Here is a 118,808-nt window from a genome sequence, read left to right as displayed (position 1 = left end):
AGGCCTGGCTTGTGAAGTTCCAGAGGGAAGTTTGAACTCTATCTGGGCCATTGCATACTTTGCTTTAAGAATCTGTGGTTCGGGGGTTGGGGATTTAGCTCAGTGGTAGAGTGCTTGAGATCCTGGGTTCGGTCCTCGGCTCCAGAAAAAAAAAAAAAAAAAAAAAAAAGAATCTGTGGTTCTTGTTATCTGTGGCTGAAGAGTGGCTATGATTATAAGATATCAGAAACACTAAAGTGAAACATTTGGTTTGCTGGGATACTTGATGCTGGTTAGCTGGATCTGAGAAATCAGCAGTGATTAAGAAGAGACCATTGAGGGCTGGAGAGATGGCTCAGTGGTTAAGAGCACCTGACTGCTCTTCCAGAGGTTATGAGTTCAATTCCCAGCAACCACATGGTGGCTCACAACCATCTGTAAAGAGATCTGATGCCCTCTTCTGGTGTATCTGAAGACAGCTACAGTGTACTTATATATAATAAATAAATAAATCTTAAAAAAAAAAAAAAAGAGATCATTGAAGTGAAACCAGCATCACTGAAGTGAAATCTGGGAAGTGTTTTATCAGTCAGTACACAGAAGTGTTCCAGAGATGGCCGAGAGATTGTACTTCATGCTGGCAGCTGGAAGAGTCACCCAGGTGGTAGTGGTTTTGAATGCATGGAGGGTGTCTAAGTTAGGGTTTTACTACTGTGAACAGAAACTACGACTGACCAAGGCAACTCTCCTAAGGACAACATTTAATTGGGATTGGCTTAAGTTCAGAGGTTCAGTCCATTATTATGGCAGAAGCATGGCAGCATCCAGGCAGGCTTGGTGCAGGAGGAGCTGAAAATTCTACATTTTCATCTGAAGGCTGTTAGCAGAATACTGACTTCCAGGCAGCTAGGGTGACTCCAAACAAGTCTATAACTTCAAATGGTGCCATTTTCTAGGCCAAGCATATACAAAACTATCACAGAAGGTCATGGAGAGCAGCTGAGTGTTGACACTGTGGTAGGGCAGAATTCCTTGAAGAGAGCCCTGGAGAGGTTGTTGGTGAAAGTGCAGCTCAGTTGCAAGAGACCCCAGCACCTTTGAAGATACCAGTGCCATGGGACAACCAAAAACAACAGCAGCAGTAGTAGGGTCAGCCTGCCGTTTAGAAGATAATCAGTGTGGGCTGCAGTGGGCGGAGCCAGAGAAGTGACCTAGGCCCCTTAGAAGAGCCAAGTGGACCTCAGACATTGGAAACTGAGTTATTTACAGAGTTTAGTTTTACATTATTCATACTATGGTTCTTCCCTCTTGAGTTGTCCTTTTGATTTCATAGGAGCCCACAGTTACAGACCTTGGATTTTTTTGTTTTAAAAGACTGACTTTTAAAGAGAATTTGTAAGACTGTGGGATGTTTTGTTTTTTGAGATAGTGGTTTCTCTGTATAACAATCCTGGCTGACTGTCCTGGAATTCACTTTGAAGACCAGGCTGCTTCGAACTCAGAGATGCCTGCCTCTCTCTCGAGTTATGGGATTAAAGGCATGCACCACCACATCCATCCAACATCCAGCTTGACTGAACTGTCACATTTGTAAAATGCTTTATACTATGATGTCAAAATTAATGTGTGATGTTGGGTATGAAAAGAAAGCTTAATAGTAATGTGTTTTTATGTCATGTTGACAAGAGCCAAGTTGTACTGGCTACATAGGGAAATCTTGTCTTCAGAAGCCAAAACAGAACACACACATACACACACACACACACACACACACACACACACACACACACACACACACACACAGAGAGAGGGAGGGAGAGAGAGAGAGAGAGAGAGAGAGAGAGAGAGGAAAATGTAACAAAAAGTTGTTACAGAATATTGCAGTATATAAGTATACATATTAATAGTTAACATGTCAATGCTCCAGGCATGAAAGTTATACATTGTAGAGTAATTCTTCGAAGCTTTATGTTTCATGGGTGACTTATTCAGTGTTCTGTTGCTTGTTAAGAGACACCATGAACATGGAAATTCTTAAAAAGTATTTGACTGGCGCTTGCTTACAGTTTCTCACTAAAGGGGTTTAGTTCATTATTATTAGGGTGGGAAGCATGGTGGTACACAGGCAGACATGGTGCTGGAGTAGCTGAGAGCCCTAAATCTGGAACCACAGGCAGCAGGAAGAGAGGCAATGGGACTGGGTTGGGCTTTTGACACATTTCTTCCAAGGTCACCCCAACAACTCCTACTGCCATTCCTTAAGCATTCAAACATGTAAGCCTATGGGAGCCATTCTTTTTTTTGTTTGTTTTTCAGAGCTGGGGACTGAACCCAGGGCCTTGCACTTGCTAGGCAAGCGCTCTACCACTGAGCTAAATCCCCAACCCTACGGGAGCCATTCTTATTCAAACCTGTGCAGTGGACTATTAATTACCTCCACAGTAAATGCTTTTCTGTTGCTCTGAGAAGCTGGAAGCTGGACAAGAACAGTTATCGAGTCCTGAGGAAATCAACAAGGCTACTGTGCAAAAGCCTTGTGGTTCTAATTGTTTATTTCTATTTATCTCCAATACCCAAATATCATTATTTGGTCTATAGCATACCAAATTAAAACACATAATGGTTTCTCATTTCTGTTCAAAATCCTCTAGGTAGACCAGATATGGTGGCTCCAAATTAAATCATAGAAATGACTTCTTGTAGGGATAATCTCTTGTGTACTCTGTGAAGTATCACATGTCAATAAATATCTGATGGCTAATAAACTGAGGCAGGATTAGAAGGTAGGTCATATGGCAGAGAGGGGCAGGGTGAGGTGGGGTGGGGCAGGGGTGGGAAAGCTCTGGGAAAAAGGTGAGAATTTTTGCCACCAGGTTTTGGAGAAAGATGAAACTGAGGCGAGATAACTAGCCATGCCGCAGACCCTGACTAGTATAAACAGGTTAAATAAGTTATTATCTAGTGGGAACAAGCTTAGCTTATTTAAGGCCTAGTCACTTTTGAGTTGTTGAGAACACCTAGGGCTTGGGTGGAAAAGCCTGTGTTTCTCACTTCTGTTCACAATCCTCTAGCTAACTCAGGTAACACAGACTGTTGGTGTAGCATTTGGGAAACTGAAGCATGGATTCATTCAAGTTTGAGGCCGTCTTGGGATACAGAGTTCCAGGCAATGCTGGGCTACAGAATACCATACTATCCCAGCAGCAATAAAAATCCTTTAGTTTGCTAGTAGAGATGGAACTGCACTAAGATAATATTTTTGTACCTTAGACTTGCATAAGCAAAACTGCTTTTTAAAATATTATCCGCTCAGGAATTTTACTGAGTAGCATATCTAACTTTGTGCTCGTCTTCTAGCTGTGGAAATAACCAAAGACACCCAGTCACTGATAGTTTACCAGTCTCCATTACATCCTCCTCTCCAAACAAATCAGCAAAACCATGAAGCTTTGAAGCCAGTTGTGGTCTATGCTCTTGTTTTTAGATGTTAACTTGAAGATTTGTTTATTTTTATGTATACATGCCTGACATCAGAAGACAGAAGATGTCAGCTTCTCTGGAACTGGTGTCTCAGATGGTTACCAGTTGCTTTATAGGTGTGCGGATTGAACCCAAGTCCTCTCAAGAGCAGCAAGTGCTCTTGACTGCAGTTCCACCTTGATTTTTGAGGAAGAGTCTTATTATGTATCCCAAGCTAGCTTAGGACCTTAAAATGCTGGGATCCCAAGTGTGTACTGCCATGTATAGCTTATTAGGACATTACTGAAAATGATTTGTTAGAAAAGGTTTTGGTGGGCTGGAGAGATGGCTCAGTGGTTGAGAGCGCCGACTGCTCTTCCAGAGGTCCTGAGTTCAATTCCCAGCAACCACATGGTGGCTCACAACCATCCGTAATGGGATCTGATGTCCCCTTCTGGTGTGTCTGAAGACAGCTACAGTGTACTCATATACAAAATAAATAAATAAATCTTTAGAAAAGGTTTTGGTGGTGTAATTAAACTAAGACTATTGAGTTTAAACATGAACACTGGATTACTTTTGTTAACTATGAATAGATTTGCCATTTCATCTGTATGAATTGCAACTCTAAGGACATCCATTGTCTTTTATTTTGTTTGAGTCAAGTAAAATTTGAGTAGTCAAAATACATTTCAACATAAATATATATGTATATTGTAAAAAACCAATGAAGCAGCACCAGGGGACTGTATAAAATGTCAGCAGTTTTTATGCAAGCCGCTTAAGTACTAAGTCCCACGTGGCCTATTTTCAATGCATGCAACTGAGGAAAACTGTTCCAACTGCTCATCAGATGCCAGGTGGGCTTTCCGTAGACATTTCAGACACTTAAACCAATCAAGTCTATATTTTGAATATCAACTTGAATTGCAGATTAAGATGAAACCCTTCACACAACTTGAAGAAGTGATGCACTCTGTCCTCAGGTTGGAATTATGCTTCCTCAGACTTAGGCTCCCTTCACAGAACTCTCTTCCATCCCCAGGAGGTAAGCTCTATCAAGATGGCTCATCAGCTAAATCACGTTGATCAAAATACCTAGTAAGAAAAAGAAGTCAGAGTATGCATACATATCAAGGACACCACTGACTGTGGCAGCAAAAGAGGGCTCCGACTCAAGAGAGACTAAACTACAGCACATTTACCCAGCGGGGAAACACTCAGACACATTAACAAAGGGGGTGGGGGCATGCAGACACCAAACCCAGACACTATTGCTGAAGCCAAGAAGTGCTTGCTGACAGGAGCCTGATACAGCTGTCTCCTGAGAGGCTCTGCCAGATCCTGACCAATACAGACACGGATGCTCGAAGCCAACGATCAGACTGATCCATGGACCCCAATTGAGGAGTTAGGGAAAGGACAAGGAGCTGAAGAGGCCTTATCTGGCATCAATGGGAGGGGAGGCCCTTGGTCCTGTGAAGGCTTGATGCCCCAGTGTAGAGGGATGCTAGGGCCAGGCAGGAGTGGGTGGGTGGGAGGGGGAGCACCCTCATAGAAGCAGGGTAACGTGGGATGGGATAGGGAGTTTGCAGAGGGGTAACTGGGAAAGGGGATAACATTCGAAATGTAAATAAAATACCTTATTTAAAAAAATAAAGAAAGAAATCCAACTAAAAAAAAGAAAGTAGCCACTTCCCCAAGGAGAAGGCAGTGGCAGGAACTCCCCTCGCCCCTCCAAAAAGGAGGTGGGGGAACGCTGAGTTCTTCAGTAAAGTTGCCTGGGTTTGGGTCCTATCTCTGCCATCCACTAGCAGGCAGGAAGTAGCAAAGTTACATCTTTCTGCCACAGTTTCCTCATCTCTAAACTGGAGGTATAGGATTAAATGAGTTCCTATTATTATGCACTAAGAAAACTGCTTGGTATAAAGTACCAGGAAAATTAAACATAGTTATTGTAGATCAAGAAACTAGATGTTTTGTATGTGTGTATTTTCTTCTTCTTTTTAAAGATTTATTTATTTATTATATATAGCACTCTGTCTGCAGGTATGCTTGCATGTCAGAAGAGAGCATCAGATCCCATTACAGATGGTTGTGAGCCACCATGTGGTTGCTGGGAATTGAACTCAGGACCTCTGGAAGAACGGTCAGTGCTCTTAACCCCTGAGCCATCTCTGCAGCCCTTGTGTGTGTTTTCACAAAGCATGCTGTATTTAGTTATACATATTAGGAAGCTTTAGAGCAAGACAAAACCAAACCGAAATAACCCCCAAACAAAGCTCATTAGAGCAAAGCCTGTCCAGGAAGAGATAAAATAAATGTGTGCCTCTGCTTAGAGAATCTATTTTCAAATAAATTAAAATTCAGCAGGAACTCTGATATAATGGAATGGAGATACAGTTTAGTTGGAGACTCCCTGCCTGACATGTTCCTTTCATCCAGTACAGATTAAAAGAAAAAAAGGAAGTGAAATCAAACATATTAGGTAAAAATGTACAGCAAATGAAAATGAATACAGCATTAAATATGATCTGCCTTTAACTGAGAACAAGGAACATGAAGTGGAATTTCTTAATTCACCTGCTAACTAAGCAGATCAGCAGATTCAAAGCTGGAACTCTTTCATCGTCTTTACTGCCCTGAAAAAGAGAAAAAGGCTAGTTTTACTTTCTTCTTAACCATTTTCACAAGTTTCCTCTTAAAGAAAATTCGAAACTTGTATTAGGTAACAGTCATCATCACATGGAGATAACCCACCAAGGTGATTCATGTCTTAGATTAGAGATTGGGAAGCAGAGGCAAGTGGATCTCTGTGAGTTTAAAGTCAGCCTTCTCCCCGAAATGGACAGACAGAACATGAGAACATTAGGTTATTTATTTATTTACTTACTTTTGAGACAAAGTCTCACTGTTGACTACTGGCTGGCCAGGAACTTCCTATGTAGACTGGACTGTCCTAATATTCACACATCTGCCTGCTTTACCTCCTGACTGCTGGGATTAAAGGCATGTGCCACTACCCCTGGCCCATCTTTTATTTATAAAATTAAAAATATAAATACATCACTTTCCCAGGTCCCGAATTTCCTCCCTCCAATCTAGCTCTCTCAAAATCATGGCCCCCTTTCCGTTTTACAGACACACACTCTCACACACTCTTAAATATATAATCTGTTCAGTCCATATTTGATTACTTGTACGCATATGATTTTAGGGCTGACCACTTAGTGTTAGATAACCAATTTGGAGGGCTCCAGATAGCAGGGTTTATTAGTTACTTATAGGAGACCCCTTGTTTTGTTCTGGGGCAAGGTTTCATGTAGCCCAGCTGGGCCTTAAAATTCCAAAGTAGTCCACAGGCTGTCCTTGATCCTCCTGCCTCCGCCTTCTGACAGGTTTGGGGTCCCAAGCTTGAAATAAGCAGCACTGTGTTTAGAACCTTGGGCTTCATGCATGCCAGGTGAGCACTGTAATTAACATGCTACAGCCCCAGCTGCAATCTCTTTTTTAATTATGTGTGTGTGTGTGTGTGTGTGTGTGTGTGTGTGTGTGTGTGTGTATCAAACTCAGATCACCAGCATCAGGTCATTATTTAAAGAACGATGCTGTTCGGAAGGGGTAATAATTAATGCTTTTATGGGCCCTACAACAGAGAGAGGGCTGATATAAAGTGAGTTTGTCACTTCCCTCCCGACACCAGCCAGGAATTGCTGTTGACTTACTCCTGGCAGGTCATTTTCCCTCATATATTATATAATGGGAAGGTAGAGCAGATGGGGCCTTTGAGCTTGGATTTTGAGCTCTGAACACTGAACTAAAATCAATTTTTTTATAGGCTGGACAGAGTGCTTTCCTAGCATATTTGAGGTCCTGATTTAATTCCTCTGTGCTTATAAACAGCAGCTTCAGGTATTTTGCTACAACAACACAAAATAAACCTAGAGAAGGATGGAAATCATAAGTATCAGAACCAATGAGAGGGATCTAGTCGTGTTAGATCTTGTCTGCACCTTCAGACTTCCTTTGCCTGAGGGAACGAAATTCATTATACTCCCCCCCACCCCATATTATTTTCTTGAGATAAGGTTCTTATTATGTAGTCTTGGTTGGCCTTACAGAGACGTCTCTGCCTTCTAAGTGCCAGGATTAAAGGTGCACACCACCATGCTTGGCCTCCCACAACCCTTTTTTTTTTTTTTTTTTTTTTTACAGAGGGTCTTTTATATATAGCCCAGGTTGGGCTTGAACTGCAATACTCCTTTTTCTACCTCCTAGATGCTGGGATTACAGTCGTGTGTCACTATATCTGGTTTCACTATTTAATGTACTCTCAGTTTTTTTGTTTCTGTAGACTCTTTAATCCCAATTAATAACATATTCCACATTTTTCTATCTCATATGTTTTCTTTTCTACCATAGTAGGCAGACTCTGAAATAGTACAAGAACTCACCACCAGGAGCCTCACTTCAGAACACCTTCTGGCAAGCTGTCGAATCAGTGAGTGAGCCTCAGGTAGCAAAGGTTTCTCAAGACAAGCCAACAAAGCATAGAACCATCTTCCCTGAGTAAAAATGTAGGACGTAATGAACAGACAAATAATGAAGCACCCATTTATTTTGTTTTTCTAAATGCCGATGCTGTTGCCTGCTCACATGCTATGAATGAATCAAGACAGTGTGCAGAGAGGCAAATGCTCTTCTGTTTCTAACCACAGACCCAGGCCACTACAGTCTTCACAATATTTCCTGATTCCCAATGAACTCATTTCTGATATTTGTACTACAGTTGAGCTCCTCCCACCCCCTTTTTGAGATGGGGTCTTACTGTGTGGCCCTGGCTGGCCTGAAACTCACAGAAATGTATTTGTTCTGTCTCATGAATGTTGGGAGTAAAGGGGTGCACATCATGCCTTGTCCTGAGGTTCTCACTTATAAACAAAAATCTTTTTTGTTTTTTGAGACAGAGTTTCATTATGTATCTCTGGCTGGCCTCCAGCTCAGAGAGATGCTTGTCCCTGTCTCTAGCGTGCTATGATTAAAGATGTATAAAGCCAAAGGTATATAAGCAAATGCTCAACTGCTAGATTTGGTAGATTTGTAGTGCTAGTCATTTGGGAGGTTGAGACAGGAGGTCTACAAGTTCAAGGCCAGCCTGACCAACTTAATGAGACTGTGTCTCAAAATAAAATAGTAAACAGAGGGCTGAGGGTACAACTCATTGTAAAGCACTTGCTACTCCCTTCATGATGCTCTGTCTAATCAAAGTCCAAGAACAGTGGAGCCAGGCAGCATAGGAATAAGGACCCCAAAACTGGGCCAAAGTGAATGCCCCTTTCCCTAATAACAGTTTACACAGAAAAATGTTAAGAATATTAAGACAACAGAAAGAAACATATCTTCAGTCTTTGTCATTTAGATAAAATTTCTGATTTTTGAAATGTTTGGAATTCAGGATGTTACAATATATATAAAACAATTAAACTATGTGAAAGACAGGTCTGACCCTAGAGGGCAAAATCAATAACATTGATTTTAATGTGTATTATCTCATGAAAAAACATATGCTTAAAACTTGTTTTTACTGAGTCTGGGCCTACTTTGTAGCCTTAGCTGGCCTTACGCTTGCTATGTAGCCCAGGCTGGCCTTGAACTCACAAGTGATGTGCCTGCCTTTGCCGACCCAGTCCTAGGATTGGAGGTAAGTGCTACTATGCCTGACTGATGTAAGAGTCTCTCAAAAAAGACCACACCCAGGTTCCTGGTATGCCTTAATTTTCTTTAGAAAGTTTTTTCCCTTAATCCCTGTGCTTAAATTTTCTATTAAATTGTCCTTAACAAACTCCAACGACACTTTATTTTTAAAAAATGGCTCAAAGGAATGAAAAATCCCCAAATGAAGATATAGTGTTAAAGTGTGAGCTCTGTCTCTGACAGACTGACTGTGACTATAAACAATGTAAACTCAGCTGTATTTTAACTCTCTTACTGTAAAATGGAGCCGACAGCTCATACACTCTTAGAGTTAGTGAGGAAGTGTCTAACATGGTGGCAGAATGATGCACGCAGGGCAGGGCTTGCTACCGTTGTTTGTACCTGATTATCCTTTGAGACAGCATCTTTGTCTGCAGCCTCGGATGAGCTGCAGTTCACTGTGTAGCTGAGGCTGCACTTACACTCTTGTGTCTGACTCTTGAGAACTCCAGTTTACAGAGAGATACCATTGCACTCCCAGGCTCAAGAGGAAAGTATATTGATTTATCTTCTGGTGTAAGGTCCTTATTTATAGATAATATTTGGATTTTTTTATGCAGAACACACGAATATTTATATGTGTGTGCACATGCACATATGTAAGCATAAAAACTGCAGCCACACCTCACATAAATAAACATAATTTTGCCTGCATAAATGAAAAGAAGATGTAATCTTACCAATTCTGGAGTAAAATCTCTTTCTCCAAACCAATTACTTAGATATTCCAAGACACTAGTAATGGTTGCCTTAAAAAAGAGAAGGGGGGAGAGGGTAGAGTGGGTAGAGCAGGGCAGGAAACAGTGACATTAGAGGTAAACACTGAGGCGTTCAACATGAGTTCCATCGTCTGTGGTTGAAAAGCAGCTCTTAGGGTTAGCACAGCTTTGTTCTCGACACCAAGCAATGAGTAATCTCATTACATGGCTCGCAGCTTGCACATGGCCTTTTGTTTTGTTTCTTGAAACAGTGTCTCACTATGTAGCCCTGGCCTGCTTGAACTCATCATGTGGAGCAGGCTGGCCTTCCTGTGGCTATCCTTCTGCCTCTGCTTCCTGAGGGCCACCATTTATAGGCATGAATCTGCATACATGGCTAGAAAGTCTTTTTCCTTTTCTTTTTTTAAGTTTTTTTTTTTTTTAATTTACTTTATGTATGAGTATACTGTTGCTGTCTTCAGACACACCAGAAGAGGGCATCAGATCCCATTACAGATAGTTGTGAGCCACCATGTGGTTGCTGGGAATTGAACTCAGGACCTCTGGAAAAGCAGCCAGTGCTCTTAACCTCTGAGCCATCTCTCCAGCCCTAGAAAGTCTTTTACGAGAACTATTTTTATACTCTTAAGTATCAACTTAAACTTTAAATCTTAGGCTTAAAAATTAGTTTGAAACTAATGAAAAATTTCAAATATTCCTACAAAAAGAGCCTTGTTTACTTGCCAATTCATATTAAGTTGAAAACCAAATCTAAAGAGAAGCAAACTTGGCTAGAGAAGGATGTTTTAAACTACAGAAATGAAACTATCAATGTAACAGGGCGCTTTAGACTTTGGCTGTAACTACCAGCTTCTTTCCTTTCGTTCTCTCTACAGAGCCCTTGCTATGTTGGAGACTGATATGTAGATCAGGTTGGCCTCAAAGTCAAGAGATCCACATGCCTTTGACTCTTGTGTGGTGGGATTAAAGACATGCACTGACTGGCGGTTTCTTTGCTCCACAATAAAAAGTCTCTTTTCCTAAAAGACTAAAGAATGAAATCCCACTTGTTTTCCCCCTTTGGTCCAATAAGTTCTGTATTTCAGTCTCCACAAACTACAAGCTGAGGCAGGCCCTTTACAACTAGAACGGTGTCCTGGCCTTAACTATTACATTTTAGATGCAGACTTAGCACTTAGAACTGAAATGCACACAAATGAATACTTAGCACCATGCCAGCACCACAAACTCCACTGTCAGGGGATCCTGCTACTCGATAAAATTCTGTTTCCTCAGCTATAAAACACAGCTATTAACACTAATTTCCTACACTGGATTGTAATCATAATCACTGCAGGCCTAGGACAAGGCTGTAAACACTGGGTAAATAGATTCGACCTTTCATATACACTGTAAGCAAAAGACTGTATTATTTGATGACATTTACCTGATTCATTCTGCTTACAATACTCAGCAAGGGAGGAAAACCAACCTGAAAGAAGAAAAAAAAAAAAAAGATAGATTTACTAAATGACAACACGAGCAGGGCTTCATTTGCTTCTGTGCAAACTGGTACATTTCTTGCCAGATAGGGAAGTCCAAGGGCTAGGGATCTAGCTCTTCGATAGAGCACTCGGTGAGTGTGTGTTAGGAACCCAGCTTAAGTCTCGGTACTGTGGGGAAAGGGAAAACAAACAAACAAACAAACAAACAAACAAGAGGAAGAGTGGCTGGAGAGTGGCTCAGCAGTGAATGGTATTTGCTGACCCAAGTTCAGTTCCCTGCACCCATACAGGTAGCTCTCCATCACCTGAAACACCAGTTCCTCGATCTGATGCCCATCTAGCTTCTATGGACACCAGGCGTGTGCGCTTGTGTCCTCACTCACTGACCTCACTCCTTGTAGAACTGGTACTGACTTGGCTTGCTACTGTAGAATATATAAAACTCCCTCAAGTGAAAAAAGTTAATGTTTTCAAGTAGCATTTTTTAAAATTTTACTTTATTAAAATCATATCCTTAGCAGGCATAGTGGTACACATTTGTAATCTTAGCACTCAGTACTTGTGAGACTGAGGCAGGAGGATCACTGAGTGATTTTTTAAGTTTTCTGTACATCTGTGAGTGTGTGTGTGTGTGTGTGTGTGTGTGTGTGTGTGTGTCCTTCCACCAAGTGGGTTCTGGTGATTGAACTCAAGTTGTCAGGCTTGAAGGCACTGAGCCATCTGCTGGCAGTTACAATGGGTTTGATGGGAACACCGTCAAACTTACAGGCAGGCAACTGTGAAGAACAAGAAGTCAGCCACGAAGTGTATGACTATAGGAGCTATGCACATGGTTTGGGTGTAGTATCATGAGGATTTGAACTTGGGTCATCCTGGGCTACACAGTGACTTCCAGGCCAGCCTGGGTAAGACTGTCTCAATGTCCTTCACAAAGTCACTAAAAACTTAAATGTACTCTCAAGATTTCATGTGAAAAACAAGTATTAGCTACTCTAAAAACCTCCTAGTTGGGCCAGGTATGGCGGTGCACTCCTTTACTTCCAGCACTCAGGAAACAGAGGCAGGAGGATCTCTGTGAGTTGGAGGCCAGCCTGGGTTACACAAGGAGTTCTAGGCCAGCTAGGGTTACACAGTGAGTCCCTATCTGACAATAAGCCAGCAAAACACAAAACAAAACAAAAACAAGAGTTTTCTAATTATCATGCGTACTTTTGCTTCTGACTACTTATAACTTAATAGTTAATCCATGCTCAATAATTTTAACAACAAAGCAAAACAAAACCCTAAAGTGACTCTTGAGAAGTTCACACCCATGTTCTAGCGTGTGTATTCTGAGTGCCTCTTTCTCCACTAGCCTTTGCTCTTCGAATTCATATTAAAATGTTACTAATTCCCAACCCTGCTAATTCCCAAATCAAAATAAACAAAGCGGCAAGCCCTGATCCTAGGTAGACAGGACAATAGACACTCGTGACCCCAGCTACGCAAATGACTCCGGTGGGAAGAAGGGGGTGGCAAGGCCATCCCAGGCAAGGAGACCCTGTCCCAAAATAATGCAAACAAACAAACAAACAAACAAACAAACAAAAAAACCCTTCACTAATGGAATATCTTTTAATTCATAAGATTATTATGACCTAAGTGAGAGCTTGGCAGGCATTCCCTATACAGAACTGGACAGTATTTAATCTTGCCAGTCACACATCATCGCAGTCATACTTGGCTTGCTTTCTCTTCCTAGACAGGGTTTCTCTGTGGATCAGGCTATGTCGCAACTCACAGAGATCTACCTGCCTCTGACTCCCAAGTGCTGGGGTTCGGCTTTGTTTCTCACGACCTGTGAAAGAGCAAGGGACTCTCAGGTCGTGAGGTGCGCACAGCAGGTTGTGGTCTGAATTAGGAAGAGGCTGTGAACTGATCGTTCCAATATCCTAATACATGTCTGCATGTCTGTGTCACTTCATGTGTTTACCTATGTCATCACCTACTTGTACATAATCAACCCCAGGGCTTTCGTCTGTAGATGGTCCAGTAGCCCCTTCAGCACATAATCTTTCACCCAGACAAAATTTTTTCCAGCCTTCTTCATCTTCAGATTTTGGCTGAAAGAAAAAAAAAACCTTATTTCTATTTAGTTATTTTTATATTTAACAGTAAAAAACACAAAACAAAACAAAAAACAAACACACAAACAAAATCACAAGGCCAAAGATGTCACTGAAGGGTACTTCAAATGCAAGAAATAAACAAATAAAAATTTTGGCTCATTTAAAAAGAAAAAAGTGAAGGTTTCATATATCCTGACTATCCCAATACAAAGACATGGTGCTAGGGAAGGATATAAGTGTGTATGCTGCACTCCCAATTCCTATGCTGAAGCTCTCATCGCCAGAACTGTAGGCTGTGACTGTCTCTGGAGACATGACCTTTTAAAAGTGAAGTCTAATCCAATTTGATGGCCTCTTTCCAAAGACCAAAAGTCATTTCTATTATTCTATTTATTTCTATTATTCATTTGTGCATGTATATGGAGAATAACTATTACGAGGCAATAATACCCAGGAATACTTTCTAACTTCTTAGCCTTATTTAATCATTTTGCTATTACTGATAAAACAGTTAATACTCTATTTTGATCCTGACAACTTTCATATACTACAAATCTCTCAGGATAAGTTGGATTAAAACAGTCATGGGCCAGGCTTGGTGGTGCATGCCTTTAATCCCAGCACTCCAGAGGCAAAGCAGGTGGATCCCCGTGTCTGATTAGCCTGGCTACAAAATCAGTTTCTATATCACCAGCTAGGGTGATATAGAGAAAAGCCAAAACCATGAAACTGGCTCAGAGTACTACTGTATCAAACTGATAAATTCACATAACGGAATATGAAGGAAAATTAAAAACAACAGGAACTAAGCAATTAACCCTTTAATGATTGGACTATGGATGATTTCACACAAGTACACACTGGCCAATGTAAGCCAAGAAAATCACATACCATTGTCACATTACTATCCAACTGTTGAGATTTCCAGTGATTTCTATGCTTGTGCACACTCTAAAGGAAAAAAAATGAATGATCTTCAAAGAATGAAAAACTAAAAAGTTTTTGTATAAAATTTTAAACATCCATAGAAAATATATAGCAATATATAAGGATGAGAACAATTTGGTAACTCATTCATAAATCTTTGTGTATTTATAATTTTCCTAATCAGTCTAAGAACAGACATTAAGGAGATTAATTTCACCGAGAGGGGCACTTGCCTGTCGAACACTCGAAAACTGTATCACTTGTTGCTGCTGCCACTGCAGTGTTGGGGAATAACCTTCAGGGGCAGGGTGGCATCCCGAAAGCTGGAAGTCAGCCCACAAACATAGAGTCAATGTTAGTGTTGTAACTAGAATCTATGCCTCTGCAGAAGTAGAGTAAAAATGCTTCAGTGAATGAGAAGATTATTTTAGAAAATAAAGGTACATTGTATCAGAGCTGAAAAGTTCACTTTACAGTCTATGGAACAGTTAATAAAAGAGACCCTTTGTCATTTTATAAAAAAAAGACTAGATGATTATGGGTAATGTTCCTATGAAATCTAAGTGCTATGAACCTGAAGAATTTAACTGTTTTGTTTTTTTTTCTGAGACAGTGTTTCTCTGTGGAGCCTTGGATAGCTGGATCTCACTCAGATCACTTGATGAGGATGGCCTCAAACTAACAGAGATCAACCTACCTTGGTCTCCCAAATGCTGGGATTAAAGGTATGTGCCACGAAGGATAGAACCTAATTCTGTTATTCTATAATAGTGAAGAGAAATAAAAACAGAGATATGCCCTAAATACAGAATTTGGGGATGGGCAAAACATACCCAGTAACTTAAAGACGAGTGAAAAGGTGAACTTGATTTCTTTTACTTTGTTGAGGGGTGACTGGCATGGTAACCACTGCAAACAAGGTGCTAAATACTCTACATGCCTAGTCTTATTTTTATTTTCTAAAACAGCACACAGTTAACAAACGATCAGGTGTTGAGCTGGAGAGATGGCTCAGCAGTTAAGAGCACTGGTTATTCTTCCAGAGGTCCTTAGTTCAAATCCCAGCAACCACATGGTGGTTCATGACCATCTATAAAGGTATCCGATGCCCTCTTCTGGCATGCAGGTTTACATGCAGTAGAGCACTTATACACAAAATAAAGAAGAAAATAGAAATAAGTCTAAAAAAAGTTTTTTTTTTTTTTTTTTTTTTTTACTTAAGCAGTCTTTAATGAAAACTGGGCATGACATTTCTACTCCTGCATCTTCTCGATAGTTTCTTCCTTGTATTTGCCCTTCTCCTTTCCTACTTGCCGGGACTTGGCTTTCCTCTCCAGGATCTTCTTGCGGTCCTTGTCCAGCTTTAGCCTGGTGATAACCACCTTGCTGGGGTGGATGCCCACATGGACAGTTGTGCCGTTAGCCTTCTCTCGCTGGACTCGCTCAATGTAGATGACGTATTTCTTCCTGTACACTTGGACCACTTTGCCAATCTGCTGGCCTTTGTAGTGTCCTCGAACAACCTGAACTTCGTCGTCCTTTCGAATGGGCATAGACCGAACATTATACTTCTGTCTCAGTTCTTTGGAAAGCGGAGAAGACATGATCTTCCTCCGAATGTGAGATGGTGCATTGAAATGCCGTTTGCGGTTCTTGCTTCGGTCAGAAGTCACGAAGGGATTGAACTTCATTTTGGCGGCTGCAATCCAGCGATGGCCGCAAAAGGAAAGAGATCTACCAAAAGTTTTTTTTTTTTTTTTTAAATAACACAAATAATCAGGTATTACCTTCTAACAAAACTCAGTGGGGTAAATTTGAAAAGAACCAAGTATGCATGAAATCATGAGCCATCTAGTAAAAGGTGTAATGTTATATAAAACCTTATAGTGCATGAGTTAAAAATATCCTAATTATAAACATTAATTATTAAAACCCTTCGGGAACAAGAAAAACGTGACTGCAGGTTAAATTAATCTTCTCTGAGGAAATACACTCACATTCATGAAATTTTTTTTTCCTAAGATAGGGTCTCCTGGAAATCACTATTTAGACTGAGCTATCCTTGAACTTACAGAGACCTGCCAGTCTCGGATTCACCAGTGCTGGTGTTAAAAACATGAACTACCATCAATGGATGAGATTTTTTTTTTTACTAATAAGTTTTATTTACTCTATCTGTATGAATGTTTTGTCTGTATGCATGTCTGTGCATTATGTGCATGCCTGGTACCTAATAAGGTGTAAAGAGAGCATCAGATCCCTTGGAACTAGAGCTAGAGATGGTTGTGAGCCACCATCTGGTGCTCGGAATTGAACCTGCATCGTCTGGAAGAACACCCAGTGCTCTTAACCACTGGGCCATCTCTCTAGTCCTGTAGTTTTGACTACTGAGTGCCACTTATTTTTCTCATGCGATGAGCAAATGATGTAATTATTTGGTTATTTTTGTGCACTTCAGGAAACTGATACTGTATAAACAAAGGGAACTTTCCCTTTTTCTTTGAGATGAGGATCTTATATATTCTGGGGGAGCCTGGAACCTTCTATATAGTTAAGAATGATCTGGACCTCCTGACCCTTTTTTCTCTACCTCCAAGTGCTAGGATTACAGGCGTGCTTACCAACATGTCTGGTCTGTAGGGACCTTTTCTTTATTGTTCTGTTGTGTTCCTAGTGCCCAGCACAACCTAACTACTTAATAAAAGTGTGCTGCATATGCAAATGACTAAAGAGCATGGACAGAAAGGATAGAAAAATGCTAAGACATTTGTGCTTCCATTCTGAGACAACAATACCAGGTCAAATTGAGAAAGTGCACAATGCACCAGCTTGAAAATAACTATAAAGGTCAATCCAGAAAAAAAATTATTTATTGATTTATAAAGGTCAATATTAGTACGCAATTGAAGTACTTTTTTTGCGGTGGGGGAGGTAATCTTTTAAATGATACACACATTTTTCAATGCAGGCTGGCCTCCAAACCAAAATGCTCCTGCATTAACTTCCAAGTAGTGTCTAACTTTGTAAGGAGCAATTTAATCTTACACACACACTGATATTCTTGATATGATAGGAAAAGTCTTGTGTATGTGTGTTTGTGTGGTTAAAAGATTCCCAGGTGGTTAGTAAAACTCACAGAAACATTCACACTTTGCTTCCTTTTCAACTTCTTTGGGTCAATCTGGGCTACCACAACATCTGGACACTGGGCTGCTTCGATCCTACAAGTAAGTAATACATATATGATACTTATTATTTCGCTTTATAGAATAGATGCATTTTACCTCATTATTAAATGGGAAATAAAGTTCAAGCTTCCAATGAAAGAACAAAACGCCTGACACCTGGATTAAAAGCAAAGAAATTTAAGAGCACACGTCTTAACGTGCAATCAAGTTCAAAAAATATTTGCCAACCGTAGGGTGTAATACAGGGATCTTAAATTTCCCGGACCTCCCGCAAGATAGGAACCCAAACAGAGGAGGGACTGTCACACACCGAGAGTCAAGCGAGGCACCAGGGTTATACCCAGGGGCACCACAACAACCAGCTCACTCGCACAGGGCAAAATCACTCACTGCACCCTCCTCAGGTATTCCTGAGGCGTCCTGGGGGGTACCGAGGGATCGAAACCTTCCGTCAAGTCACAGGGCTCCACAGGTAACAACCGTGGCATCAACTCTTCCACCGCAGACTCGGCTGGAACCCACGCCATGGTATTTACTCCCGCCAGTCTCTATTGGCGCCTGTACCCAAGGTAGGTACCGCGCAGGCGCTCAAGCGCCCTCCGTCGCGGCCACCCGCCACAGGCGTAAGGAGTCGGAGCAACATGCTAGTTGCGTCAAGCTTATGGCTCCGGTGGTAGAATGTAGCGCGCGAGAATAATTCCTGGCAGAAGTGGTTCCTAGTTTCTGGTCGTTTTACCTAACTCCATTTTCTCTTCTAAAGCTTGGATAGGGGGCAGGGACTTGGGATGAACTTTGTAACCTTTAATATTTTCTACATTAATGAGCAATATTGCTATAATCACCATTTTTAGAGTTCTAAAGTCTTTAACCATTTGTAAACACATTATTACATTCATCTAAATCTTACAATACCTTTAAGGGGGTGTCTTTCGGATTTCACGGGGGAACAAAGTGGATGAGTGCTGAGCTTTTGTTTTGTTTTGTTTTTTTACTTTTTCGGATAACATCTTAATGTTTAGCTGAGGCTATGCTGGAACACATAAGGTAGCTCCAGGAGCCTCAAACTTGTAGTGATCCTCTGGCTTCAGTTTTCGAGTGTCACACCTGGATAAAATTTAGGTTTTGAGACTATGTCTCTTCTGTGGCTTAGAAGCATCTAGTTTCTATGTTTGCAATGTAACTTAAGCTGGGCTACCTTTTTTTGTTTTGTTTTGAACCTTGATTATTGCGATTACAGGCATGAGCTATCACTAGCCTAGAGAGATACTTACAAACTTTGAAATTACTATTTAGTGATTGCATGTAGGTAGGTGAGTGCATGCCGCAGCAGGTGCGGAGGTCAGAATACAACTGTCGGGAATAAATTCTTTTTCTGCCTTGTGAATTCTAGGCAAGTTAGGTTACTTAGCTGAGCCTTCTCATTGGCTCTTGACGCAGACGAAAATTCAAAATTAGGATAATCTGAGCATCTTTTTTTCTAGCGAATACTTCAAGTATTTTTAACTAGTGGTTCGTTCTTTTTCCGCTTGAACACACGGATAAAATATCAGGAAAAACATAAAAAGAGATTTTTATATATCCTAGAAAACAGAAAAACAATCATTCAAACAAACGGTGGACGCGAAAGCTACATCAGGTGGTTAACAAATCTTTTTTTCGTTGCTACCAATGTCCCAGTCAGGTATCTTAACCTTAATATTAAGCATAGACCCCAGACCCGTGAAGCTTCTCAGCAGAAGCTTCTGCCACATTCCACCTTTTATTACTCCGGTTACATCCCTCCGGCCACCCGCCCCGCCTATTGCTTCCTGCTCGCCCCGCCCCTTCCTGAATTGTCCCCGCCCTCTGCTTTGCTTTGCTTGGACTTCCTTCACGCTCGCCCCACCCCCTTTATTACTCCGGTTCATCTTTTCCGCCACTCATCCCTCCCATTACCTCCTGCGCGCCCCACCCCTTCCGGGACTGTTCCCACCTCTCACCTCCCTCTTGCCCCGCCCCTCCGTTAGTCGCATCCCCGCCTCCTCCCATTTGACGTGGCAGAGGCGGCACCAGCCATGTTGTCCTGGAAGAGGCTCTCCTAGAGGCCGGGGGCGGGGCGGCGCCGCCCCTGATTGCGGTGCCACGGCTGCTCCAGGGCTTTGGAGCGGACTGACTGCAAGGCGGAGGCTGTGGCCGTCACGGAGCTCCTAGGAAGGTACTGTGGTAAGGACTGGTGTCGAAACCACCTCTGCTCTACCGGGGTCTGAATCGGAGCTGGGAGGCGGGCAGTGGGCCGGAGTCTTAGGACTGTGTTGGCTCTGTCCTGGTTGTGCCTAAGCAGCGAGGTGTGCGGGAGACTGTGGCCCAGCGCCGAACCAAGAGTGCCGAGCCCTGTGCTTGTCATGGCGACAGAGCGCTCTCATCTCTAGTTCTCCTAGTTTAGGTAGAAAGACAGGAGCGGGATGGAGAACGACGGTCTGAGCATCTAGCCCTGCACCCACCCCCACCTCCTGGGTGACACCTTTCCCATCCCTGCCCAGGGCTCCTGTGCCCTAGGGCCTCTAGGTTTGTTTCTTGACTGCTCAGGAGTGCCCTAGACTTTGAACCCAGGTGACAACATCATCCTTAATTCGGCCTTGGGCCTTATAAAGGTTAAAGAGAAAAATACCAGGTATTAGCTAGTGCCTTAGGCCTTGATTACTAATGATCAGCTTTCAGAACTATACCTTGCACTGGGGCATTTATTCTGACTGTAGAGCTTTACTTTTTGTGGGAAAGGAAGAGTAAGAGTCACAATAAATCCATAGGTAGACAAGAGTGGAGACGTTTAATTCATCTTGTCAGCTAAACTTCTGTCGTGTCTTAACACAACCCCACCCTAAGCCATGGATAACTCGGCATACTTGCTGAAAGAAATTTAAATTTAAATGCATATTAAATCTTCTTTCTTTCCAGTATCTTCAGAAATCCTTCGTTTTTAATTGTTTCAACGACCTATAGTATTATTGCCCCAAATTTCTCATAGAACTAATGTAAAATTTGAAAGTCAGAGAAGTTATTGTCCAAGAGCAAAACATTTGTTATTCAGTTCATTTCATTGGAAATTTTACAACTGGGGCTGGGAAGATGGCTCAGGAGAGCACTGGTTGCCATCGGTACACACACACACACACACACACACACACACACACACACACACACACACAGAGCTCACTACTTACTGGCTTATAATCATTTGTAATACATATACACACACAGTGGCTCATTACTGACTTACAATCATTTGTAACCCCCCCCCCACACCTTTCCTGTCCCTCCCCCTCCCCCCAGGCTCACTACTGGTTTACAAGCATCTGTAACTCCATTCCTAGAGTATCCACCGCCCTCTTCTGGCTTCCACAGGTACCACACACACATAGTATACAGACAAATACAGGCAAAACACAGATACACAAAAGCGAAATAAATATATATAAAAGAAAATTTGCAACCGAAACATAGAGAGGTAAAATGGTAACGGATATCTAAGCTACTCAAAATTTGTATGTTTTCCAGTTAGGAATGCATAAGGAGGCTAAAGTGGAATAGAGAAAAACAATACTATGGAAAGCCTTTCAGGATATGGGAAAGTATTTGCTCTGTTATGTTAAAGTGATATAATTAATGCATTGGTTCTATCAGGAGAAATTATTTAATTAAAATAGTTCTCACTGCTATAAATTATTGAAAAACTGACTTTTAAAAGAATGACCTTTTGTATCTTATATCACTTTTTTTTTTTTTAAGATTATTTTTTTTAAAGATTTATTTATTTATTTTGTATATGAGTACACTGTAGCTGTCTTCAGACACACCAGAAGAGGGCATCGGATTCCATTACGGGTGGTTGTGAGCCACCATGTGGTTGCTGGGATTTGAACTCAGGACCTTTGGAAGAGCAGTCGGTGCTCTTAACCACTGAGCCACCTCTCCAGCCCTTATATCACTTTTTAAAAAGACAGTTGGTTAAATCTGCATTCTAACGATATTTCAGGGTGTGTGTGTGTGTGTGTGTGTGTGTGTGTGTGTGTGTGTGTGTTTTAAACAGGGTCTCATTATGGCTGGTCTGGAACTGACAAGAGAAGAGATCCACCTGCCTCTGCCTCCTGAGTGCTAGGATTAAAGTCCTGTTCCAACAAGCCTGGCTCTATTTTTAGGCTAATGTTCATATTAGGTGATAAAGTGCTTGCCAGATACATCATCGCATTAAAGAAGTTTGTGAAAGGACTGTAGAGATGGGCTCTGATTTGAAGCATGAACAGTTACTGCTTTGGAAAGAGAAGTAAGGAAATGTTGTGCATGGCCATGTAACTGGACAGAGTAAGAACAGTAAAGTGAGAGTGTGAAGAAGTTCAGAGAACAGCAGTGAGCAGAGAGAGAAGCTGAGAGAAAAGACTGAGCAAGAGGGAAACTGTGCTCACATATCACTCAGGTGCACCTTGTATGTGCCAATGAAATAGAAGGATGTGGAGTAGAGTTCAGTCAGGGGCTGGAGCTGGCTCAGCCTTCAAGAGCATTGGCTGCTCTTCCAAGCCCCCACATGGCCTCCCACAACTGTCTGTAACTCCAGTTCTAGGGAATCTGATACCCTCACACATACATATATGTACCCTCATACATATATGCAGGCCAAACACCAATGCACACACAATACAAATAAATCAATCATTTAAAGAAGCATTCTAGATATGAATCCAGTCCACTGCCTGTTGTGAATGAAGGCAGTGGTTCACAGAACCTCTTTTAAATACTTTTAAACAGTATTGAGGATCCAAAGAAAGACATGTTTATTTTTATATCCTAAAAACAAAACAAAACAAAACAAAAACAAAACCAGTATGTGAAGTCTGCATTCTGCATGGGAAGGGGAAGCAAAGAAAGATCATTTTTGTTCATGCAGTCATTTTCTTCTGTGTGATCTCTGCCCCCCTTTTCTTTGCCCATTACTTTTAGTTTTGTTTCTTTGAGACAGGGTCTCATTCTGTCAACTGGTAGCCCAGGTTACAGCAATCCTTCTGGCTTAGTTTCCCCTAGTGCTGGGCTTGCAAGCATGTACCACCATGCCTTTTCTGCTGGTTATACCCCATGGGCTTGCTGCTGCTTTTTCCAAGTACAGCCTAGTAAACAGGCCAGCAACAGCTGGAAAGTCGTTCAGGCCTGCTGCTTTCTATCAGCCTCATCCATCAGTGTGGGTGGCTCACAGAATTAATCCTAGATACGACAACATTTAAGTTCCTTCCCAACTTGGTCTTAGCAGCATTTTTATTGACTAGAAACATGTTTCTCAGTTTTGGAAGAAATCCAAATCGATGCTATATTGGGTATCTGGTGAGGGCCTGTTCTGGTGCATACGTGGCACTTTGTAGTTTATTTTTACATGGCAGAAAAGACAGCAGAGTTTTCTGGAGTCTTAAAAATGAGGCCACATGAATCCTATTCATTTAAGATCAGTTTCTTTCCCTGCCATTTCTCTTAGCAAACTTAATATCCATATTTATTCTTCTGACAATGTAGGTTTACGATTTTAAACTTAATTAAAACTTAATTGAAAAACATTTGTTTTATTTTTATGGATGTTTTGCCTGCATAAATGTCTGTGTACCATGTGGGTGCATGTTGCCTCAGATTCTAGAGGGTGCTAGATCTCCTGGAGCAGAGTCATAGAATCTGCTTGTAAGCTGTCACATGGGCATTAGGAATTGAACCTAACAGCCATGCTCCTAATCACAGAGCCATCTCTCTGTCCCTGCCTACTCCCCTTTTAAGGTTTTTTTTTTTTTAAATAATGCATACAGGTACTTTGCTTGCCTGTATGTCTGTATACCACTTGTATGCCTAGTACCTTTGGGGAAGAAGAAAGAATCGGAGCACACAGAACCTGAGTTACACATTGTTGTTAGCTGGCAGGTGGGTGCTGGAAACCGAAGCCAGTTCTCTGCAAAGAACTATGAGTATTCATAACTATTGCCATGTCTCCAGCTTCATTATTTTAGCCTGATTGCCTTAATTTTGTGCATTAGTATTTGGAATTCTACACTTTTGTGCATTTCGGTTCTTCAGTTTTCGTTCATGACTAACCATTTATTCCAGCTTAAGAGCCAGAGAGGGGCGGGATTGTGCTCTAGATGGGGAAGCCAGCAGCCTAGCCAGCCAGTTAGAAGGTAATAAGATACCCGGTTGTGGTAATACATGTTTATAATCCCAGCACTCGGTGGGCTGCAGCTGGAGGATGGAGGTTTTCAGGATCACCTGGTTTATATAGTAAGACTCTTTTAAAACAGTGACAATGACAAACCATAACCAGGACACCTAAACCCACCTATGAACTTAAAATACAATTATATATATGTTACAATTATATATATATATATATATATATATATATATATATATATATATATATATATATATATATCTCAAATGCTTTGGTAAGTTAGGATTCAGTTCCTGTGGGGGGCTCTGTGGAATGTAAACCCTGGAGATGCCACTCAATAGGGATTTTGTTTATCATGCTGCTAATGCTCTCTGCCTAGCTCCAGGAATAGCAGAAACACTATTGACTAACGGTCTCCTAGAAAGTCTGGTGAGAGCCTGTCATTTTATAATTAAAAACCATGTATATTTTATAATTTCATGATTTTTATATCTGTTTATTTGGAGGTCAGAGGGCACCTTGGTTCTCTCCTTCTACCGTGTGGGTTCCAGGGATCAAACTCTGTTCATCAGACCCTCCAGCAAGTGCTTTTAACCCTGTCTCACTGGTCCTTGTGAACAGTTTTAAAAGAGTGAAAATCCCTTTCTTGTGAGCATTAGGCTCTGTAGAGGCATTACAGATTATGAGTGGAGTTGCTATACGTTCATTTAGTCATAATTTTTAATGTTAATATAAGAGATGGGAAAACATAATCACTTTTAATTTCTCTTGAGGCTTTTGGACTTTTATAAATATCTTCTGACTTATGTTTCAGACAGAAATAAGAATCAAGTGCTACAATGACAACCTATTTGGAATTTATCCAACAAAATGAAGAACGAGACGGGGTCAGGTTCAGTTGGAATGTTTGGCCATCTAGTCGTCTGGAAGCTACAAGAATGGTTGTTCCAGTGGCAGCCCTGTTTACACCTTTGAAGGAGAGACCTGACTTACCACCCATTCAGTACGAGCCTGTCCTGTGCAGTAGGACGACTTGCCGTGCAGTTTTGAATCCTTTATGGTAATTAAAATACATGGAAAAATTAATGTGATAATACCATTCAGAACTACAATTTGTGCTGGGGGTTTTCGCTGAGCCATTCAATAAAGTGCACATCCAGCATACACAGGGCCCTGGGTTCAATCCCTAGCTTCACAGAAACCAGCACAGATTGATCTCAGTACTCAGAAAGTGGAGGCAGGGAAAATCTGTTAAGGTTATCTTTGACTACATAGCAAATTCAAAGCCAATCTGGACTACATGAGATCATCTCAACAAAGAGAAAAAAATAGATTGTTTTTTGTTCATTTATGTAAGAAATCCATTTTTTTTTCTGTTTAGAGTTATAGTCAAGTACAAAGAATCTTAATTTTGGTATTCTAGTTATAGTGAATTGGGAATGTGAAGAGACCAGATACTGGTGTGATATTCAAAAGGTGCTAATATATATTGAGACAGAGTTTCTTTCTGTAGACCTTGGCAGGCGTGGATCTCAGATTTGCCTGCCTCTGTCTCCTGAGTGCTCAGATGAAAGGTGTGTGCTGCCACCACCAACCAAAAGGTGCTGTCATTCCTAAGGCAAAATTTCAGAAAACATTTTTAAAATTTCTCTTTCTTCTACCTCTTCTCCTATCTAGTCTGCTAGTGAGTGGTGAGTTCTACCTCCAAAACATGGATTCTTTGTTTTTTTACTTGGTGTTTGCTAGTGCTGGACTATAGGTGTGTGCTACTCTGCCTGGCTCAATCTGTCTTTCTGATCGATGTGCTATCATACATCTTTTTTCTTTCTGAGCCTTGGGCACACCAACTTTACCTACAGCCTGAAACCTTGCAACCTTTTCCTGGGGTTGGCTGCTTTCCCTTCAGGCTGTTCTTCAAGTTCTGAAGTCCTTCCCTTGTTTTTTATTTGCCATTATCTTTGTTGTTCATTTATTTGTTTTTGAGGCAGTCTTACTCTGTGGCTGGCCTGGAACGGGCTTTGTAGCCAAACAAGCCTTGAACTTGCAGTGGTCTTGAGGTTGGATTGCAAGTGTGTACCAAAGGCACTCCCTTCAAGTAGCTGTTCAACATAGTCTCTAGAGATATCTGTGCTTTCTTTATCTGTTTAATTAAAATGTGTGTGTGTGTGTGTGTGTGTGTGTGTGTGTGTGTGTGTGTGTGTGTGTACATTGCTCATGAGTGGTACTGTGTGTGTGTAGGTCACTGGACAAGGGTTTTGGAGTTGAACCTCTTCTGCCATGGTTCTGGGTGTTGAATTTAGGTTGTTCGGTTTTCTTGGAAAGCACTTTGACCCAGTGAGACGTCTTACTGGCCCTTTAATCTTTATTATCGCTACTTAAGTAGTATTTTCAGCTGGGTGTGATAGTACAGGTCACTCCAGAAACTCAGCCTATTCTCAGGGTACAGTTTAGTTTAGTGATAAATGATTGCCTAATATATGAGGCTTTGAGTTCAATCCCTCATGCCCCAATAAAAACCAGTCACTTTGATGATCAATTTTAATCCATTTGTGAATTTGAATGAAATTAATTTTATTTCAATTAAAGTCCTTGTAAAATTAAACTGAAATGTTACCTAACTAATCTGTCTTTTCTTACAACAGTCAAGTTGATTATCGAGCAAAACTCTGGGCTTGCAACTTTTGTTACCAAAGGAATCAGGTAAGGACATAACTTACAGATGCTAATGCTGTAGTGATGTGTTGATGCTCATATAGGGAAATGCTTGTTTAAAAAAGGATAAAAGGTTGTGTGTGGGTGGGTGAGCATAGGCAATGCTGCACATGTAGAGGGCAGAGGACAGAGGAGGGATTTGGTTCTTTTATACCTCATGGGCCAGGGATCAAGGTAGTGAGTGTTAGAAGCAAGACCTTTATCTACTGTCGTCTCACCAGCCTAGAAATACCTTCTTAGTAATTAAATGAAACTAGACTGGTCTACACAGTGAGTTTCAAGGACAGCCAGGGGTGCATAGAAATACCCCATCTCAGAAATAAAGACAAAAACAAAAGCAAAAAGCAAAGAATAACAACAACAAAAGGGCAAAAATTAAGAGATAAGGAAATTTTGAATTTAAAACTGCATTTCTGGTTCTGATAAATAATTTGGTAATTTTTTTATTTTCCTGTTTGTAGTTTCCACCTACATATGCTGGGATATCTGAATTGAACCAGCCTGCCGAGCTTTTACCCCAGTTTTCAAGCATTGAATATGTAGTTCTGGTAAGAACAGAAAAGTAGGTATTTAAGAAAGCTGTAAGTAGACAAGGGCTTATGTCAGAGTAATTGTCAAAGTGGAGATGACTTTAAGGGCATGCCAGCAAATCAGACTGAGGAGTTTAAAGGTAAGGACTGTCAAGGTCAAACGATGAAGGTCATTTGTGACTGAAGTTATCTGATGATTGGTCAGATACTAGGCAGGATGGTGTAACTTGATCAGTAAGCATTGAATATGAGTTTTGTTTTATAATTGGAAGTTCTCTTGTCGCACACTTAGTCAATAAAGAGCTAAGTCTGCTGATGTGACCCTGAGTTTATGAATGAACATGTCCTTGAATTGGGAAAATATTTTTCCTAGTGTGAACAGTTTTACAAAGTTGCTTATAGATTTAATCGTGGAGAGCTGGGCATATTAGGTTATGCCTGTAGTCATAGAACTGGCTGTGGAAACAGGAGGACAGGAGTTCAAGGTTATCTTGATCTGTAAGTTTGAGGCCTACCTGGACTTTATGAAACTCTGTCTCTAAGCAATAAAAAAAAAAGTATAGAAATTTAAAACTGTAAATATATTTTTGAGACACTGTCTGTCTCTGAAGCCCTGGATAGCTTCCAACTTCCTGTGGAGAGCAGGTTGCTACTGTCTGCCTCCCGAGTGCTGGGATTAAAGGTATGCACCATTATGCCTGGCCAATAAAAAAAAATACTGAATGTGGTATAGGAACAGAGTTATGGTTTACTTGAACTAGTCACTATGTTTATCAAACCTGGCTAGTTTTGATTTTTTGAAAAGCCATCTCAGTCTTAGATAATTATTTTATAAATATCATCTCATTATTTTTAGTTTAAAATGATTTAAATAAAACTGCTGATCTGGCTCAGTGTTAAGAATACTTGATGCTCTTGCAGAGGACCTGAGTTCAGTTCCCAGCACCCATGTCTTTTGTTCAAAACTGCCTGGAATCATAACTCCAGTGGATCTGATGCTCTGCTCTGGACTCGAGGGCATCTGCATTAACATATCCACCAACACGTGGAAACCCACACATATTTACTTAGACAGTGAAATAAACCCCGACACAAATAATTTTTAAAAATGACAATACTTACAGAAATATAATCATGTTAATTGGTAGAATGCTATTTAACTTACTCTATACAGTTTGACCACAAACTCAGTACATGGTTTATATTGTTTGCTTTATTTTTTTGTATAGCTTTGTTATTAAACCAGGGTAATCTTGAATATATTGTTCTAAGTGATCCCTCCCTGAGTAGTTAAGACTAAAGGTGTGCCCATACCTGGTCTGAATTTTATAGTTGTTAAAATATTATTTGAAAAATACTTTAAAAGTTATATTAATTATTATTATCATTATTAACAGCCTAGTCTCATGTATGTCAGGCTGGCCTCAAGCTTTCTTTTTTTTTTTATTAACTTGAGTATTTCTTATTTACATTTCGAGTGTTATTCCCTTTCCCGGTTTCTGGGCAAACATCCCCCTAATCCCTCCCCCTCCCTTTCTTTTTGGGTGTTCCCCTCCCCATCCTCCCCCCATTGCCGCCTTCCCCACAACAATCTAGTTCACTAGGGGTTCAGTCTTAGCAGGACCCAGGGCTTCCCCTTCCACTGGTGCTCTTACTAGGATATTCATTGCTACCTATGAGGTCAGAGTCCAGGGTCAGTCCATGTATAGTCTTTAGGTAGTGGCTTAGTCTCTGGAAGCTCTGGTTGCTTGGCATTGTTGTTCATATGGGGTCTCGAGCCCCTTCAAGCTCTTCCAGTTCTTTCTCTGATTCTTTCAACGGGGGTCCTATTCTCAGTTCAGTGGTTTGCTGCTGGCATTCGCCTCTGTATTTGCTGTATTCTGGCTGTGTCTCTCAGGAGCGATCTACATCCGGCTCCTGTCGGCCTGCACTTCTTTGCTTCATCCATCTTGTCTAATTGGATGGCTGTATATGTAGGCCTCAAGCTTTCTATATAGATGAAGACGGCCTTCAATTCTTATTCCTCCTGCTTCTGTCTCCCCAGTGCTTGGTCACAGGTGTGCACATCTAGTTTGAAAAGTTATAAATGCTTATGAGAATTAAACTGCATGTAACTAAATAGAAATCCAAAGATCTCCCTCTGTCTCTCTCTGTCACTATCTCTCTCTGTCTCTGTCTCTCTGTCTCTGTCTCTCTCCCTCTGTCTCTGTCTCTCTGTCTCTCTGTCTCTGTCTCTCTGTCTTTTTGTCTCTGTCTCTCTCTGTCTCTGTCTCTCTCCCTCTGTCTCTCTGTCTTTTTGTCTCTTTCTCTGTCTCTGTCTCTCTCCCTCTGTCTCTGTCTCTCTCTCTGTCTCTCTCTGTGTTTCTTGAGAGAGGATCTCACTGTATATAGCCTTGACTGCCTGGAACTCACAGATTTCTGCCTGCCTCTTGCCTCACAAGTGCTAGGATTTAAGTGTGTGTTAGCATACCCAGATAAATGTGTGTGTGTGTGTGTGTGTGTGTGTGTGTGTGTGTGTGTGTGTGTGTGTGTGTGTATGTATGTATGTATGTATGTTTGGTAGGGGTCAACACAATTTTCAGAAGTAGGCACTGTCCTTCTATTGTGGGCCCTGGGGATGAACTCAGGTCGTCAGGCTTGTGCCATCGTGCTTTTACCGCTGAGTCATCTTGTCAGCCCTTTAAACTTGTTTTTTTCTCAGTGCTGTGTCTTGTGTCTGTCTCCAGGACCACACATGACATGTTTCCCTTCTGTATGGCTTTGTTAGGACTCCATTGTATACACATATTAATATATTTCACTGTTGGCATTTTTAACTAGTTCCTGATTGCCTTGAATATTGTGCTAAAATGTTAATACCCTTATAAATGCTTTTCTTCCTGTATTTTCTTTTTAAAGCGTGGTCCCCAGATGCCTTTGATATTTCTCTATGTGGTTGATACTTGCATAGAGGATGAAGATTTACAGGCTCTGAAGGAATCCATGCAGATGTCGTTGAGCCTTTTGCCACCTACAGCTTTGGTTGGCCTTATTACTTTTGGGAGAATGGTGCAGGTTCATGAGCTTGGATGTGAAGGCATTTCAAAAAGCTATGTCTTCAGAGGAACAAAGGATCTGTCTGCCAAACAACTGCAGGTGAGTAAGATTGGGAGTGTTGACCCTGTTTATTTGTGAACTACATATGTTAGTGAATTTTTCTAGATGCATGTATTTTTAAAAATAGGATGGCTCACTCTGTTATAATTGCATTATGACAAGGCTTTAACTTTAGTGTTGGCATCAGTTTTATTTCTTGTGAAATTTAACTGTCATCCGAATGAAAGACTTTTCCATTTTACATAGTGTGTCTTGGATCTCTCTCGATGACCACATATATAGCCTGATTCATTTCTGTGATGGCTTAATTAGAATTTCATTCTATACGTGTACTCAGATCTCACTGTGGGCATTGTTTAGATACTAACTGTTTGTGTATAGATGCATGTGTGCGAGTGGAGGCCTTAGGACAACCTAAGGCATTGTTAGTCATCAGGCATCCTCTACTTCTTTTTTGTCTTTTGTTTATTTTTTGAGACAGGGTCTTTTGTTGACCCAGAACTTAATGGTTAGGCTAGGCTGGCTGGCTCCGAAGCCTCAGGGATCTGCTCACCAGTCTCTACCACTCTAGTGGATTACAGATTTGCACCATTACACTCAGATTTTTTTTAATGCATTGTGGGAGTGAACCCAGGTCTTCATGCTTTTGGGGCAAACACTTTACTGACTATACTATAGCTAGCCCAAGACTATTTCCTTTTAACTGTATCTTTAAAATTTGAAGCGATTTGAAGGTATGTCACTGGTCTGTACCTTAGCCTCTTGAGTGCAGGACACAGGTTTGTATCACTGTGCCTGTCTCTAAAGCCTGTTCTTTTTGTAGGTTTGTTGAAGATAAGGAAAGAGACAGTTTGAGAATTTGTTAAAGATACCTTGAGAGATGGTTGAGTGTGTTTATGTAGAAGAGAAGGAGACTAAAGACGACGAGTGAAAGTAAGAGATGAGCCTAGGGAAGCTTCAGAGGAGGTGTGGGATTCTGTTCAGAGGACAGGAGGCAGAGGACCCGAAAAAGGAGGACTGTTTTGGGGAGGCTGGAGAAGTGGGTACAGGTTGAAGATCTAAAGTTCTTTGAAACAAAAGTGTTTGGGAGTTTTGGAACTCTGTACACAAGGTTGGTCTTCAATTCACAGAGATAGGCCTGCTTCATGTTACGGTACTAGGTTTTTTGGAATATTTTTATACATAGGTATAGGAAAGGTGAGATGAAATCTCAGAAATGTGTCACTCGGCAGTTTCATCATGGTGTGACCATAGAGTACTTCTGTCAACTAAGAAGTTATGACATGATAGCTGACGTACTCTCAGGGGCCCACCATTGTGTGTGGTCCATTATTGTCATGACATTGTGCAGAGAGATGATAACCAAGTATAAGCTAAAATAATTGATATTTAATATGTATGCTTATAGACACAACCTGAATGTAGCTTTATGGAGTTCAGTACTCTGTACTTTGACTATGGGGTATCATGTAAAGTTATGTGTGGAATTTTCCATTGTGGTATTCTGGTGACACTTCGAAACACTTAGGTTTTGGAGCATTTCAGGGTTTGAGTTTTTGGATTAGGCATACAAGCTATGTTATAAGGATGACTGCTTTTCAGGATGGTCATGAGAGTAAAACATGCCTTTGAATGTTTGCTTTTATTAATAGTAAATTATACATTTTTAAAGAGTAGTTTAATTCTCACTGTGGTCACTTAAATTATATAATACAAATGTGGCATTAAGAACAGACAAGTAATTGTCAATACAAGAAAAGTATTTTACTATAACATTTTTATCTTTCTGTGTTCAGCTAAAAAGAATCTGGCCTTTCTGCACAAATTGTCTAAGATTCCAATGTTAAAGTCTCTAGGGTTGGGGATTTGGCTCAGTGGTAGAGCGCTTGCCTAGCAAGCGCAAGGCCCTGGGTTCGGTCCCCAGCTCCGAAAAAAAAAAAAGAACCAAAAAAATTAAAGCAAAAGTCTTCTAGTTGTTTAACTGTAAATTTCTCTTCATGATGATATTCAGTGTAGTGTAAACTCTGAGATTTGTAGCAAGATTTGGATTAAAATCCCGTGCTATTTATGTTAAGTAACTTCAGACAAATTTTATTACTGTGTGTTTTTTGTCTTTTATTTACATTTCTTTATTCTCCCTCCCTCCCCCCGTGTGTCTGCATGTACATGCCACTGTGCACATGCTGAAATCAAAGGACAGCGTACGGTATTGCTTCTCTCTTACATGTGGCATCCAAGTCCTGGGAATTGAGTTAGGTTGCCATGTTTGACAGCAAGCATCTTCGCCTGTCAGTCATCTCTTTCCTCCCTTTTGAAATAGTGCCTTTTTATGTATCCCAGAGTGGCTTTGAATCATTAATTCTCTTGTTTCCTGAGTAGCCCATGCATCACTGGACCTAGCTTGTCATTATTATTTTTTATGAGAATAGTATTTTCGAAGGGTTTAGCTCAGAATTTTGTACATAGTGAAAAGTTGCTGCTTCTGATGGCAGTCCAGAGCGCTGCGGAACTAGGTTATTTTCCTTTGTAGATATGTAGATTTTCGGCTGGGGATTTAGCTCAGTGGTAGAGCGCTTACCTAGGAAGCGCAAGGCCCTGGGTTCGGTCCCCAGCTCTGAAAAAAAGAACCAAAAAAAAAAAAAAAGATATGTAGATTTTCAGATTGATAAATACTTTTGCCACAATACTAAATAATGCTAAGCATTTCTAGATTAAGAAAATCGCAGTAACGTAACATTTTTATGTATAGAAAAGGATTATGGGGGATGAGGGGAGAAGAAAAGGATTATGTATATCGGTGAAATCCAAAACAAAAGAGGTATTTTTATAAGACATTTAGCTTGAAAATCATGAATTAATTTATATCCCCAATGTGAGTCTATGTTCTTTTTTTTTTTTTTTCTAATATTGTTATTTAAAAAAGTGCACATGCATGCATGTGAGCACAGTTGCCTGCAGAGGTAGAAGAAAGGGTTGGCTTCCCGAGAGCTGGGGTTATATGTGGTTGTGGGCCACTTGATTCAGGTGCTGGATAAAACCCTGGTCTTCCGTAAGAGCTGCAGGGCTCTCAACTGCTAAGCCATCTCTCCTGTTCTTTATGTGCTTTCTCATAATGATGCAGGTACACTTTTATACTGCTTATAGATAACTTCATTCCTTCTAGATTTTTAACTACCCTGAGAGTAGAGAGTATTTTTTTTTTTTAAGACCACTGTATTCCTGCTACAGAGTAGGTATTTAAGTTAATAGTTGCTGAAAGGGCTGAATGCATTTAAGCTAAGAAGAAAGACATTTATGTTAATCATTAATGTATTGTGACTTCATTAGATAAGAAGTACTTCTAAATTAACATCCTTTTCACTCCATCATACCTTGTATGCTGCTCTTTTCTGGTGAATTGCTATGGAGGGAGTTCAGTCTCCACAGCTAGACTGTTTGCCTTCTGTGAAAAGCAACCTTACGTTTATTTTGTGTTTCTAATTTGTAGCACCTTTACCATCTTAAGAAGCTGATAAATAATGTGGAACTAAATAAAGTGATCTGACCAAAATTGTGTCTTTACAGGAAATGCTGGGGCTCTCTAAAGTACCTGTTACTCAGGCCACCCGTGGTCCTCAGGTACAGCAACCACCTCCTTCCAATAGGTAATTAATATAGCAAACAGAACCCTGTAGTTCACGCAGGTACTTGAAACATATCATGCCCTCAACTTGGACAAAGATATGTAATATTAAGTGTTGTTAAGAATATAAATAGATTGCAGTAGTATATAGTTTTAAAAAACAAACTATAACTTTTGGTGGAAGTTTCTTTTTTACTGAAGTGGTTCATTTTTTATCATTATGATGTTAGGAGTTTAGTTTTGATAGGTTTGTTTTTATTTTTAACTTCATACAATCTTTATGTGGTTGTGAGGAACTATGCAAAAATAGGGCCTCAAAAGCTTTTAATTTGTCTTTACTGGTAGCTTTTTCTTCTAATCAGAAGTGCTATTACTAAAATTGAGTTAATTGATCTATCTTCTAATTATTTTGGTCATCTTAGAACTTTAAAATAAATTGGTAGCAATTGTATAAGTTCTTGGCCAGTAGCAGCACAGCAACACCACTGGGAATGGTACACAGACTGTAGAATGGGGCCCAGTAACAGCAACCGCCCATTTTCTGGGGAAATAGTCTCATCTCATGTAACCAGGTTGGACTTAGACTCTGTGTATGGTCCATGATAACCTTGATCTCCTCATCCTCCTGTCTCTCCCTTCCTGGTGTTGAGACCACCATGGTGCATGACCACCATGTCTGACTCATTTCTTTCTCCTTCCTCCTCCTGCTCCTTCTTTCCCTCTGCCTCCTCTGTTTTCCCCACCCACTGGAGCATGTATGTGTGTGTCGCTGGGGAGCCAGCCTCGGGTCTTACATCTGCTAACTAGGGTCCTGCTGACTGAGCTACATCTCCAGTCATAACCAGTTTTCAAAGAAACACTCCAGCACACTCTGCTGCACACAGAAAGTTGTGGATTTTTGGTCTGCTGTGTATCACATATTTTTTTTCTAACTTAAGAGAAGTTTGTAAAATATCGCAATTTAAATGGCTTTTCTTTACTGTTGTTTTGCAGATTCTTACAGCCAGTACAGAAAATAGACATGAATCTCACAGATCTTCTGGGGGAACTTCAGCGAGACCCTTGGCCTGTACCACAAGGAAAGAGACCTTTGCGTTCCTCAGGAGTGGCGCTTTCTATAGCTGTAGGACTGCTTGAGGTAGTTATGGAGAAAACTTAATTTTGAAACATAAGATATTGTGTGTGTGTACACATGTGCGCACGCAGAAAGATGTGAGCAAACCCCGTGGTCGTGCTTGGTGGGCAGCCTTTCCTCTTCCTGTCCTCCTTTTCCTTCCTCCTGACCCCCCCTTCATCTTTGCTTTCCTTCTGTTTTACTGTACAGTCAGTTAGTGCGGAGCTTAACTGACAGCAGTCAGTGCAGGAGAGCTTAGCCTTCTGAACTGCACCGCCGTGCATGGATCTTTCCTTCTCTCTCTCTGTAATCGGTGTCCAGGACTGTTTTTAAAAGCTCCACACAAACAGTAGGTTGTGCCCAGTACTTCTCTCTGTGAGTGGGGTATTTCTTCAGACTCCATTAAGTCCCTGGAGTGGCTGGCTCCAGCATCTTCGGGAGCCCTGTACTTATGCAGCCCTTCTCGGAGAGGTAGCAGTGGCCACCTGATAGAAGAGATGTGTATAGTCGAGACGTGAGACAGGGCATGTCCTCTCTCCTCACCACACGCTAGAAAGCAGCATGGTCAGCTATTCAAAAACTCCCCAGATCCTGTTTGATGATTTTATAAAAGGATTTATCCTTATTACTTTAAATTCTGTCTCAGTGTGTTCATGTGAGGAGAGTGCTCTCAGAGCTCTGAGGCAAGGCTAGAGTTACGTCTGGTACACTCGCTGGAAACTGAACTTGGTTCTACTGGTTGGAGAGACCTGTAGCTCCTGTTTGTTTTTTTTTTTTAAGATTTGTTTTTATTTTGTATTTATGAGTATTTTGTATGCATGCATGTCTGTATACCACATGCATGCCTGGCTGCCCCTGGAAGCCAGAAAAGGCATTGGTTCCCCTGGCACTGGGGTTAGAGATGATTGTGAACTGCTGTGTGGATGCTGAGGACCAAGTTTGGGTCTTCTGTTGCTCAGACTAGTAGACTTATCCTGTACTTGCCTCAGCTTCCCCAGTAGCTGTGATTATAGGTGGATGACACTTTTTCTTTTATCTTTCTAAAGTTTTATTTCAATTTTTTGATATATAATCACATAATTTCTCCTTTATCTTTCTTCCCTCTAAATTATACCATATACTTGTCTTTTTTTCTCTTTTAAATTCATGGCCTCCATTTCTTGTTATATACATATATGTACATATATATTTTTTTTTCTTTTTTTTTTGTTCTTTTTTTTTTGTAGCTGGGGACTGAACCCAGGGCCTTGTGCTTCCTAGGCAAGCGCTCTACCACTGAGCTAAATCCCCAACCCCATGTATTTCTAAGTAGGTAAATACATCCTGCTCAGTCCATGTAGTGTTATTTGTGTGTATGTTTTCTGAGCTGCAGTTACACACAAGCTGAAACGTCATTGCTTGTTCTCTCTCTTACTGCCTTCCACTGAGTGTGGTAGTTTCATTTGAGTGTGGTAGTTCTGAGCCTGCCTGCCAGCTTCTCTTTTCCTTCCATTTATTTTACCTCCCAGTTATCCCATTCTGTGTGAAGGCTTTCAGTGAATATAAGAGACAGATAGCTTCAATTTAATGCTTTAAAATTTTCTTTTTCAGTAAGAAATTTGATGTGTAGGTTGTTTTCTACTCTTATGCAAAATACTTGTTCTTCTTTGTTGATTTGTTTTTACCCAACCTCAGATAACCAGAAGAAAAAATATATATATTTTCATTTTTCTCTGGCTATCCATAAACTCATGGAAATCCACCTACCTCTACTTCCCAAGTGCTGGGATAAAAGTAAAGTGCTTTACTACCATACCTGGCTGAATTTTTTTGTTTATTAAACTAATTTTAAGAAAGTTACAGAATAGGTATACTTTGTAAAGACTTTGAAACAGAATGCAAAGTTTTATTTAAAAAAAAAAAACAAAACCCTAAAGGCAGAGTTTTGGTTTCTTCCCAGTCTTTTTTTCTCTTAAATCTCTCAAGTGTTGGGATTTCAGGCATGTTCTCTTTACTCTTGGTATAGAATTAAAAAAAATATTGACAAAGTTTATCTTATTTATAATTTGAAAATATAATTTGTTGATATATATATATATTTTAATAAAATTGTATTTACTTAGAAGCATTCAGAATGTCAAAAAACAACTGCCATCTTTTTGCAATTACAGAGTGGTATTCAGTTAACAGAACAACAATTACCTTTGTATAAGCTGCATCAGAGACAACTGAAGATGGAAAAAAAAAACAAAACAAAAGAAAACCAAAAGAAAAAAAAAACAAAAACAAAAACAAAGAAACTAAAAACCAAACTACTGTCCCCATATATAACTAATGTGTGCTGTGCACCAACAAGAACCTGCTTTAATTTCCATGCCAATTTACAACCCCAGACTATACCAGGCAAGGCTAGTGGATATTGAAAATACCACCAGGACAGGGCTAGCTAAAGACACATTCGGTAGTGTGTTAACTATACAAAAAAGACACTGTGCAGTTTAAAAACAAATCTTACACAACCTTACATTTCAATTTTTTTCTTTTAAAGGAGTGAGTTGTATACAGGGGAGTTAAATGCTTTATAGACAAGAAAAAAAAACTGCTAGAACCAACTTATTCATCATCATCTTCTTCATCTTCATCTTCCTCTTCCTCTTCATCCTTTTCTTCATCCTCTTTTTTGTCTTCCTCTTCCTTTCTTTTTCTTGCTCTTCTCAGCCTTGACCACCCCCTTTTTCGCTGCATCAGGTTTTCCTTTAGCTCTGTAGGCAGCGATATCCTTCTCATACTTCTCCTTCAGCTTGGCGGCCTTCTTCTCAGAGGACTGCTTATCATCATGGCAGTGTTGTTCCACATCTCTCCTAGTTTCTTTGCGACATCACCAATGGATAGGCCAGGATGCTCACCTTTGATTTTTGGGCGGTACTCAGAACAGAACAAGAAGAGGCTGAAGGAGGCCTCTGGGGGCATTGGGGTCCTTGAACTTCTTTTTGGTCTCCCCTTTTGGGGGATGTAGGTTTTCGTTTCTCTTTCATAACAAGCCTTGTCAGCCTTTGCCATATCTTCAAATTTCCCCTTTTCTTTAGCAGACATGGTCTCTAGCTCTCTGAGCACTTCTTGGAGAACTCTGAGAAGTTGACAGAAGCATCCGGGTGCTTCTTCTTGTGCTCCTCCCGGCAGGTTTGCACAAAGAATGCATATGAGGACATTTTGCCTCTGGGCTTCTTAGGATCTCCTTTGCCCATGTTTAGTTGATTTACCCCAGTGCCCGTCCGGCTCTTGCTTGCCCCAGCACTGTCTCTATGGAGCTCAATGTACTGCAATGGCTGTGAGAGCAGGAGCCAGACGCAGCCTCCAAAATTTTTTTTTTTTGAGGTAGGATTTCTGTAGCCCAGGTTGGCCTAAACTCATATAGGTCTAGCTGACTCCTCCTGCCTCAGCCTTTAAAGTACTTCAATTACAGGTATGAGCTACTACTCACAGCATTAAGACAGTGCCATTTTTTTATTTTAAAGGTTTATTTATTTATTAAGAATACAGCGTTCTGTCTACATGTCTGCCTGCAGGTCAGAAGATAGCCTAGATCTTATTACAGATGGTTATGAGCCACCATGTGGTTGCTGGGAATTGAACTCAGGACCTCTGGAAGAGCAGCCAGGGCCCTTAACCTCCGAGTCATCCCGCTAGCCCTACAGTGCCATTTTTCAATGTCCTCACATAAATACTAACTATAGAGTTGCGTACCTTGCAAATAGCATGTAGAGAAAAAGACACTGCCCTTTGTCATTGTAGCCTGCTGCTTGATGAGCATCTTTGATGTCTCAGAGTTCAAGGACCCCTTTTCAGTGTTTCTCTAGATGGCCCATTTTTCCGCTTATCTTCAGTTCCTTTGTTTCTAAGAAGTGTTGAGAGTTATTTCCTGTTAAATGTTTACTTTTGCCTTTCAGGGTGGCTGTAACTGTATGTACAGAATGAGCTTCACCCAGGGTTTGAGTTGGTCCCCTCCAGGAGAGTGATTATAGTCTTGTTCTTCTAAGGAGCCTTAGTTTCCTAGTAGGTACACTTAGACCTTTAGAGTTCTGAATATTGTAAGATGTTTAGGCTTGACTCTTTCTAACAATTCCGTTTGTTTTATTTCTTGATTACTCCTTCGCTCTGAAGACTTCCGTTGTTCTTCACCTTTGCTGTTTTGTTTTATTTTCCACAGTAGACTGACAGACTTCTGGAGATTGCATACCTTCATGTTCCTCAAATTCCCTTTTCTGTTCCTGTTTCTGGGCCGGTCTTTTCTCAGTTGTGTGTTCCTTGTCTCTAACTCAGTTGTCAGGCATGTTTCTTCAGCCCCTTCATTCTTTTAAGCTTTCTCAATTCTCTTAATCCCAGCATTTAGACAGTTACTGTGTTCTCTGTGATGCTAACATGACGTGCTCGTCGGTATTCTCAGCTCTCCGTGTGCATGCCACCCTCCCGCAGGAGCTGATGTGCTTTCGGCAGAGAAAGTTGACGTGCCTTAGCCGCAACCGTTGTTTCTGCGCACTGTATCTTCTTTCCCCTTTGCTGCTGTGTTTAATACGGAGGCACATTCACAAACATTATCATGTATTAATACACGCGTGTATATGTATTTGTGATTTTAACTTTTTCCTTTTAAGGAAAATTTCCATCTAGACTAGTCTGAAGTCCTCAGAGTTTCTTGTGTGTCAATAGCGTTCTTTTTATGCTTCCATTTTATTTACGTATTTGAAGTTGTGTGTGGTGCTGGGTTCACCCGGGGCCGTGAGAGTCCTGGGAAAGAGCTTCCCTCTGAGCTTTGCTTGCAGCCCTGTTTCTCTATTTTTTAAAGGGGCAGGTACCCTTTCTCTATTCCATGGGCATCAGGTGGTAAACAGAAAGTAGATTGGAATAGTTAATCCATTCGTTTCAATTAGAAATATAAATAATGCTTATGTTTTATTTATATTTTTTAATACAGATTCTCATAGCCAAGGCTAGACTCAAACTTGCCATGTAGCCAAAGCTGATTTTGAACTTCTGATCTTCCTTTCACTTCCTAAGTGCTGGATTACAGGCATGGAGACTGTCTGGTTTCACGTGATGCTAGGGATCCAAGCCAGGGCTTTGTGAATACTAGGCGAACATTCTAGCAACTGCGCTGTTACCTAAGCCCCAGCAACACTTCCAGTTTACATACAGAAAACAAGAATGAAACCCAGAAGACTGTCTTCCCTTTTACCTGCTTCTACAGCTACAAAGCAGGAAACATAACCTTGGCTGTAGGGTGTAAGTTTAGAGATTGCTTTAAAATTAAGAATGTAGCCCTGTTTAGGATTTAAAAAGAAATCTATCCAAACAAATGTCTTCTTTTTAGCATTTAATTTTTTCTTATCAAGTACATGTTGCTTTCTAGGAGCAATGCATTAAAGTGTGTTGTCAGAAATGCATATACCTGCATTTTGCTCTCTTTTCCACTTTTGAGTGAGTGCCTTCTTTCCAACAGTGTACGTTCCCAAACACTGGCGCGCGGATCATGATGTTCATTGGTGGCCCTGCTACCCAGGGGCCTGGGATGGTGGTTGGAGATGAGCTAAAGACACCTATAAGATCCTGGCACGACATTGAAAAGGACAATGCCAAATATGTTAAAAAGGGAACCAAGGTAATTCTTCATTCATGTTTTCTCATGAGTGTTTTCTGTTTGTATAACTTCACATTTTTGGGGGTGTTTTGCAAAAGTATTTATTGGTGATTCTTGAATCCTTGGTGTTGTTACTGCTTGTTGATGCTCTTGCTGTTAGTAGATTTTTTTATTTTTAATGTTTTTAGTTCAGGCTTTTAGTTTAATTCTCTATACTGTTTGATATTTTTGATGGTCATTGTTTACATTTTAATAGTAATTGCCATAATTTTCAACACTGAGTGCTTTTTGTCTGCTGATTAGTTTTCTTTTTGAACTTCTGAGTTTTGTTAAAGCTGTAAAAACTGCTTTAGATTTGCTTATCTTCTGGTTTTATTTTGTTTTTTTCTTTTCAGATGTTTTTGTTTCTTGACTGTAGATTTAGCTAGAAAAAGAGCTCTATTTTGTTCTCTTGTGTTTATATTGAAGTAGAGAATGTTTTCTATACCACTGTTTAGTTTTGCTTCACTTAGGGACATGTCTAAAAATAATGGCTTTTACATCAAAGAATATTAAAATATGAGACTTTATTTATTATGAGACAGTACAACTCATGATCCTCCTGTTGTAACCTCCCCATGCCTTTCGCATGCTTGTCTGGAAGTCAGATTTCTAGAAGTTATGTTATCAATTTTATCAAACTATAGAAAATTAAATGTGACTAGATGATATATAAATTATGATGAATTATTCTTTTACTCTTAAATTACTTTGACATGTTAAAAGGAAAAAGATTTATAGGATGGCTAGGTTATATATTTGATTAAGTTTTATATATATATTTCGATATTAATTAAAATCTTTTGTAGCATTTTGAAGCACTGGCTAATCGAGCTGCTACGACAGGGCATGTCATTGATATCTACGCCTGTGCACTAGATCAGACAGGTCTCTTGGAGATGAAGTGCTGCCCTAACCTTACTGGGTATGTATGTGTGTATCTAATAATGACTGCTTACCAGTATGAGGCAGCACTGACAGCAGCTTAGGAAATGGAAAGGTCTTTGTCTTACAGCTTTTTGTCAATGTTGGCTAACAGCACTGCTGTGTCTTCTTTGGAGCTCATCTTTCTTCCTCTCTCTCTCTCTTTCTTTCTTTCTTTCTTTCTTTCTTTCTTTCTTTCTTTCTTTCTTTCTTGTGAAAAGACAGGATTATAAAGGTACAAGTTCTTTTGAAAACGTTTATTATAAAGTTACTAGGTTGTTTTAGTAGTGTTTTGAGATGGCAAACCATGAAATTTATCCATTTAAAATGTTTGATGAGTTTGTAGTATGTTCGCAAGGCCATTATTATGATTGAATTAGAACATTTGTGTGACTGAGAGTAAATTAGATAGGCCACAGGAAGAGAGACTTGGAAGCAGCTGATATGGACAAGAGCTTCTCAGGTATTAACTTGCACAGTAACTTGGGTTTCTTGTTTGACTCATATTTAAGAAGCAGAAATATAGACAGCTTTTATAAACACTAACTATGAAAAGGAGCAGTCTTGAATGAATGATGCATCATCAATTATAAAATTAATATTCTCAGATGATGCATATGAAAGGAGAAAATCTGGACTGGTTAGGCAGCTCAGTGGGTAAAGGCTCTGAAGGCATGGCTGGAGTTTGGGACACACAAGGTGGACGGAGAGAGCTGATACTTGAAAGTTGTTTTCACACCTTCAGATAAACACTGTGTCATGTGTACACCCATATGCACAGTGGGTAAGAGTAATTAAAAATTGTTAATAGAAATAATATTAATAACATTTATTTTGGGGAATGTCTTTACTATTTGTTCATAGTCTAAGTAATTTATTTTTTCTGGTAACACAGAGCCCAGTTAATTTGTTTTGTATGTCATGTTTGCCTTTTCTGTGCAGAGGATACATGGTAATGGGTGACTCTTTCAATACCTCCTTATTCAAGCAAACTTTTCAAAGAGTCTTCACCAAAGATATACATGGCCAGTTTAAAATGGGCTTTGGTGGCACATTAGAGATAAAGGTAAGAACCCAGACTGGACATGTGTGATATGATTATCAACCGAGAACCTCATAGGTTGAGTTTTACTCAAACTCAGAGGAACTTTAGAAAGTAATGGTTACTTTAGAACTTTGAGTTAGAGACTTTGTTTCCCAGAAAGAGGTGTTGTCATAAAATGTACAAGAGTTCTGAATGACGGTAAAGTAATTTAAGTAAAGTTTCTTCTATTGGATGTTTTGCTCTTAGGGATAAGTCTCATTCGGTCTGCCTTCTAACTCTTGACCCTCCTACTTCAGCTCTCCAGTTGCTTTGATGCACCATGGTCTCCCTGGCTGGCACTAGACATTATACATTTTTATATTAAATGTATATGTTAGCTTTCTTTGTTTATCTGTTTGTATTGTTTTTGAGGCAGGGTTTCTCTGTGTAGCTCTGGCTGTCTTGGAACTTACTCTGTAGATCAGACTTGCCTTAAACATAGATATTCATCTGCCTTTGTCTCCCAAGTGTCTGAGATTAAAGGCGTGCTTTACCATGTCCAGCATAAGTTAGATTGTTTTTTAGACAGGGTTTCTCAATGTAGCTTTGACTGTCCTGGAACTCACTCTGTAGGTCTTGTAACTTACAGAGATCCTCCTGCTTGGGATCAAAGATGTTGCACCACCACTGCCTGGCTATGTTAATTTTTTATAATGGTGGAAATTATCTAACTTGAGAGGAAATTATTTCTTTGTTTTGTGATTAGTGTTTGGTGTACAGTTCCATTATAAATTTCAAATTTTGACTTAAAATACTTGGAAGGCCTATTGTTAATTACATGTATATTACAAAACCATTGATTTTGAATTTCCATTAGACATTTTTTATTGATATTTTATTGACGGCTTACCATGTAGTCAGCATGAAGGTAGGAAATTGTAGAGATGTGCTTGGATTTCTAAGGTCCTGTTATAGGGAAACTTTGTTTTGAGAGATTAAGTCATATATATTATTTAATAAAGTAACAGTCGAAAACAAAGTGATGGAGAAGTTTAAGAAGAAAATTGACACCCCCATTGATTCTTGGGTGCCTCCCTTATCCTAGGTCTCTGTCTCTTCCTGGAGATGCTCTTACCTTCCCACCCCTATCCTGTCCCTCCCCACACCTGATTCTGAACTCCCCAACCACACCTCTCCCCATTCCCTCTCCTGCCTGCTTCTCACAGCTGGAGGTGGGAACTATCCTAAAAGCTGTTGCCTGCATGTGGGATACATTCTAGATGGCCTACCTTGTCTGGCCTCAGTGGGAGAGGATGCACCTAGCCTCAGAGACTTGATGTGCCAAGGGTGGGGGATACCGAGGTGGGGATACCGAGGGGGGATACTCACCCACTCAGAGGAGGAGGGGAGGAGGAGTGGGGAAAGTATTGTGGGAGAGGGTGACAGGGGGAGCAGTGACCGTGATGTAAAGTGAATAAGAAAAAAATACAAAAAAAATTAAAAAAAAGAAGGGAATTGAGAGACATGCACAGTGGTTCATGTCTCTAATCCCGGCATTCAGGAGGCAGAAACAGGTAGTTCTCTTGAATTCGAAGCCAGCCTAGTCTACAGAGTAAGTTCTAGGACAGCCAGGGCTACACAGAGGAACCTTGTCTCCAAAAATAAGACAAACAAACAAACCCCTCACAAACAAAAAAGAGAAATGAGTATATCCAGGATATAGTTTGTTCCAGGGGAGTGTGGCTTATTGTATTTTCTGAAAGATGAGAGGAAATGAATTTTATTCAGGAGGCCGACAAAATGTTGACAGTTGAGAAGAATGCCTGTGAGAGTGAATAGTTGAAATATAAGAGCCATAGTATTAATTATGTGAGCTGTTGTAGGTTGGAGATACATAGATCTGTCATTTTAGGTTAAGGAAGAATCAGATTTCTCTGTATAACCTGGCTGGCCTGGAACTTGCTATGTAGATGAAGCTGACCTCAGCCTCACACAGATCCACCTGCCTGCCTTTGGCTTTAGGTGCTGGAATTAAAGGTTTCTACCACTACACCTGACTTTTCATGGACTTAATAATTTTAAATATTAAGAATGTCTTATGTTTTAAAATTCTTATAAACATTTGAACTTATTAACATTTTTATTACATTTATGTGTATATGTGTGCACACATGCGTACCCTCGCCCACGTACCATGTTACAATGCTTGTGTGGAGATGTGAGGACACTTAGAGGAGTCCGCTCTTTCCTCCTACTGTATAGCTCCTGGGACTCAAACTCAGGCTTGGTGGCAAGTATTTTATTCACTCAGCCATCTTGCCAACCCTGACTTCATCTTTGAGGGAACCAAATATGTCATGTTCTTATTTTCAGACCTCAAGGGAAATAAAGATTTCAGGAGCTATCGGTCCCTGTGTGTCTCTTAATTCTAAAGGACCTTGCGTGTCTGAAAATGTAAGTAATGTTTGTTCTAAAAAATGTAGTTAATTTCTAGGCTAGCCCAAAGACAGAGCTGTCATGGAAGCCTCTGCCATTCTTTGAATTGTGTGGTTGATCTTCCGTTGGTGCGCTTCCGTCTGCACCTCTTCCCACACTCACCCCCAGTGCTCCATTCCACATGGCTGAGGGAGTCTTTGTCCTAGTGTGCTTTGACATACATTCAGACATTTTTAGGTTTCTTTTTTTTTCAAAGATTTATTTATTTATTTATGAGTACACTGTCGCTGTCTTCAGACACACCAGAAGAGGGCATCAGATCTCTTTACAGATGGTTGTGAGCCACCATGTGGTTGCTGGGATTTGAACTCAGGACCTCTGGAAGAGCAGTCAGTGCTCTTAACCTCTGAGCCATCTCTCCAGCCTAATTTTTCGGTTTCCGAAAGGCAAAATTAATTCCAAGTGCTTTTTGTCACCAGAATTAGCAACAGAACAACCAAGTCAGAGGGATTTAAGTTTCAACTCCTTTCTTTTCTCTGCCTGTGAGAGATATAATACATTCCAGAGTCACTGTCATGGGGCTGGAGACCAGAGGAAAGGATAGTACAAAGCAGATAGCCAGCTCCCAGAAGTGACAGAGACACAGAACCAACCAATTCCATCTGTATCGTAAAGACCCGTGTCTACCTTTCCTTGGTGCTTAGAATACCTAGAATGCAGAGTGCCTGTTCATATGCACACATGTAGAGTCCTTTATCCAGACAGCACAGTGGGTTGGAAAGCTAAGGATGTTGGTTGGTTGATCCTTCATTAAATAGTGCTTCCTTCAAAGGACCTTGTATTCTTTTAATTTACTTAGTGAACCTTTTAATAATCTTAATATTTTACCATGTAAAATCACTTAAATTTACTTAATCATGTGTTTGTGATATGGTATTAAAATTTCAAGCTTTTAACATTTACTGAATAAATATGAAAGCTGTGTGTTTTTTCTTACCCCTGCTTTTCTTCTTATATATTAATCAATAAGGTTCTTTAGGTTTCAAGCAGCCTGTCTTTTATTTTTATAGGAGATTGGAACAGGTGGCACTTGTCAGTGGAAGATATGTGGACTTAGTCCCACTACAACCTTAGCCATATATTTTGAAGTTGTTAATCAGGTATGACTGCCTATCTTTGAAAAAATTTATTTATTTATTTATTTTAAAACAATGTATATAGTTCTGGCTGTCTATGTAGCTAGGAAGTAAGTCTATGTAGTTCAGGCTGGCCTCGAACTCACAGAGATGTCTCTGCCTCCAAAATCCTGGGATTAAAGGTACTACCTTGTCTGGCTGACTGCATTTTAATACTGGAAGGTAAACAAATGCTTAATTTAGACGCTAAGTCTTTCATTTATTTACTACTTTGCAGGATTTATTTTCTAGTTCTGTGAGCCATGTCATTGGTATTTTAATAGGTTGGCAATGAATTGTGAGATTGTATTGGGTAGTATGGACATTTTTTTTTTGGAGCTGGGGACTAAACCCAGAGCCCTGCGCTTGCTAGGCAAGCACTCTACCACTGAGCTAAATCCCCAACCCCTAGTATGGACATTTTAACAATACTGATTTTTTTCCTGTCCATGAACAAAGATATCTTTTCATTTGTTTATATCTTTGTTTAATTTCTTTCACCTTTGTTTGGATTTATTTATATTTGTTTTGTTTTATTGATATTATAAATGGGATCCATTATGAATTTTACCAAAAGCCTTTTCTGCATCCATTGAGATGATATAAGGTTTTTGTTTTTCATTTTAATGATATTGTGCTATCATATCATTTATTCATTCGCATATTCATTCATTCCAATCCATAGGAAGAATCCACACTGAAAGGATTAATATTAGTTCTTTGTTGCCACTCTACTTGGTGATGTAAGCATGGGAGGAAGGGGTCCTAAAAATGAGGTAGAATAAAGTCTCATGGAGTAACCAACATTATTCAGAGCATCGGTTTATACTCTGAGGGTTTAGAAGAGTCACCTGAGTAAAGTGTCAATGATAGGGACAAGCTTCGTGTGGTGAAACATGTTTCCCATAGAGGCATGTAAACAGTAGCCAGCTGTAATCCGCTTGTCTAGGGCACGCATGAAAACCCATTCTAAGAACAACTGGTGATGGAGGAACAGAGATTATAAGACTCAGGTCTTGTTTGCTCAGTTTTCTCATAAGGGCTCAGAAATTTCCTCACATGGCTTTGCGAGACTGTGAGACTGTGGACTATGTTCTGATAGTTCTTCAAATATTTACTGGGCTCGGTCGGTAGAGAAGGCATCTGACACTGGGCCTTTAGTTTGTTTTTATATTTATTTTATATGTGTGAATGTTTTGCTTGCATGTATGCTTGTGCACCGTATGTGTGTCTGGTGCCTACAGAGGTCAGATGAGTGTTAGACGGCTGAGGGTTGTGAGCCACTGTGTGGGTGCTGGAGACTGAACCTGCATCCTCTGGAAGAGCAGCCAGTGCTCTTAACTGCAGAGTTATCTCCAGCCCTGGGCTTTTCCCTGCCCTGCAGTGATTTTCTTAGTGGTAGAGTATGTTACTTTTGATACAGTGACATCACCATAGTAGAGTTTGCTTAGTTCTTACTTCTTTCTTTCTATACATGCAGCATAATGCTCCAATTCCCCAAGGAGGGCGAGGTGCAGTCCAGTTCGTGACCCAGTATCAGCACTCAAGTGGGCAGAGACGCATCCGAGTGACCACGATTGCTAGGAAGTAAGCCTTTTCTTTTATTATTATCAGAGATGTAATTTATATATTAAAACTATTTTGGTTATACTCACAAGCTGGGTTTACATTTATGACTAGAAAATAAACATTTGTGATCAAGGGCGTTTTATGTCTTTTAAACCTAGCTTGTTTTGTAAAATAGTCAGTGAGAAATCCTGTCTTCAAAAAACAATATTTTACCAGACTAAGATATCTTTTTTTTAAAAAAAGATTTATTTATTTATTATTTATATATTTATTATATATGAGTACACTGTAGCTGTCGTAAGACACACGAAAAGAGGGCATTGGATCCCATTACAGATGGTTGTGAGCCACCATGTGGTTGCTGGGAATTGAACTCAGGACCTCTGGAAGAGCAATCAGTGCTCTTAACCACTGAGCCATCTCTCTAGCCCCCAGACGAAGATATTTTACTCTTACTATCTGGAAGCATTTTAAAATTGTTGAGTGAAAGAAAATTAAAAATAGAGTAAGGGGCTTAGTCATTGTTTTATTGCTGTGAAGAGACACCATGACCATTTAATTGGGGCTTACTACAGTTCAGAGGTGTAGTCCACTGTCAGCATGGCAGGGAACATGGCAGCACACAGGCAGACATGGTGCTGGGGAAGTGACTGAGAGTTCTAGATCCAGATCCACAGGCAACAGGAAGTGAAAGCCACTGGTTTGACTTACAGCAGCCACCCCTATTGATACACTTCTTCCAACCAAGCCACACAGGAGAGTGTGGGTGGGAGAGCACTCTCAAACAGGCAAAGGGGAGGGAGAGGGCAGACGTGGGATGGGGGTTTGGTGGAGGGTTAACTGGGAAGTGGGTTATCATTTGAGTTGTAAATGAATGGAATGATTAATAAAAAATGACTTATCTTAAATAATATGTACTTTTAGAGTTATTTTAGAAAATGTTTTAAGGTTTGGTTTTGTTTTTAGGAAAATCATTGTAATAAACAACTATTTGTGGTATTTTGGTAATGCTAATTAATGCGTGTGGTATTAGAATCTTGAAGTACTGAGGTGACGTTCTATAGTCTCTAAGTGTAGCTGTGTGTGGAAGCTAACTGTGGTATTATGATATAATTCAATTTTGTTTCTGTGCTTCCTTATTTAGCTGGGCAGATGCTCAAACTCAGATCCAGAACATTGCTGCATCTTTTGACCAGGAAGCAGCTGCCATTCTCATGGCTAGGTTGGCAATATACAGAGCGGAGACAGAGGAAGGGCCAGACGTGCTTAGGTGGTTGGACAGACAGCTCATTCGACTGGTAAGAGCTGACATTGTGCTTTCCTCAGCTTGTCTGTTACAGAACTCACAGTGGGTGGGGAGAGCTGTAGAAGACCTCATTCCGAGTACTGGACTAGCAATGAATAGCAGCCTCCACTCACTTCCGATGTATTAGAAAGCCCTTCCTTAAAATGAATGGTAAATATGCAATTTACTATGTTGGCTTGGATGAAGTTAGTGTGGAAATTAAGTCTATATTGTTGATTCCATGAGTTTTTTTGTTTTGAGACAGGGTCTTTGTATGTAGCCTTGGCTCATCTGGAACTTGCTATTACTGCTTGGCATGTGTTTAGTCTTTACTCAGGCTTTTATTTTCTGTTTTAATTTCAGTGGAATATAACAGCATAGCCTAGGCTGGTCTTAAATTTACTCCCATGTCTTGGGACTCAAGGCTTAAGCAGCTCTTAACACTTCATTTTTTCTTTGTAAACTCCGTCCTGTATGTTTTCATTTACTCTTCAACTTAAATACCTTGTTGAGAATTCTCTGTTAAGCTACTAAACTCTAGAGAGGTGCCTTTACCCTGCCTGTCAGGTGACACGAGTGAACCTGTTTAAAGTTAGCTACTTTTGTAGTACTGTCTAGATTCTTCCCTTGTAAGAGCACTCCCTTTCCCCAACACGTCTTTGTAAAGGAATCAGAGTTGTGGTATTAAGTGAGCTTTAACTTGTATAGCCCATCAGTAATGGGACACTGTCAATACAAATGCTGGCACAGCTCCTCCATGGGTTGTTTGATTCTAGATGGGGATAAATATTTATCTCACCAGAGCTACTTCAAAATAACAGGAGAATCTCTTGTAGCCAAAAAGTTTTCTTAACTATTACCACTATCAATAGAAGACTGACACAATCTCAACTTCCCACCCAGCAAAGAAGCTATTTCCAGTTTATTGCACAGACCTCTTAACGTCAGGTGGCATGTACCCAGTGCTTTGATTCAGTGCTCTGCTTGTTTAGTTTTTAAGTTTATTTACGGTTTTTTTTTTTTTTTTAACGTGTGTGCTTTATCTGCATGTACACATACATGCCAGAAGAGGGCATCAGATCCCTTTATATATGGTTGTGAGCCACCATGTGATGTTGCTGGGAATTGAATTCTAGAAGAACAGCTAGTGTTCCTAACCACTGAGGCATCTCTCTAGCCCCAGTACTTTGTTTTAAATTTAACTTTAAAAAACCTTTTCCTTAGTAAGGGTACCAGTGGAAGGGGAAGCCCTTGGTCCTGCCAAGGCTGGACCCCCAGTGAACGGGATTCTTGGGGGGAGGGTGGTAATGGGGGGAGGATGGGGAGGGGAACACCCATATAGAAGGGGAGGGGAGGGGTTAGGGGGATGTTGGCATGGAAACTGGGAAAGGGAATAACATTTGAAATGTAAATAAGAAATACCCAATTTAATAAAGATGAAAAAAAACCCTTTCTTGTGTTGGGAATTGTACTCAAGGCTCTATCCAGCCAGCACGCTGACTCCTTCGCTCTCCTACTGTGCTCTAAAATAGAAGTGCTTCTATTTCCTGGGTTGCATTTTGCCATAGCATTTTACTGACTGCAGTTTTACATGTTAGTGTTTTCTAGGATGTCAGCAACCATGTGAGCTTTCCATGTGATTAACAAGTTGTGCTCTGAAATAGCTTGCTTCTTGAGCATTTTCATAGAAAATACTTTGTCTTTATAACTGTTCTATTGTTTTGAGGGTCTAAAAGCTGAAGTGTCCAGTGTGTGCACTTGGGCAGTAGCTTTACCTGTAGTACAGTGCTCTTCACATCTTGCTGGAGCGCTTGCATACATAGGTTGTCATGTATGATGCTACAATTTTATAGTGCATGCTGGACCATCAACTGGCATAGAGCCCACTGAACACCTTCTATGGAAAAAAGATTTTTTGTTCTTTGCCCCATGTATTGTGAGAATGAAGACCATTCCCAGCAATCAGACTGTTGACATTCCAGAAAATGTCGACGTCACTCTGAAGGGGCGAACAGTCATTGAAGGGCCCCAGGGGAGCTCTGGGGAGGGACTTCAGTCACATCAGTGTAGAGCTGAGTCTTCTTGGGAAGAAAAAGAAAAGGCTCCATGTTGACAAGTGGTGGGGTAACGGAAAGGAACTGGCCACTGTCAGAACCGTCTGCAGTCATGTTCAGAACATGTCAAGGGTGTTAGGCTGGGTTCCGTTACAAGATGAGGTCTGTGTGTACACACTTCTCTATCAACATTGTTATTCAGGAGAACGGGGCTGTGGTTGAAACCTGAAATTTCTTGGGTGAAAAATGCATCTGCAGGATCGGATGAGGAGAGGTGCTGCTTGTTCTGTCTCTCAGGCCCAGGAGGATGAATTAGTCCTTGAAGGAAATGATACTGATCTTGCTTCAAATTTAGCTGCTCTGATTCAGCCACAACAGTTAAAAACAGGATATCCAGAAGTTTCTGGATGGCATCTATGTGTCTGAGAAGGGAACAGTGCAGCAGGCTGAAGAGTGAGACTCAGTTTCCTGGCTCCAGAAACAAGGACAATGTGGGCTCTTTGGGGACAATAAAAGACTTATATATTGAAAAACAGAAAGAAAAGGAAAAAAGATTTTTTTCTTTTTTCTTTGCAAAAGACTAAGGATTGCAATGTTTAAAGAGTTTTTAGCAAGTTTAGGCTTCTCTTCTATCTCACACCTCAACTTCACAAACTGCTGTAATTGTCTGATATAATTTTAAAAGAGAAACACTGATTAAAAATCATTAGGACTGGGGCTGGAGAAATGGCTCAGTGGTTAAGAACACTGACTGCTGAGGTCCTGAGTTCAATTCCCAGCAACCACATGGTGGCTTACAACCATCTGTAATGAGATCTGATGCCTTCTTCTGGTGTGTCTGAAGACAGCTACAGTGTACTTATATATAAATAAGTTAATCTTTAAAAAAAGTCATTAGGACCTAGTGAGTAACCAAATGAGACAATTGCATCAAACAAAAAATTAAGTTTCCTCACCATGTATAGCCTCACAATGAACGTTTTACAACATGTACACAGCAGCTGAGCCAGAGGACAGGTTATTGATAAAGTAATGAAAAGTTTCCTTTGATCTTGTGTCACATCAAGAGGAGACCAGTGGAGGTAATTTGGGAGAAAGACAGATATAGTCTTTTTTGACTGTATCTACTTTTTGTGAACCATCTATTGATTGTTTTATGTGCCTTGGTTGAATGAGGCCCAAAGCGGAGAATGGCATTATCCAAATATTAGTCACATTTCATTCACCACAACACAGAAAGGTCTGTTTTGGCTGATCAATTTAGAGGTTTTGGTTTATGATCTTTGGCCTGTTGTTTTAGGCCTGTGGTGATGCAGCAGTGAGAAAAACTGATTCCATAGTTCTCATCAAGGAATGCCCCATGGACCAAAATACCTCCCATTAGGCACTCTTCCTCCTGCTGGTGCTGTGAGCTGGTGACCAAGCCTCCAATACATTGGTCTCTGGGGCAGAGACTTTTTGCTTAACAAAGCGAGGCTGGTGGCTAAGGTCATGACGGTTGAAGTAGAACAGTAGGAGCTCATTTTTGTGCGAGACAACTGAATGCCTCTTGCCATGGTCTCATACATGACCTGCTTTTCTGTTGTCTGTGACATGACCTTATCTCATTCTAATTTCTGCTTCTGTAAATGTTTTTCTTCACTAGGCTTGGTTTTCCTTTGACTTTTTTTCTTTTGGGCACTTTCAGTATAGCATACTTTGTACCAGAAATTTATTTTTGTAGATGTTGTAGTGTATTGATTTTCTGCCTTTCTATCTTTGGGCAGTATTGAAAAAGATACTGTGGTAGTCTTAGGAAGTTTCTGTCGGCTTCCTCTCTCCTCCCATTGGCATTTATGTATTCTTTATTTGCTACCAAAGACACTTGCTTATAACAACAAATTAAACATTTTAGGGTGGGTTGCTGCATTTCTGAAATTCACATAGTTTTTTTGGTTGTAATCAGTCCCTTGCTAAATCAATACATATTATTCCAACTTTACCCTATGTTGAATATCTGTCTCCTTAAAAGTAGCACAACTTTTTATAAATAGACTTTTAATGGGCAGAATTTTTAGTTACTATGCCAGAAACAAATTGCTAATATTTTATTTTATTTAGTGTCAGAAATTTGGAGAGTATCACAAAGATGATCCAAATTCCTTCCGGTTTTCAGAAACATTTTCCCTTTATCCACAGGTAAGTAGGTCAAAGACCAAGACCATGTTCTTTTCTCTTATTACCAGTACCATTGAGTTTCATCTTTTTTGTTGTTTGTCTTTTAGTAATCACATATGAACGTATTTTACTGGATTATTCTTTTAGTTAGCTAAATGTTGGGATAACTTAGAAGTTAATTTTATGCATGTGGTCAATGAAAAAAAAAACCCTATTGTGGTGCTTAAAGACTTACTGTGGGTATAAGCAAGGTTAAACCCTGTTAGCTTGCCCTCTAAGAGAAAAGGTTCTCATTACAGTGATACCAAATAAATTTACGTGAAGTTATTTTACCAATGAGATAATGTGAACAATTTTATAATGCCAAACTGGGTAAGAAACATGAGTGTGAACAACTTTATAATGCCATACCAGGTAAGGAATGTGAGCTTAAACTTGCCTTACAGTACCTTTACCTCTCTGTGTTTGACTGTCTCTTTTTTTTTTTTCCTGTTTTTGAGAGAGAGTCTTGTTCTGTAGCCAGGGTTAGCTTTGAACTTGTCATGTTCTTGTCTTAGTCTTACTGGGATTGTGCATTTGCACCTTCAGTATTTCAGTGAAATTCATTTTTGACTATAAAAGCTTTGTCCGAAACTTCAACCTTTTTTTCCCTCTTGTTTTTCTTGTTTGTTTGTTTGTTTGTTTTTTGAGATAGGGGTTCTCTGTGTAACAGAGCCCTGAGTGTCCTATAACTCACTATGTAGACTAGGCTGGTCTCAAACTTACAGAGGGATTAAAGGCATGTGCCACCATTGCCTGGCCCTTTTTTGTTTTCCTCCAGCTGAACTAGACCTTAACTTGCCTGTATAGCTTGTTATTTGGGTGGTGGAGCAGAACTCACGCTTGCCTAGCAAGCTCTCTTAACTTTGGGGCCATCTCACTACCACAGTGTAACTCATAAACATCAGGACAAGCCTTTTTCTTAGAATATTTATTTACATTTAAAATCTTATTCCCCTTCTTTGTTCCCCCTCCACAATCCCCCTCCCCTTTGACTTTAAGAGGTTGCTCCTCCTTCTCTGGGGCATCAAGCCTCCACAGGACCAAGCCCATCCTCTCCCACTGAGGCCATACAAGGCAGCAGGACAAGCTTTCTTTTTTTTTTTTTTTTAAGATTTATTTATTTATTATATATAAGTACACTGTAGCTGTCTTCAGATACACCAGAAGAGGGCATCAGATCTCTTTACAGATGGTTGTGAGCCACCATGTGGTTGCTGGGAATTGAACTCATGACCTCTGGAAGAGCAGTCGGGTGCTCTTAACCGCTGAGCCATCTCTCCAGCCCAGGACAAGCTTTCTTGTGATATACTTTAGGCTATTCTTTTTTTTTAAAGGCACTTATTTATTTATTTAATATGTCTGTGTATGCCCCTGTATAAACTTATGTGTACCATATATGTGCAAATGCCTGCAGAGACCAGGGCTTCTGATACTCTGAAATTAAGTTACAGGGAGAAGTGAACCCCAAAAGTAACTGCTTAGCCATCCCTCCAGTACTACTTTAGTATATTCTTAACAGAATGTGTGTTTTCATGTTGCTGATGTGAAACAATGATGCAAGCAAATATTTTGTTGTTACAGAATTGCTATTGCCATAGTAACACCAGTAAAAGCTCTTTTTTAAAAATCTCACCTGCTTTATCTTGTAGTTTATGTTTCATTTAAGAAGATCTCCCTTCTTGCAAGTTTTTAACAACAGTCCTGATGAGAGTTCATACTATCGCCACCATTTCATGCGCCAGGATCTGACACAGTCTCTAATCATGATCCAGCCCATTCTGTATGCCTATTCCTTCAGTGGCCCACCAGAGGTAAGGAAAGGGAGAGAGCGATCGTTACTGTGAGGTGTGGCATTAAGACAGTGACCGACAACTGCTGTTTTGAAATGAAGTTGGAGTTTGTTAAATTATCTCAGGATACTCACTTAAAGGTATTTCTGAGTGTTTAACTACATATCAAGTAGGTTATATCATTAAGTAAAACAAAAGTATTAAAATGATACAAATACTATAAAAGATACTCTTGGGTGATTGTGTTTGGTTGATAAAGCTACTTAGGGTTAATGATTGCTCTTTGCCTTCCTTTAACAAGGCTTAGAAATGATTACGATTCTGGAAGAGATGGCTAATTTCATAGCTTAATGTCTGACAGGACATTCTGTCAAAATTAAGTCTCTTCACGTGTCTCATTTCCCTTTATTCCTTTGAGAATATAAGATACAATTGATAAAGCCATTCTCTAGGCTGTTTTGGAAAAGTGTTTTGGAAAAGTGTTCAACACACTTTTATCTGTTATCAAATAAATAGCTTTCCTTCTGATAGTTTGAATTGTTCATTTTACAATTTAAAACTATATAACTATATAGCGGTTGTGTTAGGAAATAGTACTTTAGGAAAGGTCACTATAACTGGGTGTTTATGATATCTATTGATTGTTTTTTTTTTACCTCAAGTATTATAAAGTTGCAGGTAAAATGATGCCTTTTGTTACTTTTTTTTTTTTTTGTCTTTTTGACACAAGGTTTTTCTGTGTAGTCTTGGCTACTCTGGAACTCACTAGGTAGATCAGGCTGAACTCAAACTCAGAGACTTTTCCTGCTTTCGCATCTGGCATTGGTACTGGGATTGTAAGCATGTGCCACCATGCCTGGCCTGCTACTCCTTTTCTTTCTTTCTTTTTTTTTTTTTTTTTTTTTTTTTTGGTTCTTTTTTTTTTTTCGGAGCTGGGGACCGAACCCAGGGCCTTGCGCTTCCTAGGTAAGCGCTCTACCACTGAGCTAAATCCCCAGCCCCTCTTTCTTTTTTTTAACCAAAAAATAACTTGTTGGACTTATAGTTCCTTGGATCACAAAAGTAAATTTTGTAATAACTTTATTATTTCAGAGTAACATGTATAAGTTGTAGACACCTGAGAATTGTAAAAGAGCTCAGAAGAGAACGGGGTCCTTCATTTTGAGCTCCTGACCTTGGTCAATCCTAGCCATTCTGTAACTGCATTTGCCTAATGCCTTGCCTTTATTTAGACTTATCTCTTTCTCTCCTGGTTCCTGGCCCTCTTCCCCCAATCTGGGCCATTCTCATTAACATAGTAACTTTTAATAGCACTCATTTTTAAAAGCAAATCAAGACCTACTGTTTGCTTTATTTTCTCTGATTATCACTTAATCTCTTGGCCTCCTGGCACAGTTAAACTCAAAGTTATTTGTTGTCCATAGTTAATTTTTTTTATTTGAATGTTTTGTGTGCCTGCAACTTGTTTGGTGTCTGAGAAGGCTAGAAGAGGTGGAGGGTCCCCTGGAACGAGCATTACAGCATGTAGTCGCTGTGCCATCTCTTCAGCCTCCATACTTTAAAAAAATATTTAATTTTACCTATATGTGTGTATGTGTTAGTATGTGCATGTGCATGTGTGTGGTCATGGAGGACGGAAGAGACTGCTCTGTCCCCTATAGCCAGAATTACCTGAGGTTGTGAGCTGCTTGATGTGAATTCTGGACACTGAACTCAGAACATTCGGAAGAGCATCAAGTCTGGTTAACCATTGTGTTCTCTCTCCAACCATGTTGTCTATACTTTTGACCTCCTTCCAAACTTATATAATATTGTAATTATAATATCATAATATAAGTCACCCATGCTGGACAGCATCCTTTAACAAACTCTCAATAGCATTTTTCTGGAGAGTGCTCTTTCCTTCCAATCCTTTCATTCTGTTCTGGCATTCTGGTAACGACTAGTCCTTCCCAGTTTTTTTCTGCCCACAGAAAGTTCTTTAGTCTCATTTTCCTGGTTTCCCCCATTTAGACTTCTAAGTCTAAGTCCGTAAAAAAGATAAGGTGTTAATAGTTTTTGTTTGAGAGAGGGTCTTACTCTGTAGCCCAGGCTGGCCTGTAATTCAATGATCCTCCTGCCTCAGCCTCTCAAGTGCTGCGATTACAGGCATGAGCCTCTTCACTTGGCAAGGGCTCCGTCTTTTCATCTTCCTTACCTTCAGCTTCTCTGAGTGACGCAGTCTAACCCTTAGCTTCTCTGAATGACTCTGAGTGACGCAGTCGAACCCTTAGCTTCTCTGAACGACGCGGTCTAACCCTTAGCTTCTCTGAACGACGCGGTCTAACCTTAGCTTCTCTGAACGACGCGGTCTAACCCTTAGCTTCTCTGAACGACGTGGTCTAACCCTTAGCTTCTCTGAATGACTCTGAGTGACGCAGTCTAACCCTTAGCTTCTCTGAACGACGCGGTCTAACCTTAGCTTCTCTGAACGACGCGGTCTAACCTTAGCTTCTCTGAATGACGCGGTCTAACCCTTAGCTTCTCTGAGTGACGCGGTCTAGCCTTTAGCTTCTCTGAGTGACGCGGTCCAACCCTTAGCTTCTCTGAGTGACGCGGTCTAACCTTAGCTTCTCTGAACGACGCGGTCTAGCCCTTAGCTTCTCTGAACGACGCGGTCTAACCTTAGCTTCTCTGAACGACGCGGTCTAACCCTTAGCTTCTCTGAACGACGCGGTCAAACCCTTAGCTTCTCTGAATGACTCTGAGTGACGCAGTCTAACCCTTAGCTTCTCTGAACGACGCGGTCTAACCTTAGCTTCTCTGAATGACGCGGTCTAACCTTAGCTTCTCTGAGTGATGCGGTCTAGCCCTTAGCTTCTCTGAACGACGCGGTCTAACCCTTAGCTTCTCTGAGTGACGCGGTCTAACCCTTAGCTTCTCTGAACGACGTGGTCTAACCCTTAGCTTCTCTGAATGACTCTGAGTGACGCAGTCTAACCCTTAGCTTCTCTGAACGACGCGGTCTAACCTTAGCTTCTCTGAACGACGCGGTCTAACCTTAGCTTCTCTGAATGACGCGGTCTAACCCTTAGCTTCTCTGAGTGACGCGGTCTAGCCTTTAGCTTCTCTGAGTGACGCGGTCCAACCCTTAGCTTCTCTGAGTGACGCGGTCTAACCTTAGCTTCTCTGAACGACGCGGTCTAGCCCTTAGCTTCTCTGAACGACGCGGTCTAACCTTAGCTTCTCTGAACGACGCGGTCTAACCCTTAGCTTCTCTGAACGACGCGGTCAAACCCTTAGCTTCTCTGAATGACTCTGAGTGACGCAGTCTAACCCTTAGCTTCTCTGAACGACGCGGTCTAACCTTAGCTTCTCTGAATGACGCGGTCTAACCTTAGCTTCTCTGAGTGATGCGGTCTAGCCCTTAGCTTCTCTGAATGACGCGGTCTAACCCTTAGCTTCTCTGAATGACGCGGTCTAGCCCTTAGCTTCTCTGAACGACGCGGTCTAACCTTAGCTTCTCTGAACGACGCGGTCTAACCCTTAGCTTCTCTGAACGACGCGGTCTAACCCTTAGCTTCTCTGAGTGACGCGGTCTAACCCTTAGCTTCTCTGAATGACGCGGTCTAACCTTAGCTTCTCTGAGTGACGCGGTCTAACCCTTAGCTTCTCTGAACGACGCGGTCTAACCCTTAGCTTCTCTGAGTGACGCGGTCTAACCTTAGCTTCTCTGAGTGACGCGGTCTAACCCTTAGCTTCTCTGAGTGACGCGGTCTAACCCTTAGCTTCTCTGAACGACGCAGTCTAACCCTTAGCTTCTCTGAGTGACGCGGTCTAACCCTTAGCTTCTCTGAACGACGCAGTCTAGCCCTTAGCTTCTCTGAACGACGCGGTCTAGCCCTTAGCTTCTCTGAACGACGCGGTCTAGCCCTTAGCTTCTCTGAACGACGCGGTCTAACCTTAGCTTCTCTGAACGACGCGGTCTAACCCTTAGCTTCTCTGAACGACGCGGTCTAACCCTTAGCTTCTCTGAGTGACGCGGTCTAACCTTAGCTTCTCTGAGTGACTCGGTCTAACCCTTAGCTTCTCTGAACGACGCGGTCTAACCCTTAGCTTCTCTGAGTGACGCGGTCTAACCTTAGCTTCTCTGAGTGACGCGGTCTAACCCTTAGCTTCTCTGAACGACGCAGTCTAACCCTTAGCTTCTCTGAGCGACGCAGTCTAACCCTTAGCTTCTCTGAGTGACGCGGTCTAACCCTTAGCTTCTCTGAACGACGCAGTCTAACCCTTAGCTTCTCTGAGTGACGCGGTCTAACCCTTAGCTTCTCTGAGTGACGCGGTCTAACCCTTAGCTTCTCTGAACGACGCGGTCTAACCCTTAGCTTCTCTGAACGACGCAGTCTAACCCTTAGCTTCAGTAGCCATCTTTCCACCTGGCTTTCTCCAGCTTATAATTAATTCGCGCTGCTCCATTTCATATTGAGAGCTGTTTCCTCATGCACCCTGCATTTCTTATATCCCAGGCCTTTTATTTATCTCTCTCTCAGTTTAGTGTCAGCAGGCTTAGAGGTCATCTTTGATTTCTTAAATCTTTAAAAAAGTTTTTCATTTTGTTTTGTTTTTGTTTTTTGAGACAATCTGTATATAGCTTTGGCTGGCCTGGAACTTGCTCTATTGGCTTGGAACTCACAGAGATTCACCTGCCTCTGCTTCACAAGTACAGGGATTAAAGTTGTATACCATAATGCCTGGCATATTGACTTTTTAAAATTATTTCAGTATTAGATTCCTTAGAAAATTAAAATACATTGAGAATTTACAATGTCTGGAAATGTTTGGTAACTTTAAAATTTCAGAGATAGATGAAGGGGAAGCAGGAGGTACAAAAGCACGTGTTATTAACAATGCTATAATAGCCACTACTTGTATGCAGATGTAAGATAAGTGAAAAAGACTGAGATGATACCCTTACCTTGTCACTGCTTCGTTTCAGCCGGTGCTTCTCGATAGCAGCAGCATTCTCGCAGATCGAATTCTCCTCATGGACACGTTTTTCCAGATCCTGATTTATCACGGTGAGGTAAGATGATAGATTTATCTATGTGAAATATTTGTACTCTGATCTGGTCTATACAGTGAGTTTCAGGACTATTTAGAGAGACTATCAAAAAAACAAAAAGAAAAGAATAACTGTACTGGTGAAGACTTCTTGAAAGTCACTAATTTTCTCTAGGAAATATGCAATTAAAAAACCCCTCACAGAAAGGAAAAGACGTTTTGTTTGATACTAATTTGATATCATACATAGTGTTGTAATTTTTTTCTGGTGTTCCTATTTCTTTTAAGTTTTAAAAATAGTATAGTTTTACTTTCTATTTCTTTATGTTCCTTTTGTTTTCAGTTTTTGAAGCAGGGTCAAGCTTTGTAGCCCTGGTTGGTCAGGGACTTGGTAAGCTGACTAGGCTGACCTCAAGCTTGAGCTGATAGTCTTGTATTTGCCTATTCTAGGATCATAGGCGTGCACCGTTGTACCTGGTCTATCTTACTGTCTTTCAACTGTTTTTATATTGGACTCCTCCCTCCATTGATCTGGCTTACTCACAGTGTCCATTGGTTTAAGAAACCTCCACCCCAGCTTTCTGTGCTTATTGCACCTAGTTTTCCGTTGACTTTTAAATTGAAGAAGTGTCTTTGGATGTCACTGCTATGAAGAGACATCATGACCAAGGCAACTTCTATAAAGGAAAGCATTTATTTGGGACTGGCTTACAGGTTCAGAGGTTCAGTCGATTATCATGGTGGGAAGCATGGCAGTGTGTAGGCAGACATGGTACTGGAGAGAACCAAGAATTCTACATCTTAATCTGAAGACAGCCAGGAGACCACTGTGTTTTATACTGAGCAGAGCTTAAGCACCTTCTCTCAAAGCCCTGCCTCCATGTGACACACATCCTCTAATAGGGCCACACCTCTTAATAGTACCACTCCCCATGGGCTAAACATTCAAACACATGAGTCTATGGGAGCCGTCCTTATTCAAACCATCACAGAAGATGCTTATTTTATATTTAATAATATATTCTTTTATATTTTCTCCACTGAAATAAGTACTTATAATTTTTAAAGTTGAGGTTAGTGGGAGTATTTTCTCACAGTCTCTTGTTTTCTCAAGATAACTTCCTTTGAAGAAAAATCTACTCAAGAATTTTAGATCACCAGGAAATTTAAAATAATTCCTTTGTTTTAAAATTAGACTATAGCACAGTGGCGGAAGTCAGGATACCAGGACATGCCAGAATATGAAAATTTCCGACACCTCCTGCAAGCCCCAGTAGATGACGCACAAGAGATTCTTCACTCCAGATTCCCCATGCCGAGATACATTGACACCGAGCATGGTGGCAGCCAGGTGAGGAACAACCTGTGTCCCATATCAGGGCCACAGAGAGGTGATCCTGCCTGGGTTCTGATTGTACCATAAGCCATCTGGGATTAAAGTTGTGTACCATAATGCCATAGGCCGAGGGCAAGGAAGGAGGCAGGAAGGGGAGGCTGCAAAGCAGTGCCTAGTTGCCCTAAACAGTCAGTTTTCTCTAGTTCTGCTTCCATAATGGCTCTTGTAACTGCCTTAATGCCATCCAGATAATGTGCCAGCTGTGGGTTACAAAAACACAAGGGCAGCTTGGAAAGTAATTTACTGCACTTTTCTTAAAGCTGTTATGCTAAGGCCTATGAAGTTTTCTAATTTGTGTCATGTTTGTAGAAAGTATCATGTCAGGTTCAGTAAAACATCGTGGTATTAAAACGGACTTGATGGAGTGAATAGATCTGTGCGTGCACACATGGTCAGCTCAGGCTGATGTTGAGTATTCCTTCTGCCTCCGCCTCCTGGACACTGAGATTACATTTGTAAGCCTGCCGACTCTAACTACGAGTCAATAGTTGAATGCCAGGCTTCTTCTAGAACTAGAGCTACTTAGGGAATAGAAAAAGATTTTTGTATGATTCTAAATTTCAAAAGATTAGATTGCTTTTGTTCTAGAATGAATTAAGATTTTTAGGGGTTGGGGATTTGGCTCAGTGGTAGAGCGCTTGCCTAGGAAGCGCAAGGTCCTGGGTTCGGTACCCAGCCCCGAAAAAAAGAAAAAAGAAAAAAAAAGATTTTTGTTGAATTAATTCATCAGTATATTATTTTCCTTATTTAATTATTCATTTATTTATTGATTGATTAATGATTAGCTGTTACAGAGGATAGATAAACTATTGCCTAAGTTATCACCTGTGGATTAAAATTATTTTTACGAGGTTTTAGACTTCTTTTGTTTCCGACTAGTTGGTAAGATTGTATTTTCACACTCATTTTAAAATTAAGTTTTATGTTTACAAATAAAAGTTTGTAAACTTGTTTTTATTTCATATGTTTTGGCGCTTTGCCTGCATTTATGTCTACACAACACACTCATACAGCACTGAAAGAAGCCAGGAGTGGGAATCAGATGCCCTAGGTTAAAGGTTTAGTTACAAATAGTTGTGAGTCACCCACCATGTGGGTGCTGGGAATCCAATCCATGTGGGTCCTCTGGAAGAACAACCAGTGCTCTTAACTGCTGAGCCATCTCTCTAGTCCTGTACATACCACTTTTATGTGCCGAGTTTGGGATTTAGTAGTTTATATTTTATGACTATTACAAATATGTAATATTGAAAGAGTATATTATTTATATTGTGGTCGATGGATTTTGAAGTTTAACTTTGTGTTACACTTTAACAAAATGTACCAATATATTCAGTTCAGCTGGTTTAGATGGGAGATTGTACTCAGTTAATGGTTTTAGATGCTGGATTGTACTCAGTTCAGCTGGTTTAGATGGTGCATTATTGTCTATAGCTTATCTTACTAAGTCTGTTTCTGACCAGGACTGTTTATTTATTTTTACTTTTAAGGCACGTTTCCTTCTTTCAAAAGTCAACCCTTCACAGACTCATAATAACATGTATGCCTGGGGGCAGGTAAGTGTGAATAGCAGTCTGGGGAACAGCTTCTTTTTCTGCTCTTAGCTATTTTAGTAAAAGGTACATTTCCCCTATATATTCAGTGATGATTTCTGTGAGAAAATATAAGGGAAGAGTAGAAAATATCACCAATATTTGGTGCTACCTTGGAAAATAAGATGATTCTGTCACATAAGACCTCTTCAGATTCCGAGTTTAGCACCAATCCACTGGGGACAAAAGCAATAAAGTCTGTACCATAGTCATCTGGTGATTCCTGGTGTTTTTTCGACAGAGCACCTTTCTAGTCTCTATTTCTAAGACTCAAAGCTACAATCCCCTTTCTCATCTCTGGCTACTCATATCCATTCTGTCTGTTTCCACTCACCCATTCTCTCTTATCCATGCCATTGTCCAAAGCCAGGCACTCTCACTGCTGTCACAGACAGCACGACAGTTCCTTGCTTAGAAATTATGATCCTTCTGCTTCATTCTTCTGAGTGCTGGAATTACAGTTATATGCTACCACATTTGGCCCTATGATCTTGATGTGTGATTAAAAAATCACTATTTAATGTGGTGTATACCACTATGCTGAGTGAGTGCAGAAGTCAGAGAGCAACTTACCAGAGCTGATTCTTTCCTTCTAGATGTGGTTTCCAGGAGTGGAATTCATCATTGGGCAAATACTTTTATCCACTGAGCCATTTTGCCTGTTCTTCTTACAGCAATACTATTTTTTTATGCACTTTCATTTAATTGTTAAAGTTTATATGAGGCATATATTAATCCCCCCATTAGAAGAGAAAATTGGCATTAAAACACATTTTATTTATTTATTTTGCATGCAGGCATGAGTGTATGTAGAGGTCAGAGGACAACTTGGGAGTTTGTTCTCTCCTACTGTATGGATCCTAGGGATTGAACTCAGGCCACCAAGTTTACTGGTGAATACTTTTTCCCAATGAGCCTTCTTGGTGGCCCAGGGCCCTGTTTTTAACCCAGGCCACTCTAACTTCAGATTCAGAATTTATAGTTTAAGTTAATTTAATGATTCTAATTTGGGAATTAACTAGCTGAATATTTTGCTAGAAATTAATGGAATCTGATCTCTGAGTACTAGAAATCAAGAACCCAGTGATAGCTGTGTATGGTAGCATATCTCTGTGACTCCAGCTCTTAAAAGGTTGAGTCATGAAGTTTAGGAGTTCAAGGTCAGCTTTACAGTTTGGGGATATTATGGGATGTCCCTGTCTCAAAAAGAAATATTTTCTGCCTCATGTACTAAGAGAATGAAGTCCATTCTTAGGATTCAGGTGTCAGCTTTCAAGAAAATACCAACATCACTGTGGAAGAATGCACAGTTATTGTGAAGGGCTTCCAAGGAAGTTTCTAGAGGAAGTTCAGTCACATCTGTGTCAGACTCACAGATGTGAGTAGGATGTGCTCTGGGCTGATGAAGGTGGGTGATGGAAAGGGCCTGCTGTTGTCTGGACTGTTTGGAGGGAATTCTAAGGGAGTGTGATATGATATGATATAGTATGGTATGATATGGTATGATATGATATACAATAAAAGCTAACACATCGAATTAGATGAAACAGAGGGAAAAGAACCCAAGAGAAGGCACAAGGAACAGAAACTCACTCATTCACCACTCAGGACTCCCATAAAAACATGAAACTGGAAGCCCTAATGTATGGTACAGATCTGTACAGGCTGCGCATGCTACCCCAGTCTCTGTGAGTTCATATGAGCTCTGATCATGTTGATTTAGAGAAGCAGTTCTCAACAAGTAGGTTGTCACCCTTTTGGCAAGCTTCTATTTCCAAAAACATTTACATTACAATTTATAACAGTAGCAAAATTACAGTTATGAAGTAGCAATGAAAATAACTTTATGTTGGGGTCACCACAGCATGAGGGGCTGTGAGCAAGGATTGAAGCATTAGGAAGGCTGTGAGCCACTACTTAACAGGGCCTTGTTTTCTTGGTGGGTTTTCTTCCCTATCCCCTCTGGCTGTCTCACTCTTTCTGCCTCTCTTTCTCAGGGACCCCTGAGCTCTGAAGGGAGGGAATTGATGGAGACATATGTTTAGGTCTGGCTGTGGCTCTCTATTGGTTCCCACCTGCTGCAGGAGGAAGCTTCTCTGATGATGGCTGACCAAGGCGCTAATCCATGAGTGTAGCAGAGTGTCATTAGGGATCATTTCGTTGCTATGTTGTCCTCAGAACAGTAGTATTTGCTTTTATCCTAGGTGTCTCTTGGTTACTCAGTGTTGGGGATGGGTTCCGTCTCATGGAGTGGGCTTTAAGTCAATTGAGACAACGGTTGTTTACTCCCACAAGTCTTGTGCCACCATCACCTGCATATCTTTGAGGCAGGACACCGTTGTGGACCAAAGGGTGTGGGTTAGGTTGTTTACATTTATCTTTTGGAATATTTTAAACAGAAAAGGCTCACTTGAAAAATAGAGGCCAACTCCCTGCTGCTTTTTGATAGAATTGAACTGAACATTAGTGTTTTATACATTTGAAATAATATTTCTGTAATATGTGGAAATTAACAACATAGGAGATACAGAGATCTGGGAGTCCATGTGTTGAAGTGTAAACTAAGTAAAATGAAAAATAAAAATAAAAAAGGTCAGCTACAGGGAGAATACAATCAGTAGCCACTAGGTTGTTGTTGGTGACATCTGAGCTCTCCTGAGAAAATCATCAGTGCAGAATGAGGACAAGTGTTTGCGTGTCACACAGTGATGATTCCCAAACATGTAGTACTGACATGTGCTTACTAAGTGTGTCTGATGTCCCATTGCTTTACGCTTCAGGTCCTCCTTATAGCACTGGTGGCTTAGGGAGGTCTTGTTACTGTGTAGGTGCAGAAACACAGATTCGGGGACTCTGAGAGCCACATGGATAGGAAGTAATAGAGACACAGGAACCCAGGCATTCTGAGTGTATTAGATCTTCTGAGCAGTCCCCATACTACAAAGTCAGTTCTGTTACTCAGGAAATCCTAGGGATTTAGGTAAGTTTTGCTCTCAGGAACCAGGGTCCTTATGGTGGCCATTACTCTGTTTAAAATGATTTCTTTTTGTCTGTTTTAGAGACTTGCATGGACATCTTCAGTACCACCTGTGTTCTTATTACAAATCCTTTTCTTTTCCTCCAGGAGTCCGGAGCACCAATCCTCACAGATGATGTTAGCTTACAAGTGTTCATGGATCATTTGAAGAAACTTGCTGTGTCAAGTGCTGCTTGATATGCCAGATGTGTCAGACACTCAAGAATTACTACTTCAGTTTCTTTTGCTTTTTTCATTTATCTGTGGAAACAACAGAGCTCTCTCTCTCTAAACCTGTTTTGCTTCAGTGTGGTATGAGGTGACATGGAAAAATGTTGATGATTGTAGATTAAGCTGAAATATAATGAGAGCAATGAGAACAAGTTTTGCCTGCTACAGTATTATAACTGGTTTTATAACTTTGAAGTTTTACGATTTAATTATGTTGAAAGAGTTAGAATGGTTTGCTTTGTATTACAGATACCACTTATTTGTATACTGAAGACAGATCCAGAGTGGCACTGGGTGTCCTCCCTGATCTTGTAGGGTCTATTTACTAAGAGCCAGAAAGGAACAAATCAATAGTGATGATGTATGGACAGTTTGCTTTTTTGTGAAGTCATTTTCTGGGTTTTTTTAAAACATACATTGTATATGCTATTCTGTACTTTGTTAAATTGGATTTATTTTATGGTTTATTTAGGAGTTATTTGACTTTATAGTAGCAATTTTTGTGAAGGTAATTTAATGTTTTTGGTTATTTTCAAAAATTATTTTGAGCTAAAATATTTGAGTGAGGTAACAACCCCACAGCAGACATCAAATGTGAAACCCCCACAGAGAACCTGACTCACTTACTAACTCGAGTAACTTTTTAAAGGAAGGAACCTAGAAAAACAAAGCATATTGTTATGGTGATTAAAGAAATTCTTTGCAGTATAAGACTGGCATAGCTACTAACCATATTTTGTTTTTGTTAAATCATTTTATTGTTCCCCTTCTTAGATACATTTTCATTGTGTTCTTCAGTATTTTAACACTATTTTAGGAGTTTTTACTTCACTCTTTGTTTCTGTTTCTTTATGAATTTATTAATTTGTGGTTCTTACTGAGACAGTATTAATGTTTAATTATGTCATGTGGAGATAGTTCTGTTTGATTTATTGATTAGTATCGTCCACTTTTACCTTTTAAAGTTTACCTGTAGCAAATGTTTACATTGCTGAAACAGATAAGTGTGACAATGAAATTTGTGTATCAAGTGCTGCACACGTGAGGGGTGCTCCCTGGGCAGCGGCGGTGACTGTGATGCACTCACGTGACACAATCAGACCGTGGCAAAGCAGGAACTTGCAATTGTTATACTCAACTGGTTAAATGAGTTGCTTTGTTCTGTTTTCTTTCAGTTCAACTGTGCTGGGCTAAAATGCCAATAAAATATACCTTTCTCTGTTTTCTTAGTTATTTAACCTGGGAAACTTAATGTAAAATTAGAGGATTTTTTGGACAGGACTTCATTATGCTACTCAGGCTGTCCTGGAACCTGTTCTTAGATCAGGCCCGCCTCCCACTCAGAGATCTGGTGCCTCTGCCTCCCAAGTGCTGGGACTAACGGCTGTGCCATGCACTGGGCCTAAATCTTTTGATTGGCACACAGCTGTGCAAATGTGTGAGTACAGTGTCATGATTCAGCACCTATGAACACTAAGGATCAGACCACCTTAATTAGCATTTTCATTTCTTCTAAACAGCAATTCTTTGTGTTGGAAGTCTTCAGACTTTTCTCTCCTAATTCTTATGAAAAATGTGCAATAAACTGTTGTAGACTGCCATCAGACAACTGTGCTAAAGAACACTGGGACTTTGTTTAGTTGTACTTTGGTACCTATTACAAAATAGTTTCCAATGATTACTATACTACTTTAGTATGAAAGTGTGTGCTCGTGTGTGTGTGTGTGTGTGTGACATATATGTGGATTCTGCTGTATGAGTGCCACCATACACCCACCAGTACAGGTCTGAGGATGACTTTTTTTTTTTTTTTAATTTATTTTACTTATATGAGTACACTGTAGCTGTCTTCAGACACACCAGAAGAGGGTGCCAGATTCCATTACAGATGGTTGTGAGACACCATGTGGTTGCTGGGATTTGAACTCAGGACCTCTGGAAGAGCAGTCAGTGCTCTTAACCCCTGAGCCTTCTCATCGATGAGGACAACTTTTGAAAGTCAGTTTTCAACTTGTACCTCAAGGCACAGTCTTTTTTGCTTCTGCCATGATGCAACTCCAGGGTGGTTGGCCTTTCGAGCCTCCAGATGATTCTCCTGTCTCCCCACCTTGCATCTCTCTGGAGGAGTGCTGGGACTGTAGAAGTGTGCTTACTGCATCCAGCTTTTTACATGGGTTGTGGGATTGAGTGCAGATTGTTGGCTTTTTTTTTTTTTTTTTTTTTTTTTATTTATCATTATATATAAGTACACTGTAGCTGTCTTCAGATACACCAGAAGAGGGCATCGGATCTCTTTACAGATGGTTGTGAGCCACCATGTGGTTGCTGGGAATTGAACTCATGACCTCTGGAAGAGCCATCTCTCGATTGTTGGCTTTTGTATTGAGTGCTTTTATTCAATACAATACACCTTGATGGACAAAAGTGCTGTTTCTGAAACACAAATTGGGCTCTGCCATTTCTCTTTGCCCTTACAACAAGGTCCAGACATTTTAGCCTAATCACTTTATGTAATGTTTGCCAGACCTTAGCCCTTACCCTAGGAAATGGTGCTAAACACATGGTTGACAAAATAGGGTAGAGCTGAGTGTCTAATTTGATCTAAGTGTTAACTTTAGGTTTGGTATTTAAAATCTGTGTAGTAACAAAACCAAATTTATATTTTATTTTTCCTTTTACTAGAGATAGTTATACACACTTGGGTGTACATTGTGATCCAATACATGCTTGTAACATGCAGTGGTCAGGATTATCAGCACATCTCCTTTTTTTTTTTTTGTATTAACTTTTGAGCTCCTGCTAGTTCTTAAAAACGTGTTGATGGTTCTTTTAAAGCATTGCTGCTCTAGAATCTAGCACTCGACCTGTATGTTAGCATCTGCAAGCACCACCCTCTGCAGCATTGTTCTATTGTGAAAGTAACTTTACAGGTTTTTGAGACAGGGTTTCTCTGTGTAGCCCTGGCTGTCCTGAGACTTGTTCTGTAGACTAGGCAGGTCTTGAACTCAGGGATCCATGATTCTCCACCCTAAGTGCTGGGATTAAACAAATGTTACATCATGCCTGGCTTTAAAAGTTTTCATATATGGAAGAGCATATTTTTTCTATGTTTGGTTTACTTAACATAATGACCTCCAGTTCTGTGTGTGTGCGTGTGTGCGAAGTTTGTATTAAGTCAGTATACAAAGTAATGTGCTTCATTATGGCATCAGCACACATGTCCTTTGCACCTTATTCCTGTTTTTTCTCTTGCCCCAGTTTTGGGATCTTTGGTTTCTATGCTCTGTGTCTGCAGTGCACATGCGTGTGTTTTTGTATTTGGTTGTGTCTGTATCATTCATTCACATTTCCTTCGTACATTATGCTTTGCCATGCTTTCTTTGATTTTACTATTTCTCCTAACATCATAAATTAACAGTTGGATAGTGATTGCTCTGTCCTGTATAGTGCTTTATGCCACTACTATCAATACAACCACAACAGCTTGCTTGCTGGTGACCAGATGTTACCTTTTATTTGTTCACTTCCAAACGTTTCATATCACTCTGCCTTGGTCATGACACTATGAATGGCAACAAAAACATTAAAAACAGACCGTCATCTTGACTAGAACAGTACACTTAATTCATTATTTCTTATATCTGTTTTAACCATCTAATTTTAAAAATTCAACTCATTCTTCTTTCTGTGTCTTTAAATTTTTATTTCTATATCATCTCCCCTCCAACAACTAACAATAATTTTAGTATTGTGATAGTTAATCTTCACTGCCAGTTTGGCTAAATTTAGAATCACACAAGAGACATCCTTGGGTATGTTCACAAGGCTGTTTCCAGTGAGGACTGACTAGGAGGTGAGGTCCACTGGAATGTGGGGAAAGGGAAAGCTTGGCACCCTTTTCTCTGCTTTCTGATCTGCAGGTGTGAACAAGCAGTCATATCCATTCCCACAGCTGAATCTGAGGGCCTTTCCCAGGGTGCCCGCCATGAGGCGCAGGGCTGGAGGGCAGCTTCCACAGGGTCTTCCTACCATAAGGCACTGCTTCTCCAAACCATGAGCCAGAATCAGTCCACCCAACCTTAAGTTGTTTTTTGTCAGTTGTCTTGTCACAGCAATAACAAAAGAAGTTAATGCAAACATATGGAGAAAGGAAAGAAAGACGAAGCAGATCCAAAACTAGACACAACTTACAAACCAGAAGAGGAAAATTGAGGATAAACGTGATTTTTATCAAGATGAAAGGATAGCAAAGGGAAAGTGTGGTAAATTAAAAAGAACAAAACAGGCTTTTAGAGTGTTTTATGAGAATGCAGAAGGTGACTTTTAGCCTGTCACAGTGACGGCGATAGTATTATAGATGACCTTTGCTCAGCTTCTTGCAAACGTCACCAGACTTTATAAAAACTGATACAACATAGCCATCTTTTACAGAGCTTACCAGCCTTGCTCACTGTTAAAGAGCACCTTTGTCAACTGCAAAGGTGGTGGTTGTTTCCTCCAGTCTGATACATAATAAATAAGACACCAAGTTGCCGGGGCTGGGGATTTAGCTCAGTGGTAGAGCCCTTACCTAGGAAGCGCAAGGCCCTGGGTTCGGTCCTCAGCTCTGGAAAAAAAGATCCAAAAAAAAAAAAAAAAAGACACCAAGTTGCCAACTTTTAGACCAGAAAACAATGTATTGAATAGGATTCCAATATTGCATCCTCAAGTGACCTTTGACCAGGACTTTACAAGTCTTGTCTTCCTTCTGTCTCTACCTCTTCTTCTTTCCCCTCCTCCTCTTCCTCCTCCTTCTTTGCTTTTTTTGAGAGCAGGTCTTTCTATATAGCCTGGCTTTTCTGGAACTTTCTATGTAACCAGAGTTCCTCCTACTTCTGACTTCCAAGTGCTGTGATTAACTTCTGCATGGCCTTAAAATTAAAGATTTGTGTATATGAATGCACATCTATGAGTGCATGGGACTTATGAATGGTTGGAAGCCATCCTGTGTGTGTGGGTGCTTGGAACTGAACCCACGTCCTCTGCAAGAGCAGCAAGTAGTCTTAACCACTGAGCCATCTCCCTTGTCCCACAATTTTTCTGATCTGTGTTCATCTGCCTTTTGGGGGACACGTCCACGCACTGCTTCTATGTGCACATGTAACCTGTTTTGGGGACTACATTTTGCTTCAGCTAAATCAAGAAACCCATTAAAATAAACTGTCATAGGGATTAGAACCATTTCTTAAGAAGTCCGGGGCTAGAGAGATAGATGGCTGCTCTTCCAGAGGTCCTGAGTTCAATTCCCAGCAACCACATGGTGGCTCACAACCGTCTGTAATAGATCTGATTCTCTTTTATGGTGTGCATGAAAATAGAGCACTCATATACATAAATCTTAAAAAAGAATAACGAATGTAGATTAATTATGAGTAGATATTACTTATGAGTAAAGATGTCACTTCAGAGTGACATTTCTTCTAAGACCCTCCAAGCTTCTTCAAGGCAATTTAAAAATAGCTTAATCTAGAGATTTAAAAGTTAATCTTTGTGAAATCCTCATGTGATACTGATAGGTTAAATGTTTGGGAACATTTGTGAAGAGGTAAAATTCAACAGAAGCACCCAGCTTAGTGCTGCTTCAGCTTGAACATGCACAGAAACACCGAGTGTGTGTGCGCGTGTGCGTGTGTGTGCGTGTGTGTGTGTGTGTGTGTGTGTGTGTGTGTGTGTGTGTAAAATACTGCTATCTGTGCTGTCAGAGAGTTTGCAGCTTTAACAGCACCAAGGAGTATCAGTGCTGCCACCGTGGGTGTCTAATGTGTCATGGCTGGTTCAGGACTTTCACAGGAAGACAGACAGTGGGTAATGTGGATTTTGGAATCTTGAGACTCGGAGTTGGGGATCACAGGCATGGAACTGGTAGCTTGAGTTATGCAAGTAGATGAGTTGCAGATGGCCCTTTAATTATTTATTAGGAACTAACAAGGTATGTAGGGAGCAAAATGTCAGACACAGTCTTCCTCTTTTGGGCTTGGATTATGTTGTCACACATGGGTTCTTACGACGCTTAATTCTAAAACTCTATTTTTAATGAGAACATTAAGCCCACTGATTTATCAAATATATATTTTCAGCAAGAAAGTATTTCTATTAAAAAAGCTATCAAGTTGCTGAAATATTAATGGTAGTACAATATCATTTAACTGAAGAGAATGTTTTCGTTGAATCCTGGGTTATAATACCCAGAATTATGTTCTTTATTTTAAGAGGGATGTTGAGAAAATAAGATCCTGTGTAATAAATTTTGAAATGCCTTAATTCATAGTTGTTTTTAATTAAGAAAGAAAAATGTTTTAATTAAGATAAGTCTCACTTATTAGGGCTGTGTAGAAGAATGACAACGCACATTATGAAATACTCCTGCTTGGGCATGCTTAGAAATTGGTTTGTTAACTATTACAGGGTGCATAGACATGTCGCTAGCTGGCCATGTTTCACTTATATTTTAGTGTGAGCTGTGAGCTGACCAGAGATTTCTGCTTTATGTTCGCTGTGCAGTGCTTCTCTCATTTGAAAGGGCCGTTTCCATTCCATTTGTTTACTGAGTGCCGTGCACACCCGACACACGCTCACAGTGAAGGGCTCTGATGGGTAGCTCCCACTGGGAGCCTACAGTTTAGCACACTCTCCGGGAGCTCTTGCTTTATTACTATGGGTTCTTTGCCAAGAAAGGCGAGCACAGCTGTCATGCTTACTCAGCTTGTACGGCGACAGCTACATCTGCTTCTCCATCAGCACCTTTTAGGTAGAAATCTATGTTATTAGATGTCTGTAACACTGGAGAATCTTCCTGAGTCTGCTGAAGGAAACCGACTACCGGATTGAAAAATCTCCATTCTTCTGCAAAATCTTTCTAAATGTGTTCACTGTTGAAATAACTACTCATCATATGAGATAAGTTAAACTTACCTGTGCAACAAAGGTCCTGGTGACTAATGATCTACCCTCTGGCCTGACTGCATTGAAATGAATAGGGAGTCAGTATTCCCCAACCAAGCCACAAGTGAACTATTGTGGCAGTATTGGGACAGTTCCAGAAGATGCCTTCTTATCTTACCTGTTTGCTTAGAAAAGGTAAATTTCACACAGTGGAGGTATCTTACTTAACAATATCCAGCAGAATAAATATTTACAGTGTTCCAAATAAACCAGGACTTAAATTTTTAAAGTTTATTTACTTATTTATTTATTTGCATGCACGGCTATGCGTGGAGATCAGAGGACACCTTGTGGGATCTAATTTTCCCTCAACCGTGTGGGTTGCAGGGATTGAGCTTAGGTCATCAGGCTTGGTAGCAAACACCTTTACCTTTGAAGTCATCGCGCCTTCAACAACAGACAGTACGGTCTCCATGGGCAGTCATGGGAAATGCAAAAGATTCTACACAGACCTTTAGGACCAGCGCACCAAATAAACAAGGGACAAATAATTATTGGAAGGTAGACTTATTTCTGAGGCGGGATCTCACTCCGTAGCCATGGCTGGCCTGTAACTCACTGTATACTAAGCTTGACTTGAATTTGAAGAGACCCGAGTGCCTCTGCCTCTTGATGCTGGGATTAAAGGTGTGCGCCACCACACCTGACTCTGAACGGTATGTGTGTGTGAGTGTGCAATGATGAATTATGTGTTAGTGTGAGTGTGTAATGAACGGTGTGTGTGAGTGTGTAACGATGAATGGTGTGAATGTGAGTGTGTAATGAATGGTGTGTGTGAGTGTGTAATGTCAGAGCTTATGCTCGACTTCTCTTTTTTGTTATTGGATATTTTCTTTATTTACATTTTAAATGTTATCCCCTTTCCCAGTTTCCCCACCAGAAACCCCCCATCCCATCCCCCTCTCCCCTGCTTCTATGAGGATGCCCACCCACCCACCCACCCACCTACCCACCCACCCACCTACCCAGCCACCCACCCACCCACCCAGCCACCCAGCCACCCACCCAGCCACCCACCCCTTCCTGTCTCCCTGCCTCCCCGCCCTGGCATTCCCCTACTCTGGGGCATTGATGCTCCAGCATTCTTATGCATGCTAAGCATACACCACCAGGCCCTATCCAAAAAAGCTACTTTATTTTTGTCTTCATCTGTCCCTTTACACTTGTTTGGCACGTGGGACATCTGAGCTATATTTGGAGGCTTCCAGGCTGCTGATTTTTGCATCACTTGAAAGCCCCTTGATTACAGACAGCCCCACATAACAATGGCCTCACCTCATCCTGTGTTGGGTTAAGAGATCATTTGTCTATATTCATGTGATGGTTTAGCTTAGAGTTCACAGGGTCTACTATATTATCTTGACATTAGTCCAACCCATTTGCTATACATTTATGCACCAGAAGACTATAAATGACATTCTGGTTCCTGGGATGTTTCCTAATTAGCTCCTTTGGAATGGCTCTACTCTATGTACTCTTCGTTTGGCGCATGGAGATTTCTACTGAGACTCATCTGTTCAGCCCTTGGCCCCGGAATGATTTCTCTTGAACATACAACTTTTAAACAATATTCTTATTCTTACTGATTTTGCTTATAAATTTCTCCCCTCCAATCTTAAGAGCTGTTTTTTTTCTAAACATAGACATATAATGAGTACATATAATTGTGGAATATAGTATGATTTTTTTCATTCATGGGTACAATGGCAAGAATTGGATGTCAAGAAATTTTGATGAAAATCTGTGCTTCGCCCTGGGTCCTGCTAAGACTGAACCCCCAGTGAACTAGATTGTTGGGGGGAGGGCGGCAATGGGGGGAGGATGGGGAGGGGAACACCGATAAGAAAGTGGAGGGGGGGAGGGGGATGTTTGCCCGGAAACCGGGAAAGGGAATAACACTCGAAATGTATATAAGAAATACTCAAGTTAATAAAAAAAAAAAAAAAAAGAAAATCTGTGCTTCGGGTGTGGTGAGAACACTTGTCACACAAGTGGGAGAACTATGTAAATGCTGGCTCCCAGTCCTCAGGAGGCAGAGACAGGGAGTCCGTGGGGCAAGCTAAATAGACTAGAGGGATTGGCAAAGCAGAGGTTCAGCAAGAGACCCTGCCTTATTGTATAAGGTGGAGAATGGTCAACCAAGACACCTATTGTCAACCTTGAGCCTCCACACATATGCAGACCTGTACATACATGCATATGCAGACATATGTAAAAATGCACATAGACATGTATGGTACCACACAATATAAGTGTAATAAATAATTAGAAAACCTATTTGTGTCTTCAAGCTGCTTTGGAAGAGCCCCTGCCTGCTCTTAGTGAAAATGGTGACTTGAGGTTACAATGTCTTGTGGCTGTCATGTTTTGAGGGTTTCTGCCTCTTGGCTTTGTTCTGTGGAGAGGTATCCTTTGTAGACTGGAACCATGGGTAAGAACAGTATTTAGTGAGGAGAGTCTTTCCTTACTTGGAGTTTATATTCTCATATAACACTATTCTGCCTTGCATAACCCTGGTAAATGTCAGTTCAGAGATGCTAGCATTCAGTCATCTTCTGTGCAATGTATGTAGGTGATACAAGTGCAGATAAACTGGAGGTGAAATGGTTTATAGAGCAGAGCCCTGTGCTAAAAATACCAGTTGCTGATGATTCAAGAAAGTTAGAAATAGAAATAACCTACCAGCCATATATCTGCAGGCAGGGAGGCATACAGCATTTAATCATTTGTCCTCCTCAAAACTCTCTGGGAGGAAAATCATGATCTCATTTCAAATAATCAGTGGAAGATTTTTTTTCCCCATGCGCTAGGTGACTCAGGCATTGGACTTTGTCCTTTATTTCTGAATCCTGTGATTTCACAGAATTAGTGATGCAGTTTTATTTCTAGCCAAGCATCCTTTATTGTTAAACTTTAGAGGGGTCGGGGACCAAACCTCATCAAGAGATGAAAATTATTCTGCGTGTTTTGTTCTGTTGGGAGATGTGTCATGTTTCTCTGTGTTGTGTCGTCCACTGATTTGGAGAATTGCTCCCATAGCTCTTGGGTTGAGTGAACATTTAAATTCACCCTGACTCCTTAATGTTTCACTGCTGAAACATTCAGCAATGAAGAGATGCAATTACTAAAGAAATGAAATAAGAAAAGATACGTTGAAAGTAAACTGGATAACCCTTCAGAATGGCGTGTCCATAAAGCATCAAATGCAGTTTGCCGCACTAGCACCTTTACTCCACCAGGCGGCAGTAGCTACCACACAACAGAAAACTCCGGACTCCTTTTGTACTTTAAATTTCGATTTTTTTTTCTAATACCTTTTGTGATTTTTCTCCTCACCAACATTCATGCTTTGCTAATCTTTGATTTTTGAAAGCTAATATCTGTTTCTGTCTGGAATAATTGGACTCAAAGTAAAATACAATTTCCTGAAAGGGTACATAATGGGAAAACACTTTAGCTCTCTATCGTAAGTGAAAAGCTTTCAAAGTCTATGTTCCCAAAGGAAAATGGTAAATTCATAACGCCTTTAATATTCTCTGCGACTCAACTCATTTAAAAGTGGCAATTGTGAGCCCGCAGTCTGTGGAGGCCTGTGTGGTTTTGCATCTCTAGATGTGACCACAGGTTTGACCTACCTCTTCACGTAGAATGTCTTACATATTTGCTACATTTCCATTTTCTTTACAGCCTGAATATACATTCAAGGTATGAAGCTACTCTTAATCCAGCAAAAGCCAGCCACAAAAGCAGGGAGACTGTCATGTCGTGACTTTCATGTCTGAAAGTTATATTTAGTGGTTGGTTTTATAGTTCAAAACTGCTTCCTGCTCAGTTCTCGTTCTTGCACCAATCGCTTGCCATGTGAGTGGAGGTCCTCTACACAGAAACGCAACTCAGGTAAATGTTGGGAAGACTGAGAATCTTAGCTGTTTCTAATCAGCAGTTTCTAAGTATTGACTAGACCCAGTTTGGATAACAGTTTATATAGAAGACATTTCGAAAGGATTTATTATTAATTATTGTATCCAGGTATACAAGTGCAAGTGCCCACACAGGCTAGCAGCATCAGATCCAGCAGAGCTGGGTTCACAGGTGATTGTGAGCCATCCTATGTAGGGTTCTGGAAACTGAATCCTGGTCTTCTGTAAGAGCAGCAAATACTTTAAACTGCTGAGCCCTCCAGACCTCAGAACTGTTTTTTAAAGACAAGGTCTCAAGTAGTCTGGAGTGACCTCAATTCCCTATGTTGCTAAGGATAACTTTGAACTTTTGATCTACCCACCTTAACCTCTGAAGTGGTGTGTGTGTGTGTGTGTGTGTGTGTGTGTGTCTGCAGTGGGTTTATATAGTGCTAGAAACTGAACCCAGTACTTGACACATGCTAGGTAAACAATTTACCAACTTACCTACATCTTCAGTCCTTAGTATTCTTAAAAAGTATTGCCAGAGGCTTGGAAAGATGCCTTAATACTTAAGAATATTTGCTTCTCTTGCAAAGACCTGGGTTCAATTCCCAGCATCCACACAGCGGCTAAAAACTGTGATTCCAGTTCAAGGGGATCCAGTGCTACCTTACAGCACCTGCAGGCACCAGGCACACTTGTGGTGCACATACATACATACGTGCAGGCAGAGTACTCATATACATAAAATAAAAGAATAAATCTTAGAAATATGATACCAGGGTTGGGGATAATAGTAGCCTTTAGTCTTTCTTATAATTGCAAAATGAAATATTAAAACCAGAATCAGCCAGAAAATTGTCTGGATTTTTTTTTTTTCAACTCACTACAAGACTGCTGACAGCTCTGAATTTCTCTTACATTGTGGAACCAGCTTTTCTGTAGGACTATACAGATCTTTTTTTTTTTTTTTCGATTTTTTTTTTATTAACTTGAGTATTTCTTATATACATTTCAAGTGTTATTCCCTTTCCTGGTATCCGGGCAAACATCCCCCTCCCCCCTCCCCTTCCTTATGGGTGTTCCCCTCCCAACCCTCCCCCCATTGCCGCCCTCCCCCCCACCAGGCTAGTTCACTGGGGGTTCAGTCTTAGCAGGACCCAGGGCTTCCCCTTCCACTGGTGCTCTTACTAGGATATGCATTGCTACCTATGAGGTCAGAGTCCAGGGTCAGTCCATGTATAGTCTTTGGGTAGGGGCTTAGTCCCTGGAAGCTCTGGTTGCTTGGCATTGTTGTACATATGGCGTCTCGAGCCCCTTCAAGCTCTTCCAGTTCTTTCTCTGATTCCTTCAACGGGGGTCCTATTCTCAGTTCAGTGGTTTGCTGCTGGCATTCGCCTCTGTATTTGCTATATTCTGGCTGTGTCTCTTAGGAGCGATCTACATCCGGCTCCTGTCGGTCTGCACTTCTTTGCTTCATCCATCTTGTCTAATTGGGTGGCTATATATGTATGGGCCACATGTGGGGCAGACTCTGAATGGGTGTTCCTTCAGTCTCTGTTTTAATCTTTGCCTCTCTCTTCCCTGCCAAGGGTGTTCTTGTTCCCCTTTTAAAGAAGGAGTGAAGCATTCACATTTTGATCATCCGTCTTGAGTTTCATTTGCTCTAGGCATCTAGGGTAATTCAAGCATTTGGGCTAATAGCCACTTATCAATGAGTGCATACCATGTATGTCTTTCTGTGATTGGGTTAGCTCACTCAGGATGATGTTTTCCAGTTCCAACCATTTGCCTACGAATTTCATAAAGTCGTTGTTTTTGATAGCTGAGTAATATTCCATTGTGTAGATGTACCACATTTTCTGTATCCATTCCTCTGTTGAAGGGCATCTGGGTTCTTTCCAGCTTCTGGCTATTATAAATAAGGCTGCAATGAACATAGTGGAGCACGTGTCTTTTTTATATGTTGGGGCATCTTTTGGGTATATGCCCAAGAGAGGTATAGCTAGATCCTCAGGCAGTTCAATGTCCAATTTTCTGAGGATTCTCCAGACTGATTTCCAGAATGGTTGTACCAGTTTGCAATCCCACCAACAATGGAGGAGTGTTCCTCTTCCTCCACATCCTCGCCAGCATCTGTTGTCCCCTGAGTTTTTGATCTTAGCCATTCTCACTGGTGTGAGGTGAAATCTCAGGGTTGTTTTGATTTGCATTTCCCTTATGACTAAAGATGTTTCTCAGCCATTCGGCATTCCTCAGCTGTGAATTCTTTGTTTAGCTCTGAACCCCATTTTTAATAGGTTTATTTGTCTCCCTGCGGTCTAACATCTTGAGTTCTTTGTATATTTTGGATATAAGGCCTCTATCTGTTGTAGGATTGGTAAAGATCTTTTCCCAATCTGTTGGTTGCCATTTTGTCCTAACCACCGTGTCCTTTGCCTTACAGAAGCTTTGTAGTTTTATGAGATCCCATTTGTCGATTCTTGATCTTAGAGCGTAAGCCATTGGTGTTTTGTTTAGGAAATTTTTTCCAGTGCCCATGTGTTCCAGATGCTTCCCTAGTTTTTCTTCTATTAGTTTGAGTGTGTCTGGTTTGATGTGGAGGTCCTTGATCCACTTGGACTTAAGCTTTGTACAGGGTGATAAGCATGGATCGATCTGCATTCTTCTACATGTTGACCTCCAGTTGAACCAGCACCATTTGCTGAAAATGCTATCTTTTTTCCATTGGATGGTTTTGGCTCCTTTGTCAAAAATCAAGTGACCATAGGTGTGTGGGTTCATTTCTGGGTCTTCAATTCTATTCCATTGGTCTATCTGTCTGTCTCTGTACCAATACCATGCAGTTTTTATCACTATTGCTCTGTAATACTGCTTGAGTTCAGGGATAGTGATTCCCCCTGAAGTCCTTTTATTGTTGAGGATAGCTTTAGCTATCCTGGGTTTTTTATTATTCCAGATGAATTTGCAAATTGTTCTGTCTAACTCTTTGAAGAATTGGATTGGTATTTTGATGGGGATTGCACTGAATCTGTAGATTGCTTTTGGTAAAATGGCCATTTTTACTATATTAATCCTGCCAATCCATGAGCATGGGAGATCTTTCCATCTTCTGAGGTCTTCTTCAATTTCCTTCTTCAGTGTCTTGTAGTTCTTATTGTACAGATCTTTTACTTGCTTGGTTAAAGTCACACCGAGGTACTTTATATTATTTGGGTCTATTATGAAGGGTGTCGTTTCCCTAATTTCTTTCTCGGCTTGTTTCTCTTTTGTATAGAGGAAGGCAACTGATTTATTTGAGTTAATTTTATACCCAGCCACTTTGCTGAAGTTGTTTATCAGCTTTAGTAGTTCTCTGGTGGAACTTTTGGGATCACTTAAATATACTATCATGTCATCTGCAAATAGTGATATTTTGACTTCTTCTTTTCCGATCTGTATCCCCTTGACCTCCTTTTGTTCTCTGATTGCTCTGGCTAGAACTTCAAGAACTATATTGAATAAGTAGGGAGAGAGTGGGCAGCCTTGTCTAGTCCCTGATTTTAGTGGGATTGCTTCGAGTTTCTCTCCATTTAGTTTAATGTTAGCAACTGGTTTGCTGTATATGGCTTTTACTATGTTCAGGTATGGGCCTTGAATTCCTATTCTTTCCAGGACTTTTATCATGAAGGGGTGTTGAATTTTGTCAAATGCTTTCTCAGCGTCTAATGAAATGATCATGTGGTTTTGTTCTTTCAGTTTGTTTATATAATGGATCACGTTGATGGTTTTCCGTATATTAAACCATCCCTGCATGCCTGGGATGAAGCCTACTTGGTCATGGTGGATGATTGTTTTGATGTGCTCTTGGATTCGGTTTGCCAGAATTTTGTTGAGTATTTTTGCATCGATATTCATAAGGGAAATTGGTCTGAAGTTCTCTTTCTTTGTTGTGTCTTTGTGTGGTTTAGGTATAAGAGTAATTGTGAATTTTCGTAGAAGGTATTCGGTAGTGATCCATCTGTTTCAATTTTGTGGAATAGTTTGGATAATATTGGTATGAGGTCTTCTATGAAGGTTTGGTAGAATTCTGCACTAAACCCGTCTGGACCTGGGCTCTTTTTGGTTGGGAGACCTTTAATGACTGCTTCTATTTCCTTAGGAGTTATGGGGTTGTTTAACTGGTTTATCTGTTCCTGATTTAACTTTGGTACCTGGTATCTGTCTAGGAAATTATCCATTTCCTGAAGATTTTCAAGTTTTGTTGAATATAGGTTTTTATAGTAAGATCTGATGATTTTTTGAATTTCCTCTGAATCTGTTTTTATGTCTCCCTTTTCATTTCTGATTTTGTTAATTTGGACGCACTCTCTGTGTCCTCTCGTTAGTCTGGCCAAGGGTTTATCTATCTTGTTGATTTTCTCAAAGAACCAACTTTTGGTTCTGTTGATTCTTTCTATGGTCCTTTTTGTTTCTACTTGGTTGATTTCAGCTCTGAGTTTGATTATTTCCTGCCTTCTACTCCTCCTGGGTGTATTTGCTTCTTTTTGTTCTAGAGCTTTTAGGTGTGCTGTCAAGCTGCTGACATATGCTCTTTCCTGTTTCTTTCTGCAGGCACTCAGCGCTATGAGTTTTCCTCTTAGCACAGCTTTCATTGTGTTCCATAAGTTTGGGTATGTTGTACCTTCATTTTCATTAAATTCTAAAAAGTTTTTAATTTCTTTCTTTATTTCTTCCTTGACCAGGTTATCATTGAGTAGAGCATTGTTCAATTTCCAAGTGTATGTGGGCATTCTTCCTTGATTGTTATTGAAGACCAGTTTTAGGCCGTGGTGGTCCGATAGCACGCATGGGATTATTTCTATCTTTCTGTACCTGTTGAGGCCCGTTTTTTGACCAATTATATGGTCAATTTTGGAGAAAGTACCATGAGGAGCTGAGAAGAAGGTATATCCTTTTGCTTTAGGATAGAATGTTCTATAAATATCCGTTAAGTCCATTTGGCTCATGACTTCTCTTAGTCTGTCTACCTCTCTGTTCAATTTCTGTTTCCATGATCTGTCCATTGATGAGAGTGGGGTGTTGAAATCTCCCACTATTATTGTGTGAGGTGCAATGTGTGTTTTGAGCTTTAGTAAGGTTTCTTTTATGTATGTAGGTGCCCTTGTATTTGGGGCATAGATATTTAGGATTGAGAGTTCATCTTGGTGGATTTTTCCTTTGATGAATATGAAGTGTCCTTCCTTATCTTTTTTGATGACTTTTAATTGAAAATTGATTTTATTTGATATTAGAATGGCTACTCCAGCTTGCTTCTTCTGACCATTTGCTTGGAAAATTGTTTTCCAGCCTTTCACTCTGAGGTAATGTCTGTCTTTGTCTCTGAGGTGTGTTTCCTGAGGTAATGTCTGTCTTTGTCTCTGAGGTGTGTTTCCTGTAGGCAGCAGAATGCAGGGTCCTCGTTGCGTATCCAGTTTGTTAATCTATGTCTTTTTATTGGGGAGTTGAGGCCATTGATGTTGAGAGATATTAAGGAATAGTGATTATTGCTTCCCGTTATATTCATATTTGGATGTGAGGTTATGTTTGTGTGCTTTCATTCTCTTTGTTTTGTTGCCAAGACGATTAGTTTCTTGCTTCTTCTAGGGTATAGCTTGCCTCCTTATGTTGGGCTTTACCATTTATTATCCTTTGTAGTGCTGGATTTGTAGAAAGATATTGTGTAAATTTGGTTTTGTCATGGAATATCTTGGTTTCTCCATCTATGTTAATTGAGAGTTTTGCAGGATACAGTAACCTGGGCTGGCATTTGTGTTCTCTTAGGGTCTGTATGACATCAGTCCAGGATCTTCTGGCCTTCATAGTTTCTGGCGAGAAGTCTGGTGTGATTCTGATAGGTCTGCCTTTATATGTTACTTGACCTTTTTCCCTTACTGCTTTTAATATTCTTTCTTTATTTTGTGCGTTTGGTGTTTTGACTATTATGTGACAGGAGGTGTTTCTTTTCTGGTCCAATCTATTTGGAGTTCTGTAGGCTTCTTGTATGCCTATGGGTATCTCTTTTTTTAGGTTAGGGAAGTTTTCTTCTATGATTTTGTTGAAGATATTTACTGGTCCTTTGAGCTGGGAGTCTTCACTCTCTTCTATACCTATTATCCTTAGGTTTGATCTTCTCATTGAGTCCTGGATTTCCTGTATGTTTTGGACCAGTAGCTTTTTCTGCTTTACATTATCTTTGACAGTTGAGTCAATGATTTCTATGGAATCTTCTGCTCCCGAGATTCTCTCTTCCATCTCTTGTATTCTGTTGGTGAAGCTTGTATCTACAGCTCCTTGTCTCTTCTTTTGGTTTTCTATATCCAGGGTTGTTTCCATGTGTTCTTTCTTGATTGCTTCTATTTCCATTTTTAATTCCTTCAACTGTTTGATTGTGTTTTCCTGGAATTCTTTCAGGGATTTTTGTGTCTCCTCTCTATGGGCTTCTACTTGTCTATTTATGTTTTCCTGGAATTCTTTCAGGGATTTTTGCGATTCCTTTCTGTAGGCTTCTACTTGTTTATTAATGTTTTCCTGTGTTTCCCTAAGGGAGTTCTTCACATCTTTCTTGAAGTCCCCCAGCATCAGGATCAAATATGATTTTGAAACTAGATCTTGCTTTTCTGGTGTGTTTGGATATTCCATGTTTGTTTTGGTGGGAGAATTGGGCTCCGATGATTCCATGTAGTCTTGGTTCCTGTTGCTTGTGTTCCTGCGCTTGCCTCTCGCCATCAGATTATCTCTAGTGTTACTTTGTTCTGCTATTTCTGACAGTGGCTAGACTGTCCTATAAGCCTGTGTGTCAGGAGTGCTGTAGACCTGTTTTCCTGTTTTCTTTCAGCCAGTTATGGGAACAGAGTGTTCTGCTTTCGGGCGTGTAGCTTTTCCTCTCTACAGGTCTTCAGCTGTTCCTGTGGGCCTGTGTCTTGAGTTCACCAGGCAGCTTTCTTGCAGCAGAAAAGTTGGTCTTACCTGTGGTCCCGAGGCTCAAGTTCGCTCGTGGGGTGCTGCCCACGGGCTCTCTGCAGCGGCAGCAACCAAGAAGACCTGTGCCGCCCCTTCCGGGAGCTTCAGGGCACCAGGGTTCCAGATGGTCTTTGGCTTTTTCCTCTGGCGTCCGAGATGTGTGTGCAGAGAGCAGTCTCTTCTGGTTTCCCAGGCTTGTCTGCCTCTCTGAAGGTTTAGCTCTCCCTCCCACGGGATTTGGGTGCAGAGAACTGTTTATCCGGTCTATTTCCTTCAGGGTCCGGCGGTGTCTCTGGTAGGGGTCCTGCCGCTCCTGGGCCCTCCCCCACGGGAGCCCAGAGGCCTTATACAGTTTCCTCTTGGGCCAGGGATGTGGGCAGGGGTGAGCAGTGTTGGTGGTCTCTTCTGCTCTGCAGCCTCAGGAGTGCCCACCTGACCAGGCGGTTGGGTCTCTGTCTCACAGGGTCTGGGAGCAGAGAGAATTGTCTGGATTTTGAAAGTCAACGTTTTTGCTTGTTTTTCTTTTTCTTTTTTTTTTTTTTTGGAGCTGGGGACCGAACCCAGGGCCTTGCACTTGCTAGGCAAGCGCTCTACCACTGAGCTAAATCCCCAACCCCTTTTGGTTTGTTTTTCTCTCTCAGTAATGAAGAATTAATTCTTCTCTTTGACACTTGCCTTGTCAGCAAGCAAATAACAAATGCCTCACGTGTGGGAGGTCATTTTAATTGTCCAACCATAAAAACACCATTTAAGAAATGACCTTTACCAAGACAAATATGCTAAGTAGAAAACCTGTTCCTGAAAGGAAAAAAAAAAAAAAAAACACAAACCAAACCCACAGTGCCCCCTGCCTCATTTGGGGTTAATTTTTTGAAAAAAAAAATAACCTCGTTCTTTGCCATGAAACTTCCTCTCTCCCCTCCCCCACCTTTCTCTCCCTTCCTCTCTCCACGTTATGCGAACCGGTCATGCTATTTAGTGATTATTCTCAAAGGCAATAATAAGTGTAACAGATCTTCTAGAGTGTCCGTGGTCATGCATTTCAATGTATATGCAGGATATTTAAAAGATAAAGAGCTAATCCCAACGGGAATAGACCCCATCTATATTAGGATCAGGTCTGTCTTAGTGGTTCTGGGATCAGAAATTCCTCTTCTGCTCTAGTAGTTATTATCCTCTTTTACCATATTCAATAAAGTTCATAAGCTCATGATTCTTGTATGTCGCATCCACTGAATATTTTACAATAAGATGTATTACGGCCTTTAAACATGAAAAAAAAAAGCATTGTCAAATGTATCTTTACTCAGCAAAGAGGGGAGACAGTTTATGGAGAAATCCCACTCATGTTAATTTACACAGTGTATAGCAGAGACTCTGAAACACCAAGTGGGTCTAAGGCTCAGCTTTGCCGTTTGCCTCTACGGAAGTCTGGGCAGGTTCCTTAACGTCTCTGGGTCTGCTTCTGTGCAGGTAATAGTGGGGAAAACAACAGGTTTATAAGAAAGGTGGGTGAGACTTGAATGGCTGAGTGCTGTTATAGCAGAACACTGTCTGGTACGTAGTAAATGCTCTATAAATACTATCTGTCCTCATTGTCACAGGAGCCTTGTTCCAAGTCTTTATTGTGTGTGAGCTACACTGCATTGCCTCCTGCCTTTTACAGAGAAGGAAATAAAGATTTAAGGGTCTTAAGAACAGTTTCATGACTGGCAAACAGTAATATCCACAGACTCCACTGTGGACAAGAGGTTCACAGAGACGCACTATGAAGGGCAAACTGATAATGTCTTTAGCAGTGACTGACAGTGTGGAAGGAACATCACTGCATGTAGTGCAGTCTGTGTGCCCGGAAGTGCCTTGAGATAGGTACCGTATTGTTCCTCTGTGAATGGCCTGAGCCGTCAGCAGGATGTTTGTCCTGGAACACGTGCTCTTCCCCTCCTCCTTCCCCTGACAATAACCAAGATTCTTATTGCCGGTGTTTATCTTCACTGACATTGGGTCTTTTGCAGCTTCTACCTAGGAGGCCATTGCATTTGGTCTCTGGGTGGCTGCCATTACTGTCACCTACTGTCACCCCATACTTCAGGGATTTTCTTTCAAAGACATCCCAGGAGACATCAGCTCAGATGTCCTGGTGACCATGTCCCGTGTCTTTTACCTAGCTGTTGGCCTTCATAACTTTCCTGATCTACAGCTTTTTCCACCACGACTGCTCACTGCCCCTCCAGTCCAGTGCGTTGCTTTTGAGCTTTCTCATAGTTTCTGAATTTTTTTTTCTGCCATGTCTAGAGTGTGCAGTTTATCCACAGGCATCCTGAGCCTCAGGTTCTTAACAATCTTTTCTCTCTCTGTTCTGTGTCTTCCCCTGAGCTTCAGGTGCAGGTTTAATTGCAGATGTATCAGTTGGAGCTGGACACATGGCAATCACTTATTCTTTGTATTTTGACCAGTTGCAAATCTCTGTAATGGCCTTCATAGACTGAAAAAAAAGCCTTCTATGATGGGGGTGGGGTGAGAGCTATAATTATGTGGGTATAAGGATGAGAATTTAGGAAACAGAAGTTATATTAGATGAGGGAACTGGCAGAAGTATGTCCTCCTCTTGAGCCTATGACTTCTCCAGCTATGGGTAACAGGCTACATCTACATTAACAGGTATCAATTCCTTGTTGAGTGGGCCTTAACTAGACAGAAGTTGGTTACACCTGAGATAAAAGCCACTGTTTTACCTTTAACACACTAATTCTTAAGGACATTTGTTGTTTTTACATTTTATTTATTAATTTTGTGTCTCTGTATACAGGTGTGCTGGGAGTCTCCCAGCCTTGAGTGGGTTAAAATGAGACATAGAATCGGACACCAATGTGACTTTAAAGACTGATGGTCTCCGGACTTTCTAGTTCTCTAACTATTCTAAATGCTTGCTGATAGCTTTTAAAAAGTCCTAAAATCTTTCTAGCTCTTTCTGAGGATTAAAAGCTGCTGAGGATTAAATAACGTGGCCTTGGTTCTATTCAAGAACTGTTCAGCTCTAACTTTCAGTCTGCTAACCGAAGTCATGGGAAAAAAAAAAGAAACACTTCGAAAAGTGATTTCAGTATTTATGTCTAAGTTCTAAGATGTTTCCTATGAAAGCTCTGTAAGAAAAAAAGGGGAAAAGGGCTTGTAAGGAAAGGAGGATAAGGGGTTAAAGAAAAAAGGGGAATAGTCAGTTAAGGGGATCAAGCTAAGGAAAAAAGGATAAGGAGTATGCTCTCTTCTCTTTGTTCTCAGCATGTATACATCTTTAGAATAGATGATCATATGGTCAAAAGTTCATCACGAGTTTACATATAAATTCAGATCATAAATTAAATAAGTTTACAACAGAATATTTGCATGCATATTCATTAGGAGTAATTATCTGGCTAAACCTATGTCACCTGTCACTGGTTCATGGAGAGTTAAAAACCATAATTTTGTGACCAAGGTATTAGTGAATTTTGTATAGGTAAACTTAGTAAATATTTTATCTTCTATCCTAGCACCTATAGTAAATTGTTAGTTCCCTTTTTATGACCTTTGGTTAATGGTTTTACAACCTCTTAGAATGTGCTCTGAGTAGCAGATGTCTACTTGCTATTTCAGAAGCAATTAACTCATGACATTAAAGACTGGCTCTCATTGCAGTTTTGACTATCAGAAAGGATTTAATAGCAGTGTATTATAAAAGAGCTTAATAATTACTATAATTTTAGGAATTCTTTTAGGATAATCTTTAATGATTAAAAATCATCTTTTTGTTTATATAACATCACTACAAGACAGTACATCTTCGTTGTTCTGCAGAGCTCTACTCAAAAGTGTGGGCTAATACCTAGTGATTTTATACATATTTAATAATAGCAGGAATCTTCCCTAAAATGAATTTCTACTGGGCCTTGCCTACCTGAGAAAATCTATTGTAGATTTTAATCCAAGGTGGACCCATCTCAGGAAGATCACCTGCTAATTTTAGCTTCTACTTGTTGGCTCCTGACACAGGTGTGTATACATGTAGAGATCAGATGACAACTTTTGGAAGCTGAATCTTTCTTTACATCACGTAGTTTTCAGGGTTCAATCTCAGGTTGAACTCAGGTTATCAGAGTTGGTGGAAAATGCCTTTTCCTATTGAGCTGACTTGCTGGCCCCATCATTCATTCTTAGATACCATCTCAGTGAAGTTTGCGATCTCCATATCCTGCTTTCATAGCTTCCCACATATAGTCAGTATTATGACCTATTTATTTTCCCATTGTGTCTATTTTTTTCCCATGAAAATTCACTGCTCCCATTAAGAGCAAGAATTCTTACTCCTAATTCTTGAATTTTTAGAGTTTATTACAATGTTTATCATCTAAAAGCCTGATGATTCTTTTTTTGAATGAATGGAATGAATAAATTAAAAATGAGTGTTGTGGTTATTGTTCTGTGAAAGATGATGGCCATGCCTTTTCGTGAAGTCCCCTGAGTAGGACAAATAGAACTCCTAGATCTTGCAGTGCACATAAAGGCACAGCCCTAGAGCCAGCACAGTGATCCACATCGACTGGTAGAGTTTGAGCTGTTTTTCCAGCTTTTAGTGTGTTTGGGGATAAAAGCAAGGGGGCCTTTCATTCTATGCTTCTCTAACTGTGGTGGACAGAGACTGAAGTGTGCCACAGTAAAATACAAGCACAGTCATAGAGGACCACCTGCTCCCACCTGGTGCCTCCTAGGCAGACATCTTTTGCACTTTCTATTTGCTGCTCTTGGAGAACAACCTTGAATTCCTTAATCTTTTTTCTTACCAGTCCTAAAATCCAAAGCAGTTTTTTTAGGAATAAATTCAGTATATCCAGGCAGTGGTAGTTAGAATTTTGCAAAGTAATTTGGTTTATGTGTATGAGGTATTGTATCTCTCTCTTTTTTTTTTTTTTTATTAACTTGAGTATTTCTTATATACATTTCGAGTGTTATTCCCTTTCCCGGTATCCGGGCAAACATCCCCCCCCTCCCCTTCCTTATGGGTGTTCCCCTCCCAACCCTCCCCCCATTGCCGCCCTCCCCCCACCAGTCTAGTTCACTGGGGGTTCAGTCTTAGCAGGACCCAGGGCTTCTCCTTCCACTGGTGCTCTTACTAGTATATACATTGCTACCTATGAGGTCAGAGTCCAGGGTCAGTCCATGTATAGTCTTTAGGTAGTGGCTTAGTCCCTGGAAGCTCTGGTTGCTTAGCATTGTTGTACATATGGGGTCTCGAGCCCCTTCAAGATCTTCCAGTTCTTTCTTTGATTCCTTCAATGGGGGTCCTATTCTCAGTTCAGTGGTTTGCTGCTGGCATTCGCCTCTGTATTTGCTGTATTCTGGCTGTGTCTCTCAGGAGCGATCTACATCCGGCTCCTGTCAGTCTGCACTTCTTTGCTTCATCCATCTTGTCTAATTGGGTGGCTGTATATGTATGGGCCACATGTGGGGCAGGCTCTGAATGGGTGTTCCTACAGTCTCTGTTTTAATCTTTGCCTCTCTCTTCCCTGCCAAGGGTATTCTTGTTCCCCTTTTAGAGAAGGAGTGAAGCATTCACATTTTGATCATCCGTCTTGACTTTCCTTTGTTCTAGGTATCTAGGGTAATTCAAGCATTTGGGCTAATAGCCACTTATCAATGAGTGCATACCATGTATGTCTTTCTGTGATTGGGTTAGCTCACTCAGGATGATATTTTCCAGTCCCAACCATTTGCCTACGAATTTCATAAAGTCGTTATTTTTGATAGCTGAGTAATATTCCATTGTGTAGATGTACCACATTTTCTGTATCCATTCCTCTGTTGAAGGGCATCTGGGTTCTTTCCAGCTTCTGGCTATTATAAATAAGGCTGCAATGAACATAGTGGAGCACGTGTCTTTTTTATATGTTGGGGCATCTTTTGGGTATATGCCCAAGAGAGGTATAGCTGGATCCTCAGGCAGTTCAATGTCCAATTTTCTGAGGATCCTCCAGACTGATTTCCAGAATGGTTGTACCAGTTTGCAATCCCACCAACAATGGAGGAGTGTTCCTCTTTCTCCACATCCTCGCCAGCATCTGTTGTCCCCTGAGTTTTTGATCATAGCCATTCTCACTGGTGTGAGGTGAAATCTCAGGGTTGTTTTGATTTGCATTTCCCTTATGACTAAAGATGTTGAACATTTCTTTAGGTGTTTCTCAGCCATTTGGCATTCCTCAGCTGTGAATTCTTTGTTTAGCTCTGAACCCCATTTTTTAATAGGGTTATTTGTTTCCCCGCGGTCTAACTTCTTGAGTTCTTTGTATATTTTGGATATAAGGCCTCTATCTGTTGTAGGATTGATAAAGATCTTTTCCCAATCTGTTGGTTGCCGTTTTGTCCTAACCACAGTGTCCTTTGCCTTACAGAAGCTTTGCAGTTTTATGAGATCCCATTTGTCGATTCTTGATCTTAGAGCGTAAGCCATTGGTGTTTTGTTCAGGAAATTTTTTCCAGTGCCCATGTGTTCCAGATGCTTCCCTAGTTTTTCTTCTATTAGTTTGAGTGTGTCTGGTTTGATGTGGAGGTCCTTGATCCACTTGGACTTAAGCTTTGTACAGGGTGATAAGCATGGATCAATCTGCATTCTTCTACATGTTGACCTCCAGTTGAACCAGCACCATTTGCTGAAAATGCTATCTTTTTTCCATTGGATGGTTTTGGCTCCTTTGTCAAAAATCAAGTGACCATAGGTGTGTGGGTTCATTTCTGGGTCTTCAATTCTATTCCATTGGTCTATCTGTCTGTCTCTGTACCAATACCATGCAGTTTTTATCACTATTGCTCTGTAATACTGCTTGAGTTCAGGGATAGTGATTCCCCCTGAAGTCCTTTTATTGTTGAGGATAGCTTTAGCTATCCTGGGTTTTTTGTTATTCCAGATGAATTTGCAAATTGTTCTGTCTAACTCTTTGAAGAATTGGATTGGTATTTTGATGGGGATTGCATTGAATCTGTAGATTGCTTTTGGTAAAATGGCCATTTTTACTATATTAATCCTGCCAATCCATGAGCATGGGAGATCTTTCCATCTTCTGAGGTCTTCTTCAATTTCCTTCTTCAGTGTCTTGAAGTTCTTATTGTACAGATCTTTTACTTGCTTTGTTAAAGTCACACCAAGGTACTTTATATTATTTGGGTCTATTATGAAGGGTGTCGTTTCCCTAATTTCTTTCTCGGCTTGTTTCTCTTTTGTATAGAGGAAGGCAACTGATTTATTTGCGTTAATTTTATACCCAGCCACTTTGCTGAAGTTGTCTATCAGCTTTAGTAGTTCTCTGGTGGAACTTTTGGGATCACTTAAATATACTATCATATCATCTGCAAATAGTGATATTTTGACTTCTTTTCCTATCTGTATCCCCTTGACCTCCTTTTGTTGTCTGATTGCTCTGGCTAGAACTTCAAGAACTATATTGAATAAGTAGGGAGAGAGTGGGCAGCCTTGTCTAGTCCCTGATTTTAGTGGGATTGCTTCAAGTTTCTCTCCATTTAGTTTAATGTTAGCAACTGGTTTGCTGTATATGGCTTTTACTATGTTCAGGTATGGGCCTTGAATTCCTATTCTTTCCAGGACTTTTATCATGAAGGGGTGTTGAATTTTGTCAAATGCTTTCTCAGCGTCTAATGAAATGATCATGTGGTTTTGTTCTTTCAGTTTGTTTATATAATGGATCACGTTGATGGTTTTCCGTATATTAAACCATCCCTGCATGCCTGGGATGAAGCCTACTTGGTCATGGTGGATGATTGTTTTGATGTGCTCTTGAATTCGGTTTGCCAGAATTTTATTGAGTATTTTTGCGTCGATATTCATAAGGGAAATTGGTCTGAAGTTCTTTTTCTTTGTTGGGTCTTTGTGTGGTTTAGGTATAAGAGTAATTGTGGCTTCATAGAAGGTATTCGGTAGTGTTCCATCTGTTTCAATTTTGTGGAATAGTTTGGATAATATTGGTATGAGGTCTTCTATGAAGGTTTGATAGAATTCTGCACTAAACCCGTCTGGACCTGGGCTCTTTTTGGTTGGGAGACCTTTAATGACTGCTTCTATTTCCTTAGGAGTTATGGGGTTGTTTAACTGGTTTATCTGTTCCTGATTTAACTTCGGTACCTGGTATTTGTCTAGGAAATTGTCCATTTCCTGAAGATTTTCAAATTTTGTTGAATATAGGTTTTTATAGTAAGATCTGATGATTTTTTGAATTTCCTCTGAATCTGTAGTTATGTCTCCCTTTTCATTTCTGATTTTGTTAATTTGGACGCACTCTCTGTGTTCTCTCGTTAGTCTGGCTAAGGGTTTATCTATCTTGTTGATTTTCTCAAAGAACCAACTTTTGGTTCTGTTGATTCTTTCTATGGTCCTTTTTGTTTCTACTTGGTTGATTTCAGCTCTGAGTTTGATTATTTCCTGCCTTCTACTCCTCCTGGGTGTATTTGCTTCTTTTTGTTCTAGAGCTTTTAGGTGTGCTGTCAAGCTGCTGACATATGCTCTTTCCTGTTTCTTTCTGCAGGCACTCAGCGCTATGAGTTTTCCTCTTAGCACAGCTTTCATTGTGTCCCATAAGTTTGGGTATGTTGTACCTTCATTTTCATTAAATTCTAAAAAGTTTTTAATTTCTTTCTTTATTTCTTCCTTGACCAGGTTATCATTGAGTAGAGCATTGTTCAATTTCCAAGTGTATGTGGGCATTCTTCCTTGATTGTTATTGAAGACCAGTTTTAGGCCGTGGTGGTCCGATAGCACGCATGGGATTATTTCTATCTTTCTGTACCTGTTGAGGCCCGTTTTTTGACCAATTATATGGTCAATTTTGGAGAAAGTACCATGAGGAGCTGAGAAGAAGGTATATCCTTTTGCTTTAGGATAGAATGTTCTATAAATATCCGTTAAGTCCATTTGGCTCATGACTTCTCTTAGTCTGTCTACATCTCTGTTCAATTTCTGTTTCCATGATCTGTCCATTGATGAGAGTGGGGTGTTGAAATCTCCCACTATTATTGTGTGAGGTGCAATGTGTATTTTGAGCTTTAGTAAGGTTTCTTTTATGTATGTAGGTGCCCTTGTATTTGGGGCATAGATATTTAGGATTGAGAGTTCATCTTGGTGGATTTTTCCTTTGATGAATATGAAGTGTCCTTCCTTATCTTTTTTGATGACTTTTAATTGAAAATTGATTTTATTTGATATTAGAATGGCTACTCCAGCTTGCTTCTTCTGACCATTTGCTTGGAAAATTGTTTTCCAGCCTTTCACTCTGAGGTAATGTCTGTCTTTGTCTCTGAGGTGTGTTTCCTGTAGGCAGCAGAATGCAGGGTCCTCGTTGCGTATCCAGTTTGTTAATCTATGTCTTTTTATTGGGGAGTTGAGGCCATTGATGTTGAGAGATATTAAGGAATAGTGATTATTGCTTCCCGTTATATTCATATTTGGAAGTGAGGTTATGTTTGTGTGCTTTCATTCTCTTTGTTTTGTTGCCAAGGCGATTAGTTTCTTGCTTCTTCTAGGGTATAGCTTGCCTCCTTATGTTGGGCTTTACCATTTATTATCCTTTGTAGTGCTGGATTTGTAGAAAGATATTGTGTAAATTTGGTTTTGTCATGGAATATCTTGGTTTCTCCATCTATGTTAATTGAGAGTTTTGCAGGATACAGTAACCTGGGCTGGCATTTGTGTTCTCTTAGGGTCTGTATGACATCAGTCCAGGATCTTCTGGCCTTCATAGTTTCTGGCGAGAAGTCTGGTGTGATTCTGATAGGTCTGCCTTTATATGTTACTTGACCTTTTTCCCTTACTGCTTTTAATATTCTTTCTTTATTTTGTGCATTTGGTGTTTTGACAATTATGTGACGGGAGGTGTTTCTTTTCTGGTCCAATCTATTTGGAGTTCTGTAGGCTTCTTGTATGCCTATGGGTATCTCTTTTTTTAGGTTAGGGAAGTTTTCTTCTATGATTTTGTTGAAGATATTTACTGGTCCTTTGAGCTGGGAGTCTTCACTCTCTTCTATACCTATTATCCTTAGGTTTGATCTTCTCATTGAGTCCTGGATTTCCTGTATGTTTTGGACCAGTAGCTTTTTCTGCTTTACATTATCTTTGACAGTTGAGTCAATGATTTCTATGGAATTTTCTGCTCCTGAGATCTCTCTTCCATCTCTTGTATTCTGTTGGTGAAGCTTGTATCTACAGCTCCTTGTCTCTTCTTTTGGTTTTCTATATCCAGGGTTGTTTCCATGTGTTCTTTCTTGATTGCTTCTATTTCCATTTTTAATTCCTTCAACTGTTTGATTGTGTTTTCCTGGAATTCTTTCAGGGATTTTTGTGTCTCCTCTCTATGGGCTTCTACTTGTCTATTTATGTTTTCCTGGAATTCTTTCAGGGATTTTTGCGATTCCTTTCTGTAGGCTTCTACTTGTTTATTAATGTTTTCCTTTGTTTCTCTAGCGGAGTTCTTCACGTCTTTCTTGAAGTCCTCCAGCATCATGGTCAAATATGATTTTGAAACTAGATCTTGCTTTTCTGGTGTGTTTGGATATTCCATGTTTGTTTTGGTGGGAGAATTGGGCTCCGATGATTCCATGTAGTCTTGGTTTCTGTTGCTTGTGTTCCTGCGCTTGGCTCTCGCCATCAGATTATCTCTAGTGTTACTTTGTTCTGCTATTTCTGACAGTGGCTAGACTGTCCTATAAGCCTGTGTGTCAGGAGTGCTGTAGACTGTTTTCCTCTCTTTCGGTCAGTTATGGGGACAGAGTGTTCTGCTTTCGGGCGTGTAGTTTTTCCTCTCTACAGGTCTTCAGCTGTTCCTGTGGGCCTGTGTCTTGAGTTCACCAGGCAGGTCACTTGCAGCAGAAAAGTTGGTCTTACCTGTGGTCCTGAGGCTCAAATTCGCTCGCGGGGTGCTACCCTCATGCTCCCTGTGGCGGCAGCAACCAGGAAGATCTGCGCCGCCCCCTCCAGGAGCCTCAGTGCGTCAGGGTTCCAGATGGCATTTGGTGTTTTCCTCTGGAATCAGTAATGTGGGCACAGTGTAGTCTCTTCTGGTTTCCCAGGCTTGTCTGCCTCTCTGAAGGTTTAGCTCTCCCTCCCACGGGATTTGGGTGCGGAGAACTGTTTATCCGGTCTGTTTCCTTCAGGTTCCGGCGGTGTCTCAGGCAGGGGTCCTGCCGCTCCTGGGCCCTCCCCAACGGGAGCCCAGAGGCCTTATACAGTTTCCTCTTGGGCCAGGGATGTGGGCAGGGGTGGGCATTTTTGGTGGTCTCTTCCGCTCTGCAGCCTCAGGAGTGCCCACCTGACCAGGCGGTGAGGTCTCTTCCCACGGGGTCTGGGGGCAGAGAGCTGCTGCGGGCCGGGATCCGCTGTATCTCTTTTTTAAAAGACCTTTCAAAAGATTCTTTTGTAAATTTGTAGAGATCCTTCCTTCCTTCCTTCTTTCCTTCCTTCCTTCCTTCTTTCCTTCCTTCCTTCCTTCCTTCCTTCCTTCCTTCCCTTCCTTCCTTCCTTCCTTCCTTCCTTCCTTCCTTCCTTTCTTTCTTTCTTTCTTTCTTTCTTTCTTTCTTTCTTTCTTTCTTTCTTTCTTTCTTGAGAGATGGTCTCTTATTGTGCCATGTAGGCTAGGATAGCTTGGTAGTTAAACCCCAAGGATACACTCTTCCTCCAGAACTTGAATTGTAAACATAACTCACCCTGCTCAATGCTTTTTTCCTTCCCTTGTATCTTTGGTGCATCCTTGGGATTGAACTCAAGTTCTTGTGCTTTCAAGGTAAAACCGATTTACCTATTGAGCTATTTCTCCACCCTGTGTTTCAATCTTTTATTTTAAAATACTTTCCTACCTGAGTGCCTAGTTCTTTGCATTTATCTTTCTGCTCTTGTTTCCTGATTAGATTCTGCACAAATTTGATCTTATTTTTAAGTTAAAGTGTTTTTTTACTTCATTTAATTTAATAGAACAATATTGTAAGTGAAATGAAGTCAATTTCTTAAGACAAGTGATTTTTTTTTAAGCCAGGAAAAGTAGTTTTACTAAAAGTGTATCCCAAGGAAGACAATTATATGAAGTCGTTAGAAGGAGAGATGGCTGGTTAGGACTGGGGGGATGGCAAAGATTGATGGAGTAGGATCACAGCCACAAATCCCTCTCCCCACCCACCCTCTCACAGTAGAGTTCAAGGGTGGGTTTACACCAGGCAGGGATGTGGTGTAGAGGTGTAGGGAGTGGGAAAGGGAAGCAAGGAGTGATGGAATACTGCAATCTCAAAAAAGAAAAGAAATAATTTTTCTTTTTCTTTTTTTTTAATTGGGTATATTTCTTTATTTACATTGCAAATGTTATTCCCTTTCCAGGTATCCTGTGCATAAGCCCACATCCCCTCCCTCTCACCCATAAGACTGTTCACTCCTCATTCAACCCCCCCTTACAACTCCCCTGACATTCCTCTGTACTGGGGGTCTAACCTTGGCAGGATCAAGGGTTAATCCTTCTATTGGATGCAATGTTAAATCCATTTGGTTCATAACTTCTGTTAGTTTCTCTATGTCTTGGTTTCATTTCTGTTTCCATGATCTATCCATTCATGAGAGTGGGGTGTTGAAATCTCCTACTATTATTGTGTGAGGTGCAATGTATGCTTTGAGCTTAAGTAAGGTTTCTTTTATGAATGTAGGTGCTCTTGCATTTGGAGCATAGATATTTAGAGAGTTCATCTTGGTAGATTTTTTCTTTGATGAATATGAAGTGTCCTTCCATATCTTTTTAAATGAGTTTTGGTTGAAAGTCAATTTTATTTGATATTAGAATGGCAACTCCAGCTTGTTTCTTCGGACCATTTGCTTGGAAAGTTGTTTTCCAGCTGTTTACTCTGAAGTAGTGTCTTTGTCTCAGAGGTGTGTTTCCTGTAGGCAGTAAAATGCTGGGTCCTCTTTATGTATCTGTTAGTCTATGTCTTTTTATTGGGGAATTGAGTTTGTTGATGTTGAGAGATATTAAGGAATAGTGATTGTTGCTTCCTACTATTTTCATTGTTAGAGGTGGTATTATGTTTGTGTGTCTCTTCTTTTGGTTTCACTGCAAGGTGATTACATTCTTGCTTTTTGTGTGGCGTAGCTTCTCTCCTTGTGTTGGAGTTTTCCATCTATTATCCTTTGTAGGGCTGGATTTGTAGAAAGATATTGTGTAAATTTGGTTTTGTCATGGAATATCTTGGTTTCTCCATCTATGTCAATTGAGAGTTTTGCTGTATACAGTAACCTGGGCTGGCATTTGTGTTCTCTTAGGGTCTGTATGACATCTGTCCAGGATCTTCTGGCTTTCATAATCTCTGGTGAGAAGTCTGGTGTAATTCTTATAGGTCTGCCTTTATATGTCACTTGACTTTTTTCCATTCCTGCTTTTAGTATTCTTTCTTTGTTTTGTGCATTTGGTGTTTTGACTATTATGTGACAGGAGGAATTTCTCTTCTGGTTCAATCTATTTGGAGTTCTGTAGGCTTCTTGTATGTTTATGGGCATCTCTTTCTTTAGGTTAGGGAAGTTTTCTTCTATGATTTTGTTGAATATATTTACTAACCCTTTAAGTTGGGAGTCTTCACTTTCTTCTATACCTATTATCCTTAGGTTTGATCTTCTCATTGCGTCCTGGATTTCTTATATGTTTTGGGCTAGGAGCTTTTTCCATTTTACATAATCTTTGATAGTCGTGTTGATGTTTTCTATGGTATCTTCTGCTCCTGAATTCTCTCTTATATCTCTTGTATTCTGTTGGTGATGCTCCTGATCTCTTCCCTAGGTTTTCTATCTCCAGGGCTGTCTCCCTTTGTGCTTTCATTATTGTTTCTATTTCCATTTTTAACTCTTGGATAGTTTTGTTTACTTCCTTCTCCTGTCTGCTTGTGTTTTCCTGGAGTTCTTTCAGGGATTTTTGTGTTTCCTCTTTAAAGAAACTTGTACTTCTACTTGTTTACTTGTGTTGTCCTGCATTTCTTTAAGGGAGTTATTTATGTCCTTTTTTTTTTTTTTCACAGTACATCATTTTTTTTTATTTTATTTTTTTTTTATTATCTTGAGTATTTCTTATATACATTTCAAGTGTTATTCCCTTTCCCGGTTTCCGGACAGACATCACCCTCCCCCCTCCCCTTCCTTGTAGGTGTTCCCCTCCCAAACCTCCCCCCATTGCCACCCTCCCCGCATAGTCTAGTTCACTGGGGGTTCAGTCTTAGCAGGACCCAGGGCTTCCCCTTCCACTGGTGCTCTTACTAGGATATTCATTGCTACCTATGGGGACAGAGTCCAGGGTCAGTCCATGTATAGTCTTTAGGTAGTGGCTTAGTCCCTGGAAGCTCTGGTTGCTTGACATTGTTGTACTTTTGGGGTCTCGAGCACCTTCAAGCTCTTCCAGTTCTTTCTCTGATTCCTTCAATGGGGGACCTATTCTCAGTTCAGTGGTTTGCTGCTGGCATTCGCCTCTGTATTTGCTGTATTCTGGCTGTGTCTCTCAGGAGCGATCTACATCCGGCTCCTGTCGGTCTGCACTTCTTTGCTTCATCCATCTTGTCTAATTGGATGGCTGTATATGTATGGGCCACCTGTGGGGCAGGCTCTGAATGGGTGTTCCTTCCGTCTCTGTATTAATCTTTGCCTCTCCCTTCCCTGCCAAGGGTATTCTTTTTCCTCATTTAAAGAAGGAGTGAAGCATTCACATTTTGATCATCCGTCTTGAGTTTCCTTTGTTCTAGGGATCTAGGGTAATTCAAGCATTTGGGCTAATAGCCACTTATCAATGAGTGCATACCATGTATGTCTTTCTGTGAGTGGGTTAGCTCACTCAGGATGATATTTTCCAGTTCCAACCATTTGCCTACGAATTTCATAAACTCGTTTTTTGATAGCTGAGTAATATTCCATTGTGTAGATGTACCACATTTTCTGTATCCATTTCTCTGTTGAAGGGCATCTGGGTTCTTTCCAGTTTCTGGCTATTATAAATAAGGCTGCGATGAACATAGTGGAGCACGTGTCTCTTTTATATGTTGAGGCATCTTTTGGGTATATGCCCAAGAGAGGTATGGCTGGATCCTCAGGCAGTTCAATGTCCAATTTTCTGAGGAACCTCCAGACTGATTTCCAGAATGGTTTTACCAGTCTGCAATCCCACCAACAATGGAGGAGTGTTCCTCTTTCTCCACATCCTCGCCAGCATCTGCTGTCACCTGAGTTTTTGATCTTAGCCATTCTCACTGGTGTGAGGTGAAATCTCAGGGTTGTTTTGATTTGCATTTCCCTTATGACTAAAGATGTTGAACATTTCTTTAGGTGTTTCTCAGCCATTCGGCATTCCTCAGCTGTGAATTCTTTGTTCAGCTCTGAACCCCATTTTTTAATAGGGTTATTTGTTTCCCTGCGGTCTAACTTCTTGAGTTCTTTGTATATTTTGGATATAAGGCCTCTATCTGTTATAGGATTGGTAAAGATCTTTTCCCAATCTGTTGGTTGTCGTTTTGTCCTAACCACAGTGTCCTTTGCCTTACAGAAGCTTTGCAGTTTTATGAGATCCCATTTGTCGATTCTTGATCTTAGAGCATAAGCCATTGGTGTTTTGTTCAGGAAATTTTTTCCAGTGCCCATGTGTTCCAGATGCTTCCCTAGTTTTTCTTCTATTAGTTTGAGTGTGTCTGGTTTGATGTGGAGGTCCTTGATCCACTTGGACTTAAGCTTTGTACAGGGTGATAAGCATGGATCGATCTGCATTCTTCTGCATGTTGTCCTCCAGTTGAACCAGCACCATTTGCTGAAAATGCTATCTTTTTTCCATTGGATGGTTTTGGCTCCTTTGTCAAAAATCAAGTGACCATAGGTGTGTGGGTTCATTTCTGGGTCTTCAATTCTATTCCATTGGTCTATCTGTCTGTCTCTGTACCAATACCATGCAGTTTTTATCACTATTGCTCTGTAATACTGCTTGAGTTCAGGGATAGTGATTCCCCCTGAAGTCCTCTTATTGTTGAGGATAGCTTTAGCTATCCTGGGTTTTTTGTTATTCCAGATGAATTTGCAAATTGTTCTGTCTAACTCTTTGAAGAATTGGATTGGTATTTTGATGGGGATTGCATTGAATCTGTAGATCGCTTTTGGTAAAATGGCCATTTTTACTATATTAATCCTGCCAATCCATGAGCATGGGAGATCTTTCCATCTTCTGAGGTCTTCTTCAATTTCTTTCCTCAGTGTCTTGAAGTTCTTATTGTACAGATCTTTTACTTGCTTGGTTAAAGTCACACCGAGGTACTTTATATTATTTGGGTCTATTATGAAGGGTGTCGTTTCCCTAATTTCTTTCTCGGCTTGTTTCTCTTTTGTATAGAGGAAGGCAACTGATTTATTTGAGTTAATTTTATACCCAGCCACTTTGCTGAAGTTGTTTATCAGCTTTAGTAGTTCTCTGGTGGAACTTTTGGGATCACTTAAATATACTATCATGTCGTCTGCAAATAGTGATATTTTGACCTCTTCTTTTCCGATCTGTATCCCCTTGATCTCCTTTTGTTGTCTGATTGCTCTGGCTAGAACTTCAAGAACTATATTGAATAAGTAGGGAGAGAGTGGGCAGCCTTGTCTAGTCCCTGATTTTAGTGGGATTGCTTCAAGTTTCTCTCCATTTAGTTTAATGTTAGCAACTGGTTTGCTGTATATGGCTTTTACTATGTTCAGGTATGGGCCTTGAATACCTATTCTTTCCAGGACTTTTATCATGAAGGGGTGTTGAATTTTGTCAAATGCTTTCTCAGCATCTAATGAAATGATCATGTGGTTCTGTTCTTTCAGTTTGTTTATATGATGGATCACGTTGATGGTTTTCCGTATATTAAACCATCCCTGCATGCCTGGGATGAAGCCTACTTGATCATGGTGGATGCTTGTTTTGATGTGCTCTTGAATTCGGTTTGCCAGAATTTTATTGAGTATTTTTGCGTCGATATTCATAAGGGAAATTGGTCTGAAGTTCTCTTTCTTTGTTGGGTCTTTGTGTGGTTTAGGTATAAGAGTAATTGTGGCTTCATAGAAGGAATTCGGTAGGGCTCCATCTGTTTCGATTTTGTGGAATAGTTTGGATAATATTGGTATAAGGTCTTCTATGAAGGTTTGATAGAATTCTGCACTAAACCTGTCTGGACCTGGGCTCTTTTTGGTTGGGAGACCTTTAATGACTGCTTCTATTTCCTTAGGAGTTATGGGGTTGTTTAACTGGTTTATCTGTTCCTGATTTAACTTCGATACCTGGTATCTGTCTAGGAAATTGTCCATTTCCTGAAGATTTTCAAGTTTTGTTGAATATAGGTTTTTATAGTAAGATCTGATGATTTTTTGAATTTCCTCTGAATCTGTAGTTATGTCTCCCTTTTCATTTCTGATTTTGTTAATTTGGACGCACTCTCTGTGTCCTCTCGTTAGTCTGGCTAAGGGTTTATCTATCTTGTTGATTTTCTCAAAGAACCAACTTTTGGTTCTGTTGATTCTTTCTATGGTCCTTTTTGTTTCTACTTGGTTGATTTCAGCTCTGAGTTTGATTATTTCCTGCCTTCTACTCCTCCTGGGTGTATTTGCTTCTTTTTGTTCTAGAGCTTTTAGGTGTGCTGTCAAGCTGCTGACATATGCTCTTTCCTGTTTCTTTCTGCAGGCACTCAGCGCTATCAGTTTTCCTCTTAGCACAGCTTTCATTGTGTCCCATAAGTTTGGGTATGTTGTACCTTCATTTTCATTAAATTCTAAAAAGTTTTTAATTTCTTTCTTTATTTCTTCCTTGACCAGGTTATCATTGAGTAGAGCATTGTTCAATTTCCACGTATATGTGGGCATTCTTCCCTTATTGTTATTGAAGACCAGTTTTAGGCCGTGGTGGTCCGATAGCACGCATGGGATTATTTCTATCTTTCTGTACCTGTTGAGGCCCGTTTTTTGACCAATTATATGGTCAATTTTGGAGAAAGTACCATGAGGAGCTGAGAAGAAGGTATATCCTTTTGCTTTAGGATAGAATGTTCTATAAATATCCGTTAAGTCCATTTGGCTCATGACTTCTCTTAGTCTGTCTACATCTCTGTTTAATTTCTGTTTCCATGATTTGTCCATTGATGAGAGTGGGGTGTTGAAATCTCCCACTATTATTGTGTGAGGTGCAATGTGTTTTGAGCTTTAGTAAGGTTTCTTTTACATATGTAGGTGCCCTTGTATTTGGGGCATAGATATTTAGTATTGAGAGTTCATCTTGGTGGATTTTTCCTTTGATGAATATGAAGTGTCCTTCCTTATCTTTTCTGATGACTTTTAGTTGAAAATTGATTTTATTTGATATTAGAATGGCTACTCCAGCTTGCTTCTTCTGACCATTTGCTTGGAAAATTGTTTTCCAGCCTTTCACTCTGAGGTAATGTCTGTCTTTGTCTCTGAGGTGTGTTTCCTGTAGGCAGCAGAATGCAGGGTCCTCGTTGCGTATCCAGTTTGTTAATCTATGTCTTTTTATTGGGGAGTTGAGGCCATTGATATTGAGAGATATTAAGGAATAGTGATTATTGCTTCCCGTTATATTCATATTTGGAAGTGAGGTTATGTTTGTGTGCTTTCATTCTCTTTGTTTTGTTGCCAAGATGATTAGTTTCTTGCTTCTAGGGTATAGCTTGCCTCCTTATGTTGGGCTTTACCCTTTATTATCCTTTGTATGCTGGACTTGTAGAAAGATATTGTGTAAATTTGGTTTTGTCATGGAATATCTTGGTTTCTCCATCTATGTTAATTGAGAGTTTTGCAGGATACAGTAACCTGGGCTGGCATTTGTGTTCTCTTAGGGTCTGTATGACATCTGTCCAGGATCTTCTGGCCTTCATAGTTTCTGGCGAAAAGTCTGGTTGATTCTGATAGGTCTGCCTTTATATGTTACTTGACCTTTTTCCCTTACTGCTTTTAATATTCTTTCTTTATTTGTGCGTTTGGTGTTTTGACTATTATGTGACGGGAGGTGTTTCTTTTCTGGTACAATCTATTTGGAGTTCTGTAGGCTTCTTGTATGCCTATGGGTATCTCTTTTTTTAGGTTAGGGAAGTTTTCTTCTATGATTTTGTTGAAGATATTTACTGGTCCTTTGAGCTGGGAGTCTTCACTCTCTTCTATACCTATTATCCTTAGGTTTGATCTTCTCATTGAGTCCTGGATTTCCTGTATGTTTTGGACCAGTAGCTTTTTCTGCTTTACATTATCTTTGACAGTTGAGTCAATGATTTCTATGGAATCTTCTGCTCCCGAGATTCTCTCTTCCATCTCTTGAATTCTGTTGGTGAAGCTTTTATCTACAGCTCCTTGTCTTTTCTTTTGATTTTCTATGTCCAGGGTTGTTTCCATGTGTTCTTTCTTGATTGCTTCTATTTCCATTTTTAATTCCTTCAACTGTTTGATTGTGTTTTCCTGGAATTCTTTCAGGGATTTTTGCGATTCCTCTCTGTAGGCTTCTACTTGTTCTCTAAGGGAGTTCTTTATGTCTTTCTTGAAGTCCTCCAGCATCATGATCAAATATGATTTTGAAACTAGGTCTTGCTTTTCTGGTGTGTTTGGATATTCCGTGTTTGCTTTGGTGGGAGAATTGGGCTCCGATGATGCCATGTAGTCTTGGTTTCTGTTGCTTGGGTTCCTGCGCTTGCCTCTCGCCATCAGATTATCTCTAGTTTACTTTGTTCTGCTATTTCTGACAGTGGCTAGACTGTCCTATAACCTGTGTGTCAGGAGTGCTGTAGACCTGTTTTCCTGTTTTCTTTCAGCCAGTTATGGGGACAGAGTGTTCTGCTTTCGGGCGTGTAGTTTTTCCTCTCTACAGGTCTTCAGCTGTTCCTGTGGGCCTGTGTCTTGAGTTCACCAGGCAGGTTTCTTGCAGGGGAAAAGTTGGTCCTACCTGTGGTTCCAAGGCTCAAGTTTGCTCGTGGGGTACTGCCTAAGTCCTCTCCGCTGTGGCAGCAACCGGGAAAATCTGTGTCGCTCCTTCCGGGAGCCTCCGTGCACCAGGGTTTCAGATGACGTTTGGTGTTTTCCTCTGGTGCCTGGATGTGCACAGAGTGCAGTCTCTTCTGGTTTCCCAGGCGTGTCCGCCTGTCTGAAGGTTCAGCTCTCCCTCCCACGGGATTTGGTTGCAGAGAACTGTTTATCCGGTCTGTTTCCTTCAGGTTTCGGCAGTGTCTCAGGCGCAGGGGTCCTGCCGCTCCCGGGCCCTCCCCTATGGGAACCCAGAGGCCTTATACAGTTTCCTCTTGGGCCAGGGATGTGGGCAGGGGTGGGCAGTGTTGGTGGTCTCCTCCGCTCTGCAGCCTCAGGAGTGCCCACCTGATCAGGCGGTGAGGTCTCTCTTTCACGGGGTTTGGGAGCAGAGAGCTGCTGCCGTCCGGGATCCGCCGGTGTGGGACTTCCGGTAAACACAGGAAGGGCCCGGCCTTAGAGGAATTTTGCCTCTGTGTGTCCTGAGTTCACCAGGCAGGTTTCTTGCAGGGGAGAAGTTGGTCCTACCTGCAGTTCCAAGGCTCAAGTTTGCTCGTGGGGTACTGCCTAAGTCCTCTCCGCTGTGGCAGCAACCGGGAAGATCTGCGCCGCTCTTTCCAGGAGCCTCCGTGCACCAGGGTTCCAGATGGTGTTTGGTGTTTTCCTCTGGCGCCTGGATGTGCACAGAGTGCAGTCTCTTCTGGTTTCCCAGGCGTGTCCGCCTCTCTGAAGGTTCAGCTCTCCCTCCCACGGGATTTGGGTGCAGAGAACTGTTTATCCGGTCTGTTTCCTTCAGGTTCCGGCAGTGTCTCAGGCGCAGGGGTCCTGCCGCTCCCGGACCCTCCCCTACGGGAACCCAGAGGCCTTATACAGTTGCCTCTTGGGCCAGGGATGTGGGCAGGGGTGGGCAGTGTTGGTGGTCTCCTCCACTCTGCAGCCTCAGGAGTGCCCACTTGATCAGGCGGTGAGGTCTCTCTCCCACGGGGTTTTATTTATGTCCTTTTAAAAGCCCTCCACCATTATCATAAAATGTGATTTTTAAATCTAAATCTTGCTTTTCTGATGTGTTTGGACATTCAGTGTTTTCTTTGGTGGGAGAACTGTGCTCTGATGATGCCAAGTGGTCTTGGTTTCTGTCGCTTAGGTTCTGTCTGCGCCATCGGGTTGTTTCTGGTGTTAGTTTGTCTTGCTGTTTCTGACAGTGGCTTGACCCTCCTGTAGGCCTCTGTGTCAGGACTCCTGTAGAGCTGTTTTCCTGTTTTCTTTCCGCTGTTTCTGGGAACAGGTGCTCTGCTCTCAGGTGTGTAGGCCCTTCTGGTGACAGTCTTTCAGCTCTTGGTGCAGGCAGGAATCAGACAGTTCTTGCCCCTGACTGCTTTTACGGCCTTAGTGCAGGGGGCACAGCTGGCACTAGGCCTCTTAGGTCAGGGATGTGGGCAGAGGGTAGTCTCTTCTGATTTCTCAGGAGTGTCTGCACTTCTAGGGTTCAGCTCTCTCCCCCACGGGATTTGGGTACAGGGAGCTGTTTGACCAGTTCAGTTCAGTTCTGGGCACAGACCAGAACTGCTGGTACCTGCAGCTGACTATTCCTATATTCCTGTGCCTAGAGGTACTATGCAGTTTCCTCTTGAACCAGGTATGCAGGCAAAGATGGACAGAAGTGGCAGTTTGTACTGGGATCTCAGGATGGTTGGCACTTCTGGGTGTTCAGCTCTCTTCCCCGTGGGATTAGGGTGCAGGGAGCTGTGGGATGGTATCAGTTCCTAGAGTTCACTTGTAAGGCTTTGTAGCATTTGCTTCTACTCAACAGTTGTAATTCTGTCAGTTGTTTAGGTTTTTACTATTGAATTCCTTTCTTTGCTTAACTTTCATTGTCTGGACAGGTCCTATACAAGTTGCTGGGGGAGAAAAGTTAGTCTTACTCAGCTGTGGCTCCTGTGAGCTATACTAACAAGTCTAGCAAGATATACCTGTGCATGAGTATATAGTGGAACGCACTATGTTATGGGAGTAACCAACAACTTTCTAATTGAATCAAGACCCATTCCATAAGAGGGAATTCATGCCTGGCATTGCAAACCTGACCAAGAATCTGTGGTTGGAGCGGTCATAAGGGGAGAAGTTGCTACTATCATTTTGCTAAGTGGACACAGCATCAGATTACTTTCTAACTATTTTTCCTGATATCCACACTCCTTATCAAAGAAGCCTCTTTTAATAGTTGAATGTAATTATTAAGGGACTCCTAATTTGTCAAAGTGTAGAAATATAGTAACTGAGGAATGTTTAAGTCCTAAAGAGAATGCCAGAATCCCTCCTCCCCCTGCAACCCCCCTCCCTGCTCCCCATGGAAGCCTGTGTGGTGATGAGAGCCTGAAAAGATTATAAGAGCCCTTGGTCAGACAGGACTACTGCTGCTGCTCACAATAGTGTCTTTTGGACATGATGCAGCACTGTGCTCATGATCTCACAGTGTCTGCACAAGCTGTACACAAGGTCAAGCCAGTATGTCCCAGCATGGACTGAGAAGGAGCTCATAAAGTCCCATTCCTTTGAGGAACTGCTTGGGGGGGGTGGTTGGGGAGGGAGGGAGGGAGGGAGTGGGGGAGAATCAGTATTCTTTAGAGCAAATTTTCTTTGGCCTACAGTAGGTTGCTGAAACTCTAGTAGATGGCCCTGAACCCATGATATACAGGTAACATTAATTGTATTCAGTGTATTATTTTTTTTTAAAAAAGGACATAACATTGAAGTACGTGTAAGGATCCAGAGGAGGTGGAGAGAGTAGTAGGGATGGCCATGTTCTAAAAGCATTGTATGCATGTATGAAAATTTTAAAGAACAAAAAAGCTATTTTATTGGTTCATTCAGAAAGCCATGCTTTGGGTGTTACTTATTAACGTTAATCTTTTCAGCTTTCTTATAGCTCTTCTTTCTTTAGCTTTTCCTCCTGCTTACCCTTAACTTGCTTTATTGTTTATTTTTATAGGTGCTCAGTTAATTAATTTTGATACTTTATTGTTGCTATTTAAAGTGGTTATGGATATTTTCTTTCAGTGCTTCATTGATATATCTTTTTGTAAGTCATGTTTTCATTTTGATATTTCTCAATTATTTCTAGTGATAGTTTTATTTCTTCCTAAAGTGAGTGGCTAGAACATTTCTAGAGGTAATGTTTTGTTTGTGGGGTGCATTTTGGAAGTGACATCAGTCAATTACCATTAGATTGGTTTTATTAAGAATTTTTTAAAGCATTGTCCTGACATATTTTTGCCTCTTGATTTGTCAAAATGGAGGCTGTGCTAGTCTCTAACTATTCCTGAAAATGTACCATGGTCTTTAAAAATACCTCTCCCATGTATTTCAGAGCTGTTCTGGCCAGCATTTACATTTGTGACTACTAACGTGGTCCTAAGGAACATGTTTACTAGAACTGTATAGCAATCCCGTTGGCCTTATGTGATGCCTTGGTAGTAAATGTCCTTCATTTGATGCTTGTATTTCCACTACTGCTTCTCTGCCCTGCCCCTCCTACATTCCCCTTCTAGTTTCCTTTTATCTTATGATGCCACTTTATATTCTACAGATCTCTTTAAAGCAGCAGCTTTGCATTCAGTCTGATGCCCTTTGACTTTCGCACATTTAGTCTCTCTTGTCTTGTTTCATGTTTCATAGTTCACATTTCCATTGTTTTGAAATACAGATGCTATTTTCTTTTGCTTTCATCTTTATTTAAACTCACTCCCCCCCCCACGTCCTTATACCTTGTTCTAATATGGCTCCATCTTTCTAAGCTTTTGTTTTCCAGAGCATATCCCTTCACTTGTATTTCTCCAATTGCTGAGAAGTAAAAGCCACATCTTTGATTAGCTTACTTATGACCAATAGCAGTCCCCACTGATTGGTTTGCTCTTCAATTTCTAATTTCTCACTGTTTTTTACCCACCCAGTCTTTGTTAACATATTCTGGGTTTTAAGATGCAAATCAACATAAAAATGAAGAAATAAATCAATAATATTTTGATATTGCTTTGTCAAACCATTTTCCTCATATTTAAGCTTGTCATTTATGGAGCTCTGCAGGAGGTTGTTCATCACTCAGGCGGTATGGTCACTTTGGTCACACGCACAATTTTCCTACCTGCCTCTCTCTCTCTCTCTCTCTCTCTCTCTCTCTCTCTCTCTCTCTCCCTCCCTCTCTCCTTCCTTCCCTACCTACCTATGCACACATACAAGCCACATTGCACATATAGAGGTCAATTTGCAGAAATCAACGCTATCCTTCTACTATGTAGATTTTGGGAATCAAGGGAAGAAGTTTAGTTCATCAGGCTTGGTGTCAAGTACCTTTAACCAGTAAACCATCTCAATGGTCCCTTGTAGCATGTTTTCCATAGATACTTTTATGCAAATATAGGAGAGAATGTTTGGAGGATTTAAACTAGAATAAGTTTTATTTAAATGTTATAATGTTCAGTTAGTAAAGAGAGAAACATGAAAACAAGCATATATTTTAAAATATATTTAAAGTATATTTACTGAGCAAGAGGGGTATGTTGTTTAGCAATGGAGCCGTGTTCTGTAAGTGCATTGTTATAAGACTGTACTTGCGGAAACATCAAAGTATGCATGTACAAACCTAGTTAATGTTCCTTGCTATGCACCTAGGCTAAATAGTATATAGCCATATTTATGGGGTATGATGTTGACTGAAATATCCTTATGTTATATACATGAATAATAATAGCTAAAACATTATAGTAAAGATACATTAGCAACTGTTCAAAGAAGAAAACCTAAATTTTTTTTTGTTATTTTATAGACTAAGGGTTCCAGTTTTGGAATGATAACTGTAGTTTTAAGAACCCATTCTTTCAGATATTACATTAGGAAACAAATCATCATTAGAAAGTATGGTTGAAGAAAGATAGCATTTTCAACAAATGGTGCTGTTTCAACTGGAGGTCAGCATGTAGAAGAATGCAGATCAATCCATTCTTATCACCATGTACAAAGCTTAAGTCCAAGTGGATCAAGGACATCCACATAAACCAGATACACTCAAACTAATAGAAGAAAAAGTGGGGAAGAGTCTCGAATTCATGGGCACAGGGGAAAATTTCCTGAACAAAACACCAATGGCTTATGATCTAAGAGCAAGAATTGACAAATGAGACCTCATAAAACTGCAAAGCTTCTGTAAGGCAAAAGACACTGTCATTAGGACAAAATGGCAACCAAAAGATTGGGAAAAGATCTTTACCAGTCCTACATCTGATAGAGGGCTAATATCCAAAATATACAAAGAACTCAAGAAGTTAGACTCCAGAGAGCCAAATAACCCTATTAAAAATGGGATACAGAGCTAAACAAAACATTCTCAGCTGAGGACTATTGAATGGCCAAAAAGCACCTAAAGAAATGTTCAACCTCCTTAGTCTTCAGGGAAATGCAAATCAAAACAACCCCAAGATTCCACCTCACACCAGTCAGAATGGCTAAGATAAAAAACTTGGGTGACAGCAGATGCTGGCGAGGATGTGGAGAAAGAGGAACACTCCTCCATTGTTGGTGGGATTGCAAACTGGTAGAACCACTCTGGAAATCAGTCTGGAGGTTCCTCAGAAAATTGAACATTGAACTACCTGAGGACCCAGCTATACCTCTCCTGGGCATATAACAAAGACACATACTCCACTATGTTCATAGTAGCCTTATTTATAATAGCCAGAAGCTGGAAAGAACCCAGATGCCCTTCAACAGAGGAATGGATTAAAAAAATGTGGTACATCTACACAATGGAGTACTACTCAGCTATCAAAAACAATGACTTCATGAAATTCATAGGCAAATGGAATGAACTAGAAAGTATCATTCTGAGTGAGGTAATTCAATCACAGAAAAACACACATGGTATGCATTCATTGATAAGTGGATATTAGTCAAAAAGCTTGAATTACCCAAGATGCAATCCACAGACCACAGGAAGCTCGAGAAGAAGGATGACCAAAATGCAGATGCTCCCACTCTTTCTTAAAAGGGGAAACATATCCATAACAGGGGATATGGAAGCAAAGTTTTGAGCAGCGACTCAAGGAACAGCCTTTCAGAGCCTGCCTCACATGTGGTCCATATATATATATATATATATATATATATACAGCCACCAAAACTAGATAAGATTGATGAAGCTAGAAAATGCATGCGGAAAGTGACTGGATATAGATCTCTCCTGAGAGACACATCCAGAGCATGTCCAATACAGAGGTCAATGCTAGCAGCAAACCACCGAACTGAGAACAGGACCCCCTTGGGGGGAATTAGAGGAAGTATTGAAAGAGTTGAAGGAGTTTGCAAGCCCATAAAAACAACAATGGCAACCAACCAGAGCTTCCAGGGACTAAACCACTACTGAAAGACTACACATGGATTGACCCAGGGCTCCAACTTCATATGTAGCAGAGAATAGCTTTGTTGGGGCACCAGGGAAGGGGAAGTTCTTGGTCCTGCCAAGGTTGGACCCCATATGCAGGGGAATATGGGAGGGCAGTAAGGGGGATGTATGGGGGGAATACCCGTATGGGGGAGGGGGAGGTGAGGGGATGGGGGCTTATATACAGGAAACCAGGAAGGGGAAAACATTTGAAATGTAAGTGAAGAAATATATCTAATAAAAAATAAAAAAAGAAACAGCAGTCATTCTACAGGGTGAGACTAATTTTTGAAATTAGGAACAAAACAGGGAATTATTCTGCGAGTTTTATTATCAGCTCACTTGCAACAATGACCTTGACTTTTCATATTTTATTCACACTTAAAATGCAAAACATCATTTGTGTTTATTTATTCATTTATTTATTAAAGTTTCTGGTTGATATCATATTCTCCAAATGTGAATGTTATGAGGTCAGAGAATTTCCTATGTTTTGTTCTTTGCTCTATTCTGTAGGCTTTGACTAGCCCCTGGAGAAACAATTACCTAGGCCAAATACATAGATAAGAAAAAATAAAGAAAATATGGTGATAACATATAGAGAATTAAAGATGCCAAGAAAGACAAGCCATATAATTAAAAGCCACATTATTGTTTACATACCATCAGTATTATATATGCCCTGAGAAGTAAATACTAATAGTTTACTTGAATTAAGTGTATTTTTAAATGGACTAGCATAATGATTTTCAAACTTGGCTGTGCATCATAATTAACTGAGGCTCTAATAAAAGTGAATATTTATTTGTAGTCACACCCAGAATTATTTAGCCAGGATATGATTATACATTTAGCCAATTAGTCTGCCTTTTTTTTTCTTTTTTTTGGAGCTGGGGACCGAACCCAGGGCCTTGCGCTTGCTAGGCAAGCGCTCTACCACTGAGCTAAATTCCCAACCTCCTTGCCTTTCTTCTTAAAAGACAGTATCTCATGTAGTGAGATCTACCTCATAGCTGAGGAATCTGGAGCTTATTCTCCAGTTCTCCTTCCTTCATCTTCCAAGTCTGGAATTCCAGGTATGTATAACCATCGTTCAGCTCAGACATGCATATAGAAGCGGGGCCATTGAATTGGGGGCATACTCTGTGTGGTGAATCTAGAGATGGTGGTTACACATAAGTGCCTATGAGGCATTGGCATTGCCAGCACAAAGATTTGTTTTGAAAACACATTTTAATATTCTACCTTTATACTGTTTGACTTTCATGTATTTGTTGGGGCTTGTTTTTCATTGTACACTAAACCCAAAATTTAGAGGCATATATATTTATATATAAACATATATAAATATATATTAAATATATATAAAATAAATATATATGTATCTATTTAGAGTTTTTCAGTATGGATATAGCTAGATAGCTGTGCAGATTCACGAGTGGCCACTACTGTCACTCATTTGGCTTTTAGGTCATCGAGAGATTGGGTTATATATATTTGGACACTGAAATGGTTGGGGCTGCTTTGAAGTGTTTCAGAATCCTCACGGGCTCAAATGCAGAAGTCCCAGACCTTCCCAAGACTTGGAACTCACATAGTATCTTTCTACTGCATTTTGTGACTGAGGATGGCCCCATGGTGAAATGACAAGTAGATGAGATAGAAGCATAGTGTGCAGATCCTGGGGGACATGGGTCACTGGGGCGACTGATAGACTTCCACAGATATTGGTACTGGGGAGAGAATGCAAAGAGTGAAACTGTTGTCTATTGTTACATCCTAGTTGGGATATTGAGGATATTCAGGTGCAGTTAGGAAAGAGTTCAGGCTATGGACTTTCCTTAGTTGCCAAAGGCCAGCTAAGGAAGATTGCTGTAGGCACCGTATTGCTCAGGAAAGGTCAGGGATGGTGATAAGTGCTGCGTGCCACTGTTTCTCATAAGACACGAAGAGGCGTCTACTCCAATAGGGAACAGTAACAGATCAAGGTAAGGATACTTTGGAAGTCCAACTTGTGAACCATTGAATTCTATAGGGTTTACTTACAGGAGCAGAAATGAGTCAAAGGCAACTGTGTTGCCAAAAGCTCAGCCTAGCATGAGTAGCAGATCATGCAAGCTGGAAAGTTGGAACCTGGAGCTCACTACACAATTTGCAGCCAGTGTGGCAGGTTGAAGAGCCCTGACCCCAGGCAGTTTGCCTGGTCTTAGTCTCTTCTAGGTAACTCATCTGGTCTGAATCCCTATTGGCAACTCAGCTTGTCTGAGGGTGTCTCTTACAAGTCCTGACTGCTCATATATGGCTTGGGAGAGAGGCCTTGTGAATTTGCTCAGTTTCAGGAACTTTCTAAAGCAATTGAGTTGTTTAGTTCCCGAGTTTCAGCAAATTTCCCTGCAATATGGAATGTCTCACTGCTGTTTAGAACATCAGGCGTCTTAAGAAGCCGTCCTCTAAGATGGAATGCTTGTCTCTGAGGAGAATTAGCACACAGCACCGAATGAGCCTGTCTTGTAGATGTTGCTAAGAGGGAGACAGTTAACTGTGTGCTTCTAAGGTTACCCAAACTGCAATAGTTCATGCCCCACACCCCTGATGACTAATGTTCCCTCCGAATAGCTGTGTTTTAGAGGTTTGCTAGGCCCTCACCATTCCCCAGATGGCTTCTAATTTATTAGAAGTTAGGGCATTAGGAAAAGAAATATACATGACAAGAGAAAGCTTGGCAAAGTCAAGACAAGAATGAGTCTATCTGATGTTTCAGGCTTGCCTACTGTAGGGGACACATTGTCACATCTGCAGGATGGTGCCCCTTTCTTCTTGGGGTCTCTATGTGGTAGTTATAAGCTGCTTTGTGGGGGATCTCAAATGAGAAAGAAACTGCAGAGAGGAAAACAGAGTCAAGAAATGGAGAAAGAGTCTGATGTCAGGAATCTAAGTTCTGGGTATATCCGCCCCTTCACACTTTTCCTGTTCTGTTGTATGACCAAATGCAGCTCACTTGCTATCTTTCTTGTCAACGGAAGATGAAGCAATGTGAGCTAAAGTGCCAGAAAGGACAGTGTGCACAGGAATGTGTAGATAAGGAAGACGGGAGCTGATGCGGAGAGCTGATGCAACTGGGGAGGTTGCAGCTAAAGAAGTTATCTTCACTGGCTTCCAAGGACGGAGGGAGAAGATTAGGTGGGGACAGAGGGAGAGCAGTAAAGGGCTGCTAACCAGGTGCGAGAAGAACATTCTTTTCCTTTACTGAAAGGAAAATTTAATGAGATGTGAGCAAGGAAAGAGTGGCTTTAAAATTGCATTGTTAAATTGCATCTATTTACCTATTTCTTTGTGTGCACATGTCATAACCCATGCTCAGAGATCAGACGGCAATCTGTGGGAGTTTGTTCTCTTTATGAGTACATTGTAGCTGTTTTCAGATACACCAGAAGAGGGCATCGGATCCCATTACAGATGGTCCTGGTTGCTGGGAATTGAATTCAGGACTTCTGAAAGAGCAGTCAGAGTTCTTAACTGCTGAGCCATCTCTCCAGCCTGAGTTTGTTCTCTTTATCCATTATGTATATCTTGAGGATTGAACTCAGGTCATCGGATTGGGAGTCAAGTGCCTTTGCCCACTGAGCCATCTTGCTAGCCCGAGAAGAGTAGCTTAAAGCAATCAGTGAAGTACAGCGTAGACTTGCAAAAGTAGCAGTTCTACTTCTGCTTATTTTACATCCTCATGTCTTTAAGCAATTCTCTTATTTAGAGAAGGCAGAATATATCTCTTAGAACAGTATTTTGATTTATTTGTGTAATTAATTGTTTTTTTCTGTATTGGGTATGGAACCCTGAACTTCACACACGCTAAGCAAATGCTCTTTCCGCTGATCTATGTTCTCTGCTAGAATGGTATTTGGAAAGAGAAATGAGATGTAAAAAGAGAAAGACACCAGTTATTAATTATTCTAAATAGCACTAGGATGATAACAAAAAAAGGAAATAACCACAACAAAACAAGCTTTGCTGCCTCTGGCTAAATGGGGCACTTCTGGTTTTAGTCAACTCAGTCATCACAGACGATAAATATCGAATCTGGCTCTTGGCATTTGCAAGGGGAATTTGACCTTTACATTTTAAAGGAAATGAGAAACAAAGAGATTACATAATTAAAAATCTGTTTCTGTCTCTTAAAAGCAATTCAATTTAGGTCAGGAGCCAACCATCCCCCTTTGCCTCTAATTGTTTTACCTTGGCTCCTGGAACCCTGCTCTTGTTTCTCCTGTGAATAGCTCATTAGTGTTGGGCTGGTGTTCCCATTGGGTGAACCATGTTGTGGTGGAAACAGTAAAGGAAGCATTCTGATCCAAGACATGCTAATATTGAATCCAAGCAGAATAATGAATAAGGTTGTGTGCCTCCCGTTAGCAACAAACTCAACCGTGACTCATTTCCTACTTGACCTTCTTGGTTAACTACCATACAGAAGGATAGGGTGAAAATGGTCACCATTCCAGTTAGGGCTCGGAACCTGTCCCCTTCTACCTGAGCCACATTACCTTTAGCATTTTCAGAAAGCCCAAGTAGAAAAGTTACATAAAAAATGTGCATGTAGACACTTAAATATCACCAGTAAGAAGCAAGACAAAAAATCAAAGAATTAATCACAATTACATGTACAGGGAGTTTTGGGGGAGGGGAATAAATTAGTCAGAAGTAAGCACAAAAAGACAAATCAACAATTGGTTTTAGGTTGAGAGATATATTTAAAAATTTTGATTATCAAAAATTATAAGGAGGTTTAATACAAGGGTATTTTTGAGGGTGTTCTGGGTTTGCTTTTCTGATTTAGGACTGACAAGTAGAATTGGGTCACACCGAAAGCTTCCATACAGTGAAATAAATAATTGCCAACATGAAGAGACAGTCTACAGAATGGGCAAATATCCTTGTCAGGTATTCTTCAGACATGGAATTAATAGCCACATATATAAAGAACTAAAAAAATCAAATGCCAAAAGATCAGATAATCCAATGGATATATGGATAATTGAACTTTTCAAATGTCTCTAAAATACAAGAAAAAAAAAGCTCAATATCCTGTTTTTTTTTTTAAATTTATTTAATACTTAATAATAATTCTTTGGTTTCCGGGCAAACATCCCCCTCCCCCCTCCCCTTCCTTATGGGTGTTCCCCTCCCAACCCTCCCCCCATTGCCGCCCTCCCCCCAACAGTCTAGTTCACTGGGGGTTCAGTCTTAGCAGGACCCAGGGCTTCCCCTTCCACTGGTGCTCTTACTAGGATATTCATTGCTACCTATGAGGTCAGAGTCCAGGGTCAGTCCATGTATAGTCTTTAGGTAGTGGCTTAGTCCCTGGAAGCTCTGGTTGCTTGGCATTGTTGTACATATGGGGTCTCGAGCCCCTTCAAGCTCTTCCAGTTCTTTCTCTGATTCCTTCAACCGGGGTCCTATTCTCAGTTCAGTGGTTTGCTGCTGGCATTCGCCTCTGTATTTGCTGTATTCTGGCTGTGTCTCTCAGGAGTGATCTATATCCGGCTCCTGTCGGTCTGCACTTCTTTGCTTCATCCATCTTGTCTAATTGGGTGGCTGTATATGTATGGGCCACATATGGGGCAGGCTCTGAATGGGTGTTCCTTCAGTCTCTGTTTTAATCTTTGCCTCTCTCTTCCCTGCCAAGGGTATTCTTGTTCCCCTTTTAAAGAAGGAGTGAAGCATTCACATTTTGATCATCCGTCTTGAGTTTCATGTGTTCTAGGCATCTAGGGTAATTCAAGCATTTGGGCTAATAGCCACTTATCAGTGAGTGCATACCATGTATGTCTTTCTGTGATTGGGTTAGCTCACTCAGGATATTTTCCAGTTCCAACCATTTGCCTATGAATTTCATAAAGCCGTTGTTTTTGATAGCTGAGTAATATTCCATTGTGTAGATGTACCACATTTTCTGTATCCATTCCTCTGTTGAAGGGCATCTGGGTTCTTTCCAGCTTCTGGCTATTATAAATAAGGCTGCGATGAACATAGTGGAGCACGTGTCTTTTTTATATGTTGGGGCATCTTTTGGGTATATGCCCAAGAGAGGTATAGCTGGATCCTCAGGCAGTTCAATGTCCAATTTTCTGAGGATCCTCCAGACTGATTTCCAGAATGGTTGTACCAGTCTGCAATCCCACCAACAATGGAGGAGTGTTCCTCTTTCTCCGCATCCTCGCCAGCATCTGCTGTCACCTGAGTTTTTGATCTTAGCCATTCTCACTGGTGTGAGGTGAAATCTCAGGGTTGTTTTGATTTGCATTTCCCTTATGACTAAAGATGTTGAACATTTCTTTAGGTGTTTCTCAGCCATTCGGCATTCCTCAGCTGTGAATTCTTTGTTTAGCTCTGAACCCCATTTTTTTTTATTTTATTTTATTTTATTTTTTTTTTATTATCTTGAGTATTTCTTATATACATTTCAAGTGTTATTCCCTTTCCCGGTTTCCGGACAGACATCACCCTCCCCCCTCCCCTTCCTTGTGGGTGTTCCCCTCCCAAACCTCCCCCCATTGCCACCCTCCCCGCATAGTCTAGTTCACTGGGGCTGAACCCCATGTTTTATAGGGTTATTTGTCTCCCTGCGGTCTAACTTCTTGAGTTCTTTGTATATTTTGGATATAAGGCCTCTATCTGTTGTAGGATTGGTAAAGATCTTTTCCCAATCTGTTGGTTGCCGATTTGTCCTAACCACAGTGTCCTATGCCTTACAGAAGCTTTGCAGTTTTATGAGATCCCATTTGTCGATTCTTGATCTTAGAGCATAAGCCATTGGTGTTTTGTTCAGGAATTTTTTTCCAGTGCCCATGTGTTCCAGATGCTTCCCTAGTTTTTCTTCTATTAGTTTGAGTGTGTCTGGTTTGATGTGGAGGTCCTTGATCCACTTGGACTTAAGCTTTGTACAGGGTGATAAGCATGGATCGATCTGCATTCTTCTACATGTTGACCTCCAGTTGAACCAGCACCATTTGCTGAAAATGCTATCTTTTTTCCATTGGATGGTTTTGGCTCCTTTGTCAAAAATCAAGTGACCATAGGTGTGTGGGTTCATTTCTGGGTCTTCAATTCTATTCCATTGGTCTATCTGTCTGTCTCTGTACCAATACCATGCAGTTTTTATCACTATTGCTCTGTAATACTGCTTGAGTTCAGGGATAGTGATTCCCCCTGAAGTCCTTTTATTGTTGAGGATAGCTTTAGCTATCCTGGGTTTTTTGTTATTCCAGATGAATTTGCAAATTGTTCTGTCTAACTCTTTGAAGAATTGGATTGGTATTTTGATGGGGATTGCATTGAATCTGTAGATCGCTTTTGGTAAAATGGCCATTTTTACTATATTAATCCTGCCAATCCATGAGCATGGGAGATCTTTCCATCTTCTGAGGTCTTCTTCAATTTCTTTCTTCAGTGTCTTGAAGTTCTTATTGTACAGATCTTTTACTTGCTTGGTTAAAGTCACACCGAGGTACTTTATATTATTTGGGTCTATTATGAAGGGTGTCGTTTCCCTAATTTCTTTCTCGGCTTGTTTCTCTTTTGTGTAGAGGAAGGGTACTGATTTATTTGAGTTAATTTTATACCCAGCCACTTTGCTGAAGTTGTTTATCAGCTTTAGTAGTTCTCTGGTGGAACTTTTGGGATCACTTAAATAAACTATCATGTCATCTGCAAATAGTGATATTTTGACTTCTTCTTTTCCGATCTGTATCCCCTTGACCTCCTTTTGTTGTCTGATTGCTCTGGCTAGAACTTCAAGAACTATATTGAATAAGTAGGGAGAGAGTGGGCAGCCTTGTCTAGTCCCTGATTTTAGTGGGATTGCTTCAAGTTTCTCTCCATTTAGTTTAATGTTAGCAACTGGTTTGCTGTATATGGCTTTTACTATGTTCAGGTATGGGCCTTGAATTCCTATTCTTTCCAGGACTTTTATCATGAAGGGGTGTTGAATTTTGTCAAACGCTTTCTCAGCATCTAATGAAATGATCATGTGGTTTTGTTCTTTCAGTTTGTTTATATAATGGATCACGTTGATGGTTTTCCGTATATTAAACCATCCTTGCATGCCTGGGATGAAGCCTACTTGATCATGGTGGATGATTGTTTTGATGTGTTCTTGGATTCGGTTTGCCAGAGTTTTATTGAGTATTTTTGCATCGATATTCATA

At 40.6% G+C, this 118,808-nt stretch overlaps 3 protein-coding genes across 11 annotated transcripts; 1 reads left to right on the top strand and 2 right to left on the bottom strand.

Moving 5' to 3' along the window:
* Positions 1-4,053: 4,053 nt before the first annotated feature.
* Gemin2 (gem (nuclear organelle) associated protein 2) lies at positions 4,054-18,224 on the bottom strand. 4 transcript variants are annotated; one of them, XR_015622173.1, is made up of 10 exons: positions 18,009-18,184; positions 17,567-17,651; positions 14,664-14,753; positions 14,395-14,454; positions 13,368-13,497; positions 11,338-11,382; positions 9,873-9,941; positions 7,893-8,003; positions 6,022-6,080; positions 4,054-4,536 (listed from the first exon to the last, which is right to left on the bottom strand). XR_015622173.1 is itself a non-coding variant. In NM_053389.1 (10 exon segments), coding segments are annotated over 10 exon segments (810 nt in total). In that variant the 5' UTR covers positions 18,146-18,224; the 3' UTR covers positions 4,054-4,496.
* Positions 15,622-16,162, bottom strand: LOC148005262 (large ribosomal subunit protein uL24). The gene has a single exon (XM_087555091.1). It carries the CDS (start codon positions 16,119-16,121, stop codon positions 15,684-15,686), a length of 438 nt encoding a protein of 145 aa, XP_087411217.1. The 5' UTR covers positions 16,122-16,162; the 3' UTR covers positions 15,622-15,683.
* Positions 17,984-67,849, top strand: Sec23a (SEC23 A, COPII component). 6 transcript variants are annotated; one of them, XM_087554441.1, is made up of 20 exons: positions 17,984-18,187; positions 24,605-24,850; positions 26,433-26,490; positions 26,964-27,050; positions 29,931-30,167; positions 33,693-33,772; positions 34,744-34,888; positions 40,341-40,499; positions 41,327-41,442; positions 42,384-42,507; positions 44,839-44,919; positions 45,972-46,061; positions 47,557-47,663; positions 48,790-48,943; positions 53,085-53,162; positions 54,833-54,994; positions 59,949-60,035; positions 61,209-61,364; positions 62,900-62,965; positions 66,126-67,471. In XM_087554441.1, exons 2-20 carry the CDS (start codon positions 24,630-24,632, stop codon positions 66,213-66,215), a joined length of 2,298 nt encoding a protein of 765 aa, XP_087410567.1. In that variant the 5' UTR covers positions 17,984-18,187; positions 24,605-24,629; the 3' UTR covers positions 66,216-67,471.
* Positions 67,850-118,808: the final 50,959 nt, after the last annotated feature.

Source organism: Rattus norvegicus, chromosome 6 (assembly GCF_021556685.1).
Source record: "Rattus norvegicus strain SHRSP/BbbUtx chromosome 6, alternate assembly SHRSP_T2T, whole genome shotgun sequence".
Classification (NCBI taxonomy): Eukaryota; Metazoa; Chordata; class Mammalia; order Rodentia; family Muridae; genus Rattus; species Rattus norvegicus.
This window is presented reverse-complemented; position numbering and strand designations above follow the sequence as displayed.

What these genes read in the sequence shown, in the direction of transcription:
- Gemin2 (XM_087554896.1), bottom strand. An exon ending in TTGTAAGCAGAATGAATCAG is followed by an intron (nt 9,942 to 11,337) that starts GTAAATGTCATC and finishes CTCTTTTTTAAG; the next exon opens with GCAACCATTACTAGTGTCTT. An exon ending in GAGATTTTACTCCAGAATTG is followed by an intron (nt 8,004 to 9,872) that starts GTAAGATTACAT and finishes ATTTTTACTCAG; the next exon opens with GGAAGATGGTTCTATGCTTT.
- LOC148005262 (XM_087555091.1), bottom strand. Translation starts at nt 16,121, where the DNA reads ATGAAGTTCAATCCCTTCGTGACTTCTGACCGAAGCAAGAACCGCAAA.
- Sec23a (XM_087554441.1), top strand. Translation starts at nt 24,630, where the DNA reads ATGACAACCTATTTGGAATTTATCCAACAAAATGAAGAACGAGACGGG. An exon ending in ATTTTGAAGTTGTTAATCAG is followed by an intron (nt 46,062 to 47,556) that starts GTATGACTGCCT and finishes CTATACATGCAG; the next exon opens with CATAATGCTCCAATTCCCCA. An exon ending in CCTTCAGTGGCCCACCAGAG is followed by an intron (nt 54,995 to 59,948) that starts GTAAGGAAAGGG and finishes GCTTCGTTTCAG; the next exon opens with CCGGTGCTTCTCGATAGCAG.